Genomic DNA, 121,023 nt, shown 5'->3' on the forward strand with positions numbered 1-121,023 from the left:
CGCGGAGGAGACCTGGGAAGCCGCCCATGGTCACCTCCAGCAGGCCGCGCTGCGCCAAAAGACCAGCGCGGACCGTCACCGCAGTGAGGTCCCGGTGTTCGCACCAGGGAACAGGGTCTGGCTCTCGACCCGAAACCTGCCCCTCCGCCTGCCCTGCTGGAAGCTGGGCCCATGGTTTGTGGGGCCATTCAAAGTCCTGAGGAGAGTGAACGAGTTATGTTACAGGTTACAGCTTCCCCCCGATTACAATATTATCCCCTCGTTCCATGTGTCTCTCCTCAGGCTGGTGGTGGCTGGTCCGCTCCAGGAGTCTGAGGTACGGGAGGTTCCTCCGCCCCCTCTGGACATCGAGGGGGTCCCGGCGCACTCTGTCCGTTCTATCCTGGATTCAAGGCATCGGGCGGGGGGCCTTCAGTACCTCGTGGAGTGGGAGGGGTACGGTGGAGAGGTGCTGGGTTCCGGATGTATTAGACCCTAAACTACTGCGTGAGTTCCACCGTCGCCAGCCGGATCGTCCTGCGCCTCGCCCTCCGGGTCGTCCCCGAGGCCGGTGTCGACGCACCGCTGGAGCCGCGCGTCGGGGGGGGGGGGGGGGGGGCGCTCCTCTCCTTGTTCAGGCGGCGTTCGGCGGTCGACGTCACCGGCTTGCTAGCCATCGCCGCTCCGTTTTTCATGTATCCATTTGTTTTGTCTTGTTCCATGCACACCTGGTTTTCATTCCCCAATCAATTCATATGTATTTATTCCTCTGTTCCCCATCATGTCTTTGTGTAGGATTGTTTGTGTTACGTGTATTTTGATATTGTGGATATTGTTACGCACATTACTTTTTGTCTATGTTCCGTGTTTTGGGCACATTTTATGTTATTTTTGTGCTGTCATTTTGACCGGAATAAAAAGTGCACCTGTTCACTACACTCTGCTCTCCTGCACCTGACTTCGCCTCTGATACACACTCCTAACAAAAACTCAAAAAGGAAATATCCAGGAGGAGTTGAAAAGAAACGTTTGACATTTGTCGTATTTCGCTTACAAGAAATATAAATAAAATAATGCAGATAAAATTAACTTCAATTGTCTAAGTAACATATAAATATAAAAGCACTAAACCTCTCTCTAAATGCTTCACTTATTAAAATGTTTTACTTGAACCCTAAATGGTTCTCAAGTAGTTTACTAAGAAAAGCTCATCCATTGTTTAAAAATTGCCTTTTTGCCTTTGTGCAGATTGCCATGTCTCATTTTCGATTAATTGAAAATTATACTTTTTTCAAAGTATCTCTCTTTTTCAAACAAGCATTGCAGAGCTGGCTACAATTTCAATTTCATCCCCCTGAAAAGATAGAACAAATATTACCAACACAATATTATGGCTGAACTCAAACGTGCTGTTTGATAAAATACCTGTATTTATGGGAAAGTTTGAAAGGGTATTTTGTTCTTAAATTATATTGTAAATTGGAATGGTAGAGTTATGTTCTTCATGGAGTTATCAGAAATGTATGGGAGGTCTGCTCAATCCAAGAGTACAACCAATTGATTACAGCATTACCCCAAAAATGGAGGAGGCATGTGGCAGTGGAAGGAGGTAGGGAACTGGTCTGTCTGCCCAATATAAAGGATCAAAACTGGCGGAGGAATAAAAATTGCATAAATAGGAAGGTATACCAATTTCTTTTGAGGACCAAGATGTTGACAACTGTGCCATACAGATTGCAAAATAGTTGGGAAGAGATTTTTGATTGGATACATAGAATATATAACAAAGGATGATGTAATTATCTGAATTACTGTAGATTTGAATAGTTTAATCAAGAGCGCAGTATGGTTTCAGTCAAATGTGAAGATCCTTCTTTATGAAGGGGGCAATGGGTGTTATTCATATACCATTCTCACACTCAAAATCAATATATCATACTGAACAAAAATATAAACGCAACATGAAAAGTGTTGGTCCCATGTTTCACCAGCTCAAAACGAAATATTCCAGAAATGTTTCACATGCACAAAAAGCTTATTTCTCTCAAATTTTGTGCATAATTTGTTTAAATCCTTGTTAGTTAGAATTTCTTCTTTGCCAAGATAATCCATCCACCTGATAGGTGTGGCATATCATTAAACTGATTAAACAGCATGATCATTATCCAAGTGCACCTTGTGCTGGGGACAAATACAGGCCACTCTTAAAATGTTTTGTCACACAACACAATGGCACAGTTTTTTCTCAAGTTTTGATGGAGCATACAGTTGGCATGCTGACTGCTGGAATGTCCACCAGAGCTGTTGCCGGAGAACTGATTGTTAATTTCTCTACCATTGTTGTTTTAGAGAATTTTGCAGTACGTCCAAGCGCCCTCACAACCGCAGACCATGTGTAACCATGACAGCCCAGGACCTCCACATCCGGCTTCTTCACCTGCGGGATCGTCTGAGATCAGACACCTGGATAGCTGATGAAACTGTGGGAATGCACAACTGAAGAATTTCTGCAAAAACTGTAAGAAACTGTAGCAGGGAAGCCCATCTGTGTGCTCGTCATACTCACCAGGGTCTTGCCCTGACTGCAGTTCGGCATCGAAACTGACTTCAGTGTGCAAATGCTCACCTTCGACGGCCACTGGCACGCTGAAGAAGTGTGCTCTTCAAGGATGAATCCCGCATCGCATGGTTGAGCGGTTTGCTGATGTCAAAGTTGTGAACAGAGTGCCCCATGGTGGCAGTGGGGTTATGGTATGGGCAGGCATAAGCTACGGACAACGAACACAATTCCATTTTATCGATGGCAATTTGAATGCAGAGATACCGTGACGAGATCTTGAGGCCCATTGTCGTGCCATTCATCCGCCGCCGTCACCTCATATTTCAGCATAATAATGCACAGCCACATGTCGCAAGTATCTGTACACAATTCCTGGGAGCTGAAAATATCCCAATTCTTACATGGCCTGCCATGGTAGACCGCCATGAAGGTAGACTGGTCAGGAAGGAGTACCAACACCAGTGTCCTATACAAAACACAAGACTCGGTTTGGCTCAAACTTATTTTTGACACTGTAGTGAGGTTTAAGTGCTTGGATCAATGAACACAGATAAATTAAGTGATATGAGAAAGATAGAAAAAAAATAGATTTACTGTTGACACGAAGACTTGATACTTGGTAGTTAAACATACCCGGCACAGATAATCTGGCAAACTGGAAAGTGTGGAAATCTGTTTTACAAATATTTCACATTTACAGACAAAGAGAGAGCACAGTATGCCATTATTGTGATAACCATGTATGTATGTATGTATGTATGTATGTATGTATGTATGTATGTATGTATGTATGTATGTATGTATGTATGTATGTATGTATGTATGTATGTATGTATGTATGTATGTACAGTTGTACAGTATGTACAGCTGAAGTCGGAAGTTTACATACACTTAGGTTGGAGTCATTAAAACTCGTTTTTCAACCACTCCACAAATGTCTTGTTAACAAACTATAGTTTTGGCAAGTCTGTTAGGACATCTACTTTGTGCATGACACAAGTAATTTTTCCAACAATTGTTTATAGACAGATTATTTCACTTATAATTCGCTGTATCACAATTCCAGTGGGTCAAAAGTGTACATACACGAAGTTGACTGTGCCTTTAAACAGCTTGGAAAATTCCAGAAAATGATGACATGGCTTTAGAAGTTTCTAATAGGCTAATTGACATAATTTGAGTCAATTGGAGGTGTACCTGTGGATGTATTTCAGGGCCTACCTTCAAACTCAGTGCCTCTGCTTGACATCATGGGGAAATCAAAAGAAATCAGCCAAGACCTCAAAAAAAAAATAGTAGACCTCCACAAGTCTGGTTCATCCTTGAGAGCAATTTCCAAACGCCTGAAGGTACCACGTTCATCTGTACAAACAATAGTACGCAAGTATAAACACCATGGGACCACACAGCTGTCATACAGCTCAGGAAGGGGACGTGTTCTGTCTCCTAGAGATGAACGTACTTTGGTGTTAAAAGTGCAAATCAATCCCAGAACAACAGCAAAGGACCTTGTGAAGATGCTGGACGAAACAGCTACAAAGTATCTATATCCACAGTGAAACAAGTCCTATATCGACATAACCTGAAAGGCCGCTCAGCAAGGAAGAAGCCACTGCTCCAAAACTGCCATAAAAAGCCAGACTACGGTCTGCAACTGCACATGGGGACAAAGATCGTACTTTTTGGAGAAATGTCCTCTGATGAAACAAAAATAGAACTGTTTGGCCATAATGACCATTGTTATGTTTGGATGAAAAAGGGGGATGCTTGCAAGCTGAAGAACACCATCCCAACCGTGAAAAACGGGGGTGGCAGCATCAGAGCATGTGCAGACCAGCTAGCTGGTGTGTTTACGGACATATTCAATCAATCCTTATCCCAGTCTGCTGTTCCCACATGCTTCAAGAGGGCCACCATTGTTCCTGTTCACAAGAAAGCTAAGGTAACTGAGCTAAATGACTCACTACCGTCATCATGAAGTGCTTTGAGAGACTAGTCAAGGACCATATCACCTCCACCCTACCTGACACCCTAGACCCACTCCAATTTGCTTACCGCCCCAATAGGTTCACAGACGACGCAATCGCAATCACACTGCCCACTGCCCTAACCCATCTGGACAAGAGGAATACCTATGTAAGAATGCTGTTCATCGACTACAGCTCAGCATTTAACACCATAGTACCCTCCAAACTCGTCATTAAGCTCGAGACCCTGGGTCTCAACCCCGCCCTGTGCAACTGGGTCCTGGACTTCCTGACGGGCCACCCCCAGGTGGTGAGGGTAGGTAACAACATCTCCACCCCGCTGATCCTCAACAAGGGTGCATTCTCAGCCCTCTCCTGTACTCCCTGTTCACCCATGTCTGCGTGGCCATGCACGCCTCCAACTCAATCATCAAGTTTGCAGACGACACTACAGTGGTAGGCTTGATTACCAACAACGACGAGACAGCCTACAGGGAGGAGGTGAGGGCCCTCGGAGTGTGGTGTCAGGAAAATAACCTCACACTCAATGTCAACAAAACAAAGGAGATGATCGTGGACTTCAGGAAACAGCAGAGGGAGCAGCCCCCTATCCACATCGACGGGACAGTAGTGGAGAAGGTGGAAAGTTTTAAGTTCCTCGGCGTACACATCATGGACAAACTGAAATGGTCCACCCACACAGACAGTGTGGTGAAGAAGGCGCAGCAGTGCCTCTTCAACCTCAGGAGGCTGAAGAAATTCGGCTTGTAACCAAAAACCCCCACAAACTTTTACAGATGCACAATTGAGAGCATCCTGTCGGGTTGTATCACCGCCTGGTATGGCAACTGCTCCGCCCACAACCGTAAGGCTCTCCAGAGGTTAGTGCAGTCTGCACAACACATCACTGGGGCAAACTACCTGCCCTTCAGGACACCTACACCACCCGATGTCACAGGAAGGCCAAAAAGATCATCAAGGACAACAACCACCTGAGCCACTGCCTGTTCACCCCGCTATCATCCAGAAGGCGAGGTCAGTACAGGTGCATCAATGCTGGGACCGAGAGACTGAAAAACAGCTTCTATCTCAAGGCCATCAGACTGTTAAACAGCCATCACTAACATTGAGTGGCTGCTGCCAACATACTGACTCATCTCTAGCCACTTTAATAATGAAAAAATTTATGTAATAAATGTATCACTAGCCACTTTAAACAATGCCACTTTATATAATGTTTACATACCCTACATTACTCATCACATTCAGTATGTATATATTATACTCTATGCCATCTACTGCATCTTGCCTATGCCGTTCGGCCATCGCTCATTCATATATTTTTATGTACATATTCTTATTCCTTCCTTTACACTTGTGTGTATAAGGTAGTTGTTGTGAAATTGTTAGGTTAGATTACTTGTTAGATATTACTGCATGGTCTGACCTTGAAGCACAAGCATTTTGCATCACTTGCATTAACATCTGCTAACCATGTGTATGTGACAAATAAAGTTTGATTTGATCATGTTGTGGGGGGCATCATGAGGAACGAAAATTATGTGGATATATTGAAGCAACATCTCAAGACATCAGTCAGGAATTTAAAGCTTGGTCGCAAATTACCCCAAGCATACTTCCAAAGTTGTGGAAAAATGGCTTAAGGACAACAAAGTCAAGGTATTGGAGTGGCCTCAATCTTATAGAACATTTATGGGCAGAACTGAAAAAGCGTGTGTGAGCAAGGAGGCATACAAACCTGACTCCGCTACCCCAGCTCTGTCAGGAGGAATGGGCAAAAATTCACCCAACTTATTGTGGAAAGCTCGTGGAAGGCTACCCGAAACGTTTGACCCAAGTTAAACAATTTAAAGGCAATGCTACCAAATACTAATTGAGTGTATGTAAACTTCTGACCCACTGGGAATGTGATGAAAGAAATAAAAGCTGAAATAAATCATTCTCTCTACTATTATTCTGACATTTCAGATTCTTAAAATAAAGTGGTGATCCTAACTGACCTAAGTCAGGGAGTTTTTACTATGATTAAATGTCAGGAATTGTGAAAAACTGAGTTTAAATGTAGTTGGCTAAGGTGTATGTGAACTTCCGACTTCAACTGTATGTATGTTTGTATGTATGGCTCCACCCACCTCTGCACATAAGTAGAAGTAGCACAGCAGGATGGTGGCCTTGGAGCAGGTGATGAGGAAGATGATGAACACCAGGAACAGGAGACCAAACATGTAGTAAAAATTTTTAAAATAACATGTTGAGAAAATACTCAACAATCAATCAAAATCAGTCTCCTTAGAGGCTGAGTTGATATTAGTTCAAATAAATGATTAGGTATTTACTTATTATTTAGAATGTAAATGTTAGTTACACATTAATAATCAATTAATTACTTGTTTGTTTCTTTAGGAATCATTATTCAAGCACCACTAGGCAAATTCAGGCTCATGTTTGAGTGGCAGACATGACCCTTGTTCTTACCAGATGCTGTTGAAGATGAAGAAGAGCTGGGTGAAGATGCAGCCAAGGGGCAGGATACCCCCCATGACGATTCCGGGCATGGGCTTGGTGAAGAAGGAATGTTTATGAATCCGCTGAGTGATATGGTTGGTTCGCACTGAATGATCAATTGCCTGGAGCACAGGGAGTAGCATAGAAACTCATCAAGACATTATTAGACCCTTGTTAGTGTGCTATTTGCCAGTGTGAAATAAATTGCAAACACGAGGGAAATGCACATGATGTAAGATGCCCTGAAAGAGTTATTCATACAAACAGTGTTATTAATAGGTGAAGCCGAAGTAGGCTAGCCGCCCATGAAGGTAAGGGGCATGGAGATGCCAAACCACAAAGCCAAGACGGCCACCACCGTGCCGAAGGGGATGGCTGCCAAGAAACCATCCACCCACAGGATCAGGTTAACCAGGAAGAAGTCTGCAAACAAGATCCTAAGAGGGAGGGAGAAAAATGGCTGGGGGAGGCGTGGGACAGTGAATATCTATCTCCACTGGAAAAATGGGCAACAGCATCACCCTAATAAAATCTAGACATGTTTAAAGATTTTTCAGTCAAGTATGTTGCCATGATGTGTAGAATCTGTTATTGACAAAAGGGAATATTGATCATAAATACATAGTGGTGATTAGCATGACAGTTGTAAGTAACAGAAAACTTTCCAGGACATAGACATGTCTTATATGGGCAAAAACCTTAGATTAAGAAGAATTTAACTGCACTGTCCAAGCTATTACAGTGAAAAAATACCATGCTATTGTTTGAGGAGAGTACACATCAACAAACAAGGTAAATAATGTACTTACATTCAGTAATCTTGCTCTGATTTGTCATCCTGAGGGTCCCAGATAAAATGTAGCATTGTTTTGTTTGATAAAATACATTTTTATATTACATTTACATTTAAGTCATTTAGCAGACGCTCTTATCCAGAGCGACTTACAAATTGGTGCATTCACCTTATGATATCCAGTGGAACAACCACTTTACAATAGTGCATCTAAATCTTTTAAGGGGGGGGGGGGGGGTTAGAAGGATTACTTTATCCTATCCTAGGTATTCCTTAAAGAGGTGGGGTTTCAGGTGTCTCCGGAAGGTGGTGATTGACTCCGCTGTCCTGGCGTTGTGAGGGAGCTTGTTCCACCATTGGGGTGGCAGAGCAGCGAACAGTTTTGACTGGGCTGAGCGGGAACTGTGCTTCCTCAGAGGTAGGGGGGCCAGCAGGCCAGAGGTGGATGAACGCAGTGCCCTTGTTTGGGTGTAGGGCCTGATCAGAGCCTGAAGGTATGGAGGTGCCGTTCCCTTCACAGCTCCGTAAAGCAATCACCATGGTCTTGTAGCGGATGCGAGCTTCAACTGGAAGCCAGTGGAGAGAGCGGAGGAGCGGGGTGACGTGAGAGAACTTGGGAAGGTTGAACACCAGACGGGCTGCGGCGTTCTGGATGAGTTGTAGGGGTTTAATGGCACAGGCAGGGAGCCCAGCCAACAGCGAGTTGCAGTAATCCAGACGGGAGATGACAAGTGCCTGGATTAGGACCTGCGCCGCTTCCTGTGTGAGGCAGGGTCGTACTCTGCGAATGTTGTAGAGCATGAACCTACAGGATCGGGTCACCGCCTTGATGTTAGTGGAGAACGACAGGGTGTTGTCCAGGGTCACGCCAAGGTTCTTAGCACTCTGGGAGGAGGACACAAGGGAGTTGTCAACCGTGATGGCGAGATCATGGAACGGGCAGTCCTTCCCCGGGAGGAAGAGCAGCTCCGTCTTGCCGAGGTTCAGCTTGAGGTGGTGATCCGTCATCCACACTGATATGTCTGCCAGACATGCAGAGATGCGATTCGCCACCTGGTTATCAGAAGGGGGAAAGGAGAAGATTAATTGTGTGTCGTCTGCATAGCAATGATAGGAGAGACCATGTGAGGATATGACAGAGCCAAGTGACTTGGTGTATAGCGAGAATAGGAGAGGGCCTAGAACAGAGCCCTGGGGGACACCAGTGGTGAGAGCACGTGGTGCGGAGACAGATTCTCGCCACGCCACCTGGTAGGAGCGACCTGTCAGGTAGGAAGCAATCCAAGCGTGGGCCGCGCCGGAGATGCCCAACTCAGAGAGGGTGGAGAGGAGGATCTGATGGTTCACAGTATCAAAGGCAGCAGATAGGTCTAGAAGGATGAGAGCATAGGAGAGAGAGTTAGCTTTAGCAGTGCGGAGAGCCTCCGTGACACAGAGAAGAGCAGTCTCAGTTGAATGACCAGTCTTGAAACCTGACTGATTTGGATCAAGAAGGTCATTCTGAGAGAGATAGCAGGAGAGCTGGCCAAGGACGGCACGTTCAAGAGTTTTGGAGAGAAAAGAAAGAAGGGATACTGGTCTGTAGTTGTTGACATCGGAGGGATCGAGTGTAGGTTTTTTCAGAAGGGGTGCAACTCTCGCTCTCTTGAAGACGGAAGGGACGTAGCCAGCGGTCAAGGATGAGTTGATGAGCGAGGTGAGGTAAGGGAGAAGGTCTCCGGAAATGGTCTGGAGAAGAGAGGAGGGGATAGGGTCAAGTGGGCAGGTTGTTGGGCGGCCGGCCGTCACAAGACGCGAGATTTCATCTGGAGAGAGAGGGGAGAAAGAGGTCAAAGCACAGGGTAGGGCAGTGTGAGCAGGACCAGCGGTGTCGTTTGACTTAGCAAACGAGGATCGGATATCGTCAACCTTCTTTTCAAAATGGTTGACGAAGTTATCCGCAGAGAGGGAGGAGGGGGGGGAGGATTCAGGAGGGAGGAGAAGGTAGCAAAGAGCTTCCTAGGGTTAGAGGCAGATGCTTGGAATTTAGAGTGGTAGAAAGTGGCTTTAGCAGCAGAGACAGAAGAGGAGAATGTAGAGATGAGGGAGTGAAAGGATGCCAGGTCCGCAGGGAGGCGAGTTTTCCTCCATTTCCGCTCGGCTGCCCGGAGCCCTGTTCTGTGAGCTCGTAGTGAGTCGTCGAGCCACGGAGCAGGAGGGGAGGACCGAGCCGGCCTGGAGGATAGGGGACAGAGAAAATCAAAGGATGCAGAAAGGGAGGAGAGGAGGGTTGAGGAGGCAGAATCAGGAGATAGGTTGGAGAAGGTTTGAGCAGAGGGAAGAGATGATAGGATGGAAGAGGAGAGAGTAGCGGGAGAGAGAGAGCGAAGGTTGGGACGGCGCAATACCATCCAAGTAGGGGCAGAGTGAGAAGTGTTGGATGAGAGCAAGAGGGAAAAGGATACAAGGTAGTGGTCGGAGATTTGGAGGGGAGTTGCAATGAGATTAGTGGAAGAACAGCATCTAGTAAAGATGAGGTCAAGCGTATTGCCTGCCTTGTGAGTAGGGGGGGAAGGTGAGAGGGTGAGGTCAAAAGAGGAGAGGAGTGGAAAGAAGGAGGCAGAGAGGAATGAGTCAAAGGTAGACGTGGGGAGGTTAAAGTCACCCAGAACTGTGAGAGGTGAGCCATCTTCAGGAAAGGAACTTATCAAGGCGTCAAGCTCATTGATGAACTCTCCAAGGGAACCTGGAGGGTGATAAATGATAAGGATGTTAAGCTTGAAAGGGCTGGTAACTGTGACAGCATGGAATTCAAATGAGGAGATAGACAGATGGGTCAGGGGAGAAAGAGAGAATGTCCACTTGGGAGAGATGAGGATTCCAGTGCCACCATCCCGCTGGCTCGATGCTCTAGGGGTATGCGAGAACACGTGGGCAGACGAAGAGAGAGCAGTAGGAGTAGCATTGTTATCTGTGGTAATCCATGTTTCCGTCAGCGCCAGGAAGTCTAGGGACTGGAGGGTAGCATAGGCTGAGATGAACTCAGCCTTGTTGGCTGCAGACCGGCAGTTCCAGAGGCTGCCGGAGACCTGGAACTCCACGTGGGTCGTGCGCGCTGTGACCACCAGGTTAGAGTGGCAGCGGCCACGCGGTGTGAAGCGTTTGTATGGCCTGTGCAGAGGGGAGAGAACAGGGATAGACAGACACATAGTTGACAAGCTACAGAAGTGTTGTTTCTTGTATTATTGTCTCTTGTGTCTTTAGAGAACTGTTTCACTTTGATATCCTTTTTCTTCTGTCCTGATTTTCTCTTTCTTTTCTTCTGTTAACTAGATATTCTTTGTTGTTCTTCGTTAGCTAGCTAGCTTCTTCCAAAAGAGTCCCTAGCAACTGCTTAGCAACTGGTAAACAATTCAGCTAGCTAAGATAACTATTTTTCATAAAATTGTAGTTATTTTTCAAAAGCCTATTGTTATATCTAGCCTAGCTGTAGAAGAACGCACGTCTGCACGGTTTCACATTGTACATCACTCTGTCGTTTAATGACATGTGCCACTCATCCTGACAACCCATTCATCCATAAAGCAGCACACTGTCGTAAACCATAACAACGTACAGTATGCCGTACAGCACATCGTACCATACATAACATTTCCCCCCCCTTTCCAAAACCAGGGACTGGTACCATATATAAAATGTCCATAGGGCAAGAACCTAGAGTGATACCTGTAAGAAATAAAACATTAACCTTTAAACAGAAGGACTCTCCAAACTAACCAGTTCAGTCCATTAACCTGGAGGTTGACTAAGACACCTACCGGAGCCTAAGAATGAAAAGAGGTTAAGTAGTCCCCCAGATGAGCAGGGCGAGTTCGTGCCCGCATAGGCCTTTCTTCAACCGCCACCGCTTGTGGCTCTGGCCCTTGGGGAGCCCGTAGAGGCTGGGGCTCGGGTGGTAGTGGTGGGGGAGGTCCATCCGGTGGCGTCTCTGGCCTGCATGTCTGTTCTGTGTGCATTCGTATTCCTTGAGGAGCAGGGACTTTCCTGAGGCGGCTGGCGTGCCAGCGTGATCCATTGCTCAACATGAATGTGGCGGGCCCCAGTTGTCGACTGACCTGCAGGGGTTCCGACCAGAATGAGGCCATTTTGTTGCACCGCTGAGGCCGTCGGGCTCGGACCCAGTCAGACACTTGGATGATCGACTTCTTCACCCTGTGTGCCTTGTCAAAACGCTGTTTCATTGCTCTTTGGTGCCTGGTCACTGCCTGCTGTTCTTGGGTGCACCTAGTCGCCGGTTCTGCAACTCTCTGTGTTCTGAGTCTGTCCAGTGGCAGTTCCATCTCACGACCTAGCATGAGGGATGCCGGGGAGGCCTGTGTTGTTGTGTGTTTGCTTGCTCTGTAGTGCATTAGCGTTTGATTCAAAGCAGTTTGGAACGTGCACCCCTGGACCAGGTGCGCTCTGATGCCGTTCTTCAGCGTTTGGTTGAAGCGTTCGGTTGAAGCGTTCCACCCCTCCGTTAGCTTGTGGGTTGTAGTAGGCCGTGCGGATGTGTTTGATTCCCTTGTTGCTGAGATATGAGGAGAACTCGGCAGAGATTAGCTGGGGCCCATTGTCCGTGGTAAGGGTGAGGGGCAGGCCCCACCTTGTGAACAGGCTGTCTAGGATGTCCACGATGGCCTGTGCTGTGACAGTTCCGACAGGAACCACTTCTGGCCACTTAGAGTGGAGGTCATACACCACCACCAGGAAGCGCTGATGGTGAGGGACTGCGTGACCATGGATCTCGCCACAGATGTCCAGTTGGATGTGCTCCCAGGGGCGGGACGGCCATGCGAGAGGCTGCAGGGGGGGTGGGGCGGACTGTCCCGTTTTCCCACTGAGGAGGCATGCAGCACAATCCCTGACCAGGGCTTCAATGTCGTGGTCGATGCCTGGCCACCACACAAGGTCTCGACATCGCTGTTTGACCTTCACTATGCCCAAGTGCCCCTCGTGCGCCATGGATAGAACACGCGCACGCAGACCACTTGGGACCACAGTGCAAAACCCTCGAGAGACACAGACTTCTTCCCAGCAAGACAGTTCGTGCTTCACCCTGGCGAAAGTTGCCAGCTCTTCCGGCACGTGTGCTGGCCATCCAGTGCGTATGTAGGTGCGCAGGGTAGACAGTGTGGGATCCTGTTCCGATGCTTGCTTCAGCTCCTCCAGTGAGACAACTGACTGAAGAGGAGCGTAAAGCATTTGTACGAGCTCCGTTTCGTTGTCGTCTGGCAAGACGGTCGGAGTAGGAGCGTCAAAGGAGCGTGAGAGGAGGTCTGCCACCACGTTATCCCTCCCTGGAGTGAACTTCAGCTGATAGTCGTACTGTCTGAGGCGGTCGGCCCATCTGTGCAGCCGAAGTGGCTTGTGGCCAGTTCCTGATGCCGACAGTAGCGTTGTGAGGGACTGGTGGTCGGTTCGGAGTGTGAACAGACGGCCATAGAGGTAGAGGTGCCACCTTTCGCACGCCCAGACACAGGCCAGTGCTTCTCGTTCGCCCACAGAGTACCGTTGTTCTGTGGGGCTCAGGGCCCTTGAGGCGAAGGCGACGGGCCTCTCAATGCCATTCTGCAGCTGTGAGAGGACAGCTCCTAGTGCTCCAGCTGAGGCGTCACATGTGACAATGGTGGGGCAGACGGGGTCAAACTGAGCCAAGACTGGGGCTGTGGTGAGCTGGCTCTTCAGTGAGCGGACCGCGTCTGAGCAGGCTGCCGTCCAGGCCCATGGCTCATCCTTCTTGAGGAGCTGGCGAAGGGGCGCTGTGGTCTGGGAGTAGTGGGGCAGAAACCGGAGGTAGTACATTTTACATTTACATTTTAGTCATTTAGCAGACGCTCTTATCCAGAGCGACTTACAAATTGGTGCATTCACCTATAATATCCAGTGGAACAACCACTTTACAATAGTGCATCTAAATCTTTTAAGGGGGGGGGGTTAGAAGGATTACCTTATCCTATCCCAGGTATTCCTTGAAGAGGTGGGGTTTCAGGTGTCTCCGGAAGGTGGTGATTGACTCCGCTGTCCTGGCGTCGTGAGGGAGTAGTAGGCTGTAATGCCCAAGAATGATGCCACCTGAGAGGCTGAGGTCGGTTCCGGGATCCTGTGGACGGCTTCAATGTTCGACATGAGTGGGGCAATGCCTTTGGCCGACAGGCGGAACCCCACAAACTCGACGGCTGGAGCTGCAAAGGTGCACTTTCCACCGTTAAGGGTCAGGTTGTTCTGCAGTAGAGCGCTGAATACTCTGTGGAGTCGATAATCATGGATGTGGAGGTCAGGACCGTGGACCACGATGTCATCCAGATAGACCGCCACCCCAGGTATTCCAGCGAGGATGGTGCTCATCACCTTCTGGAAGCAGCTGGGGGCGGAGTTAAGTCCAAAAGGCACGCGTGTATATCTGAACACGCCAGCATGTGTGACAAAGGTAGTGAGATCTCTGCTAGCTGCATGGAGGGGTACCTGAAGATAACCCTGACGAAGGTCAAGCTTCGTGAAGATCTTGGAGCCATGGAATTGTGCGGTCAGCTCCTCAGCTGTAGGCAACGGGTACTTATCCGGGACAACGGCCTTGTTCACAGCACGAAGATCCACGCAGGTCCGGATTCCACCTGACTTTTTGGTTGCAATGACTAAGTTTGAAATCCAGGGGGCAGCGTTGACTGGCTCAATGATGCCTGCATCCAACTGTGCCTGGAGATCTTTTGTGACGTCATCACGCAGTGCAAAGGGAATGCGCCGCAGGGGCTGCATGACTGGGGTCACTTCCGGATTCACTAGGGGCCTGTGAGTAAAGGCTGTGAGGCAGCCCAGTCCATCAAAAAGAGTTGGCCAGTTCTGTTGCCATGTGCAGGTAACCTGGTGGATAGCTGACCCACTGTCATCTCTCAGCGTGAATCCCAAGCCTGTGAAGAGGTCGAGGCCCAAGAGGTTGGCACCCCGCTTTGCAACATGAAATGTGAATGATGGCAGATGCTTGGTGCCGTAGTGTACTGGGACCTGGAGGGTGCCTACAATGTCTATCTTGGATCTACCGTACCCACACAGGGCAGTGGAGGGCTGTTGGAGTGGTAGGTGACTGAAAAACTTGTAGTAAGTGGCAAGGTTGAGCAACGACACCGCAGCGCCAGTATCCAGCAGCAAAGGCAAACCCACCTCACCCAGCTGCACAGTGCATGTCCTGAATGACACATGGTTGGTGGAGACAGTTCGGATTTCCGTGCGTTCATGTTGAGAGTGAGATGAAACTAACGGCCTGTGCTGGGTGGAGCTAGTAGCTGGGGCAGAACGACACACTTTTGCAAAGTGATTGTATTTTGAACAGTTCTTGCATATTTTCCCACGGGCTGGGCAGTTTGAAGCCCTTGAATTGTGAGAGCTAGCCCCGCAGTTGCCACAGCTACTTCTGTTCGTTTGTCTGTGTGCCTGCTGCATGGGCATGCCGGTGTCTGTGTCCATGCAGCTATCAACGTGGGAGGCCATGCACAGCGCGTGATCGTTGTAGTGCGCCTGCTCGGGCTGAAGCTGCTGTGTGAGAATGGCTGGGGGCCGAGTGTATGCTGCAGATCTGTCTGTTAGCACAGTAGAGCATTCCAACGCCGCTTCAACCTGGAGTGCTATTTTAATAGCTCCATCTAGTTGTAAATTATCCGATTCCAAAAGCAGTTTCTCCCTTGTCTTTTCACATAACGTCCCCTCTATCAACTGATCCCTGATGATCTCGTCCTGAAGTGTCCCATAGTTACAAGAGCTAGCCAAATCCCTCAGATTAGCCACGTAGCTTTGAATGGACTCACCCGGCCGTTGGTGTCTCTTCCGTAGCGTCGGAGGAGCACTCGCTCTTTCCCGGCGAAATGGTTCCGTAGGAGGCTGACTGCAGCAGTGAATGTAGGAGCTGATCCAAGCGCTCTGAAAATCCTTTGTCCCTCTGTACCGAGGCAGTGACGGAGCAGTGCTGTCCTCCGCTTGTCGGAGATTGTAGAAAAGTCCATAGCTTCGATATAAGTGTTAAAGCTATCAAGCCAGTTATTCCAAGGGACTGGAGGTTCGCCAGGCACGGCGAGGAATGGTGCCGGCGGTGGTAAACTGAATTCAGCCATCTTCGTCGCCAATGTTATATCTAGCCTAGCTGTAGAAGAACGCACGTCTGCACGGTTTCACATTGTACATCACTCTGTCGTTTAATGACATGTGCCACTCATCCTGACAACCCATTCATCCATAAAGCAGCACACTGTCGTAAACCATAACAACGTACAGTATGCCGTACAGCACGTCGTACCATACATAACACCTATCTTCTTTGTTTGTTGCTTGTTTTTTCTCCTCTTCAGGTAACTGTACATTGTAACTGTACATTAATGCAAAGTATATTGAAAGCAGGTGCTTTCACACAGGTGAAAACATCAAACATCATATTCAAATGTAGGAACTGGATTCTACAGTTTGAACCCCTGCTGTCTTTGGTTCCACACCCACCCTGTCCAGCCATGTAGATGGGTGAAAGTTAGTGTATAAGCTAATGATCCATCATGTACAGTGGGGCAAAAAAGTATTTAGTCAGCCACCAATTGTGCAAGTTCTTCCACTTAAAAAGATGAGAGAGGCCTGTAATTTTCATCATATGTACATTTCAATTATGACAGACAAAATGAGAAAAAAAATCCAGAAAAATCACATTGTAGAATGTGAACACGGACTTTCAACTCCCTCCAAAGATTTTCTATGGGGTTGAGATCTGGAGACTGGCTAGGCCACTCCAGGACCTTGAAATGCTTCTTACGAAGCCACTCCTTCATTGCCCGGGTGGTGTGTTTGGGATCATTGTCATGCTGAAAGACCCAGCCACGTTTCATCTTCAATGCCCTTGCTGATGGTAGGCTTTGTTACTTTGGTCCCAGCTCTCTGCAGGTCATTCACTAGGTCCCCCCGTGTGGTTCTGGGATTTTTGCTCACCGTTCTTATGATCATTTTGACCCCACGGGGTGAGATCTTGCGTGGAGACCCAGATCGAGGGAGATTATCAGTGGTCTTGTATGTCTTCCATTTCCTAATAATTGCTCCCACAGTTGATTTCTTCAAACCAAGCTGCTTACCTATTGCAGATTCAGTCTTCCCAGCCTGGTGCAGGTCTACAATTTTGTTTCTGGTGTCCTTTGACAGCTCTTTGGTCTTGGCCATAGTGGAGTTTGGAGTGTGACTGTTTGAGGTTGTGGACAGGTGTCTTTTATAATGATAACAAGTTCAAACAGGTGCCATTAATACAGGTAACGAGTGGAGGACAGAGGAGCCTCTTAAAGAAGAAGTTACAGGTCTGTGAGAGCCAGAAATCTTGCTTGTTTGTAGGTGACCAAATACTTATTTTCCACCATAATTTGCAAATAAATAAATTAAAAATCCTACAATGTGATTTTCTGGATTTGTTTTCCTCATTTTGTCTGTCATAGTCGACGTGTACCTATGATGAAAATTACAGGCCTCTCTCATCTTTTTAAGTGGAAGAACTTGCACAATTGGTGGCTGACTAAATACTTTTTTGCCCCACTGTATGACATTCCTGGGAGTGCGTAAACTTACATTTTGTATTACCATACAATTGTTGTATGATCTCTATAGTTATGTACTTGAAAATGTATCAATTTACCAATTCGGCACATTTGGGCAAACTTGATACAAAATATTGTCCAGTATTGCCATGCTTCACTGGATCAATCTGAAACTTTATACACACACTGCGCCTAAACTGAAATAATAAATTTGATTTATACATTTTTTATTTCACCTTTATTTAACCAGGTAGGCTAGTTGAGAACAAGTTCTCATTTACAACTGCGACCTGGCGAAGATAAAGTAAAGCAGTGCGACACAAACAACACAGAGTTACACATGGAATAAACAAGCGTACAGTCAATAACACAATAGAAAAAAAAGAAAGTCTATATACAGTGTGTGCAAATGGCGTGAGGAGGTAAGGCAATAAATAGGCCATAGTAGCGGAGTAATTACAATTTAGCAAATTAACACTGGAGTGCTAAATGAGCAGACGAAGATGTGCAAGTAGAAATACTGGTGTGCAAAAGAGCAGAAAAGTAAATAAAAACAATATTGGGATGAGGTAGGTAGATTGGGTGGGCTGTTTACAGATGGGCTATGTACAGCTGTAGTGATTGGTTAGCTGCTCAGATAGCTGTTGTTTAAAGTTAATGAGGGAAATATAAGTCTCCAGCTTCAACGATTTTTGCAATTCTTTCCAGTCATTGGCAGCAGAGAACTGTAAGGAAAGGCGGCCAAAGGAGGTGTTGGCTTTGGGGATGATCAGTGAGATGTACCTGCTGGAGCGTGTGCTACGGGTGGGTGTTGTTATCGTGACCAGTAAGCTGAGATAAGGCGGAGCTTTACCTAGCATAGACTTATAGATGACCTGGAGCCAGTGGGTCTGGCGACGAATATGTAGCGAGGGCCAGCCAACTAGAGCATAAAGGTCGCAGTGGTGGGTGGTATAAGGGGCTTTGGTGACAAAACGCATGGCACTGTGATAGACTGCATCCAGTTTGCTGAATAGAGTATTGGAAGCTATTTTGTAAATGACATCGCCGAAGTCGAGGATCGGTAGGATAGTCAGTTTTACGAGGGTATGTTTGGCGGCGTGAGTGAAGGAGGCTTTGTTACGAAATAGGAAGCCGATTCTAGATTTAATTCTGGATTGGAGATGTTTAATATGAGTCTGGAAGGAGAGTTTACAGTCTAACCAGACACCTAGGTATTTGAAGTTGTCCACATATTCTAAGTCAGAACCGTCCAGAGTAGTGATGCTAGTCGGGCGGGTGGGTGCGGGCAGCGAATGGTTGAAAAGCATGCATTTGGTTTTACTAGCGTTTAAGAGCAGTTGGAGGCCACGGAAGGAGTGTTCTATGGCATTGAAGCTCGTTTGGAGGTTAGTTAACCTCTTAAGGATCGTACCCTTTTTTTCAATTTCCGCCTAAAATTACACCAAATCTAACTTCCTGTAGCTCAGGACCTGAAGCAAGGATATGCATATTCTTCATAACATTTGAAAGGAAACACTTTGACGTTTGTGGAAATGTGAAAGTAATGTAGGAGAATATAACACATTAGATCTGGTAAAATGTAATACAACCGTTTTTGTTCCATCATCTTTGAAATGCAAGAGAAAGGCCATAATGTTGCTGCGGGTGATTCCCTGATCCACCTCTACGCAGACGACACCATTCTGTATACATCTGGCCGTTCTTTGGACACTGTGTTAACCTAACTCCTAAACTTAACCGTAGCCTAGCTAACGTTAGCCAGCTAGCTACAATTGGTAACATATAATATGAATTTTAATTTGTAACATAACATACGAAATGGGTGATGGACATCCACAAATTAATACATAACATAGGAAACATAACAGATCATATTAAATGGAGCGTCTCGGATGGATTTACGTAAATAATTATACGAAAGGCCCTGACACCAGGTTGGCGCAAAGTGTGTCATGGCCTTTAATGTGATTCACATTTATGGTTAAAAAAACAGTTTTGTACTACATTGTGTAATCTCCAACAAACGATCATGGTCCAAACACACCAAGAAAGTCGCAAAGAGAGCACAACAACGCCTTTTACCCCTCAAGTGACTGAAAACCTTTTGCATGGGTCCCCAGATCCTCAAAAAGTTCTACAGCTGCACCATCGAGAGCATCCTGACCGGTTGCATCACCGCCTGGTATGGCAACTGCTCGGCGCTACAGAGTAGTGCGTACGGCCCAGTACGTCACTAGGGCCAAGCTTCCTGCCATCCAGGACCTTACACTACCAGTCAAAAGTTACTTCCAAGGTTTTTCTTAATTTGTACTATTTTATACATTATAGAATAATAGTGAAAACATCAAAACTATGAAATAACACATGTAGTAACCAAAAAAAGTGTTAAACAAATCAAAATATATTTTATATTTGAGATTCTTCAAAGTAGCCACCCTTTGCCTTGATGACAGTTTTGCACACTCTTGGCATTCTCTCATCCAGCTTCATGAGGTAGTCACCTGGAATGCATTTCAATTAACAGTCAATCCGTACATTTATCAATGCAGTCACAAAAACCATCAAGCGCTATGATGAAACTGGGTCTCATGAGGACCGGCACAGGAGAGGAAGACCCATAGTTACCTCTGCTGCAGAGGATAAGTTCATTAGAGTTACCTGCACCTCAGATTGCAGCCCAAATAAATGCTTCACAGAGTTCAAGTAACAGACACATCTCAACATCAACTGTTCAGAGGAGACTGTGAATCAGGCCTTCATGGTCAATTGCTGGAAAGAAACCACAACTAAAGGACACCAATTGGCTCCCGAGTGGCACAGCGGTCTAAGCCACTGCATCTCAGTGCAAGAGGCATCACTACAGTCCCTGGTTCGATTCCAGGCTGTATCACATTCGGCCGTGATTGGGAGTCCCTTAGGGTGGCACACAATTGGCCCAGCGTCATCCGGGTTAGGCCGGGGTATGCCGTCATTGTAAATAAGAATTTGTTCTTAACTGACTTGCCTAGTTAAAGGTTCAATTTAAAAAAATACATTTAAAAAAAAAAAGGAGACTTGCTTGGGCCAAGAAACACGAGCAATGGACATTGCAATGGAGCAATGGAAATTTGTCCTTTGGTCTGACGAGTCCAAATTTGAGATTTTTGGTTCCAACCGCTGTGTCTTTGTGAGACGCAGAGTAGGTGAACGGATGATCTCCAGACGCAGATTAGGTGAACGGATGATCTCCAGACGCAGAGTAGGTGAACGGATGATCTCCAGACGCAGATTAGGTGAACGGATGATCTCCAGACGCAGAGTAGGTGAACGGATGATCTCCAGACGCAGAGTAGGTGAACGGATGATCTCCAGACGCAGATTAGGTGAACGGATGATCTCCAGACGCAGAGTAGGTGAACGGATGATCTCCAGACGCAGATTAGGTGAACGGATGATCTCCAGACGCAGAGTAGGTGAACGGATGATCTCCAGACGCAGAGTAGGTGAACGGATGATCTCCAGACGCTAGAGTAGGTGAACGGATGATCTCCAGACGCAGAGTAGGTGAACGGATGATCTCCAGATGCAGAGTAGGTGAACGGATGATCTCCAGACGCAGAGTAGGTGAACGGATGATCTCCGCATGTGTGGTTCCAACCATGAAGCACAGAGGTGTGATGGTGCTTTGCTGGTGACACTGATTTATTTAGAATTCAATGCACACTTAACCAGCATGGCTACCACAGCATTCTGCAGCGATACGCCATCCCATCTGGTTTGCGCTTAGTAGGTCCATTATTTTCAACAGGACAATTATCCAACACACCTCCAGGCTGTGTAAGGACTACTTGACCAAGGAGAGTGATGGAGTGCTGCATCAGAAGACCTCACCCCATTTAAGATGGTTTGGGATGAGTTGGACCACAGAGTGAAGGAAAAGCAGCCAACAAGTCCTCAGCATATGTGGGAACTCCTTTAAGACTGTTGGAAAAGTATTCCAAGTTATGCCAAGTGTGCAAAGCTGTCATCAAGGCAATGGGTGGCTACTTTGAAGAATCTGAAATATATTTAGCTTTGTTTAAACCTCTTAAGGATTGTACCCTTTTTTTCAATTTTCGCCTAAAATGACATACCCAAATCTAACTGCCTGTAGCTCAGGACCTGAAGCAAGGATATGCATATTCTTGATACCATTTGAAAGGAAACACTTAAGTTTTTGGAAATGTGAAATGAATGTAGGAGAATAACACAGATCTGGTAAAAGATAATACAAAGAAAAAAAACATGCATTTATTTTTTTTGTACCATCATCTTTGAAATGCAAGAGAAAGGTCATATTTCCAGCCCAAGCGCAATAAAGATTTCAGCCACTAGATGGCAGCAGTAGGTGCACAGTTTTAGACTGAATCAATGACCCATTGCATTTCTGTTCAAAATGTTGTAACACTACCCAAATGTGCCTAATTGGTTTATTAGTAACTGAACTTCATAACTGTGCACTCTACTCAAACAATAGTATGGTAATCTTTCACTGTAATAGCTACTGTAAATTGGACCGTGCAGTTAGATTAACAAGAATTTAAGCTTTCTGCCAATATCAGATATGCCTATGTCCTGGGAAATTTTGTTACTTACAACCTTATGCTAATCGCATTAGCCTACGTTAGCGCAACCGTCCTGAGCGGGACTCACCAATACTGTAGAGGTTAACACTTTTTTTTGGTTAGTACATGATTCCATGTGTTATTTCATAGTTGTGATGCATTCACTATTATTCTACAAAGTTAGCAAATAATAAAAAAATAAAACCCCTGGAATGAGTAGTTATATCCAAACTTTTGACAGGTACTGTATACACACCACACACACACACGATGTTCACCATCTATGCAGTCACATTACCCCTACCTACATGTACAAATTACCTTGATTGTACCTCTGCACATTGACGTGGTACTGGTACCCCCTGTATATAGCCTTATGTATTGTTATTTTAGCGTGTTACATTAGTCCATTTTGTAAATATGTTCTTAAAAACGGCATTTTTAGTTAAGGGCTTTTAAGTAGGCATTCCACGGTAAGGTCTGCACCTGTTGTATTCGGGGCACATGTGATAAATACAATTGACCCCCCCCCAATCTCACGATAAAAATAAACAATCCTTTATTACATTTTTATTTAGGTCCCAAAAAAACCATAATAACATATCAATAATATTAAGTCAAAAAACAAAAAAAATAAAATAGCTATCATTTCCACAGTGTCCAGGGGTCAGCCTGTAGAAACGCTGCAAGTCCATATATATATATATGTATGTATGTATATATATATGTAAAGAGCCGTGGTTTCAAGCTTGGGCGCGTCTTCTTCTGCTGTGCCGATCAGGAATGTAGAGGTGATGGGGTTCGGGGGGGGCAAGCCTAAGCCAGGCTACTGCTGCGACATCTGTAGAAGGAGAAAGGAACAACCACATTACAAAGTGTGACAAGACTCGTGAACAAAACACACACACCTCTTTGGGCTGGGCGCTTACCTGCTGTTGTTGAGGCTGTGGTTCAGGGCCTCTGCTGGCCAGGCGGCTCAGGATGTTCCTCTCGGACATCTGGAGTCTCACTGCGACGGGGGGTATCCGGGCGATGGTTGCCGGGAGACGGGTGACATCTGCCTTCATGTCACTGAGAAGCTCCTCCAGCTGTTTTAGCACTGAGAGGGAAAAGAGTGAGAACCTGGAAGTGCTTGCCAACTTAAATCTTCAACTAAGCCTCAAGGTACTTTAGGTTAGGTTGATAACGTATTATGGTCTGTCAGCGAAGAGACCATCCTTCCCATCCCTTTGCACAGGGTCACGTTCAGTAGACACAAAATGGCCAGGGGAAAAAAGAACTGTCAGAAACAAAATGAAAAATGGAAAGGTACCATCCAGACCAACTTAATAAAAAATGTCCGTTGCCCCAAACATTTCTAGTGTTCCCTAACGAACTCGACCCAGACGTACTAGGCGAGTGGAAGCTGGCTAGCTACCTTTGTGCAGGACGGCGTTGGCGGGCTTGTTCCCCGACATGGACTCCTTGCTGAGGTGTTGGTGGGACTCGGCCAGACACTCCACCTCGCTGAAGCGCGTGTTGAGGGCCATGGAGGGGTGGGAAGGGTCCTCCGACATGTTGAGGTAGGCCGCTCGGCGCAGCTGCTCCTCGATCACCAGGGCCTGCTCCAGCAGCTAGTGGGAGGGAAGGAGGAGAGGAGATGGGGAAGGAAAGGGGTGGTTGAAAAGACATGAATCCAAAACGCGCAGCGTGTACACGGAGCACAACAAACCTGTATATTATTATAAGAGTGAAAATGAGAACTGCTGACAACTGTACTAGAAGAGTTGGCTTAGAAATTACGCTCATAAAAGGACAAATGGCTAATAAAGGACTTCATACCTTAAACCTCCTGGCCAGAAACTTGTTTTTGATCTCCAGGAAGTTGCCTCGGTTCATCTCAGCCTTGAAGGGCTCGTTGAGGATGGCGTACTTCACATCGTTCTGGATGTCCTGCCAACGCGCGTAGCCGTGTCTAGGGGGCGCCAGAGTCAAGGGGAAAAACAAGCCCCACCGTTTGTGTTATGAGCAATAGTGGCCTAATGTATGTGACCTTTCACTAATGCTTGAAGCTGGTCATAGTTCATAGATATGTTCAGATCATGCTACAGGCAGTCCACCCTGGAGGCAATAATCCAATGACGGTGTTGTACCGGTTAAATGTTTAAGAGAAAGACTTGACAGTAAATCATTGAGTTCTGTCAGTTGGAACGCGCCGTCCTAATGTCTGTTTACAAAGAGCCACAGTGGGCAGCCTAGTAAGTCAACACTGGTATAAAAGGATACTGTATTATGCCAGCAAGCAGCCAGTAGTCGTGGCGACGATGCCAGATCTCGTTGGTCTTCTTGGTGACGGTGGCGGCCCTCTCCTCGTTCTGCCACAAGGAGTGCAGTTCTGTAGGAGAGAGAAGAGATTGTTAGTGATTCCCTGTAACAATTGAGACTATTGAAAATGCAGTTTAGTCCAAGAGTAGCACTTAACCATGTTTGAAACCAACCAAAACTCAGTTGAGACGGAGTTGAGATCTGAGCGAGCGTGACCCTCGACACTCTCCAGTCCTCTTACCTGTGAATCCGCCGTCGGCGATGTTAAACATGAATCTTGTCTTAGCTTTCTTCTTCTCCTCACTGATTCCGGCCGCCGCTCCCTCCTTCACACTGTCCCCGTTCTGCAGCTTGGCCGGCTCCTCCACCTTCACTCCATCCTTCTCCTCCTTTTGCTCTGCAGACAGAAGAAATAAAAATGGGGCCAAAGAGAGAATGGCGTGAAGCAGAAACGTTGACAAACATCGACCAAGGCACCGAACCTACAGTATGTTCTTACTGCAGTTTGTTGATCGGGGGACAAGGGACAAAACGAGAGCGAATGACGGACGAGCTACCTTTCTTTTCCTCTGAGGCAGGAGTGGTGTCCATCTTTTCAGTCTGCTCTTCTTTCTTATCTTCTGCTGCAAATCCATGAAGAGAAAGAGGGGGAGACATTAGCAAACAAGTGTAATAGAAATGGTACTATGGGAAAAATAGTGCTGAGCCATATTCTATTAGACAGAAAAGTTCACCTTTGGCCTCAGAGTCTTCAGATTTGACCTCCGACACGTCCGCCTTTTCCTCCGCTGCTGGAGACTTGGTTCCCTCTCCTCCCTCAGCACTCTTCTCCGCAGTCTCGCCATCCTTCTTCTCCGCCTCTCCGTTGGTAGGCTCGTCTGTTTCCATGGGCTCCTCTTCCTCCTTTGCTTTCTGTTCAGGGGAAGGGGTCTTCTCATCCTCATCAGGGATCGCAATTATCTGAAAGAGGGGAAAGAGATAGATTTATTAGAGCCTGAAGCACAGAGAACTAACTAAGTATAACCATTATGGAAAAGGAGTTCCATCTCCGACTTCACAACAATGATATACTGTACTATCAATACCCAATGTACAGGTATGATACATTGGGTGGCTTTGGTTGTTATCCATTGCCCTATTCTAGTCTATTGACCAATGTAGATCAAATTATTTACCTCTGGGTCTTCCGTCTTCCCGGACTCCTTCTCCCCCTCACTGTCTTTCTTCTCCTCTTTCTCGCCATCCTTCACGGCGTCCTCAGTCCTTGAAGGATCGTCTGCTAAACCAACAGGTCATCCTCTTTAATCCACCTTCCACATCTCCAAGCATTGATTGACAGTTACACATTTTACACACCAAGCACTCTTATTCTATGGTGGTTTCACTAAAAACCCACATAGCAGCAGCGCGTGGGTCAGAGTCCTGGAACAGTGAGAGGGTGTGGAGGTGGTGGGGGGGGCAGATGGTTTACCTGGGGCGGGCGTGTTGGGTTGCGTGTCTGCGGGTGTGCCTGTGGAGGGAGTTTTGGGGGCTGGGGAGGGCGAGCACACAGAGGAGAACAGGAGTTAAAAGCATTATCGCAGGAGAGGCTCTACTTGCAGAAATGGGCGGGGTTGCAGGCCATAGGTCAACACAGCAGAGAAAGACGGATTGTCCATAAGGAATGCAGAAAGAGCAGGGATCAGGGAGAGGGTTGTGGAAGAGGGCGTAGCGGTCTGTACCTGTGGCGGGTGTGTTGGGCTGTGTGTCTGCAGGCGTGCCCGTGGAGGGGGTCTTCCCTGGGGAGTCGGGGTGAGCTCCAGCTGCAGCGGCCGCAGCCTTTTTACTCTCCTCCAGCTCCATCATCCAGGGCATGGACCACTGGCCGTTGACGTGCTCAAACTCCTGGACCTGGTGGAAAACACGGTCAGAACGCGGCCAGGACAGATAATGAAACACAGGGTCGTATATGATCATGAGACCAGTGTACCGTTAAGACTTTGACTTAAAAAGTATGACAGTTGAATTGATCGGCTATCCCAAACAGGAACTGGGCTTTACCTTCTTACGGATCAGCGACATCACGCCGATGCGGGTGAGGACGTGTTGCCGCGACAACCCTTCACGTGGGACGCCGTCGGCGAAGGTCTCGGCTCCGTCTGCGCCGGGTTCACACAGGTGCCTCATGAAGAGCGAGACATACGCCCTGAGAGAGACCAAGAAGGAAGAGAGATGAGTGGATCCGATGTCAACAACAACAAAAAAGGACAAATTCAAATGACTATTTACACTATAACAATGTTAGTTACTCACTTGAACTCTTTCTCCGCTTTCCCACGCAGGTCTCTGACCAGCCACTGGGTGGTGAACGCATCCTGGGGAGGCATCCCATAACGCATCACTGCATTCAGGAAGGCCTTCCTCTGGCGAACGTTGAAGCCCAACACCTGAACACCAGAGAGGCAGGGTTAGTGTCGAGTTAACAGGTCGACTCCCAACCTCTGACATTCAATTGGCTTGTATAGAAATAGTCAGAGGCAAGAGGTGGGTAGGCCCATCTGTAGATAACCGAAATTGCAAACACATTCAGAATCACGCAGAGCATTGGTTCAGAGTGCAGTGATTGATGGACATTGACAGCTGACCTCAATGTTGCCTCCCACTCTGGCCAGCAGGGGGGGCAGTGGCTTGTCCCTGTCGCCCCGCATGCCTTTCCTGTTGGGTCTGCGAGAGTTGGCTGCACCGCCAGAAAAAAGGAAAACATGAAAAGTTATTCTCTTAAGCTTCACAAACCACACACACACGCTCTTGTAAACCCCACTGACAGTGACACCATCTCTGTCCACACACTCTCGCTTACCTTCTGCCCGCTCATCAAAGTCCTCGTCACCCTCCTCGGAGGCCACAGAGTAGTCCGAGTTGTTGTCCGATTGGTCATCCTGCCAATCTGCTTGGAGACAGAAAAAGGCACGGGGAGCAATTTCAGTACACAGTCCAGAAACGTCTGAACTTCTTTAAATATAAATATATATATATATTCAAAGAGGGGGGAGAAAATTCTACAAGGAAATAGACTGAATGATAGGTTGACAAACAGACCAAGTACAGAGATCTAGCAGGAAACCACCGTCACACACTTGCCTACACACAATACACGCAGTGCCCGAGTGGGAGTAGCTAACAAACCACACGTGGGACTTTGGTTAAGCTAGTATGTCTATAGTTAGCAGGCAAGGAAAAAGGCACCGGTTCCCAACTCAAGAGGGAAGGGGTACAATAAACACAAACCAAGTAAGCACCACACACACACACACACACACACACACACACACACACACACACACACACACACACACACACACACACACACACACACACACAACCCCAATTCAGTCACACACGCCAAGTCCTATCTCTTAGGGGACTAGAAGAGTACAGTTTGTGGGGCGGGTGCCGGCATTTTCTTCCTCTTGGTGAGGAGCCTGAGATCATGGTGCCCTTACAATGCATTGTGGGTAGAGTAGTCCACACCATTGCAATGCATTGCATTCAGGTGTCAAAAGTGAATTAAGGAAAGCGGTCATTCCAACATAAAACATGTTGAACATATCTGCTCATCATATGTAATCCTGAATAGTTTGGATTGTTGTTGGGGATAGAAGATCACTAACATGTGAAGATTTACCAGGCTTTCTGAGGTTTGACACAGAGCCTTGCTGAAGTGGTGAGGTAATGCAAATTGGATGAAAATTCAAAATTTCCAACAACTGTGACAGAGAGGCGTGCCTCATGCAGGAGGTAAAGAATATGCAAACCAGCCCCGGACACCACTCTGTTACCAAGGCTTCACCGGTGGCGCTCACACAGGTACATACCTCCATGCTCCTACACACTGCATACCTCCATGCCTGCCCTTGCACACATCCACAAAGGGACACACACACGTAAGTAAGTAAATAATGGCGTTGGCGCTTGTTGTTACCCCGTCTACTACCTCGGTCCTCCTGGGAGCCGTCGTTGTAGTTGACCTGCTTGCGGATGCGCTTGCCCTTGCCCAGGTTGCGGGCCAGGTCCTCCTGCTGCTGCTCATAGTGGTGCCTGAGCAGCTTCTCCCAGTAGTCTGGGTCGACACTCTCCTCCTGCTTGATGATCTCCCTCTGTACTTCCTCTTCCTGAGGGGGGCCAATAGAGAAGGAATATGAGTGAGTGAGTGAGACAAAAGGTGATTCATTGATCAAATCAAAAATTATATTTGTCACATGCGCCGAATACGATAGGTGTAGACCCTACTGTAAAATGCTTACTTACAAGCCCTTAACTAACAATGGAGTTCAAGAAGAGTTCAGAAAATATTTACCAACTAAACTAAAACGTTTCATAAAAGTAACAATAAGAATAAATAACAATAATGAGGCTATACACAGGGGGTACCGGGTCAGTGTGCGAGGGTACAGGTTAATCGAGGTCATATGTACATGTGGGTAGGGGTAAAGCGACTATGCATAGATAATAAACAGAGAGTAGCAGCAGTGTAAAAACAAAGGGGGGGGGGGGGTCAATGTAAATAGTCCGTGTGGCCATTTGATGAATTGTTCAGCAGTCTTATGACTTGGGGGTAGCAGCTGTTACGGGGCTTTTTGAAAAACCTTGACTTGGCACTCCGGTACCGCTTGCCGCGCGGTAGCAGAGAACAGTCTATGACTTCGGTGACTGTGTCAAATTAGACACACACACACACAACGTCTGGGCTACAACAAAGCCACTTAGGAGTGAACCTTCTAAAAAAAGTACAATTGGATCTAAATCGCCTGCTAAGTGGCTGGTATGTCCAACAAACACACTTACCGCCTCCTCCTCGTCTTTGACCACGTACTGGGCCACCTTGAAGGAGCCGAGGTACTCGTTCATGCTCCCGATCTCCGTTTCCTCTGGGGTTTCGGACTCCTGGTTCCTGTCCAGCAGTCTGTCCACTGCCATGTCATCGTAGTGGATCACCTGGCTGTCCTCCTCCTTGTTCTCACCTGGGGGACATCACATTTCCATTATGGACATTCTCCATCTAAAAACATCAGCACACGGTCTAAACATTATCATGTACGGCAGGGTTTCCCAAACTCTGTCCTGTCCTGCCCCCCCCCCCCCCTCGGTGCAGGTTTTGGTTTTAGCCCTAGCAAATACACAGCTGATTCTAATAAACAACACATTAAGCTTTGATCATTTGAAGCAGCTGTGTAGTAATAGAGCAAAAACCAAAAACATGCACCCAGTGGGGGGCCCCAGGACAGAGTTTGGGGAAACCCCGATGTCAGGGATAATCAACGAGGGGCTATGCGTTCTAGGGAAAATAATGAACGACGTATAGAGCCCCAGGTTGAAGATCGCTTTTATACCATAGCTATAACTGAACACATTTGCAGGTAGAAATGTGTTCAACATCCACTGAAGTAGCTAGCAAGTTTACTAGATAGCTACTGCAGTTGCCGTGGTTACCAAACCATCAGTCCTAGCTTGTCATTATGAAAATCGAACGCAACAATGCCAATGTTTTCAATTCGACTTTTACTTTCAAAAGCAGCTCAAACATAGAACATGTAAGAATTATCTATAGCCATTGAATTCCCCCGTGCGTTATTGGGAAAATATGCACGCTGAAGAATGCCCTTCAAGCCGATCAAAAACAAGTATTTATCAATGCCACGGTATAATTAAACAAAAGGCCCGAGGCGGTGTGATATATGGCCAATATACTACGGCTAAGGGCTGTTCTTATGCACAACGCAACGAGGAGTGCCTGGATACAGCCCTTAGCCGTGGTATATTGGCCATATACCACCAACCCCTGAGGTGCCTTATTGCTATTATAAACTTTTTACCAAAGTAATTAGAGCAGTAAAAATTCATATTTTGTCATAACCGTGGTATGCGGTCTGATATACCACGGCTGTCAGCCAATCAGCATTCAGGGCTCGAACCACCCAGTTAATAAAACTTTATACTGTACGAGTTATAAACATTGTCATAACCTTAATCTTGAACCAAATCTGTTCTATACAGCATTATGTTTTTAATCTCGGTTTACACAGAACTAAAACCATGTGTAATTTGGTTAGACGCTCCATTCATTTCTAAGGGGGGGGGAAACACATGATAGAAATGTTGAACATTTCACCTAATAAGCACTAATAAGTAATAAACAACAAACTATCAGCTTATTTGACTGTTCGTATCTGCTGGCCTTTGATCGTTTTCTGTTCACCTGCAACACGCTTCCAGTAACCTGCTGTGGGCAGGTAAAAAAAAAAAGGACATTTTGTTTGCTCACTTGCAAGCCAACTGACTGGTGATTTGACAGATGAACAACTATCCACTCCATCCATCATCCTTCCATGTTTACCTTCTTTGTCCCCCTTTCCAAGCTCGTCCTTGAACAGCTCCTCCGTGCCGAACTTGAGGATGTCGTCCAGCTCCTGTTTGGACATGGAGCCCGTCTTGGAGCCAAGACCAGGACGCACCACCAGGTGGGTCAACATCATCTTCTTCTTGGCAACCTGGTGAGGGAGGGAACATGGACGTTTCAATGCATGCACTTTCTTTCAGCCCATTTTGGCCATAGAAATTAAATGAGTAGATCTGACAGACAAGGCTCTGTTTCACACACTCAAACATTCATTGGATCCATCAAGAAAGTATAATTTCTATGATACAGATTTGTTATGTTACGTTGTGAAGAGGTCATTGTGATGTTGCGGGAGAGGGGACAGCCTCTTTACCTGAGTGATCCTCTCCTCCACAGAGGCCTTTGTGACGAAGCGGTAGATCATCACCTTCTTGTTCTGTCCGATACGGTGAGCTCTGCTGAACGCCTGAGATGAGGAAGAGGCAGAGAAACTGTATGAACCTTTCATCCTTGCAACCACCTTAATAAAAGTTGATATGAAGGAGGACAAGGAAACGATAATCCCAAATCGACCACTAAACACGTGTGGAGATCTGATTGGATAGGCGTAAGAAATATGGTAATAGCTCCACTTGCCCTGATAGGCTAGGTGGAAGTTTCACCATATTGCTTAAACAAATCAAATTCTTAGGACTTGATTTGGCCTGTGTGAGATGGTTTTAAGTGTGATACCTGGATGTCGTTGTGAGGGTTCCAGTCTGAGTCATAGATGATGACTGTGTCGGCGGTGGCCAGGTTGATACCCAGACCTCCAGCTCTTGTCGACAGCAGGAAGGCAAACTGGAGCGCTCCCGGGGCTAAGGAACAAAAAACAGATCAACCACTCAGACCAAAATCACTAAACATATACACAAACATGGATACAAAAGTATGTGGACACCCCTTCAAATTAGGGAATTCGGCTATTTGCTGACAGGTGTATAAAAACGTGCACACAGCCATGCAATCTCCATAGACAAACATTTGCAGTAGAATGGCCTTACTGAAGAGCTCAGTGACTTTCAACGTGGCACCGTCATAGGATGTCACCTTTCCAACAAGTCAGTTCGTCAAATTTCTGCCCTGCTAGAGCTGCCCCAGTCAACTGTAAGTGTTTTTATTCACAGGCCTGGGCAACTCCAGTCCTCGGGGCCTTGATTGGTTGTCACACTTTTGCCCCAACCCCAGCTAACACACCCAACTCCAACTAATCATGATCTTCAGTTAAAAATGCTATTACTATAAATCAGATGTGTTTGCTAGGGATGGACAAAAAGTGTGAGACCAAATCAGACCCCCGAGGACTGGAATTGCCCAGGCCTGCGCTACTGTGAAGTGGAAACGTCTAGGAGAAACAACGGCTCAGCCGTGAAATGGTAGCCCACACAAGCTCACAGAACAAAAGCGTGTAAAAGTTGTCTGTTCTAGATTGCAACACTCACTACCGAGTTCCAAACTACCTCTGGAAGCAACGTCAGCACAAGAACCGTTTGTCGGGCCATGGCGATAATCTAGTGGCCGTCCATGGTTGCAATAGGCCCAATGAATTCAGGAGTATTGATTTTGTAATTATGTTTGAGCATAAAAACACAGCATTAGCCATGGCAAAATGCATAAAATTGCAGGAAATTTGCTTTAAAAAACCTCAACGTTTTCTCTCGGCACATTGGAAAAATATATAGAATTGCAGCAAATTGGCTTCAAAACAGCAACAAAAAATGTCAGCTTCATGGAGAAACATGTAGAATTGCCGTAATGGAAATATATATATATATATATATCTGCACCACCAAGATGGGGTTGTTTCTTTCCCGGGGACAGGAACAGATTCAGCCGCACCGACCACCACCTAAGCCCCCTTTTGATCCAGAAAAAACCCTGCTTTCTACATCAGCTATTATCTATATCAATCACTTTCAATATCAAACAACGATAGGATATATACTCCTAAAGACTCAACTATATAATATTCACTCTGAAACTGCAGTATACACAGTGACGTAGACGAGTTGGAATGAGGAAGTCTGTGGGGTGAGCCTCACCGTTGAATCTGTCGATGGCCTCCTGTCTCATGCCCCCGGTGATGCTTCCGTCGATACGCTCGTACTTGTAGCCCTCGTTCTCCAGGAAGTCCTCCAGCAGGTCAAGCATCTTGGTCATCTAATTCAGAGGGAGTGAGTGGGCGGTGAGTAAACAAATAAAGTTGATGCACGAGGGGCAAAATAAACGTCAATCTATAAAATAATCTACAAGGGTAAGCAGTGTCCATGTGTATGTCTGTCTGTGTGCTTTTTGTATCTTTAAGTGTCTGTCTCCAAGATCTTTGAAATGGTTGAATCCTTCAAGATGTAATGCAATTTGTGGATTCAAAAAAAAGATTTTAAAATGTGAGTGTTGGGTAACTAACTTGAGAGAAGATGAGTACTCTGTGCCCTCCGTCTTTCAGCTTCCTCATCATCTTCTGCAATAGAGTCAGTTTCCCGGCAGACTTAGTGAGGGCGCTGCCGTCGTACATCCCATTGGGCATCTTTGGGGCTTCCTGTTTGGGGGAACCAATCAAGAGTCAGAGCCTCAGTTATATAGAGCTTCACAGCAAAAGACTACACAAGTTATAATGCATATTATACCTAAACTGCAAATACAATCCCTCCCCACACACACTTATCCATCACAATAGCATGGTCCATTCTCAGTCAACAACATTGGTATGTGGGTCATACCATGGCTGCCACAGGGAAGAGGTAGGGGTGGTTGCAGCACTTCTTGAGGTCCATCACCACATTGAGAAGGGATACTTGGTTCCCACCACTTCGTGTGTTCAGGGCCTCAAAGTTACGGGTGAGGATGAATTTGTAGTACTTCCTAAAAAGATGAGACAATAAGAAAACACTTAATACCACTTCCCCCAGTCCAATTTTATTGTAAAGTTCTCATGAGTTGAGTATCCCAAGGGAAGATTGTGTTTAATTAAGTAAAGTCTTGGGAAGATAACTAACCATTCTAACTATATATTTGATCACATCACCTTTCAGCCAATAAAATTGGCTATTACCACTATTCCATTTAACCCCTTCACTACATCCCATCCCTCCTTTCCCACGTTCACTCACTTCTGCATGGGGCTGAGCTCCACCCTGACGATGAGCTCGGTCTTGGAGGGCATGTGTTTGAAGACGTCAGCCTTCAGTCTCCTGAGCATGTGGGGTCCCAGCATGTCATGCAGCTTCTTAATTTGGTCCTCTTTGGCGATGTCAGCAAACTCTTCCAGGAAACCCTCCAAGTTACTACACAGAGAGAGGAAGATGCAGGGAAGTAAGTAAAGGTTAACTCTATAATAGCTGGTTTAAGAAGTGAGGGGTGTGATACAGGTGACGTGAAGTGGTCGTTGGGATTGAGTGGGAAAGTATGGGGAGTAATGTGGTCAGAATGTGTACACACACCTGAATCTCTCTGGCGTGAGGAAGTTGAGGAGGTGGAACAACTCTTCCAGGTTGTTCTGTAGAGGTGTACCGGTCAGTAGCAGCTTGTGCTGGAGAGGATAGTTGTTCAGCACCCTAAAGAACTGGAGGGGAGAGAGAGAAAACTGTTATCAAACTAAAAAAAGGCACACTTGAATTTCTCAATGGTACCATCAGCAGTGGAGTTTCATTGTACTGAATACAAAAATCAGGATATCCAAATAACGAGAAATGTTATTTGGGATGCCTCAATACCCTTATACTTCCAAATTGATATTTTTCCTGAATAAGGGAATGTGTTGCACATAACAGGTAAACTACCTCCCTAGGGCAAGCTCTTTAAACCCTCACAATAGACAGGTTATAGGAGTCGTCAACTCTAATCTCTCACCTTGGACTGGTTGTTTTTAAGCCTGTGGGCCTCATCGACCACCAGACAGGCCCAATCTATGGAACCTAGGATGGCCATGTCGATGGTGATCAACTCATACGACGTCAGCAGCACATGGAACTTCACCGATGAGTCTTTCTACAAGGCCACGGGGACGGTTAAAAACGTGACACACACACACCAGCATATCATTGAAGGAGTGAGCTTATCGTGACATATTGACAAAGCAAGTACTTCCTTACTTCAACAGAACACCAACTTTAGAACTGTCGTTTAAATCAACAAAGTACATTTGATCAGTTATCATTCTCACCTTCATCTTAGAGGCTCTCTTGCCTCCGCGGATGGCGTTGTTCTCGAAGGAGAACTCGTTCTCTCTGATGACGGCTCTGCTGTCCTTGTCTCCTACGTAGGTCACCACGTACATGTCCGGGGCCCACATCTCAAACTCTCGCTCCCAGTTAATGATGGTGGACAGGGGGGCGCTCACCAGGAACGGGCCCTTGGAGTGACCCTGTGAGGGGGAAAGAAAAAAAGTCCCATACAAATGATCTTTTTAATTTGTGGCCCCAGCCGGAATCTAACCCACTACCCTTGGTGTTGAAAATGCCATTCTTCACCAACTGATCATTTTTCATGTAACATTCATACATCTATAATTCTAATGTAAATACATGGTGTTGTCAAAGGCGTTGCATTCTACACTCCGACCAATAGGTGGCAGTAATCTCCATGTGATTCCCCCCCCAAGAGGGTTGACACAAAGCTCAAGCTTAACGTCGTCAGATTTCACCTGATTTATACAAAATGGCTGGGCTGGTATTGGTCTAGAAGGCTGCCAAGGGAACTATATGCCAAAGTTGGCATTTCTAATCTGTTTCTCTTTAACTAATGGCTAGCACTTCGCATTTTAGCCTTGATTTAATTTTTTTAAACAATGACATTAATCAATAAATAAAAAGTTAGAAGCTATAGTTAACATTTGAAAATTCTAACTGAAAGTTATTATTTCTAATACATACACATTCACCCCATACCTCTTTGTAGAGTGAGTAGAGAAATACGGCAGTCTGCACAGTCTTGCCCAGTCCCATCTCGTCAGCCAGGATAGTGTCTGTGCCCTGTGCCCAGGAGAAACGCAGCCAGTTGAGACCCTCCAGCTGGTAGGGGTGCAGGTTGCCCCCCGTACTGTCTAGGTAATCAGGCTGCCGCTCAAACTTGATGGTGGGCTGAAGAGGGGGGAGAATGAGAAGTGAATTACTGTTGAAGCCAAGACACTATGCAGTAAATATGCACCGTACAGGATTTATGTGATTGTCACAACTTAGAGCTGCAGAAGAGGCTAAAAGGCCATTTTAACAGTAATATACTGAAACAATTTATGATGATCAGGAATATCTTCTAAATCAAGAGAAACCATCTCTCATAAAAAGACATAAGACTCCAATAACAGTTACAACTCCACTTACGTCAACGACAGGGTTCTCAGGAGGCCGGTCCAACCTCTTCGTCTTGCCTTTCACCTTCATCTTCTTCCCTGGTTTCCCCTCGTCGCCCATCATTAGCTCCCTGAAACAAACAGAGAATATTGTTACCCTGGTAAACAGACAAAGGGAGAAAGAAGAAACTCCTCCAGTTAGTCTATGCAATATAGAGAAGGTGTACAATAAAGCATTAGTGACCTGTGGTTCCAGTACTGCTGTCTGAAGATGTCGAACTCGGGGATGTCCATGTCCTCGGCCTCCCAGGTGGCCTGGTCGTAGGGGAGGTCTTTCCACTTGATGAGGTAGTGGATGTTGTTCTTCTTGTCCTGGCTGCAGCGCACAAACAGGCAAAACTCGGTCAGCAACATTGAAAATGACATCCGGTAGGTATTCGCAACGGATTGGTTTAAATTATTGCTTTGACCAATGTCAGAATTGCACCATGAAGGAAAACCCTTCACCTGACAAACACATGCAGAGGTAATCATGTGTGCGGGAGTTCTCCTTTCCATTGAAGGGAAACTCCCGACTAGACACTATTTACAAAGTGCACAACTATATCGGCCTGGCAACTAAAAATCTGCTGATATTTTGGAAATGTTAACTCTCAATGAGACTAAAACACATTTCAATCACATTTAGGTGCCAGTCCTTGGGTCTTGTCTGACCTGTGGTTAAGGATGCGGTGGATCATCATCCAGGCGATCTTGATGCCGAAGCGGTAGTACTTCTCCTCCATCTTGGCGTAGAGCGGGTCCTTGGCCTTCCTCTTTGTGCTCTTTTCCTCGTCGCCCTCGCCAAAGTCTATTGAAGGAGGCTCGTCCATGTCGTTCTTCCTCTGGTAGTTCCTGAACATCACCTGACAGTGCAGCTCCAACTGGGAAGATGGGAAAGAGTGGGTGAAAGGGGGAAGTGTGTGTGTGTGTTCCCAAACGTGGTTGTGACATAAAAGCTCTTCTCTAATCAATTTGAGTGAGAAAGAAGAGTCTCTTTGTTCGAACGCTTTTGTTTCAGTGTGCGACTGAGAAATGAAAAAGAAGATGTGCAACAAGCCAAATGAGGGTAGCTGTGTATGAGCGCGATTGCCTGTAAAGTAGCAGCCTGGCGAGAGTATTTTATCATGCGTATGTGCGTACATACCTGCAGCTCAGACACCCAGGAGCAGTGCCAGTAGGACATGTTGCTCCACTTGGCGAAAAACTCCCTGTCAGGGCGCCCGGCCAGAGGGGCGGGGTCGGGCTGGTCAGCCGGGAGGTCTGGGGGGCGGGGGATGGCCGTGGGCGGAGGGGGGTCGCCCCAGCGCCACGTCAGAATCTTCTGCACCTTGCCCTTCATTGGTGGACACTGAGGAGAAGAGGGGAGATCCAATGAATAGGTCAAAAGAATTTAAAACATTCACTTTTCATGACCAACTGATCATAATGACATGGTGAAAACTCCTTGCCTACAGATAGGCATTGTTACATGGCATTCAACCATTTAGTAGTTTTGTTTTCCCATTCACTACCTAAGATGGTAGGGGCTAGGTTTCAATTTGGGAAGTCAAATGTGACCCGTATGTCGCACTTCACAGCAGTGGCATTTGAATGTAAAAAAAACTAAACATTTTCATCAAAATGCATATATCTTCTGCAGAAATGCCTTCTTGAACATGTGAACTTTCATGTGCCTTCATAACAAACCAGTACATAATCTGTAAAAAAAAATATAAAATGAAATCACAAAGCTGTTTAGACACAAAAAAAATGCAGAATCTTGCCTAGCCATGATTGGTTGATATAACGAGGGGCTGGGACATTCACGAGAAAAAGGCAATTTTGTCACTCAAGGCTTCTCTGTCAAATGGCACATCCTGCTCTCTGCTACCTCGGATATTTGGAAGATCCATTGGATTTCATCATGGACTACATGCAAAGTGTAGCTACAACTTTCAATACCAGTCTTGTCCTGAATAGAGGTGCTGGTATTCACACAGCTCTGTCTTCTGTGATTCAGTCTGCCGTGAATCATTCTCCATACACCAGTTAAGAGTCTACAGTTAAAATGCCAAAATATAGCTACATGTACATGCGTTACTGTCTCAACTGTATCAAAAAGTTGCTTACTGCTAGCTATTGTACTAGCTAGCTAAACAGTTGCATACATGTACCGTTATAGCTTACTTGGTTCCGAAACGAGCCATTGTTTACAGATGGCTCATTGTGGGACAAAGCAACATTAAGACAGTTAGCTCAGCAGTTGCATTCTGCTATTATAGTAATGCTGATGTGTTAAGGCATGTATGACGATCATCTTTTTCATGTTAGCTAGCTATAAAAAATAGCCACTGTGGTGCGAATGCTAATCGATTAGCAAGCTAATCAAACCCCAAGTTACATTATTGGGACAAATGTTAAATTGGATGAAACGGTAGCTAAATAACTAGCTAGCTATTGGATTATAGATTGAGGTAATTTTTTTGCATGTTCAACTAACTGGCTTGCTTAACGAATACCATTTATATCTAGCCAACTGGTAATTATGCTAACTAATCAAGCTAATTACCATTGTTGGTTGGAAGCAGATTAAGCATGTACTGGGCATTGTAGTACAGTTGTAGCAGTCAACAACAAGCTATAGGACATTCATTCACATTTTAACTTATTTTTCTGGATTTTGACTTTCAGCATAAACCTGCTCTCCGCCACCAGTACAAGGAGATGATTGAGGGTGACAAAGCAACACTTCAGGTATTTTGTCTTTGTACTTTGAGCTTATTGCTTGGACTTGGGGGTCAATGAATGTTAGTATGCAAGGTTTTAATGTCTATTTTTGTCTGCTTTCCTCCTTTACAGCTTTAATTGTCTGGAGCCTGGTGTTGCAGCCAAGGAGCTTTCACTTATATGGAACCAGTTTCAGCTGCTGTGCAATGTTGACCTCCTTCCTCCCAGAAATGTGAAAGCATCACCCAGACTGGACACAAACCGGCAAACATATTTTTGAGAACATCAGGACTTTTGCAATGAACCATGGACATTACATATCCTGTTCCAAAAGGCAGGATCGAAATATGCTCTCAGGCTAGATTCCTTAGTTCACAATATAACATTACCTGAACCAAAGTTACTCAAAGGATCTGATGATATAGGCCTAGGTCTAGATAGTTTTCACCTAAGCCTTGTGTTACCCAAATTGTAGACTACTACCTTTACCACTTGAAGTTAAAGTAGCATTAAGTCACTGCTTTAGCACATGGCCACATTCGCGTGTTCCAATGTGAATTCGTCAAGAGATGGATAGGTCGATATGAGGCTTTAGAGGGTGTGAACGATGCTACATGAGTGTAGACAAAGAACAGCACTGTAGATGTTCAATGTGAAAGGTTACCTTAAAGGTAATCTTTTTTTTCTTTATTATACAACAATAGGAAATGTAATTCTGTAAATGGTTTCCTAATGGGGCAATTTGGTGAGATAATGTTCAGAGAATCCATTTTGGCAACTTGATTAAAGTATTCCTTTTCTAAATATGTTTGCAAAGGATTAATGTAGAGCAAGTGTGAAAATCATAGCAAAATGTTTGCTGCCCTTTTGTACAAAATGGGACTATATGTTCATTAACTTTTAAAGCAGCTTTACTTCCCCATGTTTCCTCTAACTACAGTGTATGAAATGCCATTTTGAAGCTCAGTGTCTGTACACCATTTCAAATTCTGGTACACAAGACTGAAAAGAGACAGTGGGTCACAAATTCACTTCACCCTCTAACTGTCTGTGCCCCATGTCAATCACCCTCTGGCTCCCACCCTATTGGTTCACTCACAGTGCAGCGGGGGCAGATCCACTCTCCGTTGGGGATCTCAGGCAGGGGCGGATTGAGACAGTGGATGTGGTAGGAGGAGGGACAGGAGTCGCAGCAGAGCAGCTCGCCACCGTCCTTACACACTCTGCAGAACTCCATGTGATGGTCGTCCTCCTCCGGCTCGGGCTCCACCTCCTCCTCCCTCTTCTTCTTCTGAGCCATCCTCCCGCGCCTCCCACTGTTTGCCCTCCTTCTCCTGTGGATGGGGGAGGAAAGGGGTTCACGTGAATGGTAGTAGTGCAAAGGGTTAACTGGTTGAATGGTAGGGGAGCAAAGACAATTATTCACTGGAGAAATGTAAGTTCAAATACTACCAGCATATACCATAGTACTACTAGATAGGTTATGATCATTCACCAATGCTGGTCAATATGAATAGTTCATTGTTACCCTCTGCAATTTTCTCAGATTTTTTTCAGCACTCCAATTGGCCAGACATTCTCGTTGACTAACCAGTACCATTTTTCCCTGGTCACTTACTCCACCGAGCTTAGGAAGGTGTCACTCACACAGTGGGGGCAGCTCCAGGTGCCCTCTGGGGCGTTCTCCATGTCGGGGTCCAGACACACCATGTGGTAGGCCCTGGGACAGGTGTCGCACAGAATGATCTCCCCTCCCTGCTGGCACACCTCACAGTAGTCCTGGTGGTCCGTCTCATAGCCGTCACCATCCTCCTCGACTGGAGAGAGGGAATAAGAGGAGAAAAGTGCGTGAGAGCAATACAAACTAAACAAAAATATAAAGACGCAACACTGTCAAAGATTTTACTGAGTTACAGTTCATATAAGGAAATCAGTTAATTGAAATAAATTCATTAGGCCCTAATCTATAGAATTCACATGACTGGGAATATAGATATGCATCTGTTGGTCACAGAAAACCAGTTAGTATCTGGTGTAACCACCATTTGCCTAATGCAGTGCGACATCTCATTCTCATAGAGTTGATCAGGCTGTTGATTGTGGCCTGTGCAATGCTATCCCACTCGTCAATGGCTGTGCGAAGTTGCTGGACATTGGCAGGAGCTGGAACACGCTGTCGTACACGTCAATCCAGAGCATCCCAAACATGCTCAACGGGTAGCTTATGCCTATCCATACCATTACCCCATGGTGCCGGTGGGGTTCTCTGTTCACAAAGTTGACATCAGCAACCCTCTCGCCCACACAACGCCATACACTCTGTATACCATCTGCCTGGTACAGTTGAAACCAGGATTCATCCGTGATGAGCATACTTCTCCAGCGTGCCAGCGGCCATCAAAGGTGAGCATTTAGCCACTGAAGTTGGTTACTACGCCGAACTGCAGTCAGGTCAAGACCCTGGTGAAGACAACGAGCACGCAGACGAGCTTCCCTGAGACTGTTTGACAGTTTGTGCATAAACTCTTAGGTTGTGCAAACCCAGTTTCATCAGCTGTCCAGGTGGCTGGTCTCAGACGATCCGACAGTTGAAGAAGCCGGATGTGGAGGTTCTGGGCTGACGTCGTTACACGTGCTCTGTGGTTGTGAGGCCGGTTGAATGTACTGCCAAATTCTCTAAAATGACGTTGGAGGCGGCTTATGGTAGAGAAATGAACATTCAATTCTCTGGCAACAGCTCTGATGGACATTCCTGCAGTCAACATGTCAATTGCGTGCTCCTTCAAAACTTGAGACATCTGTGGCATTGTGTTGTGTGACAAAACTGCACATTTTAGAGTGGCCTGTAATTGTTCCCAGTACAAGGTGCACCTGCGTAATGATCATGCTGTTTAATCAGCTTCTTGATATGACACCTTTTAGGTGAATGGATTATCTTGGTAAAGGAGAAATGCTCACTAACAGGGATGTAAACAAATTTGTGCACAAAAATTTGATAGACAAGCTATTTGTACATATGGAACATTTCTGGGATCTTTTATTTCAGCTCATCAAACATGGGACCAACACTTTACATGTTGCGTTTATATTTTTGTTCAGTATAGACAGAAATTTCCCCAAAAGAGGAATGCCTCTTCAACATTTGTTATGTTTGACGAGCACCCTTAAAGAAATACCAGGAACACTAACACTTAAGCCGTTACATATTGTAAGGTATGCACAGCAGAAACGCATATTTTTATCAGAATGTATGGCCAAAACTAATCATGTTTATTAAGTGCTGTAGAATGAAACATTACGGAATTGCGCTTTTTTTTTGTCTCTCCCTTTTACTATGTAGTTGGAGAGTACTTCATTTGCAATTGAAATTAGGAAGCATCTCAATCTCATAGCCGATGTGTATCAATGCTCTGACGGAAGAGCTTGTCTACTGAATGTGTTAGCGGGTGTCAAACTATTTAAAGGAAGAAGACGCTGGATACTGCCCTCCTGAAAACAATCTTCTAGTGACTCAGTAAGACTGAGCGGTACTGACTGAGTCATGGCCAATTGGACATGCACAAACTACAGCTATGGAGTCTAGAAACTCGAGACCACTTTTTTATTGGGCTTGAGACATACTGTATCACAGCCATGGAAGAGAGAGACACACACCTGCAGAGTACTGACCCTTCTTCTTCTTGGGCTTGCTCTTGGGCTTCTTGGAGCGGCTGCTGCGGCTGTTGGAGCCGTCCGACACGGACACGCTGTTCATGCTGGCGTCGTCAAAGTCACTCTCCACGTCGGGCTCATCTTCCTCACTCTAATAGGAGCACAGCGGGAGTGAGAGAGAAGGGTTAGAAATGTCTTTTTCAGGAGAAATTATTCTCTAGGTTGAAGGCCTCTATGCCAAATGACAACCTAAGAAACTCAAAATGAGCGAGAAAGAGGTGACTAAACAGCAATGCTGGGAATTGCCAGGGACCTCACAATACAATATTATCACGATACATATCGTATCAGCACCGAAGTACTGCGATTTTCACGATTCTATGTATTGAGACTCGATACTGTGATTTTATTGCTATTTGATGTTCCAAAAATATTGCTCACAAAATGTCTGCTGCAGAGGGACAAGAGAGCCATGCGATGATGAATTATGGTCAGTCATGGACATAAAAGTACTGAAAAATTTGCTCTCTATTTAAAGAGAAGATGGAGAACAAGTTATGAAGCAAAAATACTGCCGTTTTGGTGCAGTTATTGCGATATTGTCAAAACGATACAGTCAAAAATAATGAACAACTTAGCTACCAATTTTTTCCCCCTCCATCACTACTAAGCAGGTCCAAGGAGAGAGAATGAGGAAGAAATGGTTGCAAATGGGGGACATGTAGAGAGCGAGAAAGGAGAAGAGAAAAAGAAAGTGAAAGCACTTACTGAGGAGCGTTTCCTCTTGCTGTTGAAGCCTCCTAGCTTGATCTTGAGCGGGGCCACCTTCTTTGTAGCCACCTTCTTCTTCTCTACGGGCTTGGGGGTCGGCTTGGACTTCTTACGAGCATTTGGACCTTTGCCCTCTTTGGTCTTAGCCTTTTTCAGAGGCGGGGCGGGCGGTAGCTGAGGCTCGGCGACTGGGGCGGGTGCGAGAGGGGGCGCGACCTCCGCCACCATGCTGTCCACGGCAGCAGACACGTTGGCAGCGGCCAGGGCGGCGTTGGCCGCGGCGGAGCCTCTCAGGGGGTTGTTGGTGCTGAACTCACGCCACTTGGCGCCCAGCACCATCATCATCTTGGACACTGCGATCTTGGGGTTCTTGGCCGCGATGAGGGGTCTGGGGGAGATGGCGAGGATGGTGAGTAATGAGCCAAAAAAAGACAAGATCAGGGGAAGAAAGGAGAAAATATTTGAGTGAGCAAAAGGGGGTAAGAAAGAGAAAGCTTAAAATACTATTCAAGCCGCAAGCATCGATAAGGACAATCTCGTTACCGGACATATTGGCTGAAGGCCTTGTAGTTGGTGAGGGAGCGGTAGTCCTCTTCGCTGAAGACGTGGTCAATGTCCTCCATTCCCCAGTCATCCAGGAGCTGGGATGATGTCTTAGGCTCCTAGATGAACAAAATTTCAACATGAACGTTTGCGTAAAAGTGGTTATTTTCCAGTATGTCATTACATAAGTGTAATTACCTCTACCAGGCACCCTAATGGTAGTCTACTCTCAACATAGTAGTATTGTCAACTCTTATATACAGCGAGAGCTACAGGTAGCTTATTCAATCACTTCCTATGGAGCTATTAATGGGTTTAAGTTGCATAATTACAATTAAATTAACATCATGAAATATTATTTGGTTAACTTTAATACCGTACCCCCTCCAAAACGCTCTCCATCCTCAAACTAAATCTTACCGAGCTATCGTCATCATCGTCCTCATCCTCCTCTTCCTCAGGTTCAGGGTCCTTCCTCTTGTCCTTTCCTCCGCCGTTTCTGTCAGCGCTGGTGCTGCTCCTCTTCTTCTCCTTGGAAGTGCCCCCCCTGTTTTTCTTCTTCTTCTTCCCCGGGTTGTAGTCGCTGCCCTCGCTGTCCGAGTGGGGCACCGCTCGCTCTTCGTCTCGGTCTACCTCGGGGGTCTCCATGGGCTCGGGGGAGCTCATAGGCACATCCTGGAGGGGACACAGGGGGGTTAGGAGTAAGCCCACTGTCTTCTGACAGGTGGCGTGTCCCTCCACTGAAAGACTAACGCTGCACTATCTGATCGGAGACAATGGGGGTCCCTGAACCATTCCTCTGGAAAGGATGTAAAAATATACAGTATAGTATTTTACCTGCCTTCTTGGTCTACAAGCTAATGTTTGAAATTTTGGGCCAACTGATCAACAACAAACGAGACATGGTGCATCCTAACAATGTACAAATATGACAGGGACATGGTCATATCACAGTAGCCTACCTCTCTGCGAGAGGTTCGCCTCTTGCTGCTTTTGTTCTCCCGGCTCTTTTTGGCCTTCTTCTTTTTCTTCACCTTCGGGGCCTCATTCTCTGACATCTCTTCCTCATCTGCAATGGAGGTCAGAGACACAGCTTAACCGCATGACCCTGGATATAGACGTGTGTATGTCTGTTTTTTCTCTCTCAGCAGTTTCTTTTGGATTGCATCTTTGCAAAGTGAAAACATAACTGCAAATTAACCCATAAACATGTGCATTAATGGGGGCGGCAGGTAGGAGCGTTGGGCCAGTAACCGAAAGGTTGCTGGATCGAATCCCCGAGCTTACAAGGTAAAAATCTGTCATTCTGCCCCTGAGAGATACAGTTAACCCACTGTTCCCCGGGGGCTGAAGACATGGATGTCGATTAAGGCAGTCCTCCGCACCACTCTGATTCAGAGGGGTTGGGTTAAATGTGGAAGACACATTTCAGTTGTACAACTGAGTAGGTTTCCCCCTTTCCCTAATGCAATAGAGAGAAATCGCAATGGCGCCTTTTTGTAGGCACCAACTTCACCATGGTTCGTTGGACAAAGCCTGTGGGGGAATGAATGATGTTTTTGTAGGGTTTTTGGATAAACACCAAAAACAAAGGTCTGTGTTAAACACATGCTTAGGAGATCTTATATGTTTTGTTCTATGAGAATCTGCCTCAGCTTTTATGTCATTTTTTAAAAACACAAATACTTCATAAAGGTCATGTTATCTGACTGATATTATACCATTGAACAAAATGTACAAGTAAGTATGTGCTAACTTCAGACATTTTTGGCATGAATCCCAAAATCCCATTCTTTCCCCATAGGAATGGCTGAACAGAGCAAAGGTTTAGAACTACAAGCTGGTGAGCTCTATTATGGTTTCGGAGAATAGAACCGAGCCGCCATGGAACCGCCACCATGTCACTTGGCTGGCTAGATTTCAAATAGGCTGCAACTACTACCCCCCCCCCCCCAATAACGGTAATGTCAATTCAATATCCTAGGTATCCCCCGTTCCTTCCAATCCTGGTAGCTGCAAAGTCATATGGAATGGAGTTCAAAGCCTATTATGTAATTACTCATGGTACATTTACCCGTAAGCAAATGGCCGTTGGCATTGAAATCAAGACAAAGTGGCAATGGTCTGACGTGATAAGCTGTCTGTAGGTCAAAATGAGGGGGGCTGGATGACCAATTATATGCCATCATGAGTGCCATGTCATCATTATCTCGATTAAGTTCAATTCCAGTTAGCCCAATTCCATACTGTGATTTCCCACAAACAAATTGGAAAAGATGCCTCTTCCAAGTAATTATTTTTATTTGAGTAAGGTTATGGTCAATGATTTCCACAAGTGAGAGGTTTGAAAGGAAAGAAAATAAAAATCACTAGCTATGCTAATAGAATTTACCAAATAAATCATCCATGCATTTTAATGTGATCATTTCTGTAAATGAATGCGAGTGGTTTAATAATTATATTAGTTTACTACTATCTAAAAGGTGGCCTGGCGACGCATGTTGTGTTTAAAAATCAGAAAATTCCATCGCCTTAACCCCCCCCTCAAAGATTCTAATGTAATATGCATTGCCTTCATATCCGAATCCGTTGTTGTTGTTGTGTAAACCAAGTTTTATTGTACGATAGTTAGACAGCTATATGTCAAATTCCGTTAACATTTTCCAGAGCTGTATAGACAGCATTTATTTCTACCACGCAAAGCGGCGCTACCAACCACTCGATAGAGGAGGAGAAAGCCACCGTCGTCATCTGCCATCTTTCAAGCTAACTGGCTGGCTCCATCTTGTCATCCGCACGTAAAAATACCGGTAATATTTGCTAGGCCGCAAGAATATGCCGGTGGGTCGGCATGATTTTAGTAGCTCAAAGTTTAAGTTGTGCCAGTTGCCTAGGTATGGAAAACAACTGGCCGTTTTACCAAATTCAATTTAAAAAGGCAAGCATTCCAACAACTGAAACCCAACGTTAACATTGTTAGCACACGCAAGCTAGGCTAAGTTAGCTTCGGCCAGCTAGCTTGGCAGGCTAGCTTCTGGCCAACAAGTTAGTTAACCAGCTAGTCACTCACTTAACCAGCTAACATTTAGCTTAGACTGATGTCCATTGTTTCAGAAACTTACTTTAATTGGCTAAAACACTTTTCCATAACTAGTTGGCCAGCTACATAAGAAATTGTGATAATGCTGCTAGCTAACTAGAGCCAAGTTAGCTAACCATAATAACCAGCCAAGTTAGCTAACTATAACCAGCATCAACTAGCTTAACGTTACCAGTTAGATACAATAGCTATTCATAAAATGTTAGTTGTTGACAGTACACAGCCATAAATTGTATTATTTGGCCTATTTATACGATTTACCCGTATTATTTACATAAAGTACAGCAAATGTAGATAAATCAATTTCGTTGCAATGAATATGTAACGTTAATTTGTAGAAGTGGTCCTACCATGCATTAGAGACCGATCCTCTGGGGCTCCAAAATCATCCCTATCTTCTTCGCTTCCAGACATACTGTTAGCTAACTTTAAATGTAGTTAGCTAACTAGCTAAATAAAGTTTTAAAATCCGTTTTGCCTGCTGAGTCCTGTCCGAGTCTTCAGTCCGTCCAGGTCGAGCATGGAGTCAAGGAGGACAGGTCCGCAAGGAGGTGGAAATAAGAGACAAAAAGAAAACAGAAGTGAATATTCTTGACTGGTTTCGTTTATTGAACAATGTAAATACATGGAATACCTTAGTAGGTAAAATACAATTTCTGGTGTCAATTGTTTCAGCCAGCACTAGGCTACTCAAGATTATCAGCATTTCAATCTATGCGTAGTCTCGCTAGCTACATATAGCTAGCTAGCCATTTGACATGCCATCATCGTGCGGCTAGCTTGCTACTAGTTTTCCGTCCCACACTTGGTTAGTTAGCCCTCTAACGTTAGCGCACACCGGCTAGGTTCAGAAGCACGATTCACCTAATCATCCCAAAATATAACTATCAATAAATGACTAACTTCAATTTGTTTAATTTCGATAATAAAAGGTCTGTCACAAATACATTTAGAAACAATGCAACAAACTACAGTAACGTTACTCACAAGTTGAATGATTCCACTGTTTGAAACCAGAAACAACGAAACGGTATGTTTTTCTATTTAGGTTAAAATAACTAGCTAGTTCCAATAATTAAAATGCAGTCTTTTTTCTTATGTTGCACACGACGTCTCCCTCTCTCGCACTAAACACCCGCGCACGCACACACACAAAGAGATCAGGGGGCAGACATCCCATAATAACCCCACACACGTTCACCCCTCCCCCACTCTGCATAGTTACCTTGCAATGTACAGACCATAATAATCCACCCCCCCTCACATGCAGTCTCTTCCCCATTCCTCCATTCCCCCCTAGCAACCGACGTTACTATGGAAACACTCACCCCCCCACACCCCTAACCAACATCCCATAATAATAATGAGCACAGTCACTGACATCCCACAATAAGCATAACTCCAAAAAGAGAGAGAGGGATGAAAAAAATACGTCACATGGCAACTGTGCACCACATGGCTGCATTTAACTTCAGTCTCACAATCTACATGTATGTTGAGACACTGTACTGTACAGCCTAAGAGTATATTGCATCATGGACTGACACAAAACATTGCACACGCATATTATATATATAGAAGCCTTATGAACACTTATAAACCATATATTCCTTTTGGAGGTTCACCGCAGGGCACACATTCAGGTAAACACTGTACTGTGAACTTGGGCAGGCCCATTTGAAAACCATTGATTGATTCCAATGATCTGCTCAACCCTCCATGATTTGTCTACACACAACCAAACGACCATGACTCAAATAAAACATGTTGTTTCCAGTCAAAGCAGACACAAAGTCAAAACAGAAGTGCCATTAACTCAGAGAGACCATGGTTATAGGTTCAAAAGTCACCATGCATCATGGACACAAACTAATGAGGCCTTATTCAAAGCCATGTCTCATTTAGGCCTGTGTATTATCCTAGTGACTAGTCAGATTTAGCTTATACAGCGTAACCAACAGCTGAGACCCAAGGTCTGCAAAGGAGACCTTATGATAGGCCAATACTGTATTGCACTCAATGGTGAGAAAATGGTTTGAATCCTAACATGATTCCGATATGCTATATCCTGACTGGATATTAGAGTGCAAAAGTACTGCATATGAAGCTAAGCCAAAGCATTGATAATGTACAATGTGGATATTAAATGTAGGCTTACGCAATTATCTCATGAGTGATGCAATCAGCCTTTTTCAGTACTGGCAAAAAAGGCACAATGTATCTACCAGTTAGGGATCATTTGTGTTGTACTGTGGCAAATGTGGTGGCACACTGTGGTATTTCACCTAATAGACATGGGAGTTTATCAAGATTGGATTTCTTTTCAAATTCTTTGTGGGTCTGTGTAATCTGAGGGAAATGTGTGTCTCTGATATGGTCATACAGTTGGCAGAAGGTTAGGAGGTGCAGCTCGGTTTCCACCTAATTTTGTGGGCAGTTGGCACATAGCCTGTCTTCTCTTGACAGCCAGGTCTGCTGATGGCGGCCTTTCTCAATAGCAAGGCTATGCTCACTGAGTCTGTACATAGTCAAGGATTTTCTTAATTTGGGGTCAGTCACAGTGCTGCTGTGTACTCTCTGATTAGGGCCAAATAGCATTACAGTTTGCTCTGTTTATTTGTTGATGTGTCAAGTAATGATCTTTTTGTTTTGTCATAATTTGGTTGCTGTCCTGCGGCTCTGTGGGGTCTGTTTGTGTTTCTGAGTAGAGTCCCCGTACCAGCTGACAGAGGGGACTCTTCTCCAGGTTAATCTCCCTGTAGGTGAGGGCTTTGTTATGGAAGGTTTGAGAATCACTTCTTTTTAGGTGGTTGTAGAATTTAATTGCTCTGGATTTTGATCTCTCTCTTTCTCTCTCTCTCGTCTCCTCCCTTTGTCCCACTCACACTAGCCTCTTCCTGGTTTCTCTCTCTCTCCTCTCTCTCCCCTCTCTCTCCCCTCTCTCTACCCTCTCTCTACCCTCTCTCTCGTCTCCTCCCTTTGTCCCACTCACACTAGCCTCTTCCTGGTTTCTCTCTCTCTCCTCTCTCTCCCCTCTCTCTACCCTCTCTCTCGTCTCCTCCCTTTGTCCCACTCACACACTAGCCTCTTCCTGGTTTTTCTCTCTCTCTCTCAAGGTGAGGTAGAGTGCCGGCACAAAGAACAGCGGAAATGAAGCACATGCACACTCCTAAATTCTCTCTCTCTTCTCACTCCCTCTATTTCCTCCCCTCCCCCCTACCTCTTCTTCACTGTGGACACAGTGTTCATGTGTGCATTTGGAGGGGAAGGGGGGTTGTGTAACATCCCATAATCACCAATCAGAAGGATATGTGGTGGTTGTCATGGATACCCGCACGCAGCCCGCCCCTCCCCCACACCGGCGGACGCACCACTAAACATCCCATAATGTAATTTCTGAGTAAAAAGAAAGTACAGACCATAATATTCCTTCTTGTCGCTATGGAGATAAACACACGCGAGGGGGAGTGGGGGTTACAGGCGGGGTCAGATTACCATGTAAGCCAAAATGCAGACCATAATACTTTTTCACCCCCCCCACCCACACCAGTCCTCCCTCCCTCCACACCCCCACACCCTCTCAATTCCAGACATCCTTTAATGTTTCACTGTTACTAGGCAAAGGAGTGCATATGGACATGATCATGCACACCCACTGATATAAGCAGAAAGCTCACCGACAGACAGATAAGAAAGCAACTACTTGGCGGACAGTCGGACAGGTAGACACACGTGATGGTGTGTATATAGGAGGTATTGACTTGATAACCAGACAATGCACATACTGCATTGTGAAAAGAGTACAATGTGCCATATTTCTGTCATGGACAAAAATAGGTATAGCCTACCTATTTGCATAGCCATTATGATCATTCATTACCACCATTCTGAGCAGTAGGTGTCTTCAAAAATAGAATGCATGTAATTCATCTGAATTAATCTATGGGAGACTGCAGGAGACAAGACAATAAGCTGAGACAGATAGCCAAGGAATAGAATAGAGTTGATTCTATTTCGCCTGTGGTCCAAGAAAACCAGATGATGTCTCTTTTTTGGTCAATATTACTTCTGGAATTCAGTGTCAAGGTTTCACCATGCTGTTGTACGCAGCATTTCATTGTCTTGTTGAAATGGAGACTTTGTTCTTATCAATGGGGCCAATGTATGAGTATATACATTCTGGTTTCATAGTGCAAAGATCTCCAACCCTTCATCAAGGTCTATTTGAAGAATAGTGATAAGGTATGAACAGAAAACATATTTTGACAGATTTCTTCCCACAAGCCTAGACTGAGTTTCCCAGACAGTCTCTCAGGTCTGTCTCCTTTTTTATTCAATTCACACCTGAGGATAAACATCCCATAATACTCAACATGTCGTAGAGCCTTGATCTCGATCCGTACGCAGGGCTCCCTTGGTAACACAGGCGCATTCTCAGGCAGGGAGGAGGGAGGGAGGCCACGGTACAGCACTCGAAAACAGGCCTAGGCCAGACCATAATATTTCACCAGCCACCCCCTCCCTCCCTAATCCCCCCCTTCCCTCCCTCCTCCCTTTCACCTCACCCCTCCTCCCCTCCCTCTCACCCTCCCTTAATTTCCACCCCACCCCTCCCCCACATAACAACACCCGGCATCCCATAATATGCAGAGCTGCTGCCCACCATCTCTCCCTCCCCCACACCGCTGCCACTCCATAATAATCGGAGTGCTAATTCACCCTCCCCAGCTCTGTCTCACTACTGTCTCATAAGCACTCCTTACAGAGTACAGTGCGTCTTTAAAAAAAATGAAGCTGGGGGCACACAGGAGCCCCAGAGCTCAAAATACACTTTATGACGTCTGCAACGGACTTCATCATGCACAAGGGTTCTTCTCTCGCTTTTTTTTCTCTTTCTCTTTCTCTTTCTCAGGCAGCCTTTATAAAACCACAGTATGGTTTAAATGTTTGTGCACACCATTCGCGGATATAGGCTACATTGGGCCCCATTTTCAAGTGTTGGCATGTCACAATCTGTGTGGTTTCCTTAGATTGTTTGTGCTATCTGGGTGCTGTTTAAATAAACCTGACTGTCTTGAGAGTCACCTAAGGGAGATGACCAATGGCAAAACAGTCTGAATGGATAAATGGTGTAATGTACTCTATCATGAGAATGCCATGCAGATCTGTCTAAGTCCTTACATCCAGAGAAAGGTTGCTTTCTCTCTGCTCCCGGGTCCACTCTAGAGGCCTAACACACACGTCAACATGTATTTCTCCCCCCCCTCCCATACCAGGACAAGTCATGACAAACAAAGAACATCCCATAATATCACAGTTGGCTGCCTCACCGTCACAGTATACATGGTAACCGGTTATGTCAGAGATAGAGGGACTGTGACGCTTGACTGTACTTCGACATACAAACCAACGCATGAGCCATGAGCTGTTCACATACAATTATAATTTCCCCATAGATGCAATGTACATGCTATTGTTAACCGTGTATGTCTAAATGTCTCCATGTATGTTTTTATGTACATTGTATATATATATCACCAATGTAAACAGGTACTGTCCTTTGGATGCAGAAGTTAATTCAAGAGCGATATGCCTTATCTATTTTCAAATCTGTTGTTGACGTATCTTTGTTTAGGCAAACCGTAAGTCCTCTGAGAGAAAAAAGAATGAGAATGAGAGGTCAGGTTTCTATCCCATAATTCCTCTCTTCTGCCCCCCCCCCCCCCACACACACACACACTGTTGCCCATGACAACACTCTTATAATGAGGTCAAATTGGCATCCCATAATATGCACTAACCACTGACTCAGGCAATGTGGAACATACAGCAGTCAATGTGTCACTGGCTAACACCAACCACAAGCTAACTTGTGTCTAATTTCTCTGTGGATAACGAAGGACCCCCTTACTCCATGAGACCTTTCTTGGCTTCTTAACATCAAGCTCATCAGCTTAGTTCTAAAAAAGAGCTGATATCTGTACTGTTCGGGATTATATTTGACAGGTAGTTTGTTGTCCTACACAAGTTACAGAAAGGCAACTATCAATACATGTTATTTTAGGCGGAGTAGCCTATGGGAGCATTCAGTAAAGTGGGCTAGACTCCACAGTAAAAAGGGTCTCTAAGACTATGTCAATGAACAGATCATATCCGGACACTTGTGAGTGATTCTCCGTACCATGGTATTTGGATAACAGGGCCACAGTAATCATGATCGATGCATTAAAAATGCACCAACTGAAGATACAGGGTTAGTAAGAGTCTACACTCACTGATGGCAGGATGGGATTATATTGAACACTTTACATTCCCAACGATTCACACATAGGCCTACAGTATCCTTGGGTACAGGCTTTTAAGAGAGTTAGGTTGGGACGGAGATCTTGAATGTAGCCTCACTTGTGAGAACAGAGGCTTTACCTTCAATGGCCGTATTGTGATGTTGAAAGATGCTAAATTCATAAAAGATAAGAACATGAATGATAAAAGCGCAGTGGCTATAGTTAAGCTTTGTAATGGAGGGAACTCCGTCTGTGGGAGAGGTATGGTGACAGAGAATTTAGAGACTAGTATGTCAGACTGATACACCTTTACTGTGACATAAGATGAGATGTAGCACTACACATCATTCTGTTGAAGAAATAGAAGTGAACGTGGACCTCCATTTGTCTGTGAAGACCTTTTGTGGCTATTTGCTTACTCAATCAATTATCCGTAGAGTGGAGTTCCCCAATGTATTTGCTGTCCAGGGTTTCGACAAAAACCTAAAGATCGTCTATACATACCAATAAGATCATTCCATTGGTATGCACTATGCAATGGACGAGCAGTCATCTTAATGCTAAGGATTATCTTTGTTTTTGTTAAACTCGCCCGAGAACTATCTTTTTCACTTAATCAAATCACACAAACCAACACACTGCTCTGCTTAAATCTCTCCACTACGTTTCCCTCATGGAGACTAAAGCCAATGGTTCTTCATTTAATCACTTAATTTTATTGGAATGAGATCCATTTTAGATCACCAATCAAAATGGGACTTGAGCAATGAGCTCGACTCAAAACAAATGACATACCTCCCCCTAGTGGCCATAAGATTTAACAAGTTAACCCTCAACTCTTCCACCCCTGAGGGGTTACTAGTGTACATGACTATTCTCTTTGTCCATCCACTTCAAATACTGGTTCCAATGGTTTCATCAACGTGTTTCAGCGCTATTAACCTCTGGGGAAAAGGATACTTTGATTGCGGTTGTTTCCATTTAGAATGACTGAAAAAGCATGCATTAATTACATACAGAAAAGCCTACTGAATTTGCTACAAACCCTTATGAACTGAATCCCTCATGATGAGCAGGGTTGAGCAGCCCAGGGATAGATAAACTTACTGAAGGAAGGACATTGCATGTTTGTTTTTCTATACATCTTATTTTTCTCAGAACTGTTTGCATTGCTTGCATTGGATTCAGAGAATGTTAAATAAATAGTATGCGACATGACAATAAGAAAACTAGGAACATCACCCATCTCTAATCATGTAGTTATATTTAGCACCCATCTCTAATCATGTAGTTATATTTAGCATTTTCACTCTACCATGAGATAGCGTGGATATAAATACTATTTCCTCAAAAAGTGGACAGTAGTTTCTAAGCAGCTACTTTGTTCTTTCACCACTTTTATCAACTTTGGTATTGCATCTATTCTGAACAAAAATATAAATGCAACAATTTCAGTGATTTTACTGAGTTACAGTTCATATAAGGAAATCAGTCAATTTAAATAAATTCATCAGGCCGTAATCTATGGATATCACATGACTGGGCAGGGGCGCTGCCATGGGTAGGCCGGGAGGGCAATAAGCCCACCCAACTTGATTGCCAGGCACACCCACTGGGGAGCCATACCCAGCCAATTAGAATGAGTTTTCCCCTCACAAAAGGGCTTTATTACAGACAGAAATACTCAGTTTCATCAGCTGTCCAGGTGGCTGATGAAGAAGTCGGATATGGAGGTCCTGGGCTGGCGTGGTTACACGTTGTCTGTGGTTGACGCCGGTTGGACGTACGGCCTTTTGTCTCCAGCACAAGGTGTAATGATCATTCTGTTTAATCGGCATATTGATATGCCACATCTGTCAGGTGGATCGATTATCTTGGCAAAGGAGAAATGCTCACTAACAGGGATGCAAACAAACTTGTGCACAAAATTAGAGAGAAATAAGCTTTTTGTGTGAGTGGAACATTTCTGGGATCTTTTATTTCAGCTCATGAAACCAACACTTTGTGTTTTTACTTTTGTTCAGAATAGTTTTGATATTCCTCCCTAGACGTGTTTTCAGATAAGCCCAACCTTTTCAATAGATGAGACTTACCTGAAAATATATACAGTGCATTCGGAAAGTATTCAGACCCCTTGCCTTTTTCCACATTGTTACATTACAGCCTTATTATGAAATTAATAAAATCCTTTTTTCCCCTCATCAACCTACACACAATACCCCATAATGACAAAGCAAAAACAGGTTTGAAACATAACATTTACATAAGTGTTATGTAGCACCTTTAGCAGCGATTACAGCCTCAAGTCTTCTTGGGTATGATGCTACAAGCTTGGCCCACCTGTATTTGGGGAGTTTCTCCCATTATTCTCTGCAGATCCTCAAGCTTGGTCAGGTTGGATGGGCAGCATCGCTGCACAGCTATTTTCAGGTCTCTCCAGAGATGGTCGACCGGGTTCAAGTCCGGGCTCTGGCTGGGCCACTCAAGGACATTCAGAGACTTGTCCCAAAGCCACTCTTGGCTGTGTGCTTAGGGTCGATGTCTTGTTGGAAGGTAAACCTTTTCCCCAGTCTGAGGTCCTGAGCGCTCTGGAGCCGGTTTTCATCAAGGCTCTCTCTGTACTTTGCTCCGTTCATCTTTCCCTCGATTCTGACTAGTCTTCCAGTTCCTGCCACTGAAAAACATCCTCACAGCGTGATGCTGCCACCACCATGCTTCAACGTAGGGATGTTGCCAGGTTTCCTCCAGATGTGATGCTTGGCATTCAGGCCAAAGAGTTCAATCTTGGTTTCATCAGACCAGAGAATTTTGTTTCTCATGGTCTGAAAGTCTTTAGGTGGCTTTTGGCAAACTCCAAGTGGGTTGTCATGTGCCTTTTACTGAGGAGTTGCTTCCATCTGGCCACTTTATCATAAAGGCCTAAATGGGGGAATGCTGCAGAGATGGTTGTCCTTCTGGAAGGTTCTCCCATCTCCAGAGGAACTTTGGAGCTCTGTCAGTGTGACCATCGGGTTCTTGGTCAGCTCCCTTCTCCCCCGATTGCTCAGTTTGGCCGGGCAGCCAGCTCTAGGAAGAGTCTTGGTGGTTCCAAACTTCTTCCATTTAAGAATGATGGAGGCCACTGTCTTCTTTTGGACCTTCAATGCTGCAGAAACTTTTTGGTACCCTTCCCCATTTCTGTGCCTCGACGCAATCCTGTCTGAGCTCTACGGACAATTCCTTTGACCTCATGGCTTGGTTTTTGCTCTGACATGCACTGCCAACTGTGGGACCTTATATAGACAGGTGTGTGCCTTTCCAAATCATGTCCAATCATTTGAATTTACCACAGGTGGACTCCAGTCAAGTTGTAGAAACATCTCAAGAGGATGATCAATGGAAACAGGATGCACCTGAGCTCAATTTCGAGTCTCATAGCAAAGGGTCTGAATACTTATGTGAATAAGGAATCTGTTTTTAATACTTTTGAAAAAATGTCTAAACCTGTTTTCACTTTGTCATTATGGGGTGTAGATTGATGAGGACATTTTTTCTATTTAATCCATTTTAGAATAAGGCTGTAACATAACAAAATGTGGAAAAAGTCAACGGGTCTGAATGCTTTCCGAATGCGCTGTAACAAGCAGACTAAGCAGTTACTGCCTCAAGTTTAAAAACTCACTGAGTGACAAATAGATGTCAAGTCAAATAGTTGTTTTTTGTGTGTGGGTAAAGCCTGCAAAACAAGGATAGCATATTGTGTACTTGTAGATACTTTAAAGATATTTTTTAAAAGGATCCTTGTGACGTTTTGTAGCTGTCATATATATATATATATATATATATATATATATATATATATATATATATATATACATACATACACACACATACATACATACACAGTACCAGTCAAAAGCTACACCTACTCATTCAGGGGTTTTTCATTATTTGTACTATTTTCTACATTGTAGAATAGTAGTGAAGACATCACAACTATGACATAACACATATGGAATCATGTAGTAACCATAATAGTGTTAAACAAATTGAGATTCTTCAAAGTTGTCACCCTTTGCCTTGATGACAGCTTTGCACACTCTTGGCATTCTCTCAACCAGCTTCATGAGGTAGTCACCTGGAATGCATTTCAATTAACAGGCGTGCCTTGTTAAAACTTAATTTGTGAAATTTCTTTCCATCTTAATAGGTTTGAGCCAATCAGTTGTGTTGTGACAAGGTAGGGTTGGTATACAGAATATGGTCATTTACCAAAAAGGGCAAAGTCCCTATTATGGCAAGATCAGCTCAAATAAGCAAAGAGAAACGACAGTCCATCATTACTTTAAGACATGAAGGTTAGTCAATGCGGAACATTTCAAGAACTTTTAAAGTTTCAAGTGAAGTTGCAAAAACCGCAAAGCACTATGATGAAACTGGCTCTCATGAGGACCGCCACAGGAAAGGGAAGACCCACAGTTACCTCTGCTTCAGAGGATAAGTTCATTAGAGTTAACTGCACCTCAGATTACCGCCCAAATTAATGCTTCACAGAGTTCAAGTAACAGACACATCTCAACATCAACTGTTCAGAGACTGAATCAGTCCCTAATGGTTGAATTGCTGCAAAGAAACCACTACTGAAGGACACCAATAAGAAGAGACTTGCTTGGGCCAAGAAACACGAGTAATGGACATTAGACCACTGGAAATCTGTCCTTTGGTCCGTTGAGTCCAAATTTGAGATTTTTGGTTCCAACCACCATGTCTTTTTGAGACGGAGTAGGTGAAGGGATGATCTCTGCATGTGTGGTTCCCACCGTGAAGCATGGAGGTGTGATGGTGCTTTGCTGAAGACACTGTCTGTAATTTATTTAGAATTCAAGGCACACTAAACCAGCTTGGCTAACACAGCATTCTGCAGCAATACGCCATCCCATCTGGTTTGCGCTTTAATATTATTTTTTAAATGTAACCTTTATTTAACTAGGCAGAGTGAAGGAAAGCATACTATTATATATATATAGTAGATGTTTTTTATATATATATATTTATAAAAATAATAGTATGCTTTCCTTCACTCTATATATATATATATATAGTAGCAGTCAAAAGTAACATCTACTCATTCAAGGGTCTACATTGTAGAATAATAGTGAAGACATCAAAACTATGAAATAACACATGGAATCATGTAGTAACCAAAAAAGTGTTAAACAAATCAAAATATATTCTAGATTCTTCAAAGTAGACACCCTTTGCCTTGATGACAGCTTTGCACACGCTTGGCATTCTCTCAACCAGCTTCACCTGGAATGCTTTTCCAACAGTCTTGAAGGCGTTCCCACAAATGCTGGCTGCTTTTCCTTCACTCTGCGGTCCAACTCATCCCAAACCATTTCATTTGGGTTGAGGTCAGGTGATTGTAGAGACAAGTCATCTGATGCAGCATTCCATTGCTCTCCTTCTTGGTCAAATAGTCCTTACACTGCCTGGAGGTGTGTTGGGTCATTGTTCTGTTGAAAAACAAATGATAGTCCCACAAAGTGCTCCTGAATGGCGCTGCGTTCTAAGACACTGCATCTCAGTGCTAGAGGCATCACTACAGACACCCTGGTTCGAATCCAGGCTGTATCCCAGTCCCATATGGCAGTGCACAATTGGCCCAGCGTCGTCCGGGTTTGGCCGCCATTCCAGATAACAATTTGTTCTTAACTGACTTGCCTAGTTAAATAATGGTTAAATAAAAATAAATGGGGAAATTGACTAGAGTTTAAGTTCAAGTATTTTTATTTATTTCAAACAACCAGATGAGGATGCTTCAAAAGAGCTATTATTGTTACTCATAACCATTATTGCTTTTTGCTGTTATTACTACTGACATCACATCCAGCTACGTAGTCATTAGAGGCAAATTATGATTGTTATGTCAAATGAAACCAGTGACACTCAACACATTGGCACACAACCATCAAATTAATAATAAAAATATATATAAAAAAAAAACTAAAATAGTCCAAACCATTATCCACTAGGGGTACCCCAGAAATAAAGAGCCAAAAAATATATAATACTCTTATTATCATCAATAATACACCATCATCTCTAAAACAATAAATGGCAACAACAAAAAAAGCGAGTGGGAATTCAGTTCATGTTATTGCCTTTAGGGAGCAGTGAAAACCAAGAGGAAGTAAGAAGCGCTTGTAGTTCCCATTGGAGCGGTGACGGCAGATAGCGAGTGAAGCTGAATAGTTCATGTTTGAAGACACAGGATTTTCAAAACTATGGCGGGCAGTTTGAAAGAGAGAAGCCGTTTTTGGGTTGAAGGGAGTAAAGCAGGCGTGTGTGAACGTCAAGATTGCGCGGCTTAAGCAAATTTTTCCAGTCAGTTTTTAGTATCATCAAATACAAAATAAACTCCACACAGTCTCTACCTCTTTTTGTCAAACCCATTTCGTTTGTCCTGTAACTATAAGGCAATAGAGGTTTCAAAACCTTGTCTCTTCCCTATATTGCTCAGTCGGTCTCCTTTTAAGAAGGACTATACTGGTTAGGAAGAGAATTGATCAGCTTATTACCAGAACCATAGATATACATTATATTACACATTGTGATTTATTTCTGTCTGTTTGTTACCTATCCACCCAACATCGCCCATCCCCACCTCTATCGCTGAAGGCACTGTTAAACGAATGTCTCACTTGTCCTCTCTTGCTCCCTCCCTCTACACCCCTCCCAGCGTTACACCCCTCCCTGTCTGTTCCTGTGTCCGCCTGTCTGTCTTTTAAATTCGGTCTTTCCCCTGGCTCTTTGGCCCCATTTAAAAATGTTTTATAAGAGTGCACAGCGTTTCTTGGGCTTGGTCTCTGGCGGCTCCAGCGCAGCCAGGATGGCCTCGTCAAACACGTTCTTCAGACCTCGCTGAGAGAGAGAGAGAGAGAGAGAGAGAGAGAGAGAGGGAAAAAAAGAGGAATAAGTAAGTCAATTTACTTATTGACCCACTAGCCTAGTTTCACAATGGCCACAGTTGCACAAGATGGCACTATGAAATGCTGTCAACAGTAGCCATCATCCAGTAGTAGTTTGAAGTGAGTAAGTATGACATCTATCAACACAAAGGAGAACAGAGTGAGAGGAAGTTACTTTTCAGAAACCACACAAGCCACTTACACCCACCATTTCCTGTTTCCCTGAATGAGGGCCAGACTTAGGAGATAGAGATTGTGTCTCTTACACACACAGACACGAACCTGGGTGAGTGCGGAGCACTCCACATATTTGACAGCCCGGAGGTCCCGGGCCAGCTTGTCTCCGCTCTCGGGGGCCAGGGGCCGCTGCTTGTTCTTAGCCAGCTTCTCCACTGTGTTGCTGTCGTCCCTCAGGTCCATCTGGGTTCCCACCAGCAGGAAGGGTGTACGCGGACAATGGTGGGAGATCTCTGGGACCCACTGTGGGAGAGGAGGGGGGCATATTAGGTTCTGATCCTGCAGTATATTATGTCCATAGAGTATGGGAGGGTTTCATGTTGTAAATCATTTTATGCAGGTGTGAGTAATGGAGAGAGAGAGAAAGAGGGAGGGGAGAGAAAGAACCCTAACCCCAACTCACGAAACACACAAACCGAAGACATGGGCTAGAAAACACTAGTCCCACGTGTGTGCGTGTGTCTGGGGGTGTTGTGAAAGGCAGATGACTCATACGTTCTAACCAATGGACACTAAAGTTATATTCCACACACACCTTCTCGCGGACGTTCTCAAAGGAGGAGGGCGATACGACAGAGAAACACACAAGGAAGACGTCTGTCTGGGGGTAGCTGAGTGGTCGCAGTCTGTCATAGTCCTCCTGACCTGGGGAGGGCGACAGAGAGAGACAGCAAACATTTGAGGAGTTTACATCAAGGCTACCTTTCATATGCAAGAACAAGCCTAAATAAGACAACTACACAATGGACTCTACATTATCTAGCGAATAACTGAGCTCAGTGGACTAACACACCAGTAGACTAACTCACAAACACACGTTTAGACACCATGGTAAATCCTATCACTACATAGACTAGTGCACAAGGTGAGTTACCCATGCAATGTTCAAACGCTTAGATGGCTGGAGAGAAACACAATCCATAACCCCAATGTAAGCACCACGTGAAAGTAATACAGGCAGACCATGGTGAGTGAGAAGGTTGCAAGTCGATGCTCAAGGCAAGTTAGTTAAGAAGAGCTCATTTAGTTAAGCAGAGCTCATGTAGCGGAGAGCGGCCATTTTGTTTTACCTGCTGTATCGAACAGCCCCAGAGTATAGGGCTCCCCTCCAATCATCACGGTCACCGCATAGTTATCAAACACCTGAGAAAGAGACCGATAGGAGAGAAATATAATAAATCATTAGGGATTTCAATGTAAAATGTTGAGTGTTGATTTTATTTGACAGTTACTTAATAAAAAAATTCAAACATTCCCACAAAAAGAGACATATTTCCAATGTAGCCCCACCCCCCCCCCAAAAAAAGCGATTGAAAAGTCTCTAGTAGAATGTTCCAGATGATGGAAGGGAGTTGAGGCAGTGGGCTGGAAAGGCAGTATAGCTTGAGTGGAAGGGGCATTGATGATACAGCCAGGGAGAAACAAATGCAGTCTGACGAACAGGCCAGGTGCTCTTCTTCAGGACAGAACATCTGTTTCTGACTTTCAGTTCCGCCTCAGAAGCTGCTCCCCAGCAGGTATTGGTTCTCCATTGATGAAAATGTGGCACCCACCTGCGTGATGCCATGGCTGCTGAAAAAGCGTTCAAAAACCACCACACGTCGAGAGTGGTTAGGAAGCAGTCCCTTAGCCTTCACTGCCATCCCCGGACATGACACATACAATGGGTGTGTTTGTAAATTCACTCTGGAGTGCAACAGTGCACTCTGGGCGTCATATTGTCCGTTCACAAATTCTAAGCGTTTCACTCTCGGAGCATTCAGAGCGCACACTGTGCTCCTTGGCCAGAGCGTCCAACGGCAGTCAAGCACCCAAGCTAACTGGCTAAAGTTGGTTAGCTACTTCCAGACACAAATGAGAGAACACCTCACTCTGGCCATTTTACTCGCCCTAGCAGAGCTGGTTAGGCTGTTTTTGTGTTATCTAGAGCAGTGGTTCCCAAACTTTTTGTAGTCCCGTACCCCTTCAAACATTCAACGTCCAGCTGCGTACCCCCTCTAGCACCAGGGTCAGCACACACTCAAATGTTGTTTTTTGCCATCACACACACACACACACACACACACACACACACACACACACACACACACACACACACACACACACACACACACACACACACACACACACACACACACACACACACACTAAACATAAGAATGAGTGTGAGTTTGTCACAACCCGGCTCGTGGGAAGTGACAAAGAGCTCTTATAGAACCAGGTCACAAATAACAATAATCAATAATTTTGCTCTTTATTTGGCCATCTTACATATAAAGCCTTGTTTGTTCATCAAAAATGGTGAATAACTCACCACAGGTTAATGAGAAGAGTATGCTTGAAAGGATGCACATAACTCTGCAATATTGGGTTGTATTGGAGAGTCTCAGTCTTAAATCATTTTCCACACAGTCTGTGCCTGTATTTAGTCTTCGTGCTAGTGAGGGCAGAGAATCCACTCTCACATAGGTATGTGGCATCAGTGTCTTAACTTCTTCGGGCTAGGGGGCAGTATTCGGAAGTTTGGATGAATGAGGTACCCAAAGTAAACTGCCTGTTACTCAGGCCCAGAAGCTTGGATATGCATATAATTGGTAGTGTGGATAGAAAACACTCTAAAGACTCCAAAACTGTTAAAATAATGTCTGTGAGTATAACAGAACTGATATGGCTGGCGAACACCCGAGGACAATCCATCCAGAATGTTTTTATTCAGCTCACCCTTGATTACTATGGCTGTCAATGGGAATATAAAAGGAATACCTCCCCGATTGCAATTCCTAGGGCTTCCACTAGATGTCAACAGTCTTTAGAAAGAGTGTCAGGCTTGTTTTTTGAAAAATGAGCTAGAATTTGTAGTTTTAGTAAGTGGCTCCCATTTTGGCTGTAGTGTTTGTTGCGCGTTCCAGTGAGTGTGCGTACTTCGTTATTTATCTCCGGTAATGGTCTCCGGTATACTCCGTCTTAAATTGTATTGTTTATTTACATATTAGGGTACCGGAGGATTGATTAGGAACGTTGTTTGATATGTTTGGAAGAAGTTTATTGGTAACTTACGGGATTCATTTGTATGCATTTTGAACGAGGGAAACCGGTGGATTATTGAGTCTAGCGCACCAATGAAACAGACTTTTTTGGGATATAAAGAAGGACTTTATCGAACAAAAATACCTTTTGTTATGTAGCTGGGACCCTTGTGATTGCAACCAGATGAAGATCTTCAAAGGTAAGTGATTTATTTTATCGCTATTTCTGACTTTCGTGACGTCTCTGCTTGGTTGGAAAATGTATGTAATGCTTTTGTATGCGGGGCGCTGTCCTCAGATAATCGCATGGTGTGCTGTCGCCGTAAAGCCTTTTTGAAATCTGACAACTTGGCTGGATTAACAAGAAGTTAAGCTTTTAAATGATGTATGACACTTGTATTTTCATGAATGTTTAATATTACGATTTCTGTCATTTGAATTTCGCGCTCTGCAATTTCACCGGATGTTGTCGGGGTGAGACGCTAGCGTCCCAATGATCCGTAAGAAGTCAACAGCACGATTTGCCAAGGCAAGAAACTGAGCGCAGCCCTATCCAGAAATCTGTCAGTGGCTTATGATTAAATAAAAATTTCACAGAACCGCTTGTTGCAATTTCGATGAGGCTCTCTTGTTCAGATATCGGTAAGTGGACTGGAGGCAGGGCATGAAATGGATAACGAATCCAGTTGTTTCTGTCGTCCGTTTCGGGAAAGTACCTGCGTAATTGCACACCCAGCTCACTCAGGTGCTTTGCTATATCACATTTTCCATTGACCGTAAGCTTGAGTTCATTTGCACACAATAAATCATACAATGATGGAAAGACCTGTGTGTTGTTCTTGTTAATGCAGACAGAAAAGAGCTCCAACTTCTTAATCATAGCCTCAATTTTGTCCCGCACATTGAATATAGTTGAGGAGAGTCCCTGTAATCGTAGAATCAGATCATTCAGGTGAGAAAAAAACATCACCCAGATAGGCCAGACGTGTGAGAAACTCATCATCATGCAAGCGGTCTGACAAGTGAAAATTATGGTCAGTAAAGAAAACTTTAAGCTCGTCTCTCAATTCAAAAAAAGGTGTCAATACTTTGATAACCAGAGCACTTCTGTATGTTGTAAAAGCTTTACATGGTCGCTGCCAGTATATTCATCGCATAATGCAGAAAATACACGAGAATTCAGGGGCCTTGCTTTAACAAAGTGAACCATTTTCACTGTAGTGTCCAAAACGTCTTTCAAGCTGTCAGGCATTCCCTTGGCAGCAAGAACCTCTCGGTGGATGCTGCAGTGTACCAAAGTGGCGTTGGGAGCAACTGCTTGCACGCGTGTTACCACTCCACTATGTCTCCGTGTCATGGCTTTTGCGCCATCAGTACAGATACCAACACATGTTGACCACCAAAGTCCATTTGATGTCACAAAGCTGTCCAGTACTTTACAAAAATCCTCTCATGATATCCTGGTTTGCAGAAGAGGATGTCTTCCTTAATTGACCCCCCATAAGCATAACGGACATATACCAGGAGCTGTGCCAGGCCCGCCACGTCTGTTGACTCCAGCTGTAATGCATATAATTCACTGGCTTATATGCGAAGCAGTAATTGTTTCAAAACATCTCCTGCCATGTCACTGATGCGTCATGAAACAGTGTTGTTTGATGAAGACATTGTCTGTATAGTTTTTATGGCCTTTTCCCCAGCATTGTCCCAGCCATATCCGCGGCAGCAAGAACAATTAAATCCTCCACAATAGTATGGGGCATGCCTGTCCTAGCCACTCGGTAGCTCACCATATAAGATGCTTCTAGCCCCTTCTTATTAATGGTATCTGTTGCTTTAATACATGTCTTACTACTCGAAAGTCATCTTTACTCTCACTCAAAAAACTCAAATCTAACTATAGCCTACTCAGGTTGTAAAGTGGTGCCATGAACCCAATATTAAGAGGTGAGAAATACATGATATACTCTCAGATATCTGTGACTGTCCTCTATGGAACTAGAACAACAGTAGTTGCTTTGAAAACTGTCTTTTCCCCACAATAGTATTTTTTTTTTTATTACAACTTTCATATGCTTGTGCTTGTCAGAATGCGTCGCTCTCTCCTCCGTGCGCACAGTGGGGAGAGGAAATAAGAGTCAGCACCCGACAGTGAAACAGGGAAAGGCAGATACTTTCATAGCAGGAATCAAACTAATGCGTAGGCTATTACTGTTGGCCAAATAATGGTTTTAGAACAATTGAAATGAACTGGACTCTTTTGGAGTCTTTCCACAGAGCGAGTTTACAGTTGGCCTACATCATACCTGGTACACGTATGGATACAGGAATATGGGTCATGCTGTGGTTCAGTTTCATAACCTAGGCCGATATCCCATCATATCGAACACATGGAAATCCCTATTTTTTTGGTTCCCTCCACAGAACAGTCTATGACACAGAGTGGTAGTTGGTCAAAGGGATCCATGTTATCAACTAAGTAAGCGTTGATTTAAAACATATGTACAAGTAGCTACTATTGCGTAGGGACACTATAGACGTGTGGAGCCCCGCCATTTATAACTTGACACAAGTTCTTGTAAACTCGCTCTGTGGAAAGACTCCAAAAGAGTCCAGTTCATTTCAATTGTTCTAAAACCATTATTTGGCCAACAGTAATAGCCTACGCATTAGTTTGATTCCTGCTATGAAAGTATCTGCCATTCCCTGTTTCACTGTCGGGTGCTGACTCTTATTTCCTCTCCCCACTGTGCGCACGGAGGAGAGAGCGACGCATTCTGACAAGCACAAGCATATGAAAGTTGTAATAAAAAAAAAATACTATTGTGGGGAAAAGACAGTTTTCAAAGCAACTACTGTTGTTCTAGTTCCATAGAGGACAGTCACAGATATCTGAGAGTATATCATGTATTTCTCACCTCTTAATATTGGGTTCATGGCACCACTTTACAACCTGAGTAGGCTATAGTTAGATTTGATTTGCCCGCGGAGTTTGAAATTTGCAATGAATAGGCTAGCCTAGCGCTGGGAAGTTTTTGTAGGACATTAGCCTACATTTACTGATAGCCATGTAGGCTAATTGATTAATCAATCTAGCAACAATATCATATTTATAGTTGGCAATCTAGCAAAGAGTGTCCACTTCCTCGGGTGGTGAATAATATAGCTTATAGGCCAATGTGCACAAAGATGCCGGCAAATTCTCTGAATAGCCCACAATAAATCTGATAATTCTGCCAGGTCGCACATCAAAATAACAGTGATGCATTTCCTGGATATGTTGGATGAAACAGCTTGAATAAAAGGGTATCCTCTCAGTTGTCTTACTTGGCACTGGAAAACAATTGTTTAGGTCGGAGACCTAATGTTTCACAGTGTTCTTGTTCCTCTTTAAGGTGCCTCCCGCTAGAGGCAATGAAACAACCGACTGTTCAGTAAAAGCGAGAAACAGTCTGACTCAGCTCATTTATATGTGCTGAAGAAACCACTATGCCTTGTCCCAAATGCTGCTTAATGGCATCGCCATTTCTCATGTTTCGTCTCCGTCGCACAATGCTGCGTAGACAGTGACTCTCATAGGGCAGGTCCATGGGCAGTATAATTTCCAAGCTTATCTTTAGGTCAGCAAACTTAAGGAAAATTGTAATCCTGTGCTCCAAACACACTCTCTTTAGCCCAACCAGTGTTTCTCCCACCATTATGGCTCCCGAGTGGCGCGGCGGTCTAAGGCACTGCATCTCAGTGCTTGATACAACCCTACAGACACCCTGGTTTGAATCCAGGCTGTACCACAACCGGCTGTAATTGGGAGTCCCATAGGGCGGCGTACAATTGGACCGGAGTCGTCCGGGTTTGGCCGGTGTAGGCCGTCATTGTAAATAAGAATTTGTTCTTAACTGACTTGCCTAGTTAAATAAAGGTTAAATCAATATTTTTTTTTAAATAAATGTTACTTAGGTGGGGTGCGAACAAGTGACTGAAACTGGTGTATCCAGTTCTCGACGTTGCTTCGGAAATGTTGATTAGTGTTAAACACTAGGTATTCTATTTAAAAAGGAGTCTTATCGCTGTCACTTGGAAATGAGTAACAGTGTTAACTTCTATTACTTTAGTGGACATGTTTGTCTTTGTAATGTGGAACATGAGGGACATTCCTTCAATTTGGGTGGGAGATTCCGGACAATATTCCAGCCTTGTGCAGTCACTAAACCACCAATTTACCTTCTTCCCTGGCTGTCTGCTACCTGTTTCATCTCAGGCCTCATCCGAGTCCATTCTTACACTTTAGTTTGAGTCGACTGCAATCTTTTTTTGTAAGGGATCTCACCGGACGACAAGGTGAGGAAGCCATTTCAGACTCTTGAGATGCACCCACAAGTCATGCTTGCTAGAGTTGGGGTGCATCTCAATGGTCTAAAATGTCTTCCTCTCCTTGTCACCTTTCCTTTAACTGCACTGAGTATTATTGAATACTAGTGTTACCTGGTACTTTTTCAATACTAGAACATGAAAAACAGTTTGGTACTAGAAGGTGTTACTTTCGGTCCTTCTATCAATATCAAATGTGTCTCACGTCGTCTACTGATTGAGAGACGATCAAGCCCGTCTATCAACGAAGCCGATTTCCCCTTTTGGCATGAGCACTGTGCCTGCCCCACTTACTCATTGCTAGCGCTAGCCTGTCCTGAGAAACCACTGTACTCACTGAGTCTGGGCTGTATCATGTTAGCTCCCCACTCATGCTGCACAGAAGTTAACACACTTGAATAATGCAACATGGCATGTAGAAATGTTGCAACTGTTAATTACTGTTCGCGAAACAATGTCCATTACAGGCTAGAACACTTTACAATGCAAGAAGCTACCGATAGCTTCCAGCTTTGTAGGCTAACGTTCCTTGCTAGTTTACAGCTGAAGCTAACATCAATTCACAACCTTAGCATTTTGTTTGTGATAATACACAAACCATAAAGCAAAATATGCTGATTTCAAAGCTTATTGTCACCATTCACCAAAAACCATAGAATCATTGCCAACACTACTGATCACTGCCTGAATATGAAAGAACTGCAGAGGTGATAGCAATTTCCCAGGAGGTAGTCTGCCTATCATAGGCCTAGTTCTTTCATCTCTCATACGTGTTTACACATCAGTGCAGAAAGATGAAAGCGAGGAGACGAGGTAGACACTTTCAACTATTAAGATGCAGCCATGCACTTCAGTCTTGTACACACCCTTGGGCAGCTAATCTGTGTTCTGATCCAGAGGGAGAACAGTCTGTCTATTGGGTTGAGAAACCATGGAAGGCAGGGCTTCTTAGGGCACTTCAAGTTCAGACATAAAAAGAGTGAGGCGTTGGGGCACGTAGCGGAAAGGCGAGGCGAGGCACGGCAGACCGAACACATTGAAGAGCAACCAAGCAAAGTAAAAAAAAAAAACACATCTCTGACCGTCATGACAATAATGTGTTTGGACAGAGCTAGGGCTAATACCACAGAGAATGGTGGGTAAAAAAAAAAAAAACCTGCCTCTACAATTGTGACTGTACACACTACACCAATATTCAGATGTTTCACCTCCCAAATGCAGTAGTACAAGGAGTGTATTCCCCAATGAATTAAATGTTATAAGAATGCACTACATACATCTAATATAAGAATACACTAGGCTGTTGTTCTCAGCCTACTTCTGTGCTTGAATGACGTAAGAGTATTTCAATACCCACCAAATCAACCAGTAGCATTTCTTTTGAGGATTTTGAGAGTAATCTGCTTAGAATCTAAAATCTTAAATTGCCACGTGATTCTTATGAGAAGAGTGCACTGTTGAACTGCACAGACAGAGAAACGTCATGGAGAAAGTTGGGTCTATTTTTATGGGCCAACAACATGAACACACCCAGTTGGGCCTGACTGGGCACAGGACAGAGAGGGCTGAGTCGACACACTCTCTCTGCCAGTCTCTGGTACAGCACTGTGCTGATTACTGCCAGAGAGAGACAGGTCTGATAGAAACAGCGACTCATCACACACTATCCGCAGCACCCCATTACTGTGCTGAGTCCCAATGCTACCTCAGGGATGTGCAACTTGATAACCCCCCCGGGGGGAACTCAGTCAGGGTCTCAACTTGGTAGAATACACAAGGTGCAATTTCTAAATGTGGTTGTGCTTCTGCAGTTTTTCTCCTGTTATGTCAGTTAACTAGCCTATGTCAGCTAAACATTTTTAGATTGCTAAGTTAGCTGGCCGCTAAACTACCTAAACTTGTTAGCATCCATTTATCTCATCCATTTATATGCAGATGATACAGTCTTATACTCCCCTGGATTGGCACCTCCCCGGATCTTGTGTTAAACGCTCTACAACAAAGCTTTCTTAGTGTCCAACAAGCTTTCTCTGCCCTTAACCTTGTTCTGAACAGCTACAAAACAAAGGTCATGTGGTTTGGTAAGAAGAATGTCCCTCTCCCCACAGGTGTGATTACTACCTCTGAGGGTTTCGAGCTTGAGGTAGTCACCTCATACAAGTACTTGGGGGTATGGCTAGACGGTACACTGTCCTTCTCTCTGCACATATCAAAGCTGCAGGCTAAAGTTTAATCTAGACTTGGTTTCCTCTTTCACCCCAGCTGCCAAACTAACCCTGATTCAGATGACCCTCCTACCCATGCTAGATTACGGAGACGTAATTTATAGATCGGCAGGTAAGGGTGCTCTCAAGCGGCTAGACGTTCTTTACCATTTGGCCATCAGATTTGCCACCAATGCTCCTTATAGGACACATCACTGCACTTTATACTCCTCTGTAAACTGGTCATCTCTGTATACTCGTCGCAAGACCCACTGCTTGATGCTTATTTATAAAATTTCTTAGGCCTCACTCCCCCCTATCTGATATCTGCTGCAGCCCTCATCCTCCACATACAACACCCGTTCTGCCAGTCACATTCTGTTAAAAGTCCCCAAAGCACACACATCCCTGGGTCGCTTGTCTTTTCAGTTCACTGCAGCTAGCGACTGGAACGAGCTGCAACGAGTTTTCTCAATCTCTTCATTCAAAGACTCATTCATGGATACTCTTACCGACAGTTGTGGCTGCTTTGCGTGATGTATTATTGTCTCTACCTTCTTTCCCTTTGTGCTGTTGTCTGTGCCCAATAATGTTTGTACCATGTTTTGTGCTGCTACCATGTTGTGTTGCTACTATGCTGTGTTGTCATGTGTTGCTGCCATGCTGTTGTTGTCGGCTTAGGTCTCTCTTTATGTAGTGTTGTCTCTTGTCATGATGTGTGTTTTGTCCTATAATTTTATTTATGATTATTTTTAATCCCAGCCCCTGTCCCCGCAGGAGGCCTTTTGGCTTTTGGTAGGCCATCATTGTAAATAAGAATTTGTTCTTAACTGACTTGCCTAGTTAGATAAAAGTTAAATAAAAAGCATAGTTGTATTACCGCATTGATTTTGTTAGTCAGTTTCACTCAGATATATTAAAAACGGTAAACATTCCTCTCCACCCTAAGGCAAAATGTGTAGTGTTGCAGGAAATTAGCTATAAAATGCTATGGCAGTGTGTACGCAGACCCGTGATCAAATGCGGCCCCTCATGATGAGTTCACATTTTTGTGGCCGACCACCCCCATCAAAGTTGCCCCTCCCTGGTCTACCAACTGTATTTATTTATTTAAGTTGGACTGAGTTGTCAGTTTTCATCCCTATTTGGCAAATAGTATGAAATGGTGTGTAGCCTGACTCATGCTTTTTGGTCCATAACCGCTTCCATTCGAGTTTGGCTCTTCCTCAAGGGGTTCCTCTTTTTAGTCCGAAAACAAATACCTTCTCTCAAAACCCATTCTATATATGAGATTCTACACAAGCCAATGACTGGCAACTCCAGCCATAAAGAATTCCAGATGGTGTGTGGAGGCTTTTGCTCATGCCCAGCACTAAAACACAGCTAATTCAATCAATGGTGGTTTAAAATGGATGAGTTGAATCAGAGATGTGATAGAAATGGTCTGGAACAAAGGGCACAAAGTGCAGCGGCTCCTGTTGTATACCCCCTAGCCTAGCCTAGCCTAGCCTAGCCTAGCCTAGCCACTTGACAAATCCGGACACTCTGCCAAGTCCCGCTCGAGACCTTTCTCGACAACACTCCAGTGCCACTCACCGTGGGGACGTATTCCGAAGGGAACTTGTTGGTGGTGTAGGAGATCAACAGGCAAGTCTTTCCCACCGCACCGTCACCCACCACCACACACTTTATGGTCTGCATCTGGAGGGAAGGAGACAGACAGACAGAAACATGGTTGAATATGCTGACGCTAGTGAATCTGCAATCTTTTGGCAGCTGTCGTCATAACTTAGACACCTCTTGTCGATCAGCATCGGTTTATCACACTAGGGATGAAAGATATTAAGAGGGAGAGATTTTTTTTTTTTAAACACACGAGGGTAGGCACGAGAGTGAGAGCAGACACCACCATTGTATGACTCCTTGGCCACAGCTCGGACAGTGTGTATGTGAATAACGAGTGATAAGAATGCCACACATCTTAATAGTTCAAGTGCACACAATAGGCAGTCAGACAGTCCAAACACGGGTGGCTGTGTAATACACTGTTTACAGCACAAGGCCCTGTGAACAGTATGTTGCTCAGCAATACACATACCTGCTCTTTGGTAAATAAAAAAAAAGGACAATAGCAATGACAGGAAGAGGCTAAGCGAGAGGCTCCACTCCCGTCAAAATCTGTCCACACGAGATACAGCGATAAGCAGACAAAGTGGGGACTTTTTGTTTGGAGGTCTGTAGCTAGGTTTCCATCCAATTGACGACAGATTTGTGAATATCCAAGTACCGTAAATAAAATAAAGAAATGCGCATTTTCCCACCAGAGATGTGTTTCTATCAAGTTGACTTGTTACGGATAAAAGGCTGTGCGTGATGACGTAGTGCACATAAAAATAACTTTTGCAGTTAAATTCCCATGTACCGAAGAAAAAAAAACACAAGTTAAATTAGTTTCCATCGTATTTTCAACTCTGCTGATGGTTTTGTCACAACAAATGTTGCAATATATAGCGAATGTGCCCACTCTGGTCCTGGCACACGCGCTTTAGCCAACAACTCGCAGCTACAGTAAGGGTAGGCTACCTACACGATAAGGTTATTATGGAAAAGAGCGAGATTCTTTTAATTTGTCAAACGCTAGCCAAGCATCGATCATCATGTCACCAGAATAAGACCCTCGATATTTATTGGAGGGGAGCATCAAGTTCATCCCCGTGCACTTTCGCCACCCTGTGAAGTTTATCATAAGTCGCTCTGGATACGAGCGTCTGCTCAATGACAAAAATATTAATGTAAATAACTTATTTCATCTGTAGCCTAATAAACGGCATGCTTTCCCGAGTCGTAGTGGGAGGACCACACAACTTATTATTGTGTGACTCCAAGTTTAAATCAATATGATGGTTATTATATCATTATTTGCACATAAAAAGGACTTCCAACGCCATTTCTCGCATTACTAATTTAAAAAACACAAAACAGATCCCACCTTGTCTAGTGTATTTTATCAACATTTGAAAAGTGTACCGATAAATTTGCTGTTTCCATCACGCATTTTTTATTCAACATGTACTTTACTTGCATAAAAGGTTGGATGGAAACCTGCTTTATGAGAGTGTCAGAGTCGGTCAACAAAACATATATTGCTAATTTGCTAAGTGCGATTTATTTGATCTCCACTAAACAAAAATATAAACACAACATGCAATAATTTCAAAGATTTTACTGAGTTAAAGTTCATATAAGGAAATTAGTCAATTGAAATACCACCCAAGAGCATACCACCCTACACCCTACTGCTGGCTTGCCTCTGAAGTTAAGCAGGGTTGGTGACTGGATGGGAGACAAGACGCTGCTGCAAGTGGTTTTGGAGGGCCAATAGGAGGCACTATTTTCTCTGGTCTAAAAAAATATCCCAACGCCCCAGAGAAGTGATTGGGGACATTGCCATCTTTCAGATGGGACGTTAAACAGGTGTCCTGACTCTCTGTAGTCCCATGGCACTTCTCGTAACTGTAGGGGTGTTAACCCTGGTGTCCTGGCCAAATTACCAAGCTGGTCCTCATACCATCATGGCCACCTAATCATCCCCAGTTTACAATTAGCTCATTCATCCCCCCTTCCTCTCCCCTGTAACTACTTCCCAGGTCATTGCTGTAAATGAGTGTGTTCTCTACTTAACTTATAAAATAAACATTTATTAGGCCCTAATCTATGGATTTCACATGACTGGAAATACAGATATGCATCTGTTGAGCACAGATACCTTACAACGAAAAAAAAAGTTAGGGGTATGGATCAGAAAACCAGTCAGTATCTGTTGATTGTGGAATGTTGTCACACTAGTCTTCAATGGCTGTGCCAAGTTGCGGGAACTGGAACAAGCTGTTGTACACATCAATCCAGAGCATCCCTAACCTGCTCAGTGGGTGACGTCTGGTGAGTATGCAGGCCATGAAAGAACTGGGAAATGTTCAGCATCCAGGAATTGCATACAGAACCTTGTGACATGGGGCAGTGCATTATGGGATGAGTAGTTTGTTTGTCCTCCAACTCTGGTTCGCCCAGCAACGAGCCATTGTGTACAGATAGATGGCTTGTTGCGGAAGCTTCCGTACCCTGGCGTCCTTGAGCAACCAAATCTAAACTATTCGGTTTCACCAAAATAACATTTCCAGTCAACATTGGCATATCCAATATCTCGAGGTACAATGCTTACGACTCACCAGGTTCAATGTGTCCTTCGCTAACAATTATGAGTTTAAAACGTTTATATCTAGGGTTTTCCGCCTGTGGGCTGCCATTGTAGTACATTCTAGATCACGTAATCTACCACTTATACAGGCGGAAATGGGAGACTCTGGATATAAATCTGTTTTAAATGCTTATTTGATAGGCAAGGCCACATCGTAAGCATTGCTCCTAGAGATATTGGATGCCTCTGACTTAACTTTATTTTGGTGAAACCAAATAGTTTCGATTTGATTGATCAAGGATACCAGGCTACCGAAGATAACGCAACAAGTCTGTAAACAATGGCTCGTTGCCGGACGAAGCAAGTATGTTCAGAGTATTGTATCCTCTTAATATATTACCGTTTAATGCAATTTTTATATTTTTTAATTAATGGTTCACCCCGGAAATGTGTGTACCTCTTTTACGTTAGGGAACTACGCGACTAGCATGTTTTTAAAATTGTATTATTTTGTGGGTGTGTCAGTTCTGGAGCCATAACCGCGGAAAGACGGGCCGCTTGGAGCCTTGTTTCGACAACGACTCCCATTGTTAGGGCAGAGACAATACCATCTAGTCATTATAGAGTATGTCTGGTTTACATCACAATTTCGTCAATGAGGGTCTTATGATTTTTTTTTAATGGTTGTGGGCTGGGATAGGAGTAAGACAAAGATAAGTAATTAGCAATGCCAGTTCGAAATGCTGTTCAATAAAAACAGAACACATTCTGGCTTGCAGAGGTGCTGAGTGTGAGACCTGTTCCCCCCAAAAAGTATAAGGGATTTTATCACACAATAGCGCTATCACAGTAGTATTACAGGCTAGCCAACCTCTAAAAGAAGCCATTTTTTCCTAAGAATTGTTATTCACTATACTGGCATGAATTGTATGGACACAATTAGAACTTACTAAGTTGTTAGCACTTTCAAACCTTGCTAGTGTTCCTTACTAGTTAGCCAACTACTGTCTCTCACTTCCGCATACAACGCGCGAGGTAATGACCGTAGCAAGCTAACGTAAAGGCAACAACAACAACAAAAAACACATGGAAAGTTAACCATACCAAATTTCAACTAGAGCTTGCCAAACCTACTAAAAATAGCGTTTTATATATTGGCTATATCTCGTTAGGCTAACGTTACCTTGCTAGCTAAATTCCAGACACGGCCTGTAAAATAATTTCGGCACAATCATTTTTTTCTGTATATATATAAAACTAAGCAAACAAAACAAAAACGAATACAATTTCCCCAATCTGCTATGACATTCTTAGCACTCAGCTAGTTAAAAACAACAAAAGCTAGCTACCTAGCTAACGTTCTTAGCAGCTTGCTAGGGTTAGCTTGCTAGGGTTAGCTAGCTGTCAACTGCTAATGCGGTTTGTTTTAAAATAAATACACTAAGTTCTTCCAAATGTAAAGCGTAAATGTGTACTCTTTCTACATAACATACATTTCACGATTTATGTAATATGAATCACAGACTTAAGATTGCAAAAGCTTAACATTAGCTACCTTATCAGTCCACCACCAGGCGTTGTTAGATCTGGTGTTCGCTCGCGAGAGCTCACTGTAAAGGAGGCGTGCAATACAACCCTGCCCTCAGTATTCTTGATGTTGATCCAGCTGTGGCTGAACAATGGCATGTAGTTAGTATATACTACCTTTTAAATCTACCCTCCCTCTTAGTTATGTAACAAAATCTAGAGCGCATAAGAGAGACATCCTCCATGAAGACTACCTACATTGTCCTTGGCAAGTGGTGAGACCTTTGAATAGCTTTTAATAGAGCAGGCAGGTGATCTTCAGTGGAGAGGGGTTGACATTGGTAACACCACGTTTTTCACTAAAATAATATCAATCTGCAGTATTGCTTTACTGATCAGTGCACAGTGAGTCTGTACATGTTTAAATTCAGAGCAAGCCTGGACCTGCCTGATGGTGAGGCATGCCACAGGAGAGTTGAGTTAGGTGAAGTGGGTACTGCATGCTATTCTAGCAGTAACACATTTTTACCAGTGGGCTACTTTGTGAGCATAGTGAATTAAGATAAGGATAGCTTGCCTGGCTACCCAGACTCATTCCTCCTGCCAAACGCCACGCCACGCTCACAGATGTTAGTTTCCTCTCCACTATAGAGTACCACAGTATGAGTCATAATACCCATAAAACCTAGCGGTGAAACAAGGAAATGGTTCCAATAATTTTTCCACCATTCATTTTTCCTATAGGGATTTTAGAAACACTTAAAATAAGGTCTGTTCCATGTAGGCTTACCCTGGTGTGACATTTTGATAACCGTGTAAATCTCTTTGGGACAAGGTGACTTATCAATATATACACCTGTACTGCCGAATCGAGGCAAAGGTACGAATCTCTGGATGAACTATCTAATGTTAGCTAAATTTAGTAATGAATAAGTTGGCTACATTTCTTTAAATTGACAATTCTGTTAACTGTCTTGTGCAACTTTTAAATAGACACAATACCTGTTAGCAAAGGTGTCAGCTAGAGATGAGGTGCAGGGATTTGTATTCTTGCATGCCCACGTTGATGCCAATTAGATTCGAAAATGCTAAGAGTAAATAGAGCCGACTATATTGATAAAAGTCACCTTGTCCGAGAGAGATTTTGAGAGAAAAACCCACCTTATATCAGAGTGCCTGTTGTTCAGTTGCATATCTGCCCTCTCATTGGCTAGAATGGTCCCACCGGATCTTGCCTCCTCCCGACTGCATTCCAGTTTTGAAGACATTTCAATTCATTGTTAGAGCGGCCATCTAGTCAATTTTAATGGATAATCTGTGCCTTCAGTGAACATGAACACATTCGGGGCCGTCTGATTGGTCCAGAAACAGATGGGTTGGACCACAGCCAGAACACACCTGGGTGAAGTGGTCATCACTAGTTACCACAGCCACAAAGTCATAAACCACACCTATTTCTACAATTTCTCTTCTTAAAGGTGCAATATGCAGAAATCGCTCAGCCATTTCCTGGTTGCAAAAATTCTAATATAGTTCTCCAAATTTCAGTTCATGTGAAAAAACAAGCAATGTGTGGAGAATCATTATACCATCTAAACCGCTGTGAAATATATTTTCAGTAACCAAAAATATTGTATTTTTAGCTGGTGTAAAAGACGCAAAAACAAAACTTAAGAATTAGAAACATAGAAATAGCGCACAAGAACAGCTCTCCCGCTTCTTAAACTTGCTTTCAATGAGAATGACAGATCTATAACTCACATTTCTATGTGAATTTGGACAGGCCATTGCAAAAAGTTACATATTGCAGCTTTAAAATTAGATTTTAAACCTTACCTTAACCCTAACCTTAACCACACTGCTAACCTTTTGCCTAACCCCAACCTTAAATTAAGACCAAAAAGCATTTTTCCCCTATGAATATTTCGGATATGGCCCATTTTGAGACTTTGTGGCTGTGCTATCTAGTGAAAACCGGGTAGAGCGGAGGTTTGAAAATTTGTCATTGGCTTTGGTACTGTGAGTGGTTAGAGATGATTCAATCTCTGATGACTTTGTTTTGTACAACACCCCTTGTACCCTTCCTCACCACAAACAACTTCAATGATGGCAGTCTCCGACTGAAGGATGTAGCGAACAGAGCAGCGGAAGAATTTAGTGTGAGTCGTCAGGCTAGAGGATAGCAGGGCTGTGGCATGAACCTCCATCTACAAGACAAGCCTGATACTTGTCCTGTACGTACCATAACATTCAGACTTTTTGATGGCAGATCGCAGTATAGAATAGATCTTTATGGGCCTCCAGAGTGGCGCAGCAGTCTAAGGCACTGCATCACAGTGCTAGAGGCAGCACTACAGACCCGGGTTCGATCCCAGGATGTCTCGCAGCCGGCTGCGACCGGGAGACCCATGAGGCAGAGCAGAATTGGCCCAGCGTTGTCTGGATCTAGCAACTCTTTGTGGCGGACCGGGCGCATGCTCGCTGACTTCGGTCGCCAGTTGTACGGCGTTTCCTCTGACACATTGGTGCGGCTGGCTTCCGTGTTAAGCAAGCAGTGTGTCAAGAAGCAGTGCGGCTTGACAAGGTCGTGTTTCGGAGGACCCATAGCTCTTGATCGTCGCCTCTCCCAAAGCCGTACGGGAGTTGCAGCGATGGGAAAAGACTGTAACTTCCAACTGAGGAGAAAGAGGGGTAAAAAGTGCAAAAAATAGATAAATAAGAAATCTTTATTGTCCATTTTCTAAAGGGCATGACAGCAGTAAATGGCATCTGATGTGTTAATGCTATCATTATCATTTATTATCATTATATCATCATACTCGTCGCCAATCCCACTGGCTCTAGGTCATCTACAAGACCCTGCTAGGTAAAGTCCCCCCTTATCTCAGCTCACTGGTCACCAGCACCCACCTGTAGCACGCGCTCCAGCAGGTATATCTCTCTGGTCACCCTCAAAGCCAATTCCTCCTTTGGCCGTCTCCTTCCAGTTCTCTGCTGCCAATGACTGGAACGAACTACAAAAATCTCTGAAACTGGAAACACTTATCTCCCTCACTAGCTTTAAGCACCAGCTGTCAGAGAAGCTCACAGATCACTGCACCTGTACATAGCCCATCTATAATTTAGCCCAAACAACTACCTCTTCCCCTACTGTATTTATTTATTTATTAATTTTGCTCCTTTGCACCCCATTATTTCTATTTCTACTTTGCACTTTCTTCCACTACAGATCTACCATTTCAGTGTTTTACTTGCTATATTGTATTTACTTTGCCACTATGCCCTTTTTGCCTTCTCTCTCCATCCATTGACACGGACACACGCACGCTGCCCTAGGAGAGGAGTCCATGCAGACTCCCCTAGCTGTCACACTGGCTCTCAGTCCACTGGCCTCTCATAAACCACTGTGCCTCCCCTGACATCTGCACCTCCTCTGGCTCCCTCTGTCCTCACAAATAACATAGACACACACAGACACACACAAACATTCCAAAAGGAAAAGAGGAAATGAGAGGAAGGAGGATGGGACAGCAGCAGCTGTGTGGACTGTAACAGAGGTTGGAGAACCAGACGTGTGACCAGAGGGCGGACAAACTGTCAATCAACCATGATTAAAATAGCAGTTGGGTAGAAGCACTTTCCCTGTAAACTCTCTCCTCTCTCTCTCTCTCTCTCTCTCTCTCTCTCCTCTCTCCTCTCTCTCTCTCCTCCTCTCTCTCTCTCTCTCTCTCTCTCTCTCTCTCTCTCTCTCTCTCCTCTCTCCTCTCTCTCTCTCTCTCTCTCTCTCTCTCTCTGAGATGGGTGTCAAGAACATTGTTGTTGTATTCCAAAGATAATCCCATTAAACGTGGCCATTTAATTATAGATCTCTAACTCTCCTCTGTCTAGGCATACCCCTTTAAACACATACACGCATGGAATGTACACTGTCCCTGACACACACACGCATGCATATACATCCACAGAAACACACACACACACACACACGTACATGCATGCTCAGGAATGAAACTTTCACTGGCACACACACGAATGCACATACACACACAGGAATTTGCACACACGCGTGTGCACAAACGCGCACATATCACACACACACACACACACACACACACACACACACACACACACACACACACACACACACACACACACTACTTCCACACTATTTCACCCTCACCTCCTGTCTATCTGTATAACCGTCAAGCGGTCCTAAAACATTAAACCCCTCCAGTAATCAACAACGTGCCATTTTTAAGGGCATGACATTTCGTGGATGGTTTTGCATATGAGAAAATTTTGAAGCAAAAATACATTTGAAATGTTTTAGTATTTCTGTGTAATTGTTCTCTTACAGCTTATAAACATATTTTTCAAACAAGGTAATAGTAGTAATTTTGATGTATGCTATTCAATGGGGCATACATTCAATGTTTCCAAATCCACTTTGATGCTCTAACAGTGCAACAATGCTGTTCACAGTGCTTAGTGCCGACACAGTAAGTCATATCCACTCGGGGGCCAGTTTAGTAGGTACACCCATCAAGTACTGGGTTGGACCCCCTTTGCCTCCAGAACACCCTGAATTCTTTGGGGAATGGAAACATTGCTCACTTGGTATCAAAGGGCCTAACATGTGCCAGGAAAACATACCCACACCATTACACCACTGCCACCAGCCTGTACCGTTGACACCAGGCAGGATGAGTCAATAGACTCATGCTGTTTACGCCAAATCCTGACTCTCCCATGATGCAACAGGAACTGGGATTTGTTGGACCAGGCAATGTTTTTCCACTCCTCAATTGTCCAGTATTGATGATCGCGTCGCCACTGGAGCGGCTTCTTATTGTTTTAAACTGATAGGAGGGGAACCTGGTGTGGTCATATCCCATCCGTGACAAGGATCGACGAGTTGTGCGTTCCAAGATGTGCATCCGAGATGCGCCGTTATTTGCCTGTTAGCTTACATGATTCTTGCCATTGTCATTTGACCTCTCCACAACGAGCTGTTTTTGCCCACTGGATGTTTTTTGTTTGTTGCACCATTCTCGGTAAACACACTGTTGTGTGTGAAAATCCCGTCTGTTTCTGAGATACTGGAAGAGGCGCGCCTGGCACCGGCGATCATACCATGCTCAAAGTCTCATAGGTCACTCGTTTTGCCTATGCTAACGTTCAATCGAACAGTAACTGAATGCCTCAATGCCCATCTGCCTGCTTTTATGTCTGTAGGAGCGATCCATTTTCGTGAACGGGTTGGTGTACGTAATATACTGGCCACTGAGTGTATAAGAAATGGTATACACTGTAGGTGCATCATTGCTGTGCCTGTGTTTAGTATAGATTATGTAATAGTGTATATAGGCGGTGCCTTATATACCGACTACACTGCCTTTGCAGGATCATCAAAGAAAGAAAGAAAGAGATGACAGAGAGATGACAGAGAGATGAGTGAGAGAGATGAAGCTAGATGAGAGATGAGTAAGATGAAGCTAGATGAGAGAGGAAAAAAAGAGATTAGAGAGAGATGAAGCTAGATGAGAGTTGAAGCTAGATGAGGGAAAGAGAGATGAGAGAGACATGAAGCTAGATGAGAGAGAAGGGGGTAGACAGACCCTTTCCACTTCTTCCTTCCCCCCTCTATTTTTACAGCTGATTTGCAGTTCCAAATGCAGTACCCTGTCTTTTTCTCTCCGATCCACCTCTCCTCCGTCCCTCTTTCCGTCTAATTAGTCAATCCCCTTGACCTCCCCCTCCTCACTCTCTTCCCTCTCTCTCCTCTTTTCTCAGCATCTTATTGTGAGTCATCCCGTCATCCCCTCCCCCTTCTGTCACACATTTTACCCCCTCCCTGTTTTCCTCTTTTGCTCTCCCTGTCTCTCTCCGTTTCTCCCCCCCCCCTCTCTGTTTCTCTCCTTCTCGCTCCCTCTCTCTCCAGTATTTTCTGGCTAGCCCTATTAGGCGGAACATACAGACGTCAGGTAACGACGGAAAATCCTCATTCTCTTCTCTTCCTCTCTCTATTTTCATTCTCCAGACTTTCTGTCATCCCCTGTTTTATTCCTGCATCTGGTATTGATTGCATCCCAGTGGCAGAGATGTGCTGTGTTGGAGTGGGTTGGGGTGATGCTGCTGTTTGCCTAGTTCTGTATGTGAGGTGTTACGGTTGTGTATGCTAACTAATGTGTCAGCCCTGGCTCTGAGTTCTAGGTATTTTATTGGTTCACTGTGAGTGTGTGTGTGTGTGTGTGTGTCTACTGTGTATACATGTGTGTCAGTTTAAATAAGAGCATTTTTGTAGTGTCTGGGTTCTTTGACGGTGCCTCTGTGTGTGTGTGTGGAGAAAGCATGTGTGTCTATGAGGCAGGTAGAGGAACGGAGAGCTCTACATGTCTCTGTGTGTGTGTGTGTGTGTGTGTGTGTGTGTGTGTTTGTGTTTTGAGAGACAGTGAAGGGGATGAAGAGAGCCTTGAATGTCTGTATCACTATGTGTACGGATGCGCGCGTGTGTGTGTACAGTGAATGTGTGAGAGAGAAGAAGGGGGATAGTGTCAGCGTCTGTAAAAGTGTGTGTGTGTGTGTGCCGTGCGTTAGACTGCTCTCCATGCGTCTGTGTCAGTGTGTGTCCAATCGGTGCCAATCCTGCGAAAATAAGCCTTCTGCTTCTCTCTCTCCCCCTGCTCTCCTTTTTACCCAACCAACCCTCTCCTCCATCTCTGAATCTCCTCTGTTCTTCAGCCAAAAGGAGGGATTTAATTATTTATGTATTGTTCTCCCCATCGCCCCAACCCCTTCTCCCTCCTCCCTCCCTCCTTCTCCCTCTATCTTGCTCTCTCTGGGTATTTGTGCTGAGTGCTGCAATCTACAGTAGGTTCGGTGTGGACATGGGTGTCCTCATACGGCAAGCTGCTGGGGGGAGGGGTTATATAACTTACGGCTGCATTCATATGAGTCTCGATAATGGGGCTGATTGATGATGGGCTGAAAGTGGATTGGGATTTATGCATATTGTGGCACTATTAAATTACAAGCATTTACATGAAGAAAATATGGTCAAATACATTCATAGTGACTGAAAACATAGGGCTGAAAGGAATGTATGATATATTTGTCCACCACAAAAATGTCAATGAAAAACGTACAGCAACGTTCATACGTTTATAGACAGCAATGTTCAGCTGCTGCAACATTTCAGTCTTTTTGTGAAAACAGGAGATTACATAGCTGTGCAGTTCTGTAGGGATCCTTGTTATTTTGTTGATCCAAATAAATTACTATTAGGGGGTAATTACTATTAATAAGGAAAATGATAATGACATCATATGGGACACCATAGGGCAAGGATGGGCAACTTTGATGGGGGTGGAGGCCACCAAAAAATCTGAGCTCATCACGAGGGGCCGCAGTGGCTCGCGGGTCTGCGTACCCACATCCGTACCCACATCCAGTCAGAGCCCGGCCCTGCATATTTTTCTCTCCGCCCCATGGCAAAATGAGTAGAATTGCATGAAATGAGTTACAAAATGGCAAAACCTTCTTAACTGTGGATTTCTGGATCATGCTTGTCATGGTGGGCTAGGCGCTGATAGTCCAATCTTGACCAATGGCAGTGACGGATTCCCTGTGTCTCATGGAGTCGTGAGCCAGGTGACTAGGAACGATGTCGTCATTTAGCTTGAGTCACTCACCACAGATTCCACAACTCTCAGGTCTGATAGGGGAATAGTGTCTGAGTGAGCAGTGTTTTTTAGCATCATGGACTCCGTCTAACCTTCTGGTACACGACACATTGTAAAATCAATTCAATTCCCTCTGTTGGATGTCTTGCAACTTTACATGTTGGAATGCTCTCATAAATCATGACGGGTTTTATTGCAATCGTAATGTCCCTCTCTGCACACTTCATTTGCACTTTCATTATTAATTTCCTTACTGTATGTGCAAATGCAATGGTAATAATAGATATCTTCCACCCTCTCTCTCTTTCTTTCTCTCCTTCCTTTCGCTCTCTTTCACAGGATGTCAATTGTGAGCATCATTGCGAGGGAGATCCTGGACTCCCGAGGAAACCCCACTGTGGAGGTGGACCTGTGCACAGAGAAAGGTGACCTCTCTCATGCATGTCTGCAAAGCTGAGCGTCACACCATACAAAGAGAGCTAGGATTAGCCAAAAGCTATGATAAATTCTTAAGAGGATCTCCTATTCTTTCTCTTTCTATATAATTCCCCTCCAACGTTACCCTCACAATCGCCATCTTTTACACCTCCCTCGCCTCCTCTCTCTCTCTCTCTCTCTCGTTCTCTCAGGTCTTTTCAGGGCTGCAGTGCCCAGCGGAGCGTCCACAGGTATCTATGAGGCTCTAGAGCTGAGGGATGGAGACAAGAGCCGCTACAAGGGCAAAGGTTTGTTTGTGTTCGTGCGCTCGCGAGTGCATGTATATCTCATGCTTGATTAAACAGAATGATGTTTGTCCCTCCTTCACCATCTTCTCTCCTATCTGCCTTCTTTCTCTGCTCTAGGGGTACTCAAGGCAGTGGGCCACATCAATGACACTCTGGCTCCTGCCCTCATAGCATCGGTGAGTTGGGGACTGTGTTTTGCCAGCTAGGTGACAGTGATCATGTTTTAGTGTGAGTACATATTGATCTGCAGATAACCATCACCTCCGGATGGACTTTCAGGAAGCTGAGTGGATGTGATTGACCTATCCAGACAGGCGTAGATAAACGAATGTGTGAAGATGGACCAAGGACAGTGGAAGAAAAAAAGAAAATGTGTTTTATGGTCACAAACACCAGATAGGTGCAGTGAAATGTGCATGGGGATGTGTTGGTATGAGTGATTTAAGAGTATGGAGTAATTGTTCTGTGTGTGTGTGTATTTATGATTCAGACAGAGAGAGAGATTTATGCCGAGGCAGATTTGAGTGGAAAATAAATCTTAGGATGCAGTCAGCCAGTAAAAACGCATTGATGCAACGCACAAAAATCACATTGCCATTGTGCTGCACTTATAGAATGTCGGTATAGAATGCATATAGAAATGAGATGAACATCTTACAACTTAATGATGTTGTACTCTGATTCTATACAAGCAAATCTGTTATATCTATGATATGTGCAATGAGGTACCGGTAATACTTTTGAGGGTTTGGCTCATAGTTCAAAGGTGGCTGCAAATATGAGATCTTTCTTGTGTGCAGTCGCCATATGTTGCGGGTTATCCGTCCATTTGTTGAAGTAGAGAATTGGTCCTCGATGACATACCAATTTAAATAACGTTTTAATATGCTTATAAATATGTGTCCCGTAGGGTATCAGTGTTGTGGAGCAGGAACAACTGGACAACACTATGATTGAAATGGACGGCACAGAGAACAAGTGTGAGTCTCCAGGTTCCTACTAGAGAAACAGATCAAATGTGTCAAGCTGTATCCCCTGATCAATTCAGGTCCACCATTAACTGAGAGAATGGGCTTTTGTCTGAACCTAGATTTTGGTAGCCCTTTTGGAATTGATCACATTTCCTTCATCGTCGACAGCTCAGTTTGGTGCTAATGCTATCCTGGGAGTCTCCCTGGCCATTTGCAAGGCTGGTGCAGCAGAGAAAGAGGTCCCCCTGTACCGTCACATCGCTGACCTGGCAGGAAACACAGAGCTGGTGCTGCCAGTTCCAGTGAGAGACACTACTTATATAACTGTCATATCAGAGGAGGAGGTGGTGTAGCATAATAACAATAATTAACACTGAAACATAATGGTATGTATGATAAAAGTAACATATACCGTATATGAAAAAAATATATGGGAAATGTACGGCACCATACCTGCTGAACATGGGTATTGGCCTAACTGCTAATTCCCTTCTGTCTCCTCACATCTCCTTTCCAGGCGTTCAACGTGATCAACGGCGGCTCCCACGCGGGCAACAAGCTAGCCATGCAGGAGTTCATGGTACTTCCTGTCGGGGCGGAGTCCTTCAGGGATGCGCTACGGGTGGGCTCGGAGCTGTACCACACGCTCAGGGGGGTGATCCAGGAGAAGTACGGCCAGGATGCTACCAACGTGGGCGACGAAGGGGGGTTCGCCCCCAATATCCTGGAGAACAGTGAGGGTAAGTGTAGCAGAGTTGATTTACAGAATCACAGTCCTGTGAGGGGCAAACCTGCCTGAGACCGATAAGCCCAATTTTCACCCTCGGACCACAGGGATTTTAATGATAAACTCAGCAAAAAAAGAAACGTCCTCTCACTGTCAACTGCGTTTATTTTCAGCAAACTTAACATGTGTAAATATTTGTATGAACATAACAAGATTCAACAACTGAGACATAACAGAACAAGTTCCACAGACATGTGACTAACAGAAATGGAACAATGTGTCCCTGAACAAAGGGGGGGTCAAAATCAAAAGTAACAGTCAGTATCTGGTGTGGCCACCAGCTGCATTAAGTACTGCAGTGCATCTCCTCCTCATGGACTGCACCAGATTTGTCAGTTCTTGCTGTGAGATGTTACCCCACTCTTCCACCAAGGCACCTGCAAGTTCCAGGACATTTCTGGGGGGGAATGGCCCTAGCCCTCACCCTCCGATCCAACAGGTCCCAGACGTGCTCAACGGAATTGAGATCCAGGCTCTTCGCTGGCCATGACAGAACACTGGCATTCCTGTCTTGCAGGAAATCACGCACAGAACGAGCAGTATGGCTGGTGGCATTGTCATGCTGGAGGGTCATGTCAGGATGAGCCTGCAGGGAGGGCACTACATGAGGGAGGAGGATGTCTTCCTTGTAACGCACAGCATTGAGATTGCCTGCAATGACAACAAGCTCAGTCCGATGATGCTGTGACACACCGCCCCAGACCATGACGGACCCTCCACCTCCAAATCGGTCCTGCTCCAGAGTACAGGCCTTGGTGTAACGCTCATTCCTTCGACGATAAGCACGAATCCGACTATCACCCCTGGTGAGACAAAACCGCGACTCGTCAGTGAAGAGCACCTTTCGCCAGTCCTGTCTGGTCCAGCGACGGTGGGTTTCTGCCCATAGGCAACGTTGTTGCCTGTGATGTCTGGTGAGGACCTGTCTTACAACAGGCCTACAGGCCCTCAGTCCAGCCTCTCTCAGCCTATTGTGGACAGTCTGAGCACTGATGGAGGGATTGTGCGTTCCTGGTGTAACTCGGGCAGTTGTTGTTGCCATCCTGTACTTGTCCCGCAGGTGTGATTTTCGGATGTACCAATCCTGTGCAGGTGTTGTAACACATTGTCTGCCACTGTGAGGATGATCAGCTGTCCGTCCTGTCTCCTGTAGCGCTGTCTTAGGCGTCTCACAGTACCGACATTGCAATTTATTGCCCTGGCCACATCTGCAGTCCTCATGCCTCCTTGCAGCATGCCTAAGGCACGTTCACGCAGATGAGCAGGGACCCTGGGCATCTTTCTTTTGATGTTTTTCAGAGTCAGTAGAAAGGCCTCTTCTGTGTCTCTAGTTTTCATAACTGTGACCTTAATTCCCTACCGTCTGTAAGCTGTTAGTGTCTTAACGACCGTTCCACAGGTGCATGTTCATTAATTGTTTATGGTTCATTGAACAAGCATGGGAAACGGTGTTTAAACCCTTTACAATGAAGATCTGTGAAGTTATTTGGATTTTTACGAATTATCTTTAAAAGACAGGGTCCTGAAAAAGGTTAATGGTTAAGACGTTAGATTCCCGAGCGAGACATCCGCGGTACAAATCTGTTTAAAAACATTTTACTATGTGCTCCACTGAACACAACTCTGGTAACCCTTTGACCAGAGTTCAAATTATACATTCTCTTGGGGGCAGTTTGAAAATAGTGGACTGTGCCAATGTTAATATTCTGTATGTGCATTTACACCACTAGACAACATCTTCTCACCCACAAACTACTCTACGCTGAAGAAATTAGATCATAAATCCTAAGGTGGTAATGAGTTTGCAACCTGCCTCTGTGACAGTGTCTGCCCATCCGTATGACTGTCACGATGTGTTCTCACATTTCCCAACAGCCAAGGAAATGGGTATCAGATGATCTTTGGACTAACTGTGTGTGTGTGTGAGCGCTTAAGCTTGTACTTGAGCTTGCATTGGTGTGTGTGTGTGACAACCCTGGGCCTTGGGCTAAGAATGATGCCGCTATCCCACTATTGAATAAGTAGCTAGGTGTGACAGGAAGTCAAAACCCTGGCAAGATCAAAAAGAAGTGTGAAAAGCCTAAAGGAGTGTCAGCTGTAGCCTCTTAGAATAGATTTTGGTCTGTAGTATCTCTCAAGCATCTAGAACAGAATCGGCGTGTATTCTTGCAACCTTTCTGCCTCGCTCTCAACCCCACCCCAGCTTGGATACGTGACTATTTCTGCTTTTGAAAACACAGCAGCATCATCTCACCAAACAAACGACAAGACAAGTTGGCTAAAGCAGAAACAGAGTGGTTGAGGCTAGGTAGAGTCTACCCTTACACCCTTCCTCTCTCGTTCTGTCTTTCCTTCCCTCCTTCCTCTTTCTGTCTCTCCCTTCAGCGTTGGAGCTGATAAAGACAGCCATCGAGAAAGCGGGCTTCACGGATAAGGTGGTGATCGGGATGGATGTGGCGGCGTCCGAGTTTTACCGCGAGGGGAAGTACGACCTGGACTTCAAGTCTCCTCCGGACGCTGAGAGACACATCAGCGGAGAGGAGCTATCAGACATCTACCAAGGCTTCGTTAACGACTACCCAGGTAGGCAGACGATTATCTGACACGTATTAGATTCTTAATTCAATCGAATATGAATTAAATTAATTGATTTTATTTGAGTTAAAAAAAGACACACTGTGCATAATTTTTTAAAAACTAGACAGAGATAACACAAAACCCTTGTCCCCTTTGTAGTGGTGTCCATCGAGGACCCATTTGACCAGGACGACTGGGCCGCCTGGTCCCGCCTAACCGCTTCCGTGGGCATCCAGGTTGTCGGGGACGACCTGACGGTGACCAATCCCAAGAGGATAGAGAAGGCTGCTGAGGAGCGGGCCTGCAACTGCCTACTGCTCAAAGTCAACCAGATTGGCTCTGTCACTGAAGCCATCCAGGCGTAAGTGACCCCACGTCACATGACCCCACGTCACATGACCAGTCAATCAATCACGTTGATATACTTGTATATAGATACCAATCTGTCAATCTCTGTCACTTGGCCAGGCTAGGTTGTCCTTGGAAAAAGAGAGGAATTACCTAGTAATATATAGGAGGAACACTATGATGCTCTATAACAAGGTTATGTAGCTCTAATGACTTGGTCCGTGGTTCCTAACTCTGGTCCTTGAGTAACCCAAACAGTAGCATTTTTATTGTAGCCCAGGACAAGCAGCTGATTCAACTTGTCAACTAATTATCAGGTCCTTTAATGAGTTGAATCACGTATGTTTGTTCAGGGCTACAACAAAATGTGTGCTGTTGAGGGTACTGGAGGACCAGAGTTTGGGACCGCTGAGGTAGGTAATTCTGATAAAATGTCACGGCCTTGGTCGGATCTGATATGATTGTCACGGGTCTTGGTTATGTGTAATTTTAACTGACTTGTCCGGAAGGACCCATACAGATCCGAACGCGACTGCTGCAGTAGAGTGAGAAAGAGAAATGTTGTAATTTATGCTGCTGCTCTTGTTGGCCAATCATGAGTCGTCAAAGCGGCAATAGTCTACAGTCATATTTTTTATTTATTTTTATTTCACCTTTATTTAACCAGGTAGGCTAGTTGAGAACAAGTTGTCATTTGCAACTGCGACCTGGCCAAGATAAAGCATAGCAATTCGACACATACAACAACACAGAGTTACACATGGAATAAACAAAACACACAGTCAATAATACAGTAGAACAAAAGAAAACAAAAAGTCTATATACAGTGAGAGCAAATGAGGTAAGTTAAGGCAATAAATAGGCCATGGTGGTGAAGTAATTCCAATATAGCAATTAAACACTGGAATGGTAGATGTGCAGAAGATTAATGTGCAAGTAGTGTTACTGGGGTGCAAAGGAGCAAGAGGCTAGTTGAGAGCCTTGCTCTTTCTGTAGCAAAAGTTAGACATCTAATCAATGGAAGATGGACGGAATGAAAAGTTAAAGGAGAAGGATAGACTACAATGACCAAGAGCCAACAGATAGGCTACTACTTAATATTCTGAATAGAGTTGTTGTTATTTGTAACTGTAGGATTATAAAGTGTATGCAATGCAGCTAACGTTAGCTAGCTTAACTAGCTTCTCCCGGTTTGATGCAGTCAAGACAGGTACAACGTAATCCTATTTGATGATAAATAACCTAGATTTGGCAGCTATCTACTCTAGTGCGAGTCGGCTTGGTTGCTGTCTCTCGTCTCTCGCTCCCTCCTCCCTGTGTCACTCGCTCAGGGTAATAAAGTAGCTTAAAAAAATGACTTTACTGCTGCTTCCCTCACTTGGATCGGACCGGGTCTGGATCCGACTAGGTCTATACGGAACAGGTCTAGTTGTCATCGGTTCGGTTCGGAACGGGTCTCTATACCGTAAATTCCGGACTATAAGCCGCAACTTTTTTCCCAGCTTTGAACCTCGCGGCTTAAACAATGACGCGGCTAATATATGGATTTTTCCCGCTTTCAATGTATTTTTATTTTTTTTCAAAAAAATCCATTCTGTGACGTGCTCAGTTTTTTGGCGGCATGAAGCTTTCATTAGACCAATGAAATTGCCGAACGGGTTAAGGTCAAACAACTTTTTTGTTTACTGTTTAGATTGAGAGCACTCGATTTAAACTTCCCATCATTCTGATTACGGTAGTCATTTTGTCACCCTCATCATGGCAAAGACACGGAGAAATGCATATGATGCAGCTTTCAAGTTGAAGGCGATTGATCTGGCTGTTGGAAAAGGAAATAGAGCTGCTGCACGGGAGCTTGGTCTTAATGAGTCGATGATAAGACGTTGGAAACAGCAGCGTGAGGAATTGACTCAGTGCAAAAAGACAACTAAAGCTTACTGCTAATTTTTTATTTTTTGTTACAAGCCGTGTTTTGTTAAAGCCTATTTATTTTTGTTTACAAGCCGTGTTTCGTTAAAGCCTATTTATTTTTGTTACAAGCCGTGTTTCGTTAAAGCCTGTGTAAAGTTCATTTGTTTCAATGTACCGGTAGGCACCTGCGGCTTATAGATATGTGCGGCTTATTTATGTTCAAAATAATATATATTTTTTAAATTCAGTGGGTGCGGCTTATATTCAGGTGCACTTAATAGTCCGGAAATTACGGTATTTACAATTCTTATTTATGTATATTGGGCCCGGGTGGGAAAGCCCTAGGTCCATTTAGGAATGGGTCCAAAATACCTCTAGTAGGTAGGGTTCAAGTAAAGTGATGTCATTCATACACATTTATGTAGCGTCAATCATGGCCAGGTTGGAAGTCCTTGAGAAAGAGATGTCAATGGTGGTTACCTGCTCAAATAAAAGAAAATAACGAGCTTTTTTACATTCACATGATCATCAATCAGTCATATTTATATAGCCAATACTTCCATCTATATACCTGTCAAATGTTACTACACTCATAGCCATCGATCATTGGCATTTTACAGCTATCCATCATCTATAACTGTTGTCATCAATCTTGACCGTAAGTAAAGCCAACGGTCATTGAAAGTTGTTTAATTAAAATGTATTAATATAGCCATAAATCACTTAGAATCCTACGTTCATTTAACTATCCTTTTGGTACCCTCTCTGATAGTCTATCGCCCACACCCCACCTATCCTCGTTGTCTCACACTTATTCTACTCTCCATCTCTCTCTATCCCTCTCTCCTTGTCTCTTGCTTACTCTGTTTCTCTGTCTCTCTCTATATATCTGCCTGACGCCTTCTCTCTCCCTCTCAGGTGTAAGCTGGCCCAAGCCAACGGCTGGGGAGTGATGGTCAGTCACCGTTCGGGGGAGACAGAGGACACTTTCATCGCTGACCTCGTGGTGGGGCTCTGCACTGGACAGGTACACACACACACACACTCACTCACTCACTCACAGAGACATGCGGAGCATTCCACACAGACACAGAAGTCCCTGATCATTATACAAATCTGACCACAAAATTGTATCGCTTTCACTAAATCTGTTTTAATTCTCTCTCGCTCTCTCTCAGATTAAGACAGGAGCCCCGTGTAGATCTGAGAGGCTGGCCAAGTACAACCAGCTCATGAGGTCAGTGGTCAAACATGATCGTCTTTAGCTATCCTGCCAAATGCTATTCAGTGGCTTATATTGTTTCTTGATGGAATTTGCACCTCAAAACCATAAATCATTATACACTGTGTGTACAAATCATTAAGAACACGGGCTCTTTCCATGACAGGCTGACCAGGTGAATGCTATGATCCCTTATTGATGTCACCTGTTAAATCTACAGGTTAAATAAGGATTTGTAAGCCTTTTAGACATGAGATTGTGTATTTGTGCCATTCAGAGGGCGAATGGATAAGACAAAATACACTGAACGAAACATGTAAAGGGTTGGTCCCATGTTTCATAAACTGAAATAAAAAAATCCCAGAAATGTTTCTTACGCACAAAAAGCGTATTTCTCTGAAATTTTGTGCACAAATTTGTTTATATCTCTGTTAGTGAGCATTTCTCCTTCGCTAAAATAATCCATCCACCTGACAGGTGTGGCATATCAAGTTGCTGATTAAACAGCATGATCATTACACAGGTGCACCTTGCACTGGGGCCACTTTAAAATGTGCAGTTGTGTCACACAACACAATGCCACAGATTTTTGGAGAGTGTGCATTTGGCATGTTGACTGCAGGAATACCAGAGCTGTTTCCAGAGAATTGAATGTTAATTTCTGTCTGTAATACTGCCCTTTTGCGGGGAAAAACTCAACTCATTCTAATTGGCTGGGCCTGGCTCCACAGTGGGTGAGGCCTATGCCCTCCCAGCATACCCATGGTTGCACCACCCCCCAAATCATGTGAAAACCATAGATTAGGGCCTAATGGATTTATTTAAATTGACTGATTTCCTTATATGAACTGTAACTCAGTAATATCATTGAAATTGTTGCGTTTATATTTTAGTTAAGTATATTTAAGTGCTTTTGAACGGGGTATGGTAGTAGGTACCAGGCGCACCGGTATTCGTGTGTCAAGAACTGCCAAGCTGCTGGGTTTTTCCACGCTCAACAGTTTCCTGTGTGTATCAAGAATGGTCCACCATCCAATGGACATCCGGGCCAACGGCAGGACAGTGGTCGAAAACGGGTCATTGATGAAAGAGGACAAAGGACACTGACACGAATTGTGCAGCATAACAGACGGGCTACAGTTAGTCAACTGACAGTCCAGTACAACGTTGGTGCCCAACGACCCATAAAATAATGCACAACTCGTCGTACCTTGACACAAATGAGGTATGGCAGCCAACGATGTACAGAGTTCAACTTCTTTCCTCAAAAAACAAGAAAACTGTGGTTGCAGTGTGCTAAGGAACGAAAACACTGGGGAACTGGAAAAACATTGCTTGGTCTGATGAATCTCGGTTCCTGCTGGCAGGACTAGGGTATGGCGAAAACCACATAAGTACATGCATCCATCATGCCACATGTCAACATTGCATGCTGGTGGTGGTGGTGTGGAGCGTTTTCATCCTTGATAAAAGCAGAGCAACGTTTGAATGCCACAGGATATCTGAACATCATTGCCAATAAGGTGCATCCCTTCATGGTGTATCCATCTGCAAAACATTTTTAATTCTGCAGGATAATGCTTCATGCCACAAGGCTAGGATTGTCCAGGAATGGTTCCAAGAACATGACAGTAAATTCAGCTTACTGCAGTGGCTTGCCCAGTCACCAGATCTCAATCCAATTGAGCATCTGTGGGACGAGACGGAACAGGCTATTCGGAGTAGAGATCCACCCCCAGCCAACTTGACACAACTGTGGGAAGCATTGGAGTCAACATAGGCCAGCATCCCTGTGGAACGCGTTCGACACCTTGTAGAGTTCATGCCCCAGTGAATTGAGGCTGTTCTGAGGGCGCAACGCAATATTAGGAAGGTGTTCCTAATGTTTTATACACTCCAGTGTAGTTCCATAATAAACACTGCATCTCAAAGGAATAATAATATGCTTCTATTATTGCATGTAAGCATATACTAACATATACTGTGTAGAGACCAACAAGCTGCTGTTACAGGTCAACAATCCCTAAAAGTAAGAGTAGGAGTAGGACCACGTTGCCCCTGAGAGCCAGTCAGAGGGCAGACAGCACCTGGGATCCGCTCAGGGTAATCCCATTGGCTCTTAGCAGGGCAGGGAGGGCCTCTTACCCAATCACAGCAGCATTAACCGATAACAGCCACTATAACACCCTGATCACTGGGTTAATGGTCCAGGTAGAAGTTACAGGTTGCACAGATCTAGAATCCGATTGCATGACTCCTAATAACAGCTCCCTGATGATCACTGGGTTAATAGTTGAAGGTGTACAGTGCATTCAGACCCCTTGACTTTTTCCACGTTGTTACACTACAGCCTTATTCTAATATTTATTAAATTGTTTTTTTCCCCCTCACTTAATCTACACACAATACCCCATAATGACAAAGCAAAAACTGGTTTTGAGAAATGTTTGCATTTGTTTATTTTTTTTATTTTTTTACTGAAATATCACATTTACATAAGTATTCAGACCCTTTACTCAGTATTTTGTTGAAGCACCTTTGGCAGTGATTACAGCCTTGAGTCTTCTTAGGTATGACGCTACAAGCTTGGCACACCTGTATTTGGGGAGTTTCTCCCATGTTTCTCTGCAGATCCTCTCAAGTTCTGTCAGGTTGGATGGGGAGCGTCGCTGCACAGCTATTTTCAGGTCTCTCCACAGATGTTCGATCAGGTTCAAGTCTGGGCTCTGGCTGGGCCACTCAAGGACATTCAGAGACTTGTCCCGAAGCCACTCCTGCGTTGTCTTGGCTGTGTGCTTAGTGTCATTGTCCTGTTGGAAGGTGTACCTTTGCCCCAGTCTGAGGTCCTGAGCACTCTGGAGCAGGTTTTCATCAAGGATCTCTCTGTACTTTGCTCCGTTCATCTTTCCTTCGATCCTGACAAGTCTCCCAGTTCCTGCCGCTGAAAAACATCCCCACAGTATGATGCTGGCACCACCATACTTCACCGTAGGGATGGTGCCAGGTTTCCTCCAGACGTGGCGCTTGGCATTCAGGCCAAAGAGTTCAATCTTGGTTTCATCAGACCAGATAATTTAGTTTCTCATGGTCTGAGAGTCCTTTAGGCAAACTCCAAGTGGTCTGTCATGTGTCTTTAACTGAGGAATGGCTTCCGTCTGGCCACTCTACCATAAAGGCCTGACTGGTGGAGTGCTGCAGAGATGGTTGTCCTTCTGGAAGGTTCTCCCTGACCAAGGCCCTTCTCCCCCAATTGCTCAGTTTGGCCGGGCGGCCAGCTCTAGGAAGAGTCTTGGTGGTTCCAAACTTCTTCCATTTAAGAATGAGGGAGGCCATTGTGTTCTTGGTGACCTCCAATGCTGTAGACATTTTTTGGTATCCTTCCCCAGATCTGTGCCGACACAATCCTGTATCGAAGCTCCACAGACAATTCTTTCGACCTCATGGCTTGGTTTTTGCTCTGACATGCACTGTCAACAGTGGGACATTATATAGACAGGTGTATGTCTTTTCAAATCATGTCCAATCATTTGAATTTACCACAGGTGGACTCCAATCAAGTTGTAGAAACATCTCAAGGATGATCAATGGAAACAGGATGCACCTGAGCTCAATTTTGAGTCTCGTAGAAAAGGGTCTGTAAATAAGGTATTTCTGTTTCCTGGGCTTGTGTGTAGATTGAGGATTGTTTAAAAACTTTTTTTTTTTAATAAGGCTGTAATGTAACAAAATGTGGAAAGTCAAGGGGTCTGAATACTTTCCAAACGCACTGTATGTAACCCCAGATCTAGGATCTGATTGCCCAATTACAGCAGCATTAACCAATAATGGCTACTATATTTCCCTGATCACTGGGTTAATAGCTGCAGGTAGAAGTCGCCCCCTAGCCTAACCACAGATCTAAGTTCAGATTGCCTGGGCTTTTACCTAGAGCATATGGATGTCGGATGCATTTACCTGTTGTATCACTGTTTTCTCGTTCTCTCTTTGTCCATTCTGTTGGTCTCTTTAGGATCGAGGAGGAGTTGGGGGATCAAGCTCGCTTTGCAGGCTATAACTTCAGAAACCCCACTGCCCTGTGAGACCAGACAGACACACAGACAGACCGACACATCAATGCCAACTATACTCAGAGCCTCTAAACTACATGCACAGAAGAACTACAGGGTAACATTAAATATGCACAGTTACTCTGATTTTGAGACACATAGACTGATAGACAAAGATTTAAAGAGACTGACGGACAGACACAAACATGCAAATAGAGACACACAAGTGTAGAAATGAAGCTGAAGCACACCTAAGCAAGACTAAGATGAGTGTCAAAGAGAAAAAAAAGAGAAAATGAAATACACACAAATAATTTGTAAAAAAAAAAATGAAATACACACCGCTGTATACAACAACAAAAAACACTGACCGATGGCCGACAAGGACAGGCTAACTAGGCTGACTGAGGAAAAAAAAGAATACATATTGTATTGCAGTTGTTTGCTTTTTCACCCATGATGACACAAAACTGAACTCTCCCTCCTTCATCCCCCTCTCTTTTCTGGCTCTGCAGTCATCCCTCGTTCTTGTTGTTGTTTCTTGGTTACCTCCACACTCCCTCTCCTGGTGTTGCTATGATTGCAGAAATGGGCCTGTTCCTCCATGCTTGAAGTCCCAATTTCCCCTTTCCCTACTTTCCATTGATTCCTCTGTCAAAATAATTGCTGTTGAAAGACAATACTACTGTCATGAAAAAAAAATATATGTGAAATAAAATTATTGTAATTTACAGTTTCAACCATATTGGTGTCTTTAAAAAAAATTGTATTAATATCAGTGTTGTACAAATCTAGATCAGTTTACCCTCCCCTAATCTTAATGTTACACAAAAATGACCCTAGATCAGCATATGGGGGCAATTTCTTCCTACATCATGTAAATGGAAAGGTTTGAATAGTGAGAAAATGAAAGTAAATGACTAAAATGTTAAAACCTTTTCTGGTACTACATCCAATGCACATCGCTGTTGTCAACTTGCATTTCTCAGTGTAAGGCACTGGAGGGCAACAGAATGCTCCCACTGTCACACACAACTTTCCATGTAGTAGTCAAATAAATACACAGCAGATGACAAACACCTTATGTAACACTATTTTATGTTTGGCAAGTGAATTGATTATATCACATTTTTGTTAACTGCTTGTAAATCCAATGTTTAGTTTCAGCAGCGGACGGTGGCAGAGTCCGGGATATTTTTTGTTGTTGAATGACCGTGAGGTCACTTCTACACCAAAAAACCCGAAAAAGACTGAGGTAACTTTTTCTTTAAGGACATTCGATTCCAAAATGCATGAATATTTTCTACTTTTGAAACTCGAGGAAAGGTATAATTGTTGATCTCAATGACATTGATCTCAATGGGATCACCAGACAATTCTATACTAACCTAAAACAAAAGGATTTAGCTAGTGTATCTTAGTTAACAATTATTATACACTGACTGTCATAACATTATGAATACCTGCTCTTTCCATGACAGACTGACCAGGTGAATCCAGGTAAAAGCTATGATCCCTTCAATCAGTGTAGACAAAGGGGAGAAGACAGGTTAAAGAAGGATTTATGCCTTGAGATATGGATTGTCTATGTGTGCAATTCCCGAGGGAGAATGGGGAAGAAAAAAGATTTAAGGGCCTTTAAACGGGTTAGTGTAAAAGTTGCCAGGCGCACCGGTTTATGTCAACAACTGCAATGCTGCTGGGCTTTCCCATGTGTATCAAGAATGGTCCACCACCTAAAGAACATCCAGCCAACTTGACACAAGTCAACATGGTCCAGCATCCCTGTGGAATGCTTTCGACACCTTGTACAGTCCATGTCCATACGAATTGAGGCTGTTCTGAGGGCAAAAGGGGGGTGCAATGCAATATTAGGAAGGTGCTCTTAATGTTTTGTTCAGTCAGTGTATATCTGTTGAAGGTATACTTCAGGACTTTGGCAATGAGTGTATCTGACTACTCCCCTAGAGTCAGATACACTCCTGGATACAATTGTTATGTCTCTGTGTCCAGTATGAAGGAAGTTAAGCTGTGTTTACACAGGCAACCCAATTTTTATATTTTTCCACTAATTGGTCTTTTGAGCAACACCATCAAATCTTTTCACACCAGATCCTTTTCAGAGCTGATCTGATTGGTCAAAAGATCAATTAGTTAAAAAATATCAGACTTGCACTCTTTGCATTCTCTCAACCAGCTTCACCTGGAATTTTATTTTATTTTACCTTTATTTAACCAGGTAGGCTAGTTGAGAACAAGTTCTCATTTGCAACTGCGACCTGCCCAAGATAAAGCGTAGCAATTCGACACATACAACAACACAGAGTTACACATGGAATAAACAAAACATACAATCAATAATACAGTAGAACAAAACAAAACGTCTATATACAGTGAGTGCAAATGAGGTAAGTTAAGGCAATAAATAGGCCATGGTGGCGAAGTAATTACAATATAGCAATTAAACACTGGAATGGTAGATGTGCAGAAGATGAATGTGCAAGTAGAGATACTGGGGTGCAAAGGAGCAAGATAAATAACTACAGTATGGGGATGAGGTAGGTACATAGATGGGAATAAATGCTTTTCCAACAGTCTTGAAGGAGTTTCCACATATGCTGAGCACTAGTTGGCTGCTTTTCCTTCACTCTGCGATCCAACTCATCCCAATTGGGTTGAGGTCGGGTGATTGTGGAGGCCAGGTCATCTGATGCATCTTTCCATCACTCTCCTTCTTGGTCAAATAGCCCTTACACAGCCTGGAGGTGTGTTGGGTCAATGTCCTGTTGAAAAACAAATGATAGTCCCACTAAGCCCAAACCAGATGGGATGGTGTATCGCTGCAGAATGCTGTGGTAGCCATGCTGGTTAAGTGTGCCTTGAATTCTAAATAACCAGCAAAGCACCCCCACACTTCACGGGTGGAACCACACATGCGGAGATCATCTGTTCACCTACTCCGTGTCTCACAATGACACGGCGGTTGGAATCAAAGATCTCAAATTTGGACTCATCAGACCAAAGGACAGATTTCCTTCGGTCTAATGTCCATCGCTCATGTTTCTTGGCCCAATAAAGTCTCTTCTTATTGGTGTCCTTTAGTGGTTTCTTTGCAGCAATTCAACCATTAAGGCCTGATTCACACAGTCTCCTCTGAACAAATGTTTAAATGTGTCTTACTTGAATTCTGTGAAGCATTTATTTGGTCTGCAATTTGAGGCTGGTAAATAATGAACTTATCCTTTGCAGCAGGGTCTTCCTTTCCTGTGGTGGTCCTCATGAGAGCCAGTTTCATCATAGTGCTTAATAGTTTTTGCACCTGCCCTTGAAAACATTTTCAAAGTTCTTAAATCTTCCAGATTGACTGCCCTTCTTGTGAAAGTAATGGACTGTTTTCTTCGCTTATTTGAGCCGTTTTTGCCATAATATGGACTTGGTCTTTTACCAAATAGGGCTATCTTCTGTATACCACCTCTACCTTGTCACAGCACACGTGATATGCTCAAATGGATTGAGGAAAGAAATTCCACAAATGAACTTAAGGCACACCTGTCAATTGCAATGCATTTCAGGTGACTACCTCATGAAGCTGGTTGAGAGAATGACAAGCATGTGCAAAGCAAAGGGTGGCTACTTTGAAGAATCTCTAATATTTTGATTTGTTACTACATGATGCCATGTGTTATATAGTTTATGTCTTCTATTACTCTACAATATAGAAAAATAGTAATAAAGAAAACCCTTGGAGGTGTGTCCAAACTTGACTATGTAACTGATTTTAAAAACTGTGCGTCGCTGCTAAATGAATAGGGAAAACACTGAAATCATTATGTTTATAATGGAAAGAAGTGGAGGGTGCATACAATAAGTGATACTTGAAAAGGTTCTGATGAAGGCCATTGATGAAGGTTGCAACATCAAGTTAATAGTTTAAAGAGGTGTTTAAATCAGAGCCTTTTCAATCATTTTGAAAAGTTTTATCCAGCCTGCTTTGGGTGGATGGAAGGAGCCATATATCTGCTAGTCATGCAGTAACTGGAGACTTGCCGACTTTTAGAACCAACAACAGAAAGCCATAGAACGGGAAGACAGACAAGTTCACAGCAGACTAAACCATTTATTCAAGTGGTCTTCAGCCTTTACAGTCATTTGCTGGAAAAAGTTAGACGTGATTCAACCAATAGGAGAGAAAAGACTAAACCAAGCGTGTGCATGACTGCTTCTAGTGACAATGGAACTTACAGTCATTAGCAATACACAAAGTACTGGTCCCCTTATAGGATATGTGCTCACTCATTACTGTATGGGACATCGTTAAGTGCAGTGCTTATTAATATAATCAGGAATGTACATTTTAGAATGTATATAGTAGTTAAGAACTTACATCCAAAGAGACATTCCATAATAAAAGTCCCACCCTTACACAGAATACGTCAACCAATGGAGACTGACATGCATTATCAATGTGGGACTTTTACTGTGGCCGGCCCCTAAACTATAGGACAGGGCATTCAAAATGAGTCAAATTGTCCCTTGTTGACACACAGAAACTTGGGGAAGAGATGCAGTCACAGGACACTACTAGCAGCAGGTTAGGTTGCTTGTGCGCTCTAGGCACGTGCATTGATGATGTCAACAAACTCGGGCTTGAGGGAGGCTCCGCCCACCAGGAAGCCATCCACGTCGTTTTGGGAGCCCAGCTCTTTGCAGTTGGCCCCAGTCACGGAGCCTGGAGAAGGGAGGGACTTTGGTAAAAACACTCAAGTGCCTAAGTAATACATACAAGAATTTTAAAGGTTTAGGAACACATTCATATTCTTCAAACAGACACCAAAGTAATGTTATTCATGCTGTAAGCTCCATTTGTTGTCAGTAATGTGTGTTTTTGACCCCCCCCCCCCCCCCCCCAACTCCCTTCAGCCCAATAAACAGGTTACGATTTCCATTAGAAACAGTGGCTCTGGGGATTGTCTCATTGCTATTAGCAGCCTGAGTTCAGTGTGGTCCCTACTGACCTCCATAGATAATGCGGACGGAGTCGGCCACGGCCTCAGAGACGTTTGCCTTCATCCACTCCCTCAGCTTCTCATGCACCTCCTGGGCCTGGGGCGAGACAAGTTCACACAGTGTCTTGTACAGCCAACTTTGTGGGGACACACAATTCAGTTCCACTAATCCATACCCTCACCCTAATTCTAACCTTAACCCTAAACCCCCTAGAAATCACACTTGACCTTGTGGAAAAAAATAAAAAAAATAAAAAGTCCTTAGTCAAATTTGTTTGATTTGAATTAAAAATGGTCAAAAATAGATTCTTAGCAAGAGCAATTTCTCAAGCAATAATTTTGCTAGGACTGTCTGGGAGACATCCAAGTGGGGAGGGAAAAACTGAAAACTATCTGTTATTGGCAGGGAGGTTTAGAACTCCCTCTTATTGGTCTATCACCTAATTTACCACCTGGTGACGTCACCAGGCAGGCCAAAACTATCCCACCATAACAGGCTGAAATTTAAAACCACTCTTACACTAAAAGGGCATTATCATTTTCACAGTATTACTCCAACCTCCATCTGGAAAAATATAGAAAAACACATTTGACTGCACTGGGCCTTCAAATAAATAACAAAAATAACAGGAAATACACTCTTGCAACAGAAACAAACGAGTGCTTAATATAACCACATTTAGCATAAACCACTAAGCTGTTTCTAACAAAAAAATAAAAAAATAAGACATTGGAACTATCGTTGAAGATTTACTTAAAACATACAGTGAGCTACAAAACTATTGTCACAGACATGTTTTGGCTCTGTACTCCAGGACTCTGGATTTGAAATCAAACAATGACTCTGAAGTTAAAGTGCAGACTGTCAGCTTTCATTTGAGGGTGATTTCAACCACATCAGGTGAACCGTTTAGAAATTACAGCACTTTTTGTACATGGTGCCCCATTTTAGGGGACCAAAAGTATTGGGACAAATTCACTTAAGTGTATTAAAGTACTCAAAAGTTAAGTATTTAGTTCCATATTCATAGCATGTGTTGACTACATCAAGCTTGTGACTCTACAAACTTGTTGGATGCATTTGCTGTTTGTTTTGGTTGTGGTTCAGATTATTTTGTTCCCAATAGATATGAATGGTAAGTAATGCATTGTGTCATTTAGGAGTCACTTTCATTGTAAATAAGAATAGACTGTTACTAAACACTTGTACATTAATGTGGATTCTACCATGATTACGTATAGTCCTGAATAAATCTTGAATGATGAGTGAGAAAGTTAGACGCACAAAAGTTAACCTCCCCTGTTATTAGAATGGTGAGAGGTTAGCATATCTTGGGGGTATGATATTTGTGCGTTTAACTTTCTCACATAGAATTCCCCTCCACTGCTCCATAGTCAAATGGCGGCGAGCTTTACACCACTCCAGCCGATGCTTGGCATTACACATGGTGAGATTGCATGGCTGGCTGCGCGATTTTATACACCTGTCAGCAACATCTGGCTGGAAATAGCCAAATCCACTGATTTGAAGGCGTGTCCACCAGTGGAGGCTGCTGAGGGGAGGACAGCTCATAATACATGGCTAGAATGGAGTGGTATCAACCACATGGAAACCACGTTTTATGTATCTGATACCACGCCCTTGACTCCGTTCCAGACATTATTATGAGCCGTCCTCTCCCAGCAGCCTCCACATACTTGTGTGCATCCAACAAATTTAGAGTCACAAGCTTGATGCAAATCATTGTGTGCTAGGAATATGGGACTAAATAAAAAATAAATAATTGTTGACTCATAATACACAAGCGAATTTGTCCCAGTAGTTTTGCTCCCCTAAAACTGGGGGGGGACTACCTACGAAAAGTGCCATAATTTCTAAACGGGTCACATGATATGGATGAAAATACCCTCAAACGAAAGCTGACAGTCTGCACTTTAACCTCAGTCATTGTATCATCTCCCTAACAACAATGATAACCGTATGTGTGAATGCAGTGGACTGTTAGCCCAGCATGCACAGTGCTTGTTTCTAGTGAGTGTACTGCAGGCCTAAACATGAGGTGGTCTATAAAGATTGATGGAAGTGGGCCATTCCCAGAAGCCAACTGGTGCCTTTCACGTAACAGAAGCCTGCTCACTGCAGTCATGTACCGACAACTCTTGCTAACTTAAAAAAAAAAAAATCATTAAATGCATGTGATTAAGAAAACCAATATCCATTTCCCACAGATCTGCATGTAACTTACAAAAATATAGTAAAGCATGCATGTTGTAGGTAACTAAGTAATATTGTTATGAAATGGCGATGAGTCGTACCTGTTCGGGTGAGGCTGTCTTGCCAGTACCGATGGCCCACACCGGCTCGTAAGCCAGCACCACTTTGCTCCAGTCCTTCACGTTGTCTACAACAACAACTTTCTATCAATATAATGAACAGCGCTGTATGTAGATTATGATAAGTTATGTTTGGCCTATCACTAATTGCCTTAAGATGTCTAATACAACATGTGGCAGGTAGACTAATGAAAAGGACCCCAGAGTTAGTTTTAGGTCTCAGGCAAGGTTCAGAGAAAGTGTGATGTTATTGTTTGTTGAAATGTATGTAAATCTTAAGTTGTCTATTGTTTTTGTCTATGTATGTTTTTGTAAAAAAAAAATGCAAAAGAAAAGTAAAATGTTCAACTTAAACCAAAATAATGGCTAATATATTTTTAGTAGGAGCGCAACAGAGCGGGTAGAATATATAAAATCAAGATTATGGACATTTTGTCAACTTTCCCAAAGAGTTATTCAGTAGAGAAAAGAATGGATCTAAACATTTACACTGGTCATTTAGCAGACACTCTTATCCAAAGGAACTTACAGTAGTGGGTGCATACATTTTCCTACTGGTCCCCTGTGGGAATCAAACCCACAACCCTGGTGTTGCAAATGTTCAACGCTTGCATGATGAGAACGCTTTAGATGAGCAGACTAATACATTCCTGTGACACACAGCAAACATGGGGGTTGAACCCAGCGGTTACCTGCGATGGCCTGGGTCTGGGCGTACACCACCTCCTCTGTGGTTCCAGCCTCTCTCTCCTCCAGCTTCTCTCCGATGCAGGCGATCACCCCCAGGCCACTCTCCAGGGCGTGGGCCACCTTCTGACCAATCAGCTCGTCGCTCTCCCCGAACACGTGGCGCCTCTCCGAGTGGCCCAGAATCACCCACTCCACGCCACAGTCCTTGATCATCACAGGGCTGAGGGAGAGAGAAAGAGGGATTAGCAATACATCCACTAAATAATAGATTTAATTGAAAATGGAAGTATTTTTTGTATTTCAGATTCTGGCATTTCTCACATAGAAACGTCATTGGGAGGAAAGATGTTTAAAATCCTTTTTACATTTGTATCAAACTTCCAGAGTGGGCTCTGCTAATTCTGAAGGCATGCTACATTTTATGAGCACCACCAACTCAGTGAATGGGAAAATGGAGTCAAAGGGAACTCCTGACTTGCTGAATGTACAATCCTAAAAGAGGGCTGTGATCAGTGTTTTCCCACAAGTACCTGGATAACCAGCCAAATAGGAAAGTAGCCAGCCAGGCCTCCCCGGCCACAACCTATATTTCGGTGGCCTCTGGTACAGTCTAATGTCTTGATTCCACCCGAAATACACAGCAAAATTGACCGTACGTACATACCCCAACCAGAAGCTATGGATTACAGGCAGCATCCGCACTGAGCTAAAGGCTAGAGCTGCCGCTTTCAAGGAACGGGACTCTAACCCGGAAGCTTATAAGAAATCCCGCTATGCCCTCTGATGAACCATCAAACGGCAAAGCGTCACAGGACTAAGACTGAATAGTACTACACCGGCTGACGCTCATCGGATGTGGCAGGGCTTGCAAACCATTAGACTACAAGGGGAAGCACAGCCGAGAGCTGCCCAGTGACACGAGCCTACCAGACAAGCTAAACTACTTCTATGCTCGCGACAAGGCAAATAACACTAGACATGCATGAGAGCACCAGCTGTTACGGAAGACTGATCACGCTCTCCGCAGCCGATGTTAGTAAGCCCTTTAAAACAGGTCAACAGTCACAAGGACGCAGGGCCAGACCGATTATCAGGACGTGTACTGCGAGCATGCACTGACCAACTGGCAAGTGTCTCCGCTGACATTTTCAACCTCTCCGAGTCTGTAATTCCAACATGTTTTAAGCAGACCACCATAGTCCCTGTGCCCAAGAACACTAAGGTAACCTGCCTAAACGACTACCAACCCGTAGCTATGAAGTGCCTTGAAAGGCTGGTCATGGCTCACATCACACCATCATCCCAGAAACCCTAGACCCACTCCAATTTGCATACCACACCAACAGATAATGCACTCTCCATTTCACTCCACACTTCACTTTCGCACCTGGACAAAAAGGAACACCTATGTGAGAATGCTATTCATTGACTACAGCTCAGCATTCAACGCCATAGTGTCCTCAAAGCTCATAAGCTAAGGACCCTGGGACTAAACACCTCCCTCTGCAACTGGATCCTGGACTTCCTGACAGGCCGCCCCAAGTGGTAAGGTAGGTAACACATCCGCCACGCTGATTCTCAGCACAGGGGCCCCTCAGGGGTGCGTGCTCAGTCCCCTCCTATACTCACTGTTCACCCATGACTGCACGGCCAGGCACAACTCCAACACCATCATTACATTTGCAGATGACAACAGTGGTAGGCCTGATCACCGACAATGATGAGACAGCCTATAGGGAGGAGGTCAGAGACCTGGCCGTGTGGTGCCAGGATAACAACCTCTCCCTCAACGTGATCAAGACAAAGGAGAAGATTGTGGACTACAGGAAAAAGAGGACCGAGCTCACCCCCTTCTCATCGACAGGGCTGCAGTGGAGCAGGCTGAGAGCATCAAGTTCCTTGGTGTCCACATCACCAACAAACTAACATGGTCCAAGCACACCAAGACAGTCATGAAGAGGGCACGACAAAACCTATTCCCCCTCAGGAAACTAAAAAGATTTGGCATGGGTCCTCAGATCCTCAAAAGGTTCTACAGCTGCACCATCAAGAGCATCCTGACTGGTTGCGTCACTGCCTGGTATGGCAAGTGCTCGGCCTCCGACCGCAAGGCACTACAGAGAGTAGCACGAATGGCCCAGTACATCACTGGGGCCAAGCTTCCTGCCATCCAGGACCTCTATACCAGGCGGTGTCAGAGGAAGGCCCTAAAAATTGTCAAAGACTCCAGCCACCCTAGCCATAGACTGTTCTCTCTGCTACCGCATGGCAAGCAGTACCGGAGCGCCAAGTCTAGGTCCAAGAGGCTTCTACCCCCAAGCCATAAGACTCCTGAACATCTAGTCAAATGGCTACCCAGACTATTTGCAGTGCCACCCTCACCCCCTTTTTACACCACTGCTACTCTCTGTTGTCATCTATGTATAGTCACCTTAATAGCTCTACCTACATGTACATACTACCCCAAACAGGTGCCCCAGCACATTGATTCTGTATCAGTACCCCCCGTATTGTCTCACTGTTATTTTACTGCTGCCCTTTAATACTTGTTACTTTTATCGCTTATTCTCATCTGTATTTTTTGAAACTGCATTGTTGGTTTGGGGCTCGTAAGTAAGCATTTCACTGTAAGGTCTACACCTGTTGTATTCAGCACAGGTGACTAATTCAATTTGAATACTTATTAAATTTACCTCCCAAATTGTAAAAATGAGTTTTTGGTATTATGACTTTACAATTTAAATGACTGAAAATGTTTGAAGAATTCAGTGTATTGTTAGTTGTTTTGGATATCGTCTAGCTCTAGGCCTACACTGAGTGTATAAAACATTATGAACAAATGTCAAATCAGTGTAGATCAACGGGAGGAGACCGGTTAAATAAGGAATTTTTAAGCCTTGATAAAATTGAGACTTTGTGCCATTCAGAGGGTGAATAGGCAAGACAAAAGATTTAAGTGCTTTTTAACAGAATATGGTAGGTGCCAGGTGCACCAGTTTGTGTCAAGAACTGCAACGTTGCTGGGTTTTTCCACACAGTTTCCCCGTACGTAACAACCAAAGGACGTCCAGCCAACTTGACAACTGTGGGAAGCATTGGAGTCAACATGGGTCAACATGAACTCAACACCTTGTAGAGTTCATGCCGGACAAATTGATGCTGTTCTGAGGGCAAAAAGGGGGACAACATTAGGAAGGGGGGACAACATTAGGAAGGTGTTCTTAATGTTTTGTACACTAAGTGTCTAAGATCAGGACTATGTTCTAAGTGAAAGAACATTAATTAAACACGTCTTTAGAGATTAAAGTAATTCAGTTTTACTGCATGATATGAACTGCCACAAGGTTTGTTCAAATTTCAAATTTTATTAAATCAGAAAAAATAGCCCGCCCACAGCTTGGAAAAATAAATCGAAGTTGACTACTATATGAAAGTCAAAAGAAAAATGAATGTGAAAGAAAACAAAAGTCTAAGTGGATTTTGACTCATCGTTACAACTTAAGTTAAAACATGGGACATGCGAATTCTGGGCTCTACGCTGACATTTTTTACAAGGATCACAATAAGCAGCACACAAAACAGTAGGAGTATGTTCCATGCTCAATAAAGTACAAATGTACACGCAAATATTTTAGTCACATGGGTGCAAGTGTACACCCGCAGCCCGCAATTCGGGTCAGGAATGATCCCCTCGAGCAAACCACTGGTTCCTTCAAGCATGCTGTGTACTGGATAAAACAGTGCCTGACCGCTGGGCGAAGGACAGTCTACCGGTCGCCCCCGCCTAACGCTGGAACAGCAGGCTGGGGCGACAGTGTGCTAGCAAGCTAGTTAACGACACTGTGCTAGCTTGCTAGTTCTCCAGCTGGAACAGTGTCGCCCCCTCCTGCGCTAGGACACGTCTACTGGTCGCTCCCGTGTACCGGACTAGCTGGCTGAGCTAGTACAGTGTCCTTCGCTCCCGCCTGCCAAACACCTGCCGTCGTTAACAGAACTGGGGAAAACAGTGTCCGACAGGCAGGGGCTGTCTACGGCTAGCTAGTTACCGTTCACACCCTCTTCTGTGGGGTTTATTGGCGGCTGTCATCCACCGTTATTGTGCATTAACGCCACCTATTGTACTAGCGCGCCCCCGCCAACTTAAAAATGTACCAATAGAAGTATAAAGAGGGGTTCCTGTAGATGTAGGAATACACACATTCAGGAACATCCCGTTCAACAACGGTGGGATTCACATGTCTGAGAGATGATATTCTCCGACATTCCTTTGCTAGTAGCAGTTGAGCAAACTCAACCAAAAACCTGAACAATCTGGTGTAATTCAGCCGACGCTAGTGGAAAACACTGGGCTGTGAATGGTTTATGACCTTTAATATTACATTTCTATGCATGAAATGTGTCAAATAAGAGCCCACTATTGACATTTGACGTGTTTGAATGGTATATTGTTAAACAATGTCTAAAAATAAGCTAAGTAAAAGGGTCGTTTTGAGAGTCACAATTTATTTCAGAATCTAGATATGCTACATATTTGAGAACACTATAAAGAGTATAATGACACCAAGAGGTCTGTATTATGTACAGTTCAGACCATAGGGACTTACAGGAGGCATAGGTCTAAAAAGGGCCTAAAATAACCAATTTCATCATGTTTTTTTTTATTTTTTTAAATGGTTTGTGATACAAATGTAAAAAAGCATGTTAAACATTCATCCTCCCAAGTTCCTAAATCACCCAATAAGGAGGCCATCTTAAACAAGTTCACAGATCCCGTCTCAAGGTGGAAGACGTGTCGTCATACGGAGCCTTACCTGATCTCGCCAGTGAAGGCCCCCTTGGCAACTTTGTAGCAGTTCTGTGCGGCGACGCCGATCCTGGCATCCAGGTTCGAGCGGGCAAAGTCAAGGTAGACGGTGGGAGCACCACACACCACCTCTGTGTGAGTGTAAGAGAGGGAGGTAGAGAGAGAGAGAGGGGAGACAAGAGGGAGACAGGAGGAGTTTAAAGCGTCCTCATGCTTCCCATCTGAAACAGTTCAGAACAGTTTGTGCATATATTAGGTGGACATTTAGGTCTTCGGCAAGGGTTTTTTCAGTTATTCGTGCGCACTACATTTTTTCTCCAGGCAAGCCGAAGTCGGAAGTTTACACCCCGTCGACTGGTGGATAGGCTGTTGGTAGACCGAAACTTTAGTCGAGCAGTGGCAAATAAATAAAACAAATATAGATATGGCACAAGAGACCTGTCTGATTCACACCTGTCTGAGTGGACTAATCCATTGAGAAGTAACACCAGTAGCTCAGTCTTACTGGTGCCACTGTAGGAGTGGACGCGTTGTTTGCAGAGTCCACAACCTAGGCTAAACTTGCAAGGAAAAAGTTTATTTATGTCATTCAATTGACGAGTTGTCAATATAATCATAGTCTTTTGTTTGGAGCACTATTGTCAATCTTGAGTAAGGACACACCTGATTACACATAACTAAGCCTAGACTACCTGGCCTGCACGCAAATGTAGGCTTAGAAATGGGCCCATTTTGGGAATCAGTTAGTATTTCAGATTGTCTTAATTCACCATCACTGGAGCTTCTCAACTTATTTTTTTTCTTCTTCTCCAAAAGTAAGCGAAGTCTGTTTTTACATCCATTGAGAATGACAGTTCCTCAACGTAGCCGATTTCAAATCTCTTTTCAGCGCTATCCCTTTCGATAACCGCTCAGCATGAAAGGGGGCAAAAAAATGTCATCCTCTGATCTGGTGGGAGTGTCAAAGGCACACTCCAACACTCAGACATAAAAAGTAAAAAGTACATTTTCTTTGGGAATGTAGTTAAGTAGAAGTTGCCAAAAATATAAATAAGTAAAGTACAGATAACCCCCCCAAAATACTTTAAAGTATTTTTACACCACTGATAAAGTTCAGCTTTCCCCAACTTTGGTCCCACCCTGTTCATGCTCCCTCGCCCATGCTTGCATTGTCTAACTGTCCTCCCGTCCACTTGCCGCCATTAGAAATGAAGGTGGCGCCATGGTTTCATCTCCCTCAACATGTTATTTGTGGACATGCATTGGAAGGCTTCCCCTTTTATCTGTGGTGATAGCCTATCCCACCATAAACACTGGCCCACTATAAGCACTGGCCCACCATAAGCACTGGCCCACCATAAGGTTTGTTTGTAAGTGATAGTGAATTAAGACTGTGTGAAAGCTGAGTCTAGACCGGTGTTCAGCCAGTCCCTCCCAAGGCAATACGGACAAGCAGGCTTATTATTGGGAATTTAAAGCCCGTGTCTCATCAATGCACGCAGATGTTATGGGAAACTATGCTGAGTCCAATGAGCATAGCTCTCATTAACAGCCCTGGTCCGTGCTATCCAGAATCCTTGGGACGTCCCTACCCCATTGCAGTTCAAATTTAAAATGGTTGAGGTAAGGATTAAAATGTAAGGTTAGGTATAGGTTATAGTTAGGGTTAAGGACATCCCAAGGATTCTACATAGCGGTAAGAAGATTGAAGTCACGTGACGTCTATGTCATGTGCTGTTTTCCTGTCGTTTGACGCAATCAGCATCATTCCTCTGTTTAGTGCTAAAAAAATAAAATACATTCACATTTACTTGTTTCATGTTAACATGTATATATTGGTATCAATAAGAATGTAATGTCAACGTAATAGGGCACATTCTAGACTGAAGATATTGAGACAAAAACCGAATGCCGGTTACCGGTTTCATCGTTGAGGCTTGCAGTGTTCAGGGTCGTTATAAGGTCGCCCAGGCTCTTCTTGTCACCGTTCATCTTCCAGTTTCCTCCTACGAAAAATGTTCTAGAAGACATGATGGCTGGGCGTTAGACGATACCGGAAAACCGACGACACTGGTATTGGAGATGATGTGCTCGCAACAAACAGTGGATAAGCAGAAGCAGTTTCCTCCCCGTTTTTCTTTAAGCTTCTTCTTCTTCGGTGGGGTTTGACGGAAGTTGGCAACCAATATAATGTTACATTACCGCCACCAACTGGACGGGAGACCAAATCCATTCTACTTTGTGATAGAAAAAAAAAAATTACACTGCCAACCACTGTATTAACCCTACACTCATAAAAAGACACTCCCCCGTTCCACTAATTTAACCCTATCTAATCCTTTACCAGGCCAATGACCATTCAACACCCCCTGTAACTCTTCTGCATTAAAATCTCCTAATCCGAAGTACTTCTCTGCAGCTGCCACCACAACACCTGTTTTCTGTGACTTACATTCCATACCTGCTGTACAGTTGATAACCATAGCAATGAACACTAAAAAGACAACCTTACTGAAGCACATTTCATTTGTAGGCCTATTACTCTGTACAGGCAAAATCCTGCAACTCACCGGGAGCCTCTTCGGATCCCTCACCATTGACCCATCTTTCTCTATTTTCTTCGCTGCCGCAGCATATGACACCTTTTCCCCACAACTTTGACCCTGGCGACCTCAACCTGCCTCTCTCGCACCAGACACTTCTGATCCCCAGCAACATGGGCATCCCTGCAGTTTACACACACACACACACACACACACACACACACACACACACACACACACACACACACACACACACACACACACACACACACACACACACACACACACACACACACACATACACACACACACACACACACTATTAATCTACCACCCCATTGCAGGTAGCCCAGTGGTTAGAGCATTGGGCCAGTAACCGAAAGGTTGCTGCATCGAATCCCAGAGCTGCAAAGGTAAATCTCTGTTGTTCTGTCCCTGAGCAAGGCAGTTAATCCACTGTTCCCTGTGCACCGAAGACGTGGATGACGATTAAGGCAGCCCCCTGCACCTCTCTGATTCAGAAGGGTTGGGTTAAATGCAGAAGACACATTTCAGTTGAAAGCATTCAGTTGTACAACTTTCCCTTTCCCATTTCCCATACAACAATAGTGAGGGGATTCAATTAAGCTGCCCCAGGTTAAACTGGACTGTGGCCCATTACGTGACCGGGCGAAGCCAGTGAGGGAGGTGTGCCATGCTCAAATCAACTGGTAATCTGCATCCCTGGTCATATTGTCAGCAATGCAGCATGGTGTGAATCATTCAGAAACAGAAAGTTCCTCTGTCCAGTGTATGTTCTTTTGCCCCTCTTAATCTTTAATTTTTATTGGCCAGTCTGAGATATGGCTTTTTCTTTGCAACTCTGCCTAGAAGGCCAGCATCCCGGAGTCACCTCTTCACTGTTGACGTTGAGACTGGTGTTTTGCAGGTACTTTTTAATGAAGCTGCCAGTTGAGAACTTGTGAGGCATCTGTTTCTCAAACTAGACTCTGTAATGTACTTGTCCTCTAGATCAGTTGTGCACCGGGGCCTCCCACTCCTATTTATATTCTGGTTAGAGCCAGTTTGCGCTGTTCTGTAAAGGGAGTAGTACACAGCGTTGTACGAGATCTTCAGTTTCTTGGCAATTTCTCGCATGGAATAGCCTTCATTTCTCAGAACAAGAATAGACTGATGAGTTTCAGAAGAAAGGTCTTTGTTTCTGGACATTTTCAGCCTGTAATCGAACCCACAAATGCTGATGCTCCAGATACTTAACTAGTCTAAAGGCCAGTTTTATTGCTTCTTTATTCAGAACAACAGTTTTCAGCTCTGATAACATAATTACAAAAGGGTTCTCTAATGATCTATTAGCCTTTTAAAATGATAAACTTGGATTAGCTAATACAACGTGTCATTGGAACACAGGAGTGATGGTTGCTGATAATGGACCTCTATACGCCTATGTAGATATTCCATAGAAAATCAGCCGTTTCCAGCTACAATAGTCATTTACAACATTAACAATGTCTCCACTGTATTTCTGATCAATTTGATGTTATTTTAATGGACAAAAAAAATGTGCTTTTCTTTCAAAAACTAGGACATTTCTAAGTGACCCCAAACTTTTGAACGGTCGTGTATGTTCTAATTTTTAAACTAGTTTTCATTGGGAACTCAGATAAAGCGTTTTTATCAAAAGCGATCACTTTTGCATGTCAAAACACAGAATCCTACTCATTACTCAACGTGCTTAACCTACGTCAAACAAAACGATCTTGTGGATGTCATGAGTTCTCAGTCCTTATATCTTTTGAGCCGACTTCAACATCGGCCAGAGCGGGGGCATCTGGCTCACACCGCGTAGACAACCTGGTTCCAAATCATCATTCAGCCAGTGCAAAACACGCCTACACAGGCGCCCAGGCGAGATTAATCGAACCCCCCCCCCCCACAATGGGGTCTTAATCTACAAAATATTGGACTGGGATCAAATCTGGTAATAGCTTCAAAATATGTTTAACATTATCTTGTGGTTGTCATGAGTTGTCAGTCCTTATATCTAGAAAGGTGGTTACATTTTCACAGCCCCACTAAACCAAAACGTGTGGGCGCTTATCAATGTTTCCACAGGTTGAGTAGTTATGTTTATGTTCTGTTTCAATGATGTTTTATGAAGCACTGGAGTACAGCATGTGAGCTTTTTTTTAACGTAAGACGACAAACACAAGATGAATAAGCGAAACAAAAACCTTGCAAAAGGGAAAAGAAAACAACTGAAGTAAAGACAAACAAATAAAACATTTAATAATGTCCTCCAGAAAGAGGTCTGTATATGAAATACAACTGTATACATTAGCCTAGTCAAACTTTGTTCTAAATGGTTGACTGTCAAAGCACACATACACAGACATGATGTTAATGCAGAATTCTAGGTTTATTAGAAAGGTTTTTCAACAAACATAGCATGTTTACAGAAATACTGCAGATGTGTAAAAGTGCTACAAAATGTAGATGGGAGGGAATATATTGGTATCTGATATGTAACACCTCAAGAACCTTTTTCCTGAAGTAGGATTCAGGAATGCTGGACACTCAAAGTAGAGGGATAGACAAACTCGGATGTATGTGATTGAACATGGTTTCATTTTGTTGGTGATAGGTGACCGCAGCCATTTTGGGGCAAAGTCAGAGGCCCAAAGTCATCGTAGGCCCAAAATGCCAAAATGGCAACAGCCAAATCCTGTGGCACACATACATTGGATTTGTGTGACCAAACAGCACTGTACATCAACTCTGCACTCCAATAAATAATAAATGACCAAAATGTAAATAAATGTACATATCAACTTTCAGCTAATAAGTGTGGGCTTTATACATCAAAGATCTCAAAACAATAAAAATAGACCTGTAATACTAAATCCTTATTTATGTTCATTATATTTCTGTATTTATTTCACGTTTTATTGTCAAAAATCTATATGTGCAATTGTCACTCTCACCTTAGATACAAGTAGAGCATATTTTCTTCATTAATTCATTTATTATTTCAAATAACCCTATTTTTTTATGTTTGTCATTGTCTCGATATTCATAGTCTTAACAATAACTTTCAAACTCTCATGTGTACATGTAATGTGGCTGCATCTTGTTCTGTTGCCGATGTCATTTATACAGTATGTTCTATGAAGTCCCATTCGCCACCTCTCACATTGCATACATAGATGAAAAGGAGGGAGAGAGAGAAGGGAAGAAATGATGTGAACTGGTACGACAAACATCCTCCGCCTGATATCTCCCCAATCCCAAAATGAACTTCCTTATTTCTCAGGCTTGTGTTTAACCCCTTCTCCTCTCCTCCTCTAGCTCCACCAACCCCCCCCCCCCCCCCCCCCCCCCCCCCCCCCCTCCCTGTGTCCCCCTCTCTCTTTCCCAATGTCACCTCTGGAGGACCAGCTCAGTTCCAAATCTTTAGGAAGCTATCCCAGGATCCTGTGCAGATACCCAATCCATCATCTGGCACCCCAATGCAGCTCACTCTGTTGTCATGGCCAGACAGAACACCTGAGAGAGAGAGAGAGAGAGAGAGAGAGAGAGAGAGAGAGAGAGAGAGGGATGAGAGAATAAGAAGAAGATAGTCATCCACACTAATGCAAATGATACAGTTCTAGTTTCTATTCCCTTTTTACCCGTGTTTCTTTGATTGACTGCCTCTCATCCAGACTTCTTTGACTATACGCTTTCTCCCCTTCATTACCTCTGTTTAAACCACCCACTTATTTACATTTACATTTGAGTCATTTAGCAGATGCTCCTATCCAGAGCAACTTACAGGAGCAATTAGGGTTACATGCCTTGCTCAAGGGCACATCGGCAGATATTTCACTCATGCCATCTATCTCCTCTTCTGCCTCCCTCTCTTTACATTGACTGTTCTCTCTTTGTTTGTCTCTGTCTATACTCACTCCTTTTCACCCATCCCCTCAGTCCTCTCCCCTCTCTCTCACTGGTTTCCCTCACACTTTTACTCACCAACTTTCTCAGCTTTCAGAGAATCCCAGATGTTGCAGTTGAAGTTGTCGTAGCCGGCGAAGATGAGGCGTCCTGAGCTGGAGAGGGAGACTGACGTGACGCCAGCATTCAACGCAGCGTCCTGGTAGCCATTGACCTCTTGGTCAGCACGGAGGTCGTACATCTTGAGGGTGCAGTCATCGGAACCTGTGATAACTGCAGTGCCACTAGGGTAGAACTGGGGCATAAAGGAAAGAAGGCCATTTCAGTATGTATTGTTTTGTTTTGACATGTATTGAGCTTGAAGGTTAGTTTGCCCGGTGAGTTGACTGAGTTAGCAGAGTACAGACTCCTTGGAAAGATTTGGTGTTACGAAGCTAAATTATGTTTCGATTTTGGATCGACACTACCCCCTGACTACTGAAGTCACGGGGTAGTCTCAACCGGAGCTCGAACCCAGAATCTTGTGCCTACAACCCAACATCTTGACGAGGTCGCTAGTTGTTGGGTTAAGGTCACTACAATATATAGATCATTCAGAGTCATTCTGACCAGGAAAAACCCTGGAGCGTGTCTCATGTGCTCACCGCAATGGCGTTAATGTCACTCGTGTGGCCGATGAAGGTCTGCTTGCAGCCACCATCTCTTACGTCCCACAGCTTGGCGCTGGAGTCACACGCCCCTGAGATGAAAGTGTTCTGGTCTGGAGACACGGCCAGGCACATACAGTCACCCACGTGGCTCGTGTAGACCACCTTCTGCTTGCCAGTCTCCAGATCCCACAGGCAACAAGTGGTGTCACCGGATGCAGTGAGGATCTCACTGTCGCTCAGGAAGCGGCTGTGAGAAAGGTAGCCTGAGATGGAAGGAGAAAGATAGAGATGTTATTGTTTGTACTACTTATTTCCTACGTATTTGGATCTCATCCAAATTATGAACACGCTTTTAATGAGTTCTCTTGTAGTTGGTCACGGAGTTGACCATAACCCAGTTGGTATTGGAGTTGACCATAACCCAGTTGGTATTGGAGTTGACGATAACTCGGGCGAAGCAGACATTGTACTACGATACCCACCTTCATGTGCGTCCAGCTCCCTGAGGGTCTTTGGGCTGGCAGCCTTGATGTTGACGATGGTGCACATGTTATCCAGACCTCCACTAGCCACCAGATTGCCAGAAGGGGCCATGGAGCAACTCATTACCCAGGAGGACTTGAGGGGGACGGCATATACCTGGAGGGCAGGGAGAAGAATGCTTAACCACTCACTTTCTAGTTCGCTTTGTCTCAAGGTTAGAAGACTTAAGATACCCAACTAGCTGACTTATATCATATAAATACATTTGTAGAGTGTGTAGTGTGTAATTAAAGTCAAGACAATCTAAAAGAAAAGTGGGTTCTGCTTCTACACGTCGATGGTTGGAGTAGGGATTTACTCCATACTTTGCAAACCAAGTAGAAAGCTCTCTATATAAATCCTATGCATTATTAGGAAAATAGTTAGAGATGTGAAGATGATGACTGATCAGTGATCACTCCTTACCTTGTTGCCAGTGTAGGTGTCCCAAATAAGAAGCTTGCCATCCTGTGAGGCACTGACCATGTGCCTGTTTTAGAGAAAGAGAAAGTTCAACGAGTGGTTAGTCAGTGTATCAAATTCTGTGTGAACAGAGTTTAGGCACGAGGTCCAGTATGAATCTGGCTTAATACTTTGACAATGCACCATTTGAAACAATGAAGGCCTTTCAAAAGCATTTTCATTGAACCCAATAACACCTGCATGTCATCGTGGACACATTAAACAATGGGACCTTTCGATATCAGAGTCCATTTGGTTTGAGTAGCGCATCAGACAACCCCTTGTATCGACCTTCTCTATCTTGCTCAAGGTAGACCTTCTCTATGTTTTTCAATAGTCCCTATCCCACACTGGCTAGTGGTAGTGGTGGGGTGTCTATGGTGAGCTAAACTGTCCCTGACGCCATCCCCATTCTCAGCTATCTGGACAAGAACACCTTCTCACCTGTTATCCGCGGACCAGTGCAAGCCGTAGATTTTGGCCAAGTGGCCCTTCAATGTCTTTCTGTTTTTCAGCTGAACACGAGGTGCAGCCGCCACACCAGATGCTAGAGTGGCCATGGTGGTGTCATTGACCGCCTTGCGGGCTGCCTAGTGGTGGGAAGGGGATTCACAGGTAGGAGAGGAATAAGTTAAGTGAAGAGTCAAATAGTTGTAGAAAAATAAGCATAAATTGTTTGAAGCAGAATGTTTTCCATACTTCTGTTGTATTTACATTTTTCAGGAACCAAACACTGCTTACAATGTCTTAGTATAACTTTATCTCAATGCCAGTTTTGGTATGTGGAGGAAACTAAATGTAGGCTATACGTTATCAACTCTGTAGGTACTGTACATTCATTCTTGTGCATTATTGGTACTATGATACCAAGTAATTTATCTGATTATGTCTTTTTTTGACTGGGGTGATATTGAAGATCGGGAGGGAAAAAAAGGGTCTTGTGGCAACCATTGACATGCTGTGATAACGAGACTCACTTCAATCTGCGCCCTCAGACCATCGGCCTCCTTTTTCAACGTGTCCATTTCACCCATGGCAACGGTTGATAGGGGCTGTTACCGCTGGAGAAAAAAAATAGCAGACTAGAAGAAAGGGAGAAAGAGAAAAGGAAAATAGTTTTATGTTTCAAACTTATTTGATTGCATACATATACAGATCAAGGCTTGGCAAAAATGCTGTCCTCATTGTAAAATGTATGCAATGAAGAACTCAATCATATAACGAAGATCTTAATTAAATAGAACTGAGAATTCATGCTCTCAAATATGTGCAGTAGATATACTGTATACGGTGGCCACCTGTTTGAGGAGAACGTAACTGGACTCATTGCTCCAGTAACCCCCCATGGCCTCTGACCCCCTAAACTAAACCAATCAGGTGCTTTCGTCATTTAGTCTGATGCAAGAGCCTAGATTGGCCTTCTTGAGTACAGTACGAGGTATTATCCCACATCCACTGTGCTAGAAGTCTAGTATGCAGAATTAGTGACATATCCAAGATCTACCTTCATCTATCTGAAGAATAAGGCAAATGACTGGCCATTTTATCTGTAACACAGACAGCCATTTTGTTTTTTATAGTTCATTACGGAAGTGTTGTCTGTCTTTCGAGAGTACTTGCCATTTTTACTTAGAAGGCCACATTTAACTTTACAACTTTACTTTATTATTTATATTTTCCTATTTATTACTTGAATTCTTATTATTTTGTGTTACAATTAAAACAAGTTTAAGACACAATTCAGCATGAACCTTCTTTTCTCCCCCCTCACTCTGACTTTCAATGCCTTTTAAGAGAGAATATTTCATGATCGAGAGGTAATTAGTGGTTAGCTGTGTATGGCCTTAATACTCTTTAATTGGATGCTGACGTTTTCATAATTGGAGGCCAATTACCAACACACACCACTTTTGTAAACCGTTTAAAGGTGAACAACAAATCTCGAAAACGAATCCAACTACTACAGCACGCATCCCTGCAAATACAGTATTAACAAAAGGTATTACTTTCACAGAAATAATTGTTCACACATTGAACAAAGCATAGGTTAAGCATGTTCAGTAGGTGGTTTGACCTATGATGAGAGCCAGCGAGACAGAGGGCGAGGAGGGGTGGGCACAACTTATTGGGCACAAATTGGTTGAATCAACGTTGTTTCCATGTAATTTCAATGCAATGACGTTGAATCAATGTGGGAAAGTCATCAACATAAAGAAATTTCTGTTTTTTCACCCAAGTTTTAACCTAAATCCAATGACACGGTTCAAACTATTGTTGATTTCATGTTGAATTCACATTAGTTGACAACTCAATCAAATGTAAATCAAAACTAGACGAAATGACATCTGTGCCGAGTGGGAATAGAGCTTTAAAGCCCCATCGGGTGATCTTAAAGGAGGCTTTTCCAGTCAAATCTCCTGTCATCCGATTACTCACTGCCCTTTACCACTGGATCAGAAAGGGGGAGCAAGAGAGGGGAGAAGAGAGAAAGAGTGGATAGAGGGGACAAGAATAGGCAAGGATATGGGCCTATCAGGTAGAAATGTGAGTTTTTTTTATGGAGTCTTCTTCAGTTTCCTGTTTGGTTGTTTCCTTTGAAATTATATTTGCACAAATGCACAGAATGGCCTCTATTCCTGTTTGTCTAGATAGAAGTACTCTAGACGTGCGCCATTCTATTAGCATGGCGGCAGAATTCAGGAAGCCTTCAATGCATAATATCAATACATGTGAGACAATACATGTGCGAAAAATGAGATAGAAAGTTATGCACAAGCGCTGCAGTTTGCTGCTTTCACTCTGGGATTTTTTTTGGTGTTGTTCCTATTTTACTGGATCTCCAGAATCAATGAGGGAGGATTTGCAACTTTCATGATAATGCTGATGATGTCTTTGCGTGCTGTTGTTACCTAATAAATGACACGGATTCTGAGAAGAAAAGCACTCAATGATGTCACTGTCACTACCTACTGGTGACAGCCATTTCACCCGACCTACCAGTTCTCTTTCTCTTTCTCGTGCTCTCTCTCTCTCTCTCTCTCTCTCTTTCTTTCTCTCTCTCTCTCTCTCTCTCTCTCTCTCTCTCTCTCTCTCCTCTCTCTCTCTCTCTCTCTCTCTGTCTCTCTGTCTCTCTGTCTCTCTCTCTCACTTGCAAAGACAGCAGTCAACAAGTTTTCCATGGACTACAGTGCACTTGTTGCATGTCATTAGAATTCATCCTCTGGTGGAAATGAGCACCGCTGAGAACTCCATTTATTACTTCTTGTCATTGACCGAGCCGTGAGTAGTTTACTTCGCTCATATTCAATCCATTGGACCGTACTGCAAATCAGATGGAGTCCCAGTCTTTCAACTGTGAAATCTTATCATGGATGAGAATACTGAGCTCTGTAATGGAATAGTGTCCATGATGATGTTGGTCCGTGTTCGTAATCATAAGAGAAGTCAATGTCGTTCCATGTAGTTCCACGCATGTGCTACCAAAGTGACCCAAAATCACTCACCTTTCCAAACAAAACGTGGTCCTTCCTCTTTTTGGGCTTTTCTGCCTCAGTAGCCCTTTGGAGCAGCTTTTTATGTTCCACAATACTCAAGTCAGCCCTGCTACCCTTATCTCTCTCTCTCTTTCCTCTTACGCTTTCACCCACAGACTGGCTGCAGACAACCTGTGAAAACTCTCCCTTTCTCTCTCCCGTCCTCCTGTGAGGAACAGATGAGGATTGAAGGGGATGAAGGAGATCAGGGATGAAGGGATAAGCCCGAAGATGGAAATAGAGAGGGAAGGAGAGAGAGAGCGAGCATGGAGCATGGCAAGAGGAGATGGGTAAACCGATTGGAGGAGAAAACAGGTTATGAGGTCAAAAGACAAGAGCAGGTAAAGAGAGAAGGAGGGATGAAGGGAGAGAGGGGCAGGTAGAGGTGTAACTGTGAGAATAAGATTAAGTAGAGAGATGCGGAGGGCTTTGAGATATGATCCAGTAGAGATGCTGAGGGGTAAAGAGTGACATTGTTAGTGAGAACACATCATTTGTTACATCACATCAATGACTACTACATAAAGCTGGTAGAGAAACACATTTGATGTCTTCCACATTCAGTTCCACGTCATTCGACAGTATAATAGTGTTAATGTCTACGAGGAGAGGGTATTTGATTTTGCTGACCTGGAGTGGCTCAGAAAAATCTTCCAGCCAATTGCATGGTAGGCCTACCAATTAGAGCAG

General features: G+C 44.2%; 5 protein-coding genes across 5 annotated transcripts; 1 reads left to right on the forward strand and 4 right to left on the reverse strand.

Moving 5' to 3' along the window:
* Positions 1–22,534: 22,534 nt before the first annotated feature.
* LOC106569987 (ATP-dependent chromatin remodeler CHD4) lies at positions 22,535–47,993 on the reverse strand. Its single transcript, XM_082961133.1, is given in 42 exon segments — positions 22,535–22,818; positions 22,907–23,076; positions 23,395–23,590; positions 23,799–23,931; positions 24,243–24,351; positions 24,523–24,678; positions 24,839–24,904; positions 25,016–25,241; positions 25,457–25,560; positions 25,753–25,812; positions 26,003–26,171; positions 26,322–26,466; positions 26,574–26,707; positions 26,906–27,005; positions 27,120–27,210; positions 28,243–28,432; positions 29,106–29,281; positions 30,655–30,808; positions 31,031–31,123; positions 31,390–31,514; positions 32,739–32,856; positions 33,104–33,235; positions 33,417–33,558; positions 33,807–33,980; positions 34,137–34,258; positions 34,546–34,683; positions 34,859–35,059; positions 35,583–35,774; positions 36,015–36,114; positions 36,228–36,359; positions 36,698–36,906; positions 37,170–37,373; positions 39,831–40,011; positions 40,013–40,065; positions 40,379–40,548; positions 42,386–42,533; positions 43,151–43,541; positions 43,697–43,815; positions 44,117–44,371; positions 44,659–44,765; positions 47,147–47,294; positions 47,784–47,993. Coding segments are annotated over 41 exon segments (5,964 nt in total). The 5' UTR covers positions 47,211–47,294; positions 47,784–47,993; the 3' UTR covers positions 22,535–22,803.
* A 10,838-nt stretch (positions 47,994–58,831) lies between these two features.
* On the reverse strand, positions 58,832–75,821 carry LOC106569986 (cell division control protein 42 homolog). The gene is made up of 6 exons (XM_014141797.3): positions 75,616–75,821; positions 71,462–71,566; positions 61,338–61,410; positions 60,803–60,912; positions 60,313–60,510; positions 58,832–59,983 (listed from the first exon to the last, which is right to left on the reverse strand). Exons 2-6 carry the CDS (start codon positions 71,564–71,566, stop codon positions 59,894–59,896), a joined length of 576 nt encoding a protein of 191 aa, XP_013997272.1. The 5' UTR covers positions 75,616–75,821; the 3' UTR covers positions 58,832–59,893.
* Positions 75,822–81,531: 5,710 nt separating this feature from the next.
* On the forward strand, positions 81,532–96,596 carry enog (Gamma-enolase). Its single transcript, NM_001140290.1, is given in 12 exon segments — positions 81,532–81,571; positions 83,609–83,694; positions 83,899–83,994; positions 84,112–84,170; positions 84,905–84,974; positions 85,134–85,267; positions 85,483–85,705; positions 88,138–88,335; positions 88,489–88,690; positions 91,507–91,615; positions 91,767–91,825; positions 95,820–96,596. Coding segments are annotated over 11 exon segments (1,305 nt in total). The 5' UTR covers positions 81,532–81,571; position 83,609; the 3' UTR covers positions 95,890–96,596.
* A 3,357-nt stretch (positions 96,597–99,953) lies between these two features.
* tpi1a (triosephosphate isomerase 1a) lies at positions 99,954–110,855 on the reverse strand. Its single transcript, XM_014141796.3, has 6 exons — positions 110,610–110,855; positions 108,698–108,821; positions 103,889–104,106; positions 103,179–103,264; positions 100,872–100,959; positions 99,954–100,585 (listed from the first exon to the last, which is right to left on the reverse strand). Exons 1-6 carry the CDS (start codon positions 110,719–110,721, stop codon positions 100,467–100,469), a joined length of 747 nt encoding a protein of 248 aa, XP_013997271.2. The 5' UTR covers positions 110,722–110,855; the 3' UTR covers positions 99,954–100,466.
* Positions 110,856–114,629: 3,774 nt separating this feature from the next.
* Positions 114,630–120,544, reverse strand: LOC106570161 (guanine nucleotide-binding protein G(I)/G(S)/G(T) subunit beta-3-like). Its single transcript, XM_014142193.3, has 8 exons — positions 120,304–120,544; positions 117,778–117,882; positions 117,245–117,390; positions 116,765–116,828; positions 116,299–116,455; positions 115,811–116,079; positions 115,245–115,461; positions 114,630–114,776 (listed from the first exon to the last, which is right to left on the reverse strand). Exons 2-8 carry the CDS (start codon positions 117,832–117,834, stop codon positions 114,670–114,672), a joined length of 1,017 nt encoding a protein of 338 aa, XP_013997668.1. The 5' UTR covers positions 117,835–117,882; positions 120,304–120,544; the 3' UTR covers positions 114,630–114,669.
* Between the last annotated feature and the right edge of the window lie 479 nt (positions 120,545–121,023).

Source organism: Salmo salar, chromosome 14 (assembly GCF_965601325.2).
Source record: "Salmo salar chromosome 14, fSalSal1, whole genome shotgun sequence".
NCBI classification, from domain to species: domain Eukaryota; kingdom Metazoa; phylum Chordata; class Actinopteri; order Salmoniformes; family Salmonidae; genus Salmo; species Salmo salar.

What these genes read in the sequence shown, in the direction of transcription:
- tpi1a (XM_014141796.3), bottom strand. Translation starts at nt 110,721, where the DNA reads ATGTCTTCTAGAACATTTTTCGTAGGAGGAAACTGGAAGATGAACGGT. An exon ending in CCAGACCCAGGCCATCGCAG is followed by an intron (nt 103,265 to 103,888) that starts GTAACCGCTGGG and finishes TTGTTGTTGTAG; the next exon opens with ACAACGTGAAGGACTGGAGC. An exon ending in AGACAGCCTCACCCGAACAG is followed by an intron (nt 100,960 to 103,178) that starts GTACGACTCATC and finishes GTCTCGCCCCAG; the next exon opens with GCCCAGGAGGTGCATGAGAA.
- LOC106570161 (XM_014142193.3), bottom strand. Translation starts at nt 117,834, where the DNA reads ATGGGTGAAATGGACACGTTGAAAAAGGAGGCCGATGGTCTGAGGGCG. An exon ending in GTCTGAGGGCGCAGATTGAA is followed by an intron (nt 117,391 to 117,777) that starts GTGAGTCTCGTT and finishes TCCCACCACTAG; the next exon opens with GCAGCCCGCAAGGCGGTCAA. An exon ending in GGAGCTGGACGCACATGAAG is followed by an intron (nt 116,080 to 116,298) that starts GTGGGTATCGTA and finishes CTTCCATCTCAG; the next exon opens with GCTACCTTTCTCACAGCCGC.
- LOC106569986 (XM_014141797.3), bottom strand. Translation starts at nt 71,566, where the DNA reads ATGCAGACCATAAAGTGTGTGGTGGTGGGTGACGGTGCGGTGGGAAAG. An exon ending in TTGAGAACGTCCGCGAGAAG is followed by an intron (nt 60,511 to 60,802) that starts GTGTGTGTGGAA and finishes CCTCTCCCACAG; the next exon opens with TGGGTCCCAGAGATCTCCCA. An exon ending in AGTGCTCCGCACTCACCCAG is followed by an intron (nt 59,984 to 60,312) that starts GTTCGTGTCTGT and finishes TCTCTCTCTCAG; the next exon opens with CGAGGTCTGAAGAACGTGTT.